At 42.5% G+C, this 139,142-nt stretch overlaps 2 protein-coding genes across 7 annotated transcripts; both read right to left on the bottom strand.

The window, feature by feature from the left end:
• Window positions 1-7,177: 7,177 nt before the first annotated feature.
• Window positions 7,178-10,634, bottom strand: TCEANC (transcription elongation factor A N-terminal and central domain containing). Of its 6 annotated transcripts, XM_061627134.1 has the most exons (3): window positions 10,405-10,633; window positions 9,723-10,002; window positions 7,178-8,337 (listed from the first exon to the last, which is right to left on the bottom strand). In XM_061627134.1, the coding sequence occupies exon 3, from the start codon at window positions 8,327-8,329 to the stop codon at window positions 7,304-7,306; it is 1,026 nt and encodes a 341-aa protein (XP_061483118.1). In that variant the 5' UTR covers window positions 8,330-8,337; window positions 9,723-10,002; window positions 10,405-10,633; the 3' UTR covers window positions 7,178-7,303. The 6 variants fall into 6 exon arrangements, 5 of the variants coding, with proteins under 5 accessions (XP_061483118.1, XP_061483121.1, XP_061483119.1 ...); XM_061627137.1 differs by lacking the exon at window positions 9,723-10,002 and having other exon boundaries at window positions 10,405-10,634; XM_061627135.1 differs by lacking the exons at window positions 9,723-10,002; window positions 10,405-10,633 and adding an exon at window positions 9,367-9,713.
• Window positions 10,635-18,564: 7,930 nt separating this feature from the next.
• EGFL6 (EGF like domain multiple 6) lies at window positions 18,565-86,059 on the bottom strand. The gene is made up of 12 exons (XM_061627133.1): window positions 85,938-86,059; window positions 66,718-66,830; window positions 61,982-62,074; window positions 54,894-55,013; window positions 51,810-51,929; window positions 47,020-47,154; window positions 45,860-45,982; window positions 40,090-40,431; window positions 26,015-26,086; window positions 22,960-23,046; window positions 21,462-21,727; window positions 18,565-19,419 (listed from the first exon to the last, which is right to left on the bottom strand). The coding sequence occupies exons 1-12, from the start codon at window positions 86,012-86,014 to the stop codon at window positions 19,309-19,311; spliced, it is 1,659 nt and encodes a 552-aa protein (XP_061483117.1). The 5' UTR covers window positions 86,015-86,059; the 3' UTR covers window positions 18,565-19,308.
• Window positions 86,060-139,142: the final 53,083 nt, after the last annotated feature.

Here is a 139,142-nt window from a genome sequence, read left to right as displayed (position 1 = left end):
TACCCAGGGTTCAGTTTTGTTGGAATGAAGATCAGTGGAGGCTGTGGTGTCTTTAAAATATATGGTTTTATTTACACACACATACATACCCTGAACATAACATGGAAGGGCTCACAGCTCTTCAACAGATCTTGCTGTTCAACAGATCCAGGGAGGCCTCCCAAAGCCATAGCTCTGGATTTAGACAGAGAGCGATGCAGGCCTCTCTGTCTCTTTACAGCTCCCAGCTTCACATCAGACTAAACTAAACACACAGCCTACTTCTTGTCCCAGGAACAACTGGGTGATGATACTCTTCCAAGAGGGGTAGGCTTCCTCCCTGCACGCATCCTGTGGTCAACACATCTACTCTTGAACAAGTCTTTAGACATGTTAATTCAGGTACTTAACAGGTCCATCATCTTAAAGAACTGGACCAACCAGTTCAGCATGTTGAGGCTTGGAGGGTAACCACAGACATCATCCAAACCAACTCCCCAATCCTATAACACTATAATACCACTGCATTAACAGCAAGTGTTTGAGGAACAGTGCTAGGTTTCTCAGTTCTTTGGATTTAATTCATGGAGTAACATTAAGAGTGCCCAGAATAAATAAAGTTAACTCTAAGCATGTCTGGAGTACATGTCTCACTACTGAGAGGCTGGAGGCTGTACTAAGAATCCCCTAAGAATGAACTCTGCTTAGCATGTCAGCATTTTATGATGTTTTAGAGTGTTTTAGTGTGCCACCCTAGGCTCCTACTGGGAGGAAGGGCAGGATATAAATTTAAATAATAAATAATAAATTTAATAATAAATAAATAATGTCTCCCTCCTTCCCACCAATATCTCCTGATAAGATAGCCAACCATTCACCTAACCTCCCCATGTACCCCTTGATCCCATTCTTTCCCAACCCCAGGTAATTATCTCTCTCACTATTACTCACACCACTGCATCACATATATACTGACAGCAAACCCATTCTCGGAGAGTCTATTGATATGTAGCCAAAATGGCTCCATTCAACTACAAGAGGGAAATATCAGCAGGCTTGGGAAGACTGTGGTTCGTAGAATTACAAAACAACTTGTGGGGGGAGCCTAAGGGTAGAGGGAAACTTCTAATTGGACCCAATGAGGCGCATGCTCAGTGAGAACAGAATGCTAACTATTGGTGAGGAGAGAGAACCGGCAGGTGGTGGCGGAAATAGAATGGAGTGGCCGGAAACCTGAACAGGAGTACCTCACACTGCAATATTTTGCTATGCATTGCACTTATCATCAACCTATCCCTCTTCTCTAATTCTTTCCCTATTGTGAACAATGATACCACTGTCTTTCTCATATTCCAAAAAACAAAAATGTTTAGACAGAAGTCAGTCCCACTATGTGTTCAATGAGTCTTATTCTCATATAACTGGTTTATCTCAGATTGTCGCTAAACTCCTGGAGGATGATGCTCAGCTCAGTCCCACTGCCTTGATCTTCACTTCCACCACCATTCTGGAGTCTGTCTAATCTGGCTTCAGCCCTCTTCATTCCATAGAAATTGCCCTTGCAAAAATAAGTTTACCTCAGATTGTCACAAAGGCCTCTACTCTGTCCTCATCCTCCTTGAGTGTTATGTAATGTTTGGTATTGTTAACCATTCTTTCATCTTTGATTCCTTCCGTGGTTTAGATTTCAGCAACTGTGTTCTTACCTGGTTCATCTCCCATCGGATCACACGTTCAGAGTTTTCACTGAGGTAGCTCTCCTAAGTCTTTACTCTCTCTGGGTGCTTCCAAATGGTTGTTTATTGTTGGATGGGTACTCCTCACAAATGCAAAATGTTCACAGCATCCACACAAGACGGTTGGCATCAAAATGCCAGCCCAGTTTTTACCTATTTAATTCAGATTTTGTTTTCCAGGGGAAAATTGATAAACTGAACAAACCTGTTATCAATGGCTTGTTTACAATATCTGAATGACCTGCTTACAGTATTAAGCCCCCATCAGGAAGCACCCTGTTGAGGTTCCTCGAGGTAGATTTTACTGTATGAATTTTCAGTGAAAGTACATTCCTTGTTCTGTCCAGAGAAAGGCAGTCTGATTAAAAATAAATAAATCCCAGATTATTAATAAATGTATGCGGAATGTGGGAGCACTTCTTTCAACCCTGTACCATTTTCAAATACTCACTTTCAAAGCCTGGGATGGGTGAAAATCAAGGCTACAACCCTTTGTCTGCCTAGTCATATTATCCAACTGGATTCCAATCAAGTGAATTCAACTAATTTAATTAATTCTAGTTAGCCCAGTTGAATTCAAAGACCATTAATTGGGAGTAGAATGCAGTCTAAATGAACTCACACAGATTAAGCATTTTCTTTCATCAGATCATGACTAAAAGAGCCTAAGTGTGTGCAGCTGGTCAAGACACTCTTTTTCAATTTCAGACTCCTTATCTATAAAACAGGGATAATGTCTAGATTGTTGAAACAACAAAAGTATATATGGTGATAATTGTGCTATTAACAGTGGCCCTTTGCACAAAAAAGTTATTAACAGAGACATCCTGGCATTGGTAAACCATCTGACACATTGTGCAATACAAATCTTTTATCTTGATTCATTCCACAACTCATAGCATTCAACCTCTTGATGAATTGTAATTCAGCTGTTTCATGTGATTACTATTCATCATGTTCAATACCAGGCAGCAAAGGAGGATGTAAGTGAGCTCTGGGAAGGATCAGGGACAGGACATTCAGTTCCTGTTTTTGAAGAACATAAGGTGCCCTTTGCAGCATCATTTGTTGAACATCTGAAACATTCATTCATACTTCACGACACAGCATGATAGAGAATATTAAATAATGCATATTTATTTTACTAAGATTAAGCATTGAACTAATGTTAGAATATGGCGTGAAAGACCATAGCTCAGAACTAGAACACATGCTTCTCATGTATAAGGTTCAGGTTCAATTCCTGGTTGCAAAATCTCAGGTGAGCTGCTGTCTGTTTGCCAACAGTACTGAGCTAGATGAACCAATGGTGTGATGAAATATAAGGCAGCCTTAAGAAACTGAAAACTGTGTAAAGGGGTTTAGTTTTAATTAAATATTGGCTTCATTTCATTGAGGGGTTTTTTTTTTGCAATCTCAAAACAGAGACCTTTTCAAATGTATTTATTTATTTAAAATAATTTTATACCACTGTTCATACCAGGATAGTGTACAACATAAAACAAATTTGAAAATCAAACTGTCAATAAAACCTTAAAATAGACTAAAATGTGCTAAATTAAATCAGTACAATCTATTAAAATATCCAGGTAGATAAAAAGGTTTTTTTGCCTGTAACTAAATGATAACAGTATTGGAACCAGGTGAACCTCTTTGGAGAAGTGATGCAGTAAGTGGGATAAAATTGCATGGAAAGACTTATAGATAACCTCCCCTTGTAGATTATCTTTATTTCTCAAATGGAAGAGGTACATGAAGAAAGGCCTCAGCAGACAAAGCACAAACAAGTTGATATTAGAGTAGGAGCTTCTTCAAGTATTTAGGTCCCAAGTCATTTATGGCTTTAAAGGTAAAAACCAGCACCTTGACTTGGGTCTGGAAGCAAATATGCAGCCAATGATGGACTGCCTTCAAGCTGATCCCAACTTATGGTGACCCGTGTACAGGGTTTTCATGGTAAGCGGTATTCAGAGGTGGTTTACCATTGTCTTCCTCTGAGGCTGACAGGGAGTGACTGGCCCAAGGTCACCCAGTGAGCTTCATGGTTGTGTGGGGATTCAAATAGTGGTCTCCCAGGTCATAGTCCAACACTAACCACTAAGCTCCTTTAAAATTGTGCCTACACAACTGCCTCCTTCAAAGAAATTGGAACCATTGCAGCTCCCAAGGAGGCATTAATAACTTCCCAGACCAACCTTTCCAGTTGATTCTCCATGGCTAGATATAATTAGCTAAGATAGACAAGAGTCAAGTACACAGGTACAAATGCCTTGTCTACATCCTCAGGCCACAACTGAAACTGACCTTAACTGGACCATACAGTGCTCTAGATGCCTTCATAGAAATTACTAAGCAGTAGCATCAAGATAAGAGCAATTTTATTCTCAGAACGTCTCACAAACTGTCACAGTGGGTCTCTGAAGGTTCTAACATCTGTCACACTGAGCCCAGTTGGAACAGGCCCCTAGCCACTCATAAGGGCACTGCTGGGCAACTAAGGACACAAAGTCTGAGGATGCAATAGTGGCAGAGAAATATTGCCTTTGTCACCATCAGCATCCCAAAGTTGACCAAATAATGAGCAGTTAGTTGTTCAATTATATTCGCTGCAAGACTTGCATTACTTTAATTCTAATAATCTCAGACAGCTTCACTGCCTCAACACTCCAGTAAACAATGGACCCAAAACCAGGCTGTACCTTGCAGAAGAGGGCACTTGAGAGAAGTCATGTCAACAGTCTGTTCCATTTTATAGTTCTATAGTGAGGCCAGGGTTTTGTCAGGAACATCAGCCTTGCCAACTGGATGGAATTCAAGAATCCATCTGGTTCAATAAGCTTCCAGGGCAGACCAGGTACAGCCCTACCTCCACTTACCTGGGAGTAAACCCCATTGAATCCAATAGGACTTATTTCTGAATATACATTGTTAGAATTGTGCTGTAACTTAGTAGGTTCTACCACACCTGCAGAGGAAAATGGTTATTGTTTGCCAAAACCTTGCAAGGAACTGGTCTGAATGGGGTCAGAGAAACCCTCTTCGATGTCCAAACCAACAAAAACCTATCTGTCCAAGTCCAGAGTGTGTCCTGCTGAGTGTGTATAGCAGACTGAACTTACACAATGGTTTTCATTAAGTCCCAAGCCAGCCCTCTTAAGGCAGCCGTAGTGAGAACGTTGAGATCCCCTAAAACAATAATTTTGGCAGCTTTCAACACATGCCCCAAACTACCTCTACCAATTCCAGTAGGGAAACTGATGGGCAGCAGTTTGGTTGATACACCAGCAGAATCACAGAATCATAGAATAGTAGAGTTGGAAGGGGCCTATAAGGCCATCAAGTCCAACCCCCTGCTCAATCCTTAATCTGTCTCTCAAATCCCTTAATCTGTCTCTCAGATCCATCACAAAGTACAAGACACTCAAGACCAGAGCTTGACAATATGTAAAAAAATAAGTGCTGCACTAAATGTTCACAAGAAAAAGTTTCAGGGCAAAGCATGAGCTTTTGAGAGTGTGGCTTTTTCCCCTACACCTGGTTTTATGTTTCCACGCTATTTTAAAGGCTTCCTTTTCTTTACTGTGATCCTAGCCAATCATATAGTGAACATGATTATATTAATTTGTTGCTTACTTCAAAAAAATTGTCTCAAAGCAACTTACAATTTTTAAAAGCATCTAATACAACATTTAAAATACATCAGAAACAAAACCCAAAAATATTATTACCTAAACGTGCTCATCCAACAATAACATAAAAAGGGCACATCCTACCCCACCCATCTAAAAGGTGAGCACCAGTTAGGAGCAAAATGCCTGGATGAATAAAAATGCCTTCATCTGGTGCCTAAAGATCAGGTCTGTGGAGTCGGTACGCCAAACCTTCGTCTCCGACTCCTCTATTTTTCTACTGTCCGACTCCGACTCCACCCAAATTGCTTCCAACTCCACAGCCCTGGAAAGGGCTGTAAATGTCTTTTTAAATTGGAAGCTCTCACAGGAGCATTTTTATCGCTGCCTGAATATGCGCTGATCTTGGCATCACAGCATGTCTTCATCTGGGTCCTGACACACAAAATGTTTTCCATCTTGAGTTATAGTGAAATGCTCAACTACAGCTGACTTCATGGGAAGCTTCTTTGACATTTTGAATTTAATTTTATTTATTTTTATTATTTTTTATTTATTATTCAATTTATATACCACCCTTAGCGAAATAGCTCTCAGGGCGGTGAACAAACAAAATATTTAAAAAAATTTGTCAATCAAAATTTATTTTGAAGTCGGAGTCGGTACATTTCTACCGACTCTGACTCCACCCAAAATTGCTTCTGACTCCATGACTCCGACGCCCTGCTAAAGATTGTTATAGATGGTGCCAGGTGGACCTCTCTGGGGAGAGCATTACACAGTGGGGGAGCCACCACTCGTGTTGCCACCCTCCGGTTCATGAAGAAGGGCCTCAGATGATGAATACAGGGTCTGGGTAGATTCATATGGGGAGAGGAGGTCCCTGAAGTTTTGGAGTCATGAGCCTCAGAAAGCTTTATAGGTCAAAACCAGCACTTTGAATTGAGCCTGGAAACTAATTGGCGGCCAATGCAGTAGGGCCAGAATCAGTGTTATTTGATCAGACCTCCTTCCTCCAGTAAACAATCTGGCTTCTGAGTTCTGCACTAGCTGCAGTTTCCAAACTGTCTTCAAAGGCAGCCCCACATATTATGCATTGCAATAATCTATCCCAGAGGTTACCAGTGTAGACAACAGAAGCTAGGCAATCCCTATGCAGATAGGGTCACAGCTCAGCCACCAGCAAAAGTTGATGGAAGGCACTTCGCGCCACTGAGGCCACTTGGATCCAGAAATGTCCCCAAACTGCACACCTGCTCCTTTAGATGGAGTGCAACCCCATCCGGAACAGGTTGAACCACACCTACACGGTCAGAGGAACCACTCACTAACAGTACTTCAGTCTTATCTGAATTGAGCTTCAGTTTATTGGCTCTCATCCACTGTCACCAAGGCCAGACACCAGTCCAGCACATCCACTGCCACACCTGCCAATGTAAAGGGGAAGTGCTTTGATAGTACATGACTAATCAAATTTGGCTACATGACATAGTTACTGAGGACAAAGCCACTCCTTTGCCCTGTTTGAACTAATAAGAAGGGGAGGGAATATCCCCATTGTTAAGGCAACTACATGGCTTTTACAAAAGGCAAATTCCTTGTCTTGCCACATTGGAAGGACAGAATTCCTGCTCCCAAACAATTAAGGGTGCTGTGTTGTTGTTCCATTCCCCACCCCCAAAAAAGTGCCAAGGGCAAGGGATTTTTAGGAGCATTCATAAAACTCCATCCTGCAGTTTGGCTCAGCATTATATAAAAGGAGTGCAGATTTACTAGGGGATTGAGTCATGTTCTGAATAATCTCTCAAACAGTTTTATAATCATTTTACTTCATTCATATTTTTATTGCATTACCAAACATGAAAGCACTTACAGTTTTTCTATATTCAGATATTTGTACTTTGGTAATTTCATATTTTATTTTTATGTCCTCTGACATATTCATGAAAGAATGCAGAATCACAAACAAATCCATCTGCTGTGGTACCACTGCTCTCCACATTCATTACAAATTATGTAAGTCATCATTTGTTCATCTGGATTTGTATTTCGCACCCAACCAGGAAGGAAAAGAGCTCCCCTGGCAATTGCAGTAACAGTGCAATTAAATTTTTCACAACATCTACATTTTATTTTGTTTGTATGTGTACCATTGACACTCTGGGGGAGCTGATGCTCCAAAACAGACGATTCTGTATATGAAGCTCTGAGCTGCTTTAGTTCATCATGTGCCATTTCCATTGCAGACATTTCTGCAAATGTCTTAGGACTCAGAGCTCCTACAAACAGGTTATGTCTTAGCTGAGTATTTTTTGGATTCTTCAAGTTAGAAACTTTGCTTCGGATGCAATTTTTGTATTTTCTATCATTTTTAGCATAAAGCGCAAAAATATGTTGTTCAATTTCTTCACCAATCTTGTAGTGCTTTTCACTTTCTTCATTACTTGTTGAGGAATCAATCAAAGCTTCACAGAGGAGCTCTGTACATTTGCATCTCACAGCTGAACTTGAAGGCTTTTGAAGTGCCAGTTGAACTGCATTATCTTTTTGCATGTTACTTTCAGTATCTTTTGGATGGTTTTCTGGTAGCAGGCAATTCTTGGAACTGTGAGGGCCTAATATTTCATCCTGATTCTGTTTTTCAGAAGAGTTTGCATCTTCTAGTATGACCTGAAGGTCATCAGAATCCTCTTTTGCATTATCAGATATTACTGGCTTAACCTCTATTGATTGATTATAATTATTCTTACAAAGTGCTTTCCACTTTGACAGTAAATACTTTGCCTTATTTTTCATCACCATAGAGGGGCAATTCTTGAGGATTCTGAACACAGCTTTGGCAACATCAGTCTCCTGAAGACAGTCTACAGTCATATCAACAGTTTCAAGATACAGAAGATGACTTCTAATATCTTGATAATTTTTTTCAGAGAGTAGATTCTCTATACAATCAGTTCTAGTTATGATAACTTTTTTGAGAGACATTTCAAATCCTGTAATGAAAGAAGCAGAATTTTTTTTTCTACAGCCACTATAGATTATACTGAAGGCAGAGGTATACAGAACAGATCAGATTCAGATAATTAATCAGATGACACGAGGCTTTTCCAAAAAGTATTATATTAAATGTTCCTTATAGGTATTATAGAAACATAGATATGGAAGTGATTACGTTTGCATCTTTGTCAGTGCTTTTAACACACTGGCTTGTTAAATCTTTTAAATAAATAATTTTTCAACCGGCTGCAATCTAATGCACAGTTACTAGGGAGTATACCCAATGAATTCACTGGGGCTTACCTCTAAGTAAACATAGAGGGACTGAACATTGTATAGTTTTAGAATTAATAATTGTGGCTTGTGATGTCTTTGCACAGGATGCTGTGGTAGATATTTCAGCTTTGGTAAAACCATAGTACAAATTGCATGTCAAACAGAAAATGCAACCAAAAGCACAATTTATCTCACAGGAGTCACTTGGCCTATAGGAATAAGAAAGAACAGTGGGCTTGTGTTGGTATCAAAAACATAAAATGTGATTCAGGGGTGTGTTGAATCCTATTTATGCAAATAAGGAATCCCAGGGTTCCTAAATTTTATCCGATACACAGGAGAGATTGTTGTTTGCAGAATTTTGAACTCCATCGGTGCAAGAAACTGAACGGCCAAAGTGTTATTTATCAAAGTAATAAAACCATGAAAATCCTTAAAAGGAAGACCCCTCAGTACTTCCAGGGGCCAGAGCTTCTTGAATATGGCCACATTTAAAGCCTTATAGAAACTATAAGATTATAGTTCTTTGCTTGCCCCATGTACAGAAAGCAAGACTACTGGTGTCAACTGGAGGATACAGGTTGGGTACGTGCAAGCATATCCCAAAAGCACAGTTTAATATGAACCAGCCCCACAGCTCCACACCCTGCTGCCAATACTTGCAGAATACAAACTAAAGAAGACAGTGCCTTTGGGAATGTGCAGAGCACCTTCCTTCACAGGTTTTTAGTACTGTATCTATAACTCACTCTTCTCATTCACATCCAGCCACTCTGGGAAATGACTTCTACCATGTCAGAGTATGACTTCCATTCAGATTTGAGGCTGTTAAAACTGTTAAAAGAATAACAATAAGTTTCCCACCACTGTGCTGGGAAAGAGGATAGAAATAGGGATCTAGAGCTTTAGATGGATCAGAGCTCAACTTCCTGTTTGGCGGGCCTTATTCCTCCAAGGCAAGGAAGAAGGCCTGCAGGCGGTTCCGTGGCTAAGGAGAGGGGGGAGCTGAGGGCAGAACACCGTCCCACACAGGAGACCCACACAAACTTCCCACAGCTTCCGCTCACAGTAGCGTTAACAACAGCGCGCCTCCGTTTTTCCTTACCTTGTGTAATCAGGCCCACTGAAGGCAACCTTTTAGTTCGTCAGCCCAGGCCCGCCCCTCTGTGAAGTGGACGCAACATGACGCAACATACGTGCGCGCTTTTTTCTTTTTTTTTTGGCAGCTAAAGCGAATAGTCTCTTGTTGGTGTGTTTATTTTCTCTCTCTCTCTTTTTGCCCAAATAGTTAGATACGTCCTCCCGTCCCGCTAATAGCTTTCTTCTACAAGCGTCTCCCCCCTGCCGCACCAGACGTCTTCCAGTATAAAGACAAAAATACCAAACTAATGAGATACAAAGAAATATATCAATTAGCAGTGTAATCATATCCATCCACATTTATTCAGAAGTAATGCCCTATTAAAAACAATGGGGCTTCCTCCCATGCAGTGCTTTTTGGGGGGATGTTGGTACCCATCAGTAAGGAGTAGTGGCACCTCTTTTTTTTGCTGCCCATGGCAACCTTTGTGTGCTGGCAACCACGGCACTTTTATCAAGGTATGAGAACTGGCATCTCATTACCCCCCCCAAAAAAGCACTGCTTCCAGGCGAGTGTTTATAGCATAGGTGGGGAATCTTTTTCAGCTTCAGGACCGCATTCTCTTCTGGACAGTCTTCTGAGGGTCACATGCCAGTGGTGGGCAGACCAGAGGCAAAACTGGGCAGAGCAACGATGTGAAGTTTACCTTTGTACTCAATAAGCTAGCTTCTCCACAGACGTAGGCACTCCTGTTGGTCCTCCGTGCAGGCAAGCAAGAGGCAGCGTTACCAGAGATCAAGGGCACGTTCTAGATAGGCACAAAGGACCCCAAAAATCCAGTCTCCGGGAAACATCAGATACCTGGCAACTCTAGTTATGCAGGCCCCAATAGTGTTGTGATATAAGCTTAGGAGGGGTGGCAGTGGGAGGGGTGGCATGACTCACAAAAGGACCCTGCACTTGTCAGTTTGCCACTACACTAGTGGTTACATGCCTTGTTATGCAAGTTCTATAACTGAATGTCTACTGCCCTCTGCTGACATTGTATATTTCAAGACAACAGCATGATTGGAAGCTCCATTGGAATTAGTAGAACATTAGGATGTTTTGCATATTTGTTTAACATGCTGAAGCCACTTGTTTGTTGTGGGGTGTTGGGGGAGGCATGATTTGTACATCAACATGCATCATTGCATTGTATCAGCTTAAGATACTAGCACATCAAACATAATGTTCACCTGTATACCAAACAATATGGCTACAGATGTACCAGGATGGAATGGGAATGTTGCAGTGCTATACCCTTTTACCTGGGGGTAAACCCCATTTAATTCAGTTGGGCTTACTTCTGAGTAGACAGGTGTAGGATTGTATTGTAAGGCATGTGTGACAAAACTCTGTTTTGCCCACTGGCATGCCTCAAGTCCAGTTCAGATATTAATAACAGGAGTGTGGGTGTGCTAACCATCCTGATGCACTCCTAAATCTCCAAAATGATGCAACACTGTAAGTATTGATCTTGGTTTACCCATTTACTGTGTATGTCATAGAGTTCATTTCAGGGACATAGATCTGATTGTGAGTGCTTACAGATGGGTGCTTTTTCTGGGATGGGTACTCCTCAGGCATTTATTTATTTATAAATATATTTGCAACCTGCTGGGTACTCCTCGTGCATTAATTAATTATTTACTTATAAATATATTTGTATACCGCTATTTCATCAAAACCATCAAAGCAGTTTACAACAAGTTTTTGCAGGATCCACAGGATGTTTGCATAAGAATGGCAGCCCACATTTCCGTCCATATAATCCAGATGTGACGTTTCCACATAAAATCTAGTAAGATTTTAAAAAAAAAAACCTGTTCCTAACAACCCCTTTTTTGATATCTGAATGACCTGTTTGCAATATGGGAGCCCCCATCTGGAAGTACTGTATGAGAAAGATCCACAGCAGTTATTCAGGCATTACAGTACTGGTAAAGTTTAAGTCGAAATAGTCCTCAGGTACACATTCTTTCTCCATTGCCCCAGAATGTATCTTCTACAGCCATCTCTCGTCTCCTTCCCTACATATATTGCCAAAACAGGAGGAGTGAAATATAAAGTCAGTTCTTTATCTGTCTCATCTGTTTACTCTGAAGAAAGGAGCTTATTGCTGGCTGCATGGCAAAAGTTGTGAGAATGCCTGCATTTTCAAGGTATATTGTCTCCTTCCAGTTTTTAAATCTTTATTTGTTGTTGTACATTTCAAATCTTTAAAGTGTTGCCCCTACAGTGTCTCAGCCCCTACAATAACCTGGTATAAAGTGGATCAGTTTCATTATTCCTTTACTGCATACTCTCAATCACTTTATTGCATCAGCTCTTTAAGTAATAATAATTTGTTTTTAAAAGTCTTTTCAAAGAAAAAGTAACTGCAATGAAACTATTGATATAAGTTGTAGCCATATATCTATTGCCTTATACAGAACAAGATGATGGGAGAGTTCCTTTAGAAGAGCAGAAATTGAATCAGTTTCAAGACAAGGATACTGTTTGGCCTAAAACATATTTGCCTTTCCTTCCATTGGGATAAAAACGTAGTACATCAGATGTAGCATTAGTACAGTTTTTGTGGCTTATGGAACAACCACAAGGGGGCAGCAACTAAGAAAAAAACACACATGAGCACACTCACTGTCTCTCTCTCTCTATATATATATGTGTGTGTGTGTGTGTGTATATGTGTCTATGTATATATGTATGTATATGTATATATGTATGTATATATGTGTGTGTGTGTGTATATATATATATATATATATATATATATATATATATATATATATATATGAAGGCAAGTGTGGGGGCAAGTAGACGGACGGGGTCCCAGGGAGGCAGGTTAGGTGTGTGAATGCGTGTGTGAGAGAAGGTGTGTACCTGCCCACTTTGGCTTTATCATCACCACCACTGGTATCTGCCCCCCTGAACACTTTTCCCAAAGGGAATGTGACTCTCAACCCTGAAAAGGTTGTCCTTCCTTCCATATACTAATAAAAAACTCATTACTCAACTGTGGATCCTTACATAGCCAAATGGCACCATCCACACTCAAGAGGGACATATCAGCAAGTTCAAACTTTAAAAGAAGGAAAATCCTAAGGGTCGAGAGCCTCTCTCCCCTCAAAAATCAGGCTAATGAGGACTAAGCATTCTCAGTGGTCACAGAATGCTTGCTGACTGACTGTTGAGAAAATGGAAAATTGGTGAGGATGGGGCTGGAAATGAAATGGAGTCTCTGGAAAAGGACATGGCTGGCTGGCACCCTCTACAATGAAAGATTTAGTTGCCAGTCCCACTAGTACTAGTAAAAAGGTAAAACTGTGGAGGATGGACTTTAAAATAAAAATGAATGTATTTTTTACAACTGGTTGTGGTTACCTCAGTGTGAATGAGTTTTTTTTTTCTTTTTTAACTAGAATGAAGAACTCATCCTGGTTTGTTGTGTTTAACTACTGAAGCACTGTGAAGTTGCTATAGGATTTGATTAGATACCAAATGCACTGAATTCGTGTGCAGCCTTGACAAACCAATTCTGATATATTTATTATATTCCACTATTATTATATTCTACTATTATATTCCAGAGCCAAAACAAAAATCAAACCTGCTACATATGTGCAGTTAAGTCATACATATATAATACCCAAGGGAATTCAACTGACAGCTCTGTGTATGGCTTCCTGAATTCTATGTATTGTATTCCCATTTACAGCTGTATAGGTTTATTTATTTGCTTATTTATTACATTGATATCCCATCCTCCCTCCAAAAGGAGCCCAGGGTGGCAAACACCAAGCAATAAAACAATAAAAACGTATTAAAAACAATTCCAGTACAGATACAGAGTGGGAAAAATCTCTACTTGTTGGAAGAGGAAGGTCTTCAGTAGGTACCAGAAAGACAACAGAGATGGCGCCTTCTAATATTTAAGGGGAGGGAATTCCAAAGGGTAGATGCCCCAAAACTAAAGGCCCAGTTTCGATATTGTGTGGAACAGACCTCCTGATGAGATGGTATCTGCAGGAGGCCTTCACCTGAGAATGCAATGATCAACTGGGTGTATTCTGGTCCCAAGATGTATAGGGCTTTACACACAGCTAATTGACAGCCAGTAGAAGGTAGCATTTCATCAAGAGTGGGAAACCTGTGGCCCTCCAGATATTGTTAGGCTACAAGTTCCCAGCGAGCATGGTCAATGGTCAGGGATGATGTGAGTTGTAGTCCAGCAATATCTGGAGGGCCAAATGTTACATTACTCCTGTATTACAGACTAAACTGAGGCTTGCCTCCTTCCTGGATGAATTTGAATGATCTGTCTACCCACATTCTGTACTCCCAATCATGAAATATTTGAAACCTGCTTGAAAATGAAATTACATTCGCTTGCAGTGATAGTTTCCTTCAGTAAAAAAAAAGGATTTTATTTGACTTGCATAAATTCTCTGCCCAAATTGTGAAATATACTTCCAAGTAATTGTATCTTCCTGAAACAATCCCAAGAGCAGAAAATTGTTCATCTTCAACTACTAGATTAATCAAAAACAGTAGGCTGGACAGCTAGTCATTAAGATAAATGACTGAGAATCAATTGAATGAGAGTAGTTATGTAAAAGCCAGGAACAGCAAGAAAATAAAGGGCAGCCAGGGCAAGGTGTTGCACAGATTCCCCCACCCCCAATTGATTTTGAAAATCTCCATATAAAAAGTCATTGAAGCATGTTGGCTCAATTGGTCAAATAACTGATCACTATTTATGTCATTTAATCCTTCCCTGGAAGAAGACACAGGGAGAGGATACAGTTTCTTGGCAGAATTATCTGTTTCCCAAATCCAGCAGACACTAGCCAGATGAAACATCTGTTTGTCTCGTAGTCAAGAGAAAAATAAACCACTGAGAGTACACTAATTTGTTGCCATCATCTCAGACTTTCTTAGGAACATAGGAAGTTGCTTTGCACTGAGTCAGACCACTGGTCCATCTAGCTCAGTACTATCTACACTGATCGGCAGCAGCTCTCCAGGGTTTCAGGAAGGGAATCTTTCCCAACCCTACCTGGAGATGTTAGGGATTGAACCTGGGACCTTCTGCATGCATAGCAGCTGCTCTACCACCAAGGTATGGCCATGCCCAAACCTAAGCCCTGTTTGCACTCCCCCTGAAGACACAGGTTTGCAATTTGGGTGTGCTGCTGGACTCAGCTTTAAACCTGGAATCCCAGGTTTCGGCAGTGGCTAGGAGTGCTTTTGCACAGTTTAGTGTGCCAACTGTGCCCGTTCCTTGAGCCATCTGATTTGGCCATGGTGACATATGCCTTAGTTACATCCCGCTTAGATTACTGTAACGGCCTCTACGTGGGGCTGCCTCTGAAGACTGTTCGGAAACTTCAGTTGGTTCAACGTGCTGCAGCCAGAATGTTAACTGGGGCTGGTTACAGGGACCATACAACTCCCCTGTTAAAAAAGCTCCACTGGTTGCCAGTCTGTGTCCGGACACAATTCAAAGTGCTGGTGATGACCTATAAAGCCCCATACGGCTTAAGTCCAGGCTATTTATCAGACCGTATCTCCCTGTATGAGCCTGCCCGGGCCCTGAGATCCTCAGGAGAGGCCCTTCTCTCAATACCCACATCTTCTCAAGTACGACTAGTGGGGACGCGTGAGAGGGCCTTCTTGGTGGCGCCCCCAGGCTTTGGAATTCCCTTCCTAGGGATGTAAGAATGCCCCCCTCCTTGCAGTCCTTCTGGCATCAAGCAAAGACCTTTCTATTCCAACAAGCCTTTGGTATTGACGGCTGCTAAAGATAGGGCTTGACGGGAACTGAATTGCTAGTGCTTAATTCCTCCATTTTTAAACTGGTTTTTTAATTCTCTTTTAGCTATAAGTATGAATGGTTTTAATATTGGAATTAGTTTAATTTAATTTTAATCTAGACTCTGTATGTTTTAATTATATGTGTTTTTTATCTGGAAGCCACCGCGAGTTCCAGTTTTGGAAGGATGGCGGGGTATAATAAAGACAACAACACCAACAACAACAACAACAACAACAACAATAATAATAATAATAATAATAATAATAATAATAATAATTGCTTGCAATATTATGAACATGTTGTTTTTAACCATAGTGTAGCAGAGTCCATGGAATTCAATCCAAAGATAGAAAGAAACATTCAGGCAGGCATCTGCTTGCTTATCTAGTGAGGATGCAACACTGTGGAGCTTCATGGAAGTTCTCACTGAGGATTAGGTCTTAATTACCTGTTGTGCTGGTGGGTACCGGCTGACATAAGCCAATAAAAATAAAGGATTCCATCTGGGAAAGAGGAGGAACTAAGAAACTGAAAAGAAAGGACTTCTGATCCACGACAAAAGAAATGTCTCAGTGGTTTGACTTTGCTGACCATATGGTCGTAATAAACTCTCTCTCTCTCTCTCTCTCTCTCTCTCTCTCTCTATCAGTGGTTTGAGGCTCTGTTCTTCCTTCATTCTGAAATCCTCTGTACTGTCCTCCTGGGAAAGCCACTGGTTCACTCTGGGATGAGCGGAGTTTCAAATAGCTGTTCCCTTCCAGTCTGGCTTTCTCCTGCTAGTTCCATATTGTGCTCTTTCTACCATCCTGTCTTTGCACCTCCTGCAACATGCCAACCTTCTCCTCCCCCCCCCCAGAAAGTCAAAGGAGGTTAAAATTCCTTCTATTCCTCCTTCAAGCCATCTTTTTCCTTCTGCTTTTTCTGGCCTTTGGACAAGCCAGCTGTAGTTGACTGAGCTGAAGCAGCAGGATGTCAGGTAACCATTGCCTAGAGAAAGTGGTGAGAGAGGTGGGCAGTGGATCGGTGGCCACGCGCCTCAGAGAGGTCATTGGGATAGCAGGAAAGGCCACTGGTTTCTGGAGCAGTGGCAGCTTACTACAACCGATAAAAGCTCTGTATAAATTGTATGATAATATGCAATAGATAAATTCAGATTTCCTTCCACCTTTCCCACCAACTTGGATGACTTTAAAGGGAGCTTAGACAAATTCATTAAGGATAAGGCTATCAATACCTGAACTAGTCATGATGGCTATGTATTATCTCCAGTATCAGAGACAGTATGCCTCTGAATACCAGTTGCTAGGAATCATGAGCATTACTAGTCCAGATTACTTTAAAGGCAGCTTTGAAAATCATGTTATAGTAGCCCAACCTGGAGGTTACCAAACCAATGGCCTGGAAGAAGCCTACCAGGTGAACCAACTGAATTGGTAAAAAGCACTTGTGGCCTCAGGCTCTTGGCTGCTACCTGGAAATCTAGGAGCAATAATAGGTCTTTCCAGATCAGTCAGGTCCTCTGTCATGAGCAGTTCCATCCTATCTGCCTTGCTTAGTAGTCAAACAATAACTGGGACTTCTGATTTTGTCCTTTGAATACCAGTTGCTGGGGATCACAAGTGAAAGAGGACTATTGCACTCATATCCTGCTTGTGGACTTCCCACAGGCCTCTGGGAGAAAGGAATGCTGGAATAGATGAACGTTCAGTCTGGTTCAGTGGGATTCTTCTTAGGTTATCGTATTAACAAAAGGAAAACAGCTGCCAGTGTTATTCCATAAATGCTCGTGCATTTGGCCTCATTTGCAAAATATGAACCAAATTAAAGGTAGGCAGACAGACATAGGTTACAAAGAAACACAGAAAGTAAAGGTTTTCTCATGAACTGACTGTTTTTTTCCAAGTTTATAATGAATACTTTGTACAGTTCAGACATTAGAAAATGTTTTCCATTAGTACAAGCCTGTCATCAGATTTAACATCACATATTTAAGATGAATTTATTTATTTAACACAATTGAATAAGTTCCAGGAGGAATATCTCTAACTCAGACACATAATTCAACACTAGTGACCTTTTCACCCATCAATAGTCCTGAAAAATAATAAGGAAAACTGTACTTCTTTAAAAAACCGTTTGTGTTTTCATTTTAGAGGAAAGTATAATGGGAGAAATCACCATAATTTGTAGATTTTACATGAGTTATATACTTTCCCCCCACCAGTTGTGGAGAAATATTAATGATGAATACACACGAGGAGAGAACCAACACATTGTTTCCCAGATACCAGCAAAAGGGAATGCACTTTTAAGCCTATCGATTTCAATAGCTTTAACCACACTTAATTCCCTGTTGGATTGTGCCCTTCACATTTTTCTGCCATAAAGCAAAACCACAATGATCCTAATCCAAAGTTCTGGCAAGCATGTTGCTACCCCTTCCAGGGCTGTGGAGCTGGTACGTCAGACCTTCGACTCCGACTCAGACTCCTTCATAAATGGCAAATGTATATTGATTTATGTTAAAATATTAATATTAAAATATTAATTTTATTTTGAAGCCGGAGTTGGTACATTTCTACCAACTCTGACTCAAAATTGCTTCTGACTCCACCCAAAATCGTTTCCGACTCCGACTCCACAGCCCTGACCCCTTCACTACCATGATTGAGGGAATCACAATAGAAATATGTGCACAGTGCTGTCCTTAACACTCAAAAGAAATAGGGAAGGTCTTGCACATCAGACCTCTTTTCTCATATGTGCATGTAAATGCTGGGATGGGGATTTATGTATGTTTTTGTGACCATGTGTCCAACACCGTGCATTACAACCATTGCTTAAATTACTTTAGGACCAGTTTTTGACCCTGTATCTCTGTGTATTACTTATACCCAGGAAAGACACGTTTCACCACAATCAGTATGGCAGTTTACTTATTTATTAAAAACTTGCCCCACCACATCCATTGGCATTTGAAGTAGCATTTGTAATAGCTGCAGCTGGATTTACAAGGAAAGTAGAGAAGCTCATTGCTTAACATATTTTAGGGAGGGGGAATCACATTTTGAACAGTTGCAAGATCAACGTTTTAGGCAGAAAAGTGGTTCCAGAATCCAGACCAAGATCATTGGCTTCTGAGAGCAATTTTACCATTTATGTGACACCACAGGTATACTGGGGTTTGTATCAATGAGCACATACAGTGTGAAGGAGAGATACTCATCAGGTGACTGTCTGTAACTCCCTGGCATGCCTCTACCATGAGTGTCTCTTCTTAACATGTTACATACGTACTGCAGCAATCGCCAGGCACACAAACGTGTATCTACAGTGCTATGCCAACTGTAGGAGCCCAACGCATTACCAGAGATTATACGTCCTTTTAAAGATACTGCTTCATGCTCCTGTAGGGGAACTTGGGGAATATTCAACAACAGTAGGAATTTTCTTTGAAAGAAATGGTATGTAAATTAAAACACATTTTTTGCAGAAGAGTTAGACAGATATTTTCACATTATATAAGACCCTGACCACAAATGATATAATACAGTAGAGCTACACGTAAAAAGTTTAGTATATTATATATACAAATGTAGTATCTAACTGGAGATATTTTAGACCTGCCAGTTTTTCTGTCTGCTCTGCACTGAAGTTCAATATGTGATTTCCAAAGCTGCATTTATCTAGGTCACAATGATGCAAAATTCTGGATTAGTACAACAAATAATAGCAATTTAAAAAATAAGCTCAGATATCCAATGTCAAGTGGTCTTCAGGGCACAGACCAGAAAATAGTATTACATTGTCCACTCCAATTTCTCCAGTTTTACCTTTCCCACGTTCTGCCTCAAAAGCGATCTGATAAAAGGAGTGGAAAAAACATTATTAATGAAGAAGTGCAAATTTTCAGAAAGATATTAGATGCTCATAAGACAGAAAACTCAGTCATGCTACTTTCACATTATCACAAATTCAAAAATTCATTGAACTATCCTGCCACCTCATGTTATCCCCTTGAATTGGAATATAGATGCTCATCTAAGGACTAAGGTTTAATAATAAGACCTTCTGCTATAGTACATAAAATTCAGTTTTATAAAACCAATACAAAGAAATTAATATTAGAATTCTTCTCATGTATTTATGTACTACAATATATTGCAATGCAAATTTCTCTTCTGTTCTTATGCATGATAACTGATTCAATTTTTAACTCTTGGAGGTAGTTCAAGGTAATCATCAAGTTATTTGTTGCTTAGTGTGTTATTGGTTTATATTTCTTTATGCTGAAACCCCTTTCATGGAGCTTAAAATTAGTGGAATATGTTTGGCTGTGTACACACACTCCTGTTTACTCTGCATCCAGTGCACTCCCGCTGCTGGTTTGGGGGAAAACAAACAAACAAAAACCCGTAACTGTTATGGAAATATGCAGAAATACTCAGTGTCTGAGCAGCTTGTGTGCCAGTGTGTGTATTTACCTTAGCAGCAGGCTTTTACCCTGCATTTAGATCACTGAGACCTAAGACGTAGTAACATAAGAAAAGCTACTTCATCTATAGAAATACATAGTAGATAGGAAAGGCATACCTAGTTCCAACTAACTAAGGAAGTTGGAGGTGCAATGCCCAGGTGTATTGCCTTCAGGGCTCAGGAGAGAGAGCAAAGACAAAGATGTCTCCTCTCTCCTCAGACAGTTGAAGAAGAAGGCAAAGGAAGGGAGGGTCAGATCAGCTTCCCTGCGCATATCAGTTTACAACGGAAGGAAGTTAGGTAGAGAACGGCACAGATAAAGGTAGGCAAGCCTAGCCAACTGGAGGACCCTAACTCTATCTTCCTTCTGAAATACAAACAAAAGAACCCAAACAGGAGTTGCTCTTGCCCCACTTCCAACAACAACTACCCCTTTAACATCCCCTCACCATTTCACACAATTCACTTCCACCTTTTTTTACCCCATCTTTACACAACTTGCTGTATTCCTCCTCTGGCCAGTTGTATTTAAATGGCCCAGTCCTTGGCAAAGATATGAAGAGAAATAACGATCCCTAGAGTGATAGATCTCAGGTATCTTTCCTGCCTCCTTACCCTCTTTCAGGGTCTTATTCTAATCTAGTCCCAAATGCTTATATTCTGACTCATTAGATTATGCAGAATTTGCAGGGAGATATTACTTCCGAAGTCTTGAGACCATTATGCTGCAACTAGGACCATAGAATACAAACATAAGAAGAACCCTGCTGGATCAGGCCAAAATGTCCATTTAGTTCATCATCGTGCTTCCCACAATGGGAAACTAGATGTTTCCAAGAAGCCCTCAAGGAGGTATGAAGGGCAACAGCACACTCCCAGCAACTAGTACTCATTGGCATACTGTCTCTGAATCCTTCTGTCTCTCATAAATATTACAGTCCAGAGTCATGTAATGGATCTGAATGTTGGAAGATTCAGCGCAGACAAAAGGAAGTAATGCTTCATACAGTGCATAGTTAAATTATGGAATTTGCTGCCACAAGATGTAGTGATGATGGCCATCAACTTGGATAGTTTTAAAAGGGGCTTAGACAAATTTATAAAGGATAATGCTATTAATGGCTACTAAGCCATGATATTTGTGTACTACCTCCAGTACTGGAGACAGTATGTCTCTGAATACCAGCTGCTGGAGATCGCAAGTGCTGTTGGGCTCATGTCCTGCTTGTGAGCTTCTCAAAGACATCTGGTTCATCACTGGAAGAATAGGATGCTGAACTAGATGGACCTTTGGTCTGATCCAGCAGGACTCTTCTTATGCTCTTAATCCAGAGGTAGCAAAAAAAGTAGTGATGACTAGTAACAGCAGTCAGAAACAAATGCAACTAGTTATACTGGTCATTGCAGGTCTTTAACCTTTGACTTACATTCATAGTTGTTTCACCCTCTGTGTGAACTTCAATTTGTCCAGTCCTCCACCGTTCATCATCTCCCATGCTGTGAGACCAAGAAGGACTACTACTGCTGTTGCCTAGAATTACGTGTAATTTCCCTATGCTTTCTCCTGCAAGTCGGTAACTAAAAATCAAGCAATACGTGCTTTTTGGCTCAAGATCTGCAAGAAGAAGTTTCAGACGACCAATATCCTTCTTGTGCCCCATGAAGCCTGGAACTGTCATGTAATATCCATCACCTAGAGATATATATACAGGTTTAGAAAGTGAGAAACAGCATGTTATTTTTGTTTCAACCCGAATATTATGGTTATTTACCATATGGGTTGGACCATAGCTCAGCGATATTGCTCATGACTCACATCCAAAAGGTCTCAGGTTCAAACTCTGACATCTCCAGATAAAAAGGATCAGGTAGCAAGTGAAGGGAAAGATCTCTGCCTGAGACCCTGGAAAGTCACTGTCAGTCAGAGTAGACAATACTGGATTAGATGGGCAAATAGTCTGACCTGGTATAAGGCAGCTTCCCATTTCTACAGCAGATTTGAGAAGCATTTATTCAGTCCCACAAAAATCCTGTGGGGAAATCTATTAATACAACCATTTTATTACTGGGAAAACAAGACAGAAATGCTAAAGGCCAGTCACTGCAGAAGGGGAGTACTTTTACGTTAATTAATCCTTACTAAAGAAATTACCTTGAATATTCCCCTTCACAACAGTTATAGCTGTTCTACGTTGGAGGGAAAGGGGTCATTATTTTTAATACTCTTCCATGTAAAGAAAAATATCCTTTGTGCAGTAAATCAGCACATAAGTAAGAAAGGTAGCTCTCTTCTTGATGTGCCAGTTTACAAAACATAAGGAGCCTTTCATGTGATGAAACATTAATTCTGCTTCAGTATCACTTCTTTTTGCATGACTCATATAGATTGTCTCTTAATCTGTTTGCCAGAGGTCTGATGACACATAACAATGTAAATGGCCTTAAAAGTCATTGTTTATTGTACTAATTATTATGTTCATGCACTCCCTCCTCCCCCTCCCCTCATCTAATACAAAACTTCTGGGGCTTGTTGAACCGGTTTCCCATTGCTAAACTGTTATTTAATCTCTGACTATAGAATATGCAACCAGGATCAAACCATGGCTTGATCTCCTGCTCTGTAGTCCAAGATTAAACTATAGCTTCCTGGTTTGTACATAGTGGGAAACAAATCCCTGGGGGGATCGGGTTGCATTACAGCATGCAAGATGAGGGAGATGGGAGTATATTAGTAAAACTCCCGTTCTTAGTCCAATCAACCATGGTCTATGTCTGAACTGGCTCACTATCTTACATATAAATCAATTATTTGGGTTCTGTCTATTGATCATGCTGCACCTCTTAACTAGGAGGGCATACATACAAGCAGAGGAAGCCAAGAAAGCGCAAGGTAGAAGAGAGGCATGACATATCTAGGAGTATTACCATTATCATGATCTGCAGGATTCCAATCAAAGTCATCATTTATATCTTGCTGCCAGGCACAAGATCCTCGTCCGAAGCTGCAGTCCACTAAGGTGAGGTTCAGAAACAGAGGTTAGAGGTTGAGAAAAAGGAAAGACAAGTTGCTGTATTGCAGTGGGTGGTTGTTTTTTTACTAAAGCTGTGACTGTAAAACTCCACAGAGCTTACTCTAAGCTTCCACCACCCCATTGCACATGCAGCCAGCCTCTTGCCCACCCTTAAAATTTAGTAACCGAAAGAGAACAGGAAGAGAAAAGCAGGAAAAGAGACAGGAAGGTTAGGAAAATAAGAAAGAAAATGGGAAGAGGGGGAACAAGAAAAACAGAGATGCCTTGGGAAAAAAGGTGATATATGGAGATCCCGCCCCCAATTATTTGGGAATAAAATTATGTTTTCTCTACCATATTGTTGGATATTGAGACCCCCTCCCCTCCAATAAAAGCATAAGTGAAGACCTCAAGCCCCCCATTATTATTGAGTTGACTAGGATGTGCCCTCTGACAAAATGGTTATTGTCCCTGTAAATGGTCTGTGTATATTTATAGTATACTAGGTGGTTAATGGATGCTGTTCACAAAATGGCTGTTCAAAAACTACTGTGCTGTTGCTTGCAATAATATAGTAAGGAACACATGTATTATTCACAACATTGTCTAGAATAAGATCCAAGGCAGAAACTTACTAATATCAGTATATCTAATTGTCCTTCCGTTTGTCTGGAGGCTTGTGCCTCTTGAACTACCTAGTTCGGTCTGTAAAGTTTTGCAGTCTATTGGGGCCTAGCTGTGGTCTTGTCTCAGTTTGGAAGTCTCTCTGAGATGATACCTCCAGTCCTGATGAGCTTGTGTTGAACTGAACCATCCAGAAGCCTACTCAGGTGAAATGAGTCTTCTTCAAGGAAGTTCTCCAAGATGATGATGGATAAAACTAATATTGGCAAACAGGAATGAAGTCCCAAGAATCCTGCAAATTGTAGCATGACACAACACACACTGCCCTATACTGCAGCGATGGTTATATTGAGAGAAGACAGAAGGGTCAGAGAAGGAAGGACAAGGAGCCCACACAAAGAGCTGGCAAGAGAGTTGAGGTTTTGTCCTGCAATTTGCCAAGCTGGCTGCTCAGAGAGATAGAGAGGGAGGGAGAGAGATGAAACTGTGCTACCAGGACCATATTCTGCTTAAGGGTTGAGCAAGAAGACGTCATTTCAAGGACTGAGGAGATGTGAAGCTGCTGGGTCTGAAGCAATATTCATCTTCCTTTTCAGTTTCCTTTTGTCTTTTCCTCATCCATTTCTTTTTAAAGAACAACCTACTTCCTTATTAAATCCCATATTCCCAAATGCACAAAAAAAATTCACACTAAACAAATTTTGACACTGTACAAGATGTGTCTACCTGCATATTAGAATAAACCATGAAATTCCAAATAGGATATCATCCAAGAACTTTATCTAAAATGTAAATAATGTTCTAAAAACAGGCAGAAATTATTAAATATGGAGATCAATGAGTGCAGAGGACACTTTCAATAGCAAATAGGAGGTCAAGTCATACTAAGATATGTTGGACTACTTCACATACACACCCCAAGTGATCACAGAATTTGGAGTCTATGATCCTGTGTCTTTTTAAAGCTTTAAAGTAGTCCAGATATTTTATAGCAAAGACGTTTTACTAAAAACAAGTAAAGCAAAAATAATTAAATAGAATGCAATCTTGTTGACCTGTCTGACACCTTCAGTGTTTGGGCCACAGTATGGCAGATCCACCGCTGGGAAATAACTATTGGTTTTCCCACTGGCACAAGGTTAAATGGTATTATTTTTGTGTTCTTACTGCCTATCCTATTGTTGAGCCTAAATCTTTAGCCGTAACAAGCTTGGCAGCCACAAACCCTCTGTTCATTTCAACTATGCTTATGCTGGTGCTGCATAACACCAACAGTGGTGTGCTTTGCAACTGGTTATTAAAGGTCTGAACAAGGCAAAACTCTCTTCCCTCGAGATAGGCTGTAGACATTCACCCAGCTGCATTGGAGCTGTTCATGGATAAACAGTTCCCACACAGCCAGCAGAATATCTATAGTGCGCTTGAGTATTGCAGTGAACTTACTTCTTGGGGTGCTTTCAGACTTAGAACTGTCTGACTTGCTCGAGACAGAGAAATTGCCACACAGAAATTGTTCATGTTTCAGGCATGTTGCCAATGTATCAAGTATCTGCAAGCAATGCAAGCACAGTGCTGTTCTCCATGCTCATCCCTACTACTTTGAACAGGAAACTAGGAAGAAGCAGGACACAGTCCAACATCGCTGGCTGTTGTACAACATGCTAGTTTGTGCCTCTTTCTTGTGGTATCTTTTTGCCCTTTTCCCATGTTGCCCTTTCTCACGTTGAGCAGATCATCACAAAACAGGATGCTGCTGCCTGGATAAGCTCATAGAAGAGGGGATTTGAAAATCTTTTAAACATCTTGGTGTTTCGATGTACCTCATCTTATATTTCAGTCATATTTATTGATAAATGCAGTCATGCTGAAAACGGCACAATTGAATTCAGCTAAGTTAAATATGATATGGCACACATGATAAATTAGAACCACATGCACAAGTGGAAGAATGACCAGATAGAAGCACAAGAAGATTTACAGGAGATAATGGATCTCCTGAGTTTGAGGGATGGTGATAAAAGCTAAAGAGGGATAGGCATGAATACAGACCTGTAAAAAAATGGGTTTTATAAACAGAGAAAATCTTGCAAGTACTTAGCTAGGTTACGCTGCAATTCTAACCCTACTTCCCTGAGAGTGAGCCAACTGAATTCAGTAGTACTTAGTTTTGAGTAGACATGGTTAGGATTTCACTAGTAGTTAAATTCCATCTGTCCAATGTTAGTCAAAAGGCTGTTCATTTTATTTATTTTTAAAAACTGCCCTAAAGTTTAAGTAATTCAGATTACCATACAAAGACACAACTACTAAATGAACATTAAAGTAATATTTTAAAATTTGCCCACCTTCCAGCTCTGCTTTTTGGACTGGAATTTTCCTTTGTGCTGGAAGAGGCCCAAACGCAGCAGCTTCTTTAGCTAATTTATTGAAACAAGCATTGTTAGTTCCAAAAACAACCAGCGACCATACAAAGCTGAATTCACTGAAATGAAATATTTGCACACAACACATCATCATCAAGGTTTCACAATGTAACAAATTATATGACACATATATTTACCAGTTGTGTTTATATGACAACTTTGAAAAACTTCTGTGTCCAAAACTAACACATGGCTAAGTTATCTCCAGACAGCATCCATCATTAACTGAAATGCTGCAGACTTGAAGGAGCCCTATATTCAAATACAGCACCAAAACATGTTACATTCTTTCACGCAACTATCAGGCTTTTGTATAGTAATGACTGGAGTATGTATTTTATGGGACAGGGCAAAATGAATAATATGGCAAAGCAATATTTGTAAGGTGTTATAACTCAAGAAGTATTTCCAATACAGGCCCCAAAACAACCTTATACATCATATAAGCCCCACAAAGGGTTAACTTGAGGCTAGTTTTAAGTCAAGCACAAGCTCCCAAGATGTTTCACAAATGCCCTAAGCTATTACTGAGGCCACATTCACATCATACATTTATTCCACTATTATTCCACTTTAAACAGTCATTGCAGATATAGTGGCTGCTGCAGAATTCGGCTGTGTTTCTTGACCATTGACACTAGCTTCCAATTAGTCTCAAGTTGCTGGTTATTATCCATAAAGCTCTATGCATCCAGGCCTGCAGTCAGCACAAGGCATGGCCGGGCAAGTACCAGGGTCTTGGAGACACTAGGAACGCAAGTCCATATAGCTCAGTAGTGTGTACAGTGATTGGCAGCAGCTCTCCAGGGTTTGAGGTAGGGAAGAATCCTAGCCCTATGTAGAGATCCTGGGGGTTGAATCTGGGGCCTTCTGAATGCAAAGCAGATGTTCTACCACTGAGCTAATGTTCAGCACCCCTTCATTACTTTCTAAGAGGAAAAATTAGGGGCCTATTCCTGAGAGGAAGAAAGACGGGGCAAGCGGGTGTAGTCACTGCCATTTTCTTTCTTCCCCAGTGCTTCTAGGCTTGGCCCTGCCCTGATGTAGCTACATAGGAAACCAGAGACATTGTGGGGGAAGGGAGATGGTGGACACTTCAGTGGCCCCATCTAGTGCTTTTTCTCTTAATACCAGGTCTGTACATTTAAAAAAAAAAGAAAAGGGTTGTGGGTGTTAATGCCACCATCCACTGCCACAACCTTTCCTGCTGCTGACTGACTCTGCAGCACAATAAGCTCCTCAGTGGGGTTGCACTTCCAGTGTATTATTGGAAGGAGGGCACCCAGACAACTTGTCCAGACCTTCCTCAAACTTGGTGCTTGCCCTGCGAGACCCTGTGTACCTTATGAAATACCTTGCCCATATGTTTTCTCCATTCCCTGAAACATGTTGCTTTAGGAACCATCTAATAGATAGGCTAAATCTGCAGGTGGTAGAGGCAGGACCTTCTCAGCAGAAGGTAGGGTCTTCTTGGTGGTAGCACCCCTGCATAATTTTCAATGTACAGATAAAGGTTTGTCATCATAGCCCTTCCATATATGGGAGCAATCCTATACCCATTTACATTGGAGTAAGCCCCACTTTGGTGGAAGGAATAGTGTTTCCTCCTCAGTAGACAGGGTACAGAGTAGGCAGGGAATAGCCATAGCTCAGTGGCAGAGTATCTTCTTTGCATGGAGAAGGTCCATGGTAGGTTCCCAGCATCTCCAGGGAAGGCTAGGAATGTCTCCTATGTGAAATCCTGGAGAGCTGCTGCCAGTCTGTGTAGACAATACTGAGCTGGATTGACCAATGGTCTGACTCAGTATAAGGCAGCTTCCTGTGTTTCTATGTTTTTGTTCCTATGATGTACATAGGGTTGCTCTAATTACTGCTCTGTGTTTCTATGTATTTACTTTGCTGTTTCTCCTGTATTGTTTTATTTGCTTCCAAATGTCGTTCGTAGTGTTGAACAGTTTTAAATGGAAAAGTGGCATATAAATAAATAAGTTGTGAGGAACATAAGCCTTTGTGATATATTCCATTCAGTATTACTTCAGGCACAACATTCGGAAAATGATGCTCGAAAACCAAATGTGGTACAATTATTATGGTTTACAAAATTCTAGTGAGTCTGATTCTTCTCCAATTCCATACTAGAAACATTTTTCAAACTTAGGGCCAATTTAAACAGTTGAGTGTGGCTTCCACATGATCACTTTAATCTTGTTTGTGTGTGTTAGGAGGCCATGTGTTTTATGAAACTGAGTACACTCAATTGCCATAGGAAAGGTAACTGGTTCCCATATGTCCTTGTGCACACAAATCTTCTAGTTCACAAAACAATCTTCCACATGACCCCAGATGTGAGCACAAGGGTAGGCACGCACAAGGATGATGGACCTGCGTATGGATGCTGCAGTGGACTATATAAACTGGCCTCTAAGCTTCAGAAGCCTAAGTTTTTGTTGTTATGTATTTATTCACTACATTTGTACCCTGCACTTCCAGCTCAGAGTAGCTTGTGGTTCCCTAGGCGGTCTCATCCAGGATTTTTTCAGGGCTGTACCCAGTTAGCTTCAACAGTAAAATTGTATCATGTGCCTGCAGACCACTCTCTGAATTATTACCTTCACATACATTGATGTGACAAATGGATGGACGTTTGGTTTGGGCATGTAAAATAATACAGGGCATGGTTCAACAGTAAACCATGCCCGTATGGACCTGTGTTCATGGACATAATTTGGTATATAAGGGTGTTCTTTAGCACTTTGCAAAACTGAAAACAGTCAGGTCTCTTTGGAGGCCATATGTGAAACCTTTGACAGATGTTACTTAAAAAAACAAGTTCCATAATCCCTGCACCCTTCTGAAAAAGACATACACATGTACAAAGACATAAGAGGACCCCGAGGCAGTTAAATATGTACAACAGAATGTAGGAAAGATGATCCAGGAAATACTATATCTGCTATAATGTTTTGCCAAAAGCTTGTCTTCTCTAGTACTATTCTAACAGTCAAGGTATTAACACCATGGTTCAAATCACTTAGACTTCTGTTACTTGAACCAGGAGCAAGTATACCAAGAAATGTGTTAGTCCCTAAAAAAGTTTTTATTTCATATATCTGTATGAGGTTAGTGTGGAAAATGATTTTAATTTTGTTATAAGTTGTTTGTTAGGATGTTAAAAAGAAATAGATGCCCACATCACCCTGAGAGAAATTCCTTGAAGTAGCTTTTGTAGAAAAGCCTGTAGCATCAGGGAAGATGTGTGTCAAGGTTGCTTAATTTGCTTAGGCATCGCATTCTTATGTTAGAGTAATGGCGCTTATACCCCCACCAACGCCCTAACCTGAAGAAGAGAAAAACAACACCATATAAGGAAAATGGAAACTTAACAGGGGTCTTCCATGAGGGGAGAACGAAACTACACGTATGGAATTTCTTGTAAATGGGCTGATTTCGGGGAAATGGGCATGGGCATATGTTGTACTTTCTATACGTAACCTTCCTGTGAGTAAAAAGGCTGGCTGCGCCCAGCCCAAGCAGAATCGGCCTGGCTGTTTCTCCTCTTGCAAGAGTACTAATAAACTTGGCATATTTTATCTTACTTGTTTCGTTGTTCCTGGGTTTATTGGAACCTTGTGATCTGGGAGCGAGCCTTAGCCTCTCAATATTCAAATATTGAGGCGTTATTGTTTATTGTTAACATTAGGAAAAGAGTTGAGTAAAATGGAAAGCTATTTAAGTATGAGATACTGTAGTTCTCTCTCTCTCTCTCTCTCTCTCTCTCTCTCTGTGTGTGTGTGTGTGAGAGAGAGAGAGAGAGAGAGAGAGAGAGTAAACCACCAGCAGTCAGATAATAGTTTCTGAACAACTGTAGAACAATCTTGATTGTGGCTATAGATAAAATTGCAACCTTATATGTAGACTTGGTTCAGATATAACACCAAACCCTGATCTGACATTTTGTGCATGAGAAGGTTTGAGCACATCAATTTTCTTATTTATGGGTTCACATCAAATAATGGTTTGCTCGTTCATCTGAATCTGGCAAAAAATGGTTTGCTCAAAACTTAGATTGGATCACCAACTTAGACTGGATCACCAATCACTTTGTGATTGTGGAGGCCCCTCGAGCTAGAGGGAGCACCACATGACAAAGCATCCCACCTGGCAAAGCATCAAAGTGAATTAAGCAGCAGAGCAATAAGAAGATAAGTAACACCCATTTATTTAATTATTTAATGAAAACAGCTCAGGCTAATAAGGGTTAGGAGAAAAATCCTGTAATAACTCTGGAGCTAAATCCTAGGGGTAGGAAGCCTGGAGAAACCTAGTTTTCACCACTATTCTAGCAGGGAAGCTTGAGGGGCCACAGTAAACTAGACTAAACCCCAATGTAGGAGAAGGCGTAAAAAAAAGCGTTCCACACAATACAGATGCAGCTAGTGGTAGAATCAGCTTAGATTTAAAAAGGGAAGGCTTAGCCAAAACAAAAGCAAAAACACAAGTTCTGTTTTCCTAGGTTAAAAGAGTTAGGCTATTGTCTGAATCTGTGTTGGAACTGCTTTTTAATATGTTTTTAAAGCTTTGTGTGTGTTTTTAAAAAGAAGTTTTTAAAAATGTTTTGTTTTAATATGTTTTAAAGATGTTTTGTTTTAATATCTTTTAAAGTTGGTTTTTATTATGTTTTAGAATGCTTTTAGTGCTTTTGTTTGCTGCCCTGGGCTTCTGCTAGGAGGAAGGACGGGATAAAAATATATAATAATAATAATAATAATAATAATAAATATTGTAGGTGAAAAAAGAGTCAGCTGAAACTTCCAGCTTTCAGTTCAGACTAAAAGCTGTTAAAAACTAGTCTAGATTATCAAAGCTAGCATGCAAAGTACAGGGTAACATGCACTTTTTAAAGTGTGTTGTGTTCAGTAATAATTTTTTTAAAAAAAATCAAGTAGAGGCTAGTTATCTTTTTTTTTTACTATTATAATTAAAAGTTTTTATACAGGACTCTCTCAGGAAGGGAAGCAGGCCTCTTCCCCAAGCAGTTAATCACCAGTTAATTCATTAGCCACTGGCCATTGTCCACTCCCCACTTAATCAACACCCATTGTTTACTTCTCAGACCTCACTAGCTGCTACAGCAACTGGAGGGAACTAGCCAGGCCAGAGCTTGGAAGTAACTAGTTACAAGTAACAAATTACTTGTAATTTTACTTTTTTGAGTAACGAGTGGGTAATTCCTTTACAGTTTGATTGTAATAGAACTAGGAGTAATTTTACTACTTTTGTGGAGTAATTGTAACGTTTCCAGAATTACTTTTGGGCATTAATTGGGGAGGGGAGCAGGGGAAGTCTTCTGCTCCTCTGATCTGTGGATGAAAATCATGTGCCTCAAACTGGGCTTCTGTGCAGCATCACTCTTTCCTCATGCTCTGTGGATGGATCGGAGGCGACGAGGGAGGAGGCGGAGAGTGAGACAGGGTGGAGTGGAGAAAACAATTATTTTAAAAAATGGATAGTGGTGGTGAAGAATGGAGTGGAGGGAAAAAGGATCCAGAGATCAAGAACATGGATAAAGGAGGAGAAGGAGGCAGCTGCAGAATGGAGATATAGAACTGTGGAGGTGAAAGATGACGTGTTTGTTTGTTTGTGTGTGTGCGTGTGTGTGTGTGAATACTGTGTTTGCACTTGGCACACAAAGTGGCCTCTACCACCCTCTCTGGCTACTGTGCTGCATTTGCAGTATTTTAACTTTTTTGCATCTCAGGGGATCCCTCCCCACCACCATTGCTATCTTATGAATAAAAATAATTATTCTACTACCTCTGTATGTGTTTGTTTATTTTTAATGTTGTTTTAGGCTACTTAGATTTGCAGCAGCCAAGGCCAGCACCTTGTAGGCATCTTTTTAAAGTAACTGAAATGTAATTGTAGTGATTACTTTGGAGGAAAAGTAAAGTAATCAGTTACTTTCAGAGCAATTGTAATTGTAATGGTAATTACTACTTTTTTGGGGCCATGTAACTGTAACTGTAATTTATTACTTTTTAAAAGTAATCTTCCAAGCTCTGAGCCAGGCATATTAATTTAAAGCACCCCAGGGAGGGGAAACAGTTCCTTGATCTAGAGGTAGCTCTACTTGACAAAGCATTAAGGTGAGTGCAGCAGCTGAGTGAGTTCAGCAGCAGGGCAAGAAGACCAGGGTAGACCACTCTGCCTGTCTGTTCCTTGCCCTAAAGAAAACCTAATTCTATAGGTACTCTATATAGTAACCCAATAAACTACAAAAACTACTATGGAGATAGACAGCCAACAGGGATGTAGGGGTTTTCCAGTGTTTTGCCCTGTCTGTAACATGTATGTTTATCTGCCTTTTGGACAGAAGTCATGGGTGTGCCCTCAGTGCCATAAGCTCCTGGCTCTCCCGGAATAAGTTTGTTTCCTTGAGGCCAAGGTGACTGACCTGGAAAAGCTTTTATTATCTTGTGTCCAGATTTTTAATGTTTATTGTATCTGTATGCTTATTTTGTACATTGCCCAGAGTGGCTGGATAGCCAGCCAGATGGGTGACTAAGAAATTCAATAAATAAATAAATAAAGCTGAGTGAGGCAGAGAGGCTAGTGGATGAGGTCTTCGGGAGCATTATAGCTGTGTCCCACTTGCAAGATAATAACTCTCCTGCTATCATGGAAAATGAGGGTCTTGGAGAAATAGAATGTCACTCTGAGGAAAAGGGAAGCAATCCCTTAGAAGGGACCCATTCGTTGGGGTCGAACAGCTATCCTCTCACGCCAAGGATGTGTGTGTGTGTGGGAATAGGGATCCTGGTAGTGGGTGAGTTGATCCTTAGGAACATGGATATTTAGGTGTGTGAAGGGTATACAGATTGCAAGGTTGCCTGGCATGAAGGTTGCAGAAGTCACCCATTGCCTAGATAGCCTGGTATATAGTGCTGGGGAGGAGTCAGTGGTTGTGATGCACATTGGCACCAATGACATGGGGAAATGTATTTGTGAGGTCCTGAAAGCAAAATTTAGGTTGCTAGGTAGGATGCTGAAAGCCAGGACCTCCAAGGTAGGTTTCTCTGAAATACTAGTCCAGCTAAACAGGCGGAGCTTTGTAATCTTAATACATGGATGAGACAATGGTGTCAGGAGGAGGGGTTTGGATTTGTTAGACATTGGGGAATATTTTGGGACAAGCCAGGCCAACACAAAAGGGATGGACTCCACTTGAACCAGGATGGAATGAGACTGCTGATGTTTAAAATCAAAAAGGTGGCAGAGCAGCTTTTAAATTGATTGCTGGGGGAGAGCTGACAGGAGCTGAGGAGGGTCCTATTCAGAACAAATTCTTTCTCTGGGATGAATAAAATTTAAAAGGGAGATGAGAAGAACTAGGCATTGTGAGTGCAGGGGCACAGGATTCAGAGAGGCCAAAGCACCACATGCCAAAACACGTGCCAAAGCCACTTGAAGAGAGATATTGTTTACAAGTGTTTATCTGCTAATACTAGAAACCTCCAAGTGAAGATGAGAGAACTGGAGTGCTTGGTCTTAGAGAACAGCATTGATATAGTAGGCATCATGGAAACCTGGTAGAATGGAGAGAACCAGTGGTACACAGTCATCTCTGGATATAAACTCTATAGGAAAGATAGGGAAGGACATACTAGAGGTGGTGCAGCTAGGAAGCTAGAAATCCCCAAAGGGGCAGACTCCTCCACACAATCATTGTAGGTGGTGATACTGGAACCCAAAGAGTAATTTAGTACTGGGGGTGTGTATCGCGCCCCTAATAAAAATGCTCAGGGGGATCTTGAGATGAATTAGATCAAGGAAGCATCCAAAAGAGGAAATGTTGTAATAATGGGTGACTTCAGCTACCCTCACATAGACTGACTACATATGTGTTCCAGTCACAAAAAAGAAGTAAAATGTCTGGATACCCTAAATGACTGCCCTAGAACAGTTGGTCATGGAACCTACTAGAGGGACAGTGGCCGTCGACTTAATGTTAAGTGATGCTCAGGTCCTGGTGTGAGATGGAAGCTGTGATGATAATGCTATTAAATTAAACATACATGTAGATTGCCAATTGCCAAGAAAATCCAACATGATCACATTTGACTTCAAAGAGGATTCTTCCCCAAAATGAGGGGATTTGTAAAAAGAAAGCTGAAAGGCAAAGTCAAGGGGGTCAAATAACTCCACAAAACTTGGGAGATGTTTAAAAACACAATATTAGAAGCTTAACTGGAGTGTATATCACAAACCAGGAAACATACCACCAGGGCCAAGAGGACACCAGCATGGTTAATGAACAGAGTCAAAGATGCTATTAGTTGCAAGAAAGCTTCCTTCAAAAAATGAAAGTCTTGTCCAAGTGAGGAGAACAGAAAAGGAACACAAACTTTGGCAAAAGAAATGCAAGCAGACAATAAAGGATGCTAAAAATGAATTTGAGGAACACATTGCTAAAAACGTACATTTGTTGGGTTCAGAGGTAATACAATCTATGCTGAGAACCCAAAAAACAAGTTAAGAAATTGCAGCATAAAAGGTGAATAGGGAGAATGTGTTATCCCAAGACTTGTACACATAATGCTAAACCATAGTTTGGTGTTACATCTGAACCATGACAGGTTACTTAAATCCTATTGGTTGGTGGCATTATAATACTCTTTGTGCAGGATTGGAGCCAAAATACTTCTTAGAATCTATGGACATAATCCAGTGAACTACACAACTAGCCATGTTTGGATTCATTATTCTCAAACAGCAGACTCTCCCTCCTCATAATATCGTAACCTCGCATCACAAACTGTTTTTGAAGCTCAGCTTGAAACTAAAAGCAGCTTGTGATATGGCATGGGGGCCCAGTGTTCAAAGCAAAAGAAAAGAAATAGCAGCGGGCATGTTCGAGTCCTTGATTGCGCCTAAAGTCATCCCCTTAAGACTGGGGATGTAAGTTTCATAGCCTAGTGGCTGTATTAATGAAGTATTCGTACATAGGACATATCTGAGGATAAAGCCAGAAATTACTCTTGAAACAGTAAAGTTCTAATCAACTGTGTCAGTGACCCTAGTAGTTGTTATTAATCACCATTGGTGGTAATTTGTGTTCCATTCAAGTTCTTCATGTTGCCTGATTTCTGTGCGTTCTTGGCATCAACTAATGAGGCCATTTTGGCGAGACATCTGAGAACTCATGAGATTGGGATGACAAACACAACACAGAATAAATCTTTAGGGCACCATCTGGAAGAGCTTTGGTCAAATTACTTTGTAACACTCTCTGGCATTTCAGCAGGTAAATAAATATAAATTAGACACTTCAACAGAATATGATATAGGAACGATAAAGCAGTATTTTAGCATACAATATCCAGACCAGTGAGTCATCACAGAAAAAAAAACACTCATCCACATGATTAAAAACGCATTTGATTATACCTCCTGCATAAAATACAACTGTACAAAGACATTTTGGGCACGTTTACTTATGGAAATACCATAATTTAGTGATAATGGGAGTCAATGTTCGGTGTTAAGAGAGACACAGGGCCCAGCACTACCTGATTAGGATTTACTACTACTGCTACGTTAAATTTAAATCCTGCCCTTCCTCTAAGAAGGAGCCCAAGCGGCAAAGAAGGATAAAAAAGCTGTCCCAGTGGCCAGGTTAGAGCAGCTCTGTATGTATGAATTCTGCAAACAGCGTTCCCTGGTTCAAAGGGTTAACTTGAGTTATATACAGAAGAAACCCTAGAATGTGTGTCCACTTCTTACAGCACACCTACCATTTCTTTATTGGGCCCTAAATTTAAAATACACTGTTGGGTGGAGTCCGTTCTCTTCGTTTCTGCTTCTGTGGGAGTGATTTTAAGCAGTATTCTTGTGGCAACTATAATATGTGTTTCAGTTCTCAGATTTGAGTGTGATGCCCTTCAGGTACTTGCCACATGTTTCCAACACATGCTACGAGGATTATGAAGACACAGTGCTGTATCCAGGCATAACTCTGGCTTATCATTATGAGAATGAGTCTTGGCTACCCCTTTCCTTTCCTTCTCCAGTGTGTTTTCCAAACCATAAACAAGCCAGCTTCTTAAACCAGGTTTGAAGTTGGCCTCTTTCAACAAACCATAGTTAAAGTGAACCACAACCTGAGGTTAATATAAAACAAAAGTGAAAACTTCCAAATACCTCCTACAGTTACACCAGGGAGGGAAGTACAGCTCCTTCGCATAACACTAAACCATGAGAGAAATGGCCTGGTTCAGATGTAACTCTAAACTATGGTTTAGTGTTAGGTGCCCAAGCTTTGGATTCGCATACACCCCTCCCCTTCGTCCTTTGGTGCACTCATAAGCCATGGGTTAATTCTGGCTTGTCTGAGCAAATCATAGTGTAAACCAGCCCTCTCCAACCTGATGTTCTCCTGATATTTTGGACTAAACTCCCATCAGCCCCAGCTAGCCTGGCCTGGCCAATGGTTAGGGATAATGGGAGTTGTACTCCAAAACATCTGGAGGGCACCAGGTTGTGGAAGGCTGTTTTAAATTAAGCATGTTTCCCCAACTTAAATACAATCAGGGATTCTTGGTTAGTTTAAAAGCAGAAGAGAAAGTTGGTTTTCTCCTCATAGCCACACCGGAGGTCAGCATTATCCAAAAGAGCCGTTGTGATAGGAAGGGGGGAGAAGTTTGATTCAGTTTGAATTTAAAGCCAACTATATCAAATTCAGTTTCCAAAACAATATAAGAACTGAAACATAGTCATCCTTTGAAATTCACACTTAATTTGAATTTTGCAATGCAGTTCCCCAAGCAAATAGTGTTTACAAAAATGCATGTATTCAGGGAAAATGTGCATAAAAACGAATCTGTTAGTGAAAATAACATATGAAATACTTCAGGAGAAATTGCTTGCAAAAATGTGTACATTAGCCAAAACTACATACAAAAATGTGTTTATTAGGATAAATTTCCACTGAAATGCTGAATAGTTTTAAAGAGGATTGTTTTTTAATAATTGTAAATTGCTGCAGAAATGTGGAGAATTGAATTTAAGATTGGAAAAATGAGAATCTGAGAGAACCAAAACTGACCAATATTGTTGGAGGAGAATTCAGACAATAGTAAATTTTCCTTGACCTCCTCTGCTTGGTAGATGTTAACAAAGAAACATATTGCAATCACTTACGATCATACTGTCTGCCTAGTTTTGACAAATTAGGATCATAACTTCCCCTGCGTTTATCCTGGTCCAATCAACATGCAAAGTTAATCAACAAATATTTGAAAACAGTGAAGGCATGTGCTTTCTTACATGTTTACATGTTTCCTTATTTGTTTAAGCTAACCATGCTCTAAAGCACTAAAAAGATTTTAAAGGCCATGATTCAAACAATCTCATTTATCCAGATTGTGTTTTGTTTTGTTATAGTGATGTGGGCATTTGGATGTTTTCAAGCAAACAAAATCTAATTAACACAGACGGAAAGAAAAACAGTCTGAACATCACAAAAACAAAAGAGCTGATTCTATGCCAAACAGGGTTCAGATAAAAAAATACATGAATAAAATGACAACTTGAAATCCCAAGGATTTGAGTGAACTAAGGGTGAGCTTGCATGGCAGCTTCTCATGGCCACTGATTTAGTGCTTTCTAACAAAACCAGAAGTGCAGGAGGTGACTTTGATAAAGATATATACACCTTTTTTTTAAGGACAGTCCCAAGTTGACACCCGGAAGCCAATCATGCAGCGTGCATAGCCTGTCTGGGTCCTACAGTCCTGGCCTCCCCCTCATGATCTATGTATGGATGATATCCATATGTTTGTACTGGGGGTTCAGATGCACAGGGAATGCATGCCTTGTCCCATTCGGTGATGCTATATAGCAGGGGTGGGCAACCTGCGGCCCTATGGCCATACATGGCCTTTAAATTTATGCACCTCTTAGCCTAATTTCATGTGGGTGATGAGTGTGGAAAGGGTGGCAGAAAGCAAAAAGAAGATCAGCAAAGAGAGAAAGGGGGTGGCCCCACACACATTTTACTTCAGCCCTGCCCACCACCAGTATGTGGCCCTTCAAAGATTATCCCCAAGGGAATGCAGCCCTTGACAGAAGAAAGGTTGCCCACCTCTGCTCTTTTATTAAGTCCCCATCTTGTTAGAAAACCCCTATTTCCCCCCAACAGAGTTACAATTCCAAGAGTTCACTGGCAAGAGGGATTGATTGTTAAACCGCTCTGGAAATTGTAGCTCTCTGGAGGGAATAACAACTCTCATCACCCTAAACAAGCTACAGCAACCAGGATTCTTTGCCGGAAGCCATAACTATTTCAAGTGGTATGATACTGCTTTAAAGTATAGTGCAGATGGTGTCTAAGTCAAAGAACTCCAGCTGGATACAGTATATGCTGATGGACCGCTTGGTTACTTTTGCTTTTTCAGAAGATTTCTATTTTATGTTTAATAAATTCTCTAAGTTGCCTCATGCAAACCACTTTTTCTTAATTTCAGCTGCCTGCCTTCAATATAAGGAGCAGTGCTGCAGTTAGGTAATTTTAGTCCCTGGACTTAATGGTCTTTCAGGGAGCTCCCTTTGCATAGCTATGGCTTATCCACATGGCAATTTAGTGTGTGTCTGGTGCTACTTGCATTCCCTTGTAATTTGCATGGGTCACATGATGTTGCAGGCAAGCAGAAGCTATTATGCAGTTTTCCCCTTTAAATCCGCATTAACCCAATTTGCTGATAATGTGAAAAGGAAAGGAAAAACCGTCTCAGCCGTGCTGTGCTCCTCCTTGTAGGCAATTCGCTTCAATGTTTTTTTAGTGGGCAGGTTCTCTTATGCCCCATCGCCCGCTCCCTCTCTGCCCTCAGCAAAAGCTGCTGCAACCACTGCCTACTTTGCCATTCACTCCCTCTTCCCCCCCCCCCGCCTTTTACTCAGGCTTGGACAATGGAGAAGGGGAGGAGAGATCTAGTCAGTTTCATTTTTTTCTTGTCAATTGCGCACCAAGATACTCTCCTGGCTTCAGCCTTGCACCAGAGGGAGTAAATGTGTACAATTAGAGGGGAGAGCCACACAGTAACAGCAACACTAATCCTTCCCAGAGGAACACCTACTTGTGTGAATTGAAAACAGCAGATTGGAAGCTACCATTGAGCAAGAAGTGTGTGCCTTGAAAATCTATTACGATTGTAAAAGAAGCATCTTTAGTATGAGGTTAGGCTCCCATGTGGATAAGCCCTCTGTGTATTACTCCAGTTGTGAAGCATACAATTAACATTTCTCAACTCATCTTCCTTGCTATTCTATGCTTTTACAACTGCTTCCTGATATGTTAGAGCAAAACAAAAGCAAGTTTGCCAAACCTGATTTTTAAAAAAAGAAATACTCTTGAGCACGTGCAGGTTTGCATTTTAACTTCACTTAAATCATCATGACTACAGAAATGAAATGGAATTTGCTTCTGTTGCCTTGATGGTGAACACATTTACTTGGGAATAAGCACAATTTTTACATGCCAACCAGCGATCCCTGACTCTAATTTTTTTAAAAAAACATAACAAGGATGATGCAGTAACCAGCATCAGCCCCAGTGGGCCTTGGTATGTCCATGCTAGCCCAGGTGCTGACAGCAGATCTGTTTGCTGCTGTTGCTTCTCTGGGTGATCATTTGGGGGCTGTGGGATTTGACCCCAAGGTCCAGCCCTAGCTGCGCAACTGAGAAGGCGAATGATATTGACCCTCTCTACAGCTGAGATACTGTATGTGAAGCACTCAAAAAGTGCTATATAAATGCTAGGTATTACTTGTATTTATTTGTTATATTATTCATTATATTGATTTCTTACTGTCATTTGCAGGCACATTGACATAGCAGAACCCACAAAACCCTTGCCAGCAACTTATTAGAAAGTAATAAATGCTTTCCAAATTCTGCATTCTCTTAAATGGGGGGGGGTCAAATTAAAGGTGAAACTTACAAAATACATCTCCTCGTAGTTTCTTCTCATGGCTGGTCTGGTTTTCAAGGTCTTCCCTTTCTGTTTCTTCTTCAGGTTCCCCTTTCTCTTCTATTTTCCCTTCAGTTCTGACATCTTCAGTGCTTTTCACCTGTTCACCATAGGCACCTTCTCTATATACACCATCTTCATAGTCTAATGGCCTTATATGTTTAGAAGCTGGGGTCACAGGAGGTTCTGGAATTGCATTTTTTATATCTTCATGTTTTTTCATGCTGTTTTTGTGCACAAGCAATTTCTTGAGTTTCTCTTTGGCCACTCCAGAGATTCTGGGAATCTCTTTCACATAATTTTCATGAATAACTGAGGGAAAAATCAAGGAAACACAAAATATGCTGCTTTAGCTTACACATTAAGCGCTTTAGATTTCTACAGAAAATATAACTGCTTTTCAGTATGATGAAATGCCAATTGAAATTCACAGTAATGTCTGTTGCTGTTGTTGGGTATTCAGGTTCCCCCCGAAGAAGCCAAGGATGACAGAAACACCAACAATAAAACATTTTTAAAAACTCAAAACATTCTAAAAACATTCTAAAAATAATTAAAATATTATAAAAATCAGTTTAAAACATTATCTCAACCAGTGATCTCAGGGGTGCCAGGAATAGTGTATTTCAGCCATCAAATGCCTGGGTAAACAGGAATGTTCTTACATTTCTCCTGAAAGTCATAAATGAAGGAGACATACATACCTCGCCAGAGAGGGCATTCCACAAATGAGGAGCCACAGCTGAAAAGGCTCTGTCATGGGTCAACACCAACCAGGCAGCCCCCATACATAGTGTATTTGAAAGGATGTCGCTATGTAGAGCCAAGGCTCTACAGAGTAGAAGACATAGGTGGTAGTGAATATTTTCTTTGCTAATTCTACTGAAAAAGTAAGTGAACATTTCTTAGCCTTGTCTTTGACCTTCAGGTCTGCTTAGCTTATCAGCAACAAGCCAAACACAATCCATCCACATGTATTGCGGTCTGCCAGGTGTCAGGCACCACAGAGCTCACGTCAGACACTTAGGCTGCGTACACACTTACCCATTTGCAGCACAAAAACGTAGTTTCTCAAAATATGGAATCATTCATGCTCATCTTCAATATGCTGCTTTCAGCTGAGATTGATTATAGATCTTGCTGTCCAGATGGGTGGATATGGTTATTTGAGGTGTGTTTTGAAAACCTCCCCTTGATTAGATTACACATTTGAAAACTCTCCCTTTGCAATCTTGGTATATGCCCACCCACAACATCATTGGGCAGGTATGGATACACCCCCCCATTGCTGAGACCACCCACTTCTGTTTTCAAATGAACACACTGTGGGGTAATGCAGAATCTATGATGAGTTTTTATTTTCAGAACGAAACCAAGAAGCGCCTTTCAGTGGCAAAAATATGCAATTGGTTTAGACTGTGTAAAGTAGACTAGGTATAAAAAAAGAACTCAGTCTCCACTGAGTTTATTATTTATTTCATTTATACCCCACCTTTATTTTCATGATAGAAACCCAAGGCAGCTTACATATGGTTCCCAAGCGGTCTCCCATCCAGCCACTGACTAGATCTGGCCCTGCTGGCCTCATGTGCCTTCAGACCGTAGCATGAGTTTAGAATAAAATGATGTGAGTACACAGCCCAAGACAAATAACAAATGATGGGCAGCACTCCCAGTTGCCTTCTCTCATCGGGCCCAGTGATTGCCATCCCATGTCAAGAGGAAGCAAGGACCCCTGTCAGCATCAGTAAATGAGGATAATTATGGATGATTATTTGCATTTGTGCCCCCTAGAGGGCAAAGTAAGTTCTAGAAACAATCCTCAGCTACTACTAGGGACGGATGAATCAGTCTTATTTCCAATACATGTCATTTCACAGAATCATAGAATAGTAGAGTTGGAAGGGGCCTATAAGGCCATCAAGTCCAACCCCCTGCTCAATGCAGGAATCCAAATCAAAACGTGAAGGGTTTTTTTTAAATGGAAATAATGTCAGTGGGAGCTGAGGGCTGAATAATTACTGTGATCACAGCAAATGTGGCAGAGGAATTTAAACCAGTTTCCTTCCCTGCTACAGTCCTGAGGAAGTCCCCTCTTCTGAAGCTGCCATTTGTGTTCACTCATAAATCTGTTCTGTCCTATTTTCATTGTAATTTATACATTTTTAAAATCTGCAGAAAAATATATTATTAAACATATTTTCTCCAAAATATGCATTTCTAAACACATTGTATCTCAAAGAATGGGTTTTTAGACATATTTCTATGTTTTGTTTTAGCTGAGAACTGCCACAACATTTCAAGAAGAATGAAATCTGATGGAAAACTAAGTTCTAATCTGCACATTAGCTCAAGAGGTGCAAATCAGGTCAGTTCATAACAGAATTCACAAAACCTTGAATTCCTCAAACATCTCTATTAGCTACCATCATCTGTATTAGACTCCAGAAGACATTCCACCCATACAGATTTGATGTGTCCCCTCATTAAGAGGTTAAGATGAGAATCAATTCAGAGGTTATGGCTGTGTACACACTCATTTGTAGCACAAAAGTGTAGTTTTTCTCAATCTGGAATTGTTCATGCTTGTTCTCAACATGCTGCTTTCAATCTAGATTTATTCTAGATCCTGGGTGTGGATACACGTTTGAAAAACATACGTTGGATAATGGAACGGACCAAGGAATTTCAGAAGGAAATCAATCTATGCTTTATAGATTACAGCAAAGCCTTTGATTGTGTAGATCATGAAAAACTATGGAATGCTTTAAAAGAAATGGGGGTGCCACAGCATCTGATTGTCCTGATGCGCAACCTATACTCTGGACAAGAGGCTACTGTAAGGACACAATATGGAGAAACCGACAGGTTCCCAATCAGAAAAGGTGTGAGACGGGGTGTATTTTATCACCCTTTTTGTTTAATCTCTATCCAGAGCATATCATACGGAAAGCGGGACTGGACCAAGATGAAGGAGGTGTGAAAACTGAAGGGAGAAATATCAATAATTTAAGGTATGCAGACGATACCATACTAGCAGAAACCAGTAATGATTTGAAACGAATGCTGATGAAAGTCAAAGAGAAAAGCGCAATAGCAGGACTACAGCTGAACGTCAAGAAGACTACAATGATGACAACAGAAGAGTTACGTAACGTTAAAGTTGACAATGAGGACATTGAACTTGTGAAGGATTATCAATACCTCGGCACAGTCATTAACCAAAATGGAGACAATAGTCAAGAAATTAGAAGAAGGCTAGGACTGGGAAGGGCATCTATTAGAGAACTAGAAAAGCTCCTCAAATGCAAAGATGTATCACTCAACACTAAAGTCAGGATCATTCAAACCATGGTATTCCTGATCTCTATGTATGGATGTGAAAGTTGGACAGTGAAAAAAGCTGGTAAGAGAAAAATCAAGTCATTTGAAATGTGGTGTTGGAGGAGCGCTTTGCGGATACCATGGACTGTGAAAAAGACAAATCATTGGGTGTTAGAACAAATTAAATCAGAACTACCACTAGAAGCTAAAATGATAAAACTGAGGTTTTCATACTTTGGACACATAATGAGAAGACATGATTCACTAGAAAAGTCAATAATGCTGGAAAAAACAGAAGGGAGTAGAAAAAGAGGAAGGCCAAACAAGAGATGGATTGATTCCATAAAGGAAGCCACAGACCTGAACTTACAAGATCTGAACAGGGTGGTTCATGACAGATGCTGTCGGACGTCACTGATTCATAGGGTCGGCATAAGTCGTAATCGACTTGAAGGCACATAACAAGTGTTTCAGGGTAAGTCACTAAATACATTTGATGTGTATCAGGCAGCTGTTGCATGATTAGCAAGAGATATATCATTTCATACATTAGCAATAGTACTGTCAGGGAATGGGACACTACCTGAGATTTGTACCTCCCGGATGGAGCTGCTAAAACTAGTGTTGAGCTGAAAGTTCTCCTAGAACATTTGGCTTGAAACCCTCCACCCCACCCCCAGTTCACCATTTTTCTCTGCTGCCTCCAGTTTCATGATGATGCTCTTCTGGCAGATAGATGTTCTAGTAAATGATGTTCTGTTGTGTAAAGAGAGTCCCCTGTATAGTGTAGAATACTATACCTGAAGGTAATTTATTACAGAAACCGGAGCCACTTTAACATTATACAGATGCCATGGATTAATGCAGAATTCTCACATGTGAAGTGGCCATGTGGTGGTTTCATCAGCCATCCAGCTTACATATCAGGCAGAATGACACTTTAATTGAGACATGAGGCTGCCACCCAAAAACAGGATCCCTGTGCTGCCATCGTCTCCCTTAATCCTGCATAACATGTAACAACACTTACAGTTATGTCATCACATATGTTTTCTTGCCTCCGATACTTGTAACCCAACATTAGAAGGACAAAGTAAAACACAACATGATGACAACATGGGTACATGTTATAGAGGAGTGAGGAAAACTCAGCCCAGAGATGGCATTTTTAATGACAGCCTCTTTTCAAGGACAAAACATAGTTCTGCCATCAGGCTACATTTAACGCAGCATCTCTCAACCCACTCTTGGTAGGTTTGTGACAGTGTAGTAAATATGGGCTGGTGTGCAGCAATGACACAACCACATCCTCATGTCCCAAATTTTGCATGTCCTCAGCACACCTGTCTGCCCAAGTGAACTGACCCATAGCCTTCTAACAGAGGAATCCAAATCCCTGATCTGCCATGTCGGAGGTCCAGGTCCACCCAGCCTACGTCCAGGTCCACCCAGCAGTGTGTGTGTGTGTTTTCCACTATCACAGAGATCCCTACTGTGGCTGGAAACTCCCGTTGGTGGTATCTCCCACACTGATAGCCTGTGGAACCCCATGAAACAGGTCATTTCTGAAGGGGGGAACAGGTGGAACTAAACTGGTCAGGAATCCATTGGATCCTAAACAAGTCCAGCTGTTGGCAATGGGTCTAATCTGGGTTTCTCTGCGGCTCCAGACTAGAGGTGGTGAAGCAAAAAATGGGATGAAACCACCCCATCAACTTCCATTCTGGCCAATGTGAATGGCAGGGCCTCGGATGCAGCGGTGACTCTGCTTCTCTGCTTAGCCTCACCACTCTCAGACAGGAACTAGGATTCCCCCCTAAGTGTTCAATAGGAAACTAAACAAGAAATCAAGAAGCACTTCCATGATCAAACTACAAGATTTGCTCTTTATTTCATAATAAATATAAAACAAGTTGAACCTCTGGAACTACATGAAAATGTTGGTCATGTTCATGTGTTTGATTTCCCATTTCCTGAATACTCATGCTTATCCCACCACCACCCAACTGCTCTTCTGTACCAGGATTTCTAGTACATTTAATACATTTCTAGACCAGCTGTCAGCTACATTGGCCCTCAAGACTACTTGCCAAAAAAGAAAAGAATGGGAAAAATAATGATGCCTCTTGTCCAGATTCCTGATAGTGGTCTGTGGTTCACAGAATCTCATAGGAGAGGAAAAGACACTGTATATTCTGGAAACGCATCAGATTTCTACTGGTGGAGACCATGGCTCCAATGTCAGTGGGACAGTGAATCCATTGGGGGTTTTAATCTGAACTTTCAAGGAGCTATCCAAGGTGCTGAAAGCAGTTTCACTGCCCACTGACAGAGCCACCAGCCTCCATTGCTTCCTGCCACTTGAGGAAATGGTAGGGTAAATCTGAGAGTTCTCTTGCAATGTAGTGCTACTTACCAGAGCATTCAAATCCATTGCCTCTGTATCCTGGTTTACATTTGCACTTGAAGGATCCCTGAGTATTGAGACACTCTGCATGGAAGTTGCACTTGGGTGTATTTGCTGTACATTCATTTATATCTAGAGAATTTTTTTTTTGGTGGGGGACAAATAATTGAAGTCAGAAAAAAGCCAGAGATTTTAAATTAAACACTACTTTCATGCTGGGAAAAGCTGTGCCTGTTTAATTCTTGCTGTCATGCAGACACAGGAACTTTATCAGAAAAAAAACACCAGTGGCATTGTAAATGCATTTGCCAATGAATATAAAATGCAAGGGGATCTTAACGATACAACATAGGCCTTTAATGTCATGTCAGTTGTTTGTCTTCCTCCAATTTACCTTCATTTGTGCACTAGAACTAAAAAAATTAACTGCTTGAAAACAGGGATAACCATTTTGTTGAAAGTCGGGGGGGTGGGGAGTGAATCCCAGAACAAGTTTTGAGATTCCCTATAGCTGATTGATCATTTGATGTTGCTCCCTGCTTTGATATTCCAAGCTACACTACAAATGAATGCGCCATCATTCCTTCTAATAGTGAACTCGGCTGTTGATTACCACCAGGATTGAAACCAAAATGGGGCCATGAGAAACAAGGAAGACATATGAGCTTGGGGAAATCCCAAGGCTTGCAGAAGTGTAAAAGGTTTCAAAAATCAAAGCTAGGGAAACAATCCCTCCCCCCGCCCAAAATGCAATTGAGGATTAAGCATGCTGAACAGCCACAAAATGTAGAGTGTAAATGTTGGGAAAGAAAAATGGAGCATGGCAGCGGGGCTGGGAGGAGTGGAATGCCCTGCTTGGTGCAAAAGAGTGGCTAGAACCCAGAATGGGGGTGTTCCCTTTAGGAGGGAGAATACACTGCAACATTTTGGTTGTAAGTTCCAATTATCAGCCTAGTTTTTATTGTAGATCATTTGCCTGTAGGCAGTAGATACTCAGCAGAGTCCCAAATGTAGTTCTGAAAATATCCAGTGCTGAAGTGACTTCCAGGGCATCACTTTAAACAAACACAGCAAAATTTCCACTGGACTTCAAAAACACACCTAAATAAGACAAGTTTATGAGAATATATACAGACATACATATAGCAATGCCAGAATCTAATTCTTACCTATACAGTCATATCGGCCACTCACATATTTCAGTTCATATCCCATCTGGCACTTGCAATAGTAGCTTCCAAATGTGTTGACACATCTGCGGTTGAAAGAGCAAATAGCTTTGCCACTGGAGCACTCATTAATATCTAAGATATTAAAATGAAATCTGGTAAGGTTAAGAAAAAGATATCAGAAGAAAGGCAATTAAGCAAAACCTTAATGGTCACCACTATGAATAAAATGTGCTCATGACTAATGCTGAAACTATATATCTCATTGTATCCCACCGGTGGTACATGCCCTGGTCACCTCTCACCTAGACTACTGTAATGCGCTCTACGTGGGGTTACCCTTGAAAACAGTCTGGAAGCTGCAACTGGTACAGAATGCGGCGGCTCGTCTGATTAAAGGCAGCCGCCGGCAAGATCACATCACTCCAGTGCTGAAGGAGTTGCACTGGCTACCGGTTGTTTACCGGGCCCAATTCAAGGTGTTGGTTTTGACCTTTAAAACCCTACACGGTTTTAGCCCAGTCTATCTGAAGGAGCGCCTCCAGCATCGTCAGGGATGCCACTCAACAAGATCAGCCTCAGAAGACCTTCTCTCGATCCCACCGGTTAAAACAGCTAGACTGGTGAGGACTAGAGAGAGGGCTTTTTCAACAGTGGCCCCCACCCTGTGGAACTCTCTCCCAAATGATCTCCGCCATGCCCCTTCTATGATGAGCTTCCGCCGGGCCTTGAAGACTCTTCAGGCAGGCTTTTGGGGTGGGTTAGGTTTTTACTGTTATGGTTTTAAATTTTAATGTTTTAATGTATTGTTTTTTATCTTGTACGTCGCCCAGAGCGGCTGGACAACCAGCCAGATGGGCGACTAATAAATTTAATAAATAAATAAATAATAGAGAGGTGCAAAATCCATCACTCTAATTCAACTTGACTTCTGCATATCTTGATTATAGGTCATCAATTTCTTTAGAAATCTATCTGGTCCAGTGGATTGTGGCTGGTACCTACCTTCTTCATATATATTGTCCATAATACATCCTCTGATGCTTGTCACTTATACGTATGCCACTCTAAGCCACACATAGCTAGAATCCACAGTAAGCATGAGAATTTCAATAAATTCTCACCCTTCCCCAAACCCAAATTTTGTTTCAAATTCTGTCTTGGATGGAAATCAACAGCAACCCTAAATTACAGACTAATATCTCTGGATGTCCTTTTTAGACAGTAAATAAGTGTATCTATTATCAGGCCAGTTTATTAGGAATGGTTTCTGGAAAGTCAAGTACCAGCTGAAGTACAAAACACCACATACCAAGAGAAATACATGTCCACATGTCTCAAACAACATCAAATAGCAAAAAAGCACATGTCCACTAGGACATGTAACATTCTGGTACCCAGGATAAGGTCTGAAGCTTCAACTTTGTTGAATCTAAGCAGGTCTGATCAGTACCTAGATGGGAGACTGCCAGGGAACTCCTTGAGTTTCATCATGGAAGAAAGGTGGGATATACGAATAACAACAAAATACCCAAAATGTGGATGCCTATTTTATTCAAATTACAGTAATTGGACCTTCTACAAAATTCACTGCACTCATTGATCATGTAGTGAATGTTCTAAGCTTTCTGGTCCTTAGTAAATTTATATATATATTACATTCTATCCTATGCTTTATTCAAGGAGCTCAAAATAGTAGTGTGTTTAGTTTAACCATCAACATGTGTGGTAGATTAGGGTAAGAGAGAGTGACTTGCCCAAGGCTGCTCAGTAAGCTTCACAGCTCAGCAAATATTTAATCCTGAACTTCCTTCACCGAAACCCAGTTGAAATGCTTGATAAGCCAGGGTGCTGCAATATTTACAGTCACAATGCAACACACTGCAGAATATAGTTTTCTTATGCAATCTGTTCCTAATATGCCACCAAGTGACATCAGTCAAGGAAGGAGGACCCGACCTTGCCAGGTCCCTCCACTTCTCTATTCTATCTTACTCTTATCCCTCTTCCTTTCCAGGCTACCCCCACTCCCAGTCTTGACATAAACAGCTCATGTCAATGCTTGAATAGGCACACAAAAATAAGAAGCAATTTACACTCTGTTCACATGGATGCCTAGCTAGAATTCCTGGCCTCTATAAACACACGCATTCTGGATAAATGATTGCACTACACATCAGAAGGCTGCAAAACTAAGATGTTGATAATTATTTTTAGTATGTAGTCCTTAACTTGGAATCATTAACTCCCACCCAGATAGATTATTTTTATTACTCTGAATATAGTGAAGTATTTTATAAATAAAGAAAATGCAAATATAAACAACTAACATGAGTGCATGCGGAATTTGGCTGTTAGATTTCCTGCTTTTATGCTATGGACAAAAGCTTCAAGTAAACATTAATCAAACTATGGAGGTTGGTGGGGGCAGCGATTATCCCATTCACACAGACAAAGGGAGATGTTCCAATCAGAGATCCAGCAAATATGGGAAGAGTAGTGTTTCCTTCTGTGGCATGTATATCATTTAACAGCTGAGCCAAGAATTCATAAAGGTTCGTTCTATAGTTCCTAAAAATACCCTCAGGTCATGAAATCCATGAACAGCTTGCTGTTGCAGCTGTATGACAAAAGCAGCAGGCTCTCTGTGGAGCCATGCTTCTAGTTTGATATGATAAATGAATATGTTGCTTGAAAGGTTATGAGTGCCTGCAATCACAAATAGAGTTCATTTCCTGTGCTTGTCAAGATTCTCCTAGGTTCTAAAACATCCCCAGAGCCCACAGGGATGAGGAAGTATCCCCCTGACTCAAAAAACCTAAACAGAAACCATTTCTGTTGAGGCTCCTTACATAGCCACAGCTGGAGAAGAGACATATCAAATGTCTAAAAACGCTAAGAAAACCTTGTTTTAGGGACTTTCAAAAACCCAGCAAACACTGAGAGCACATCCAGACAATCAGTTTATTCATTCCAATTTGTTTGTGGGGAGGTTAGATGACATTGCGTCAAAGTGTCTTATCCCATACTTTTCAGTGCATTTTCCTGACCCTTTCCTTATCACAAAAAGTCCAATCTTGGGGGGGGGGGAGATTTGTGGCATAAGAGCGCCAAATTAATTGTGCAAGATGAATTTGCCAGTTTGTGATGGAATGCCACCCAAAAATAGTGACCTGGAAGCGCCGTTATAGAATAGTGCTATTTATATTTGAGCTAGCACTGATTAAGCAGGAGCTTGCAATAGTCTGTTCCTGTATAACAGATGGAGGATAGTCTTGCAAGAGGCAGGACAAAGCATCTTGGTTGGTTGCTTTTTAAATGTAACCAGAAGGAGATGTGCAATCTAGCACAGGAGATGATGAGCATAAAGACTGGGGGGTGGGGGTGGATTTAAAACCACCCACACCTTCCTGATTTTCGTCCAGTTTCCTAGACAAAGACTTTCTCATGGTATGTTACTGTCTCTTTTCTAGGTAAAGGGGGAGGTCAAGGTACATTGGACCATCCTTTGCTATTTCATGCTCATAAGAGCAATACGAAAGAAAACACAACCAACTTTGGTGAAACAAACAAATGTTCTTGCACTGCAGTAACAATGAAAAAGGAATAAGATGGTGTTCTAGAGAAAGCTGGTGGAGTGGAGTGGTCAAGAGTGTCACCTATGACTTCAAGTCTCCAAGTCTCACCTCAAGTGAACAAATCTAGGTAGTCTTAGATAAGCAGCTGTCTCTTGCAGCCTCACATCTGCAATATATTTATATAATGTGTTCGTGATAGTGAAGCCTGACTCCAAGCTTCCCAATGAAGCTGGTGTGAAGGCACAGAGCTTTTCAGGTGCTCGGGGAGGGGGGAAGGTGTCAGAATCTGTTTTGCTGGCTGAGACTGAAGCCTCACACAAATCCTGTTGCTGTTGCTTTGTTGATGATGACAATAATATAGCCATGCTACCTCATATAATTTACACACAATAGGCCACTAGGGTTGTGTTAGTGATATTCCCTAACCTTTACTCTAGAACAGGGGTTGGGAACCCCCAGCCTGCAGAGCTTTCAGTTTGGCTCACCAGGTCATTTCCCACAAGCCATGCCCACCTGCTCCACACACCTGATATCCTATGTGACATCAGGTGTGGGGCAGGTACAGACACGGCTGGGTTGGCTACGTGACCAAGTTCCTTGTGGAGAACTCAACTGTACAGCTGATCCCTGCAGAAAACAGGTCTGAAACCACTGCTTATCAGCCCATGTGGAACTCGATTGTATAGCTAATCCGTGAAGAAAGCTTTGCCATCCCTGTGCTCAGCACTTGGGAAGCATTGAGCACAGAGCTTACAAAGCACTGTGTGGAGCAATTCCCAAACACCCAACAAGTCAGCTGATTGTCAAGCATTTGGGAAGCATTGGGCAAAGTGCTTTGCAAGCCATGTGCACAGCGCCTCTCCAGCAACAAATATAGGGCTGGCAAAGTCCCTTGTGCTGTGATTCCCAAGCACTCGACAACCAACTGGCTGCTGGGTGCTTGGGAAGCACTGGGCAAGGGATTTTTACAAATTCACAGAACAACCTATCAGTCAATCATTTGATGTCATGATGCTGGCAGGTGAGTTGTCCCGCCAACCTATCAAAGTTGTTCCACCGTGGTGGGAACAGATAAGGTGGGCCAAAATGATTACCCCCCCCAATTCAAAAACTAGTCACTGTTTGATTCTATTATGTTCATAAAGCACAGGACAAATTCTTAGAACTTTTGTGTTAATGACATCAAGAGCATAAAGACATCCAGATGTATACCTATGCATGTTTTTCCATTTGGTGCTAACTGTAGTCCGCTTGATGGACACAAGCATCGCACATCATCTTTCACTTCTTCACAGCCATATTGACAATTCGCCATAGCACATGTCCTGGAATCTTGAAAGACACATAATTTGTCACAGGCTAGACTAGCAATAGATAAAACTGCGTAAGAGGATTATTTTATTAAAAGAAGAAAATTATCTTAAAATCTGTTCCCCAAGAAAATGAATTTATTTATTGATATAAAAAGCACTGGAATGCAAAGAAGAGGCATGAGCACATATGCAGCTGGAGTTTTGTTTGCTATTGCTGGGAGGAAGGGTAGGATATAAATCAAATAATAATAAATAAATAAAGTTTGGCTACTGCTATTCCCACTGCCAAAGAGAGACAAGTTTCTGATTTAAAAAGTGGCTTAGAATTATAGAATAGTAGAATTGGAAGGGGCCTTTAAGGCCATCAAGTCCAGCCCCCGCTCAATGCAGGAATCCAGCTTAAAGCATACCCGATAGGTGCCTGTCCAGCTATCTCATGAATGCCTCCAGTGCTGGAGGGCCCACCGCCTCCCTAGTTCACTGGTTCCATGGTCATACCACTCTGACAGTTAGGAGGTTTTTCCTGATGTTCAGTTGAAATCTGGTTCCTGTAACATGAGCCCATTATTCTGTGTCCTGCACTCTGGGATGACTGAGAAGAGATCCTGGTTCTCCTCTGTGTGACAACCTTTCAAGAACTTGAGGAGTACTTTTCTTTGGTAGTTGGAACACCATATTACCAATTTCAAAAATAGTAATATGGGTTATTGGCACAGCAGTGGTTATCTGTGAAGTTCTAAACCTGCATGCCTGAAGGATTGCCTCTACCACATGAGACTGCCTGAGCCTTACTTCTTCATCAGGTGCCTGATGCTAGGCATCTGAGGCTTGGCAGGTAGGAAAGAGCCTTTTCTTTTTGTAACACAGAAGGTCTTTCCTTGGGAAGCTTTCCTAGTGCTAATTTTGGTGCCAGACAAATCCTTTATTTTATTTTATTTTGCCCAAGCATTCCAGCATATTGTCTAAATTATTTTTAACTATGGTTTTATCTGCTCTGCTAAATTTTACCGATCAGTATGGCTGTAGGTTCTACTATTTCTTCATTTTTAACAATGCATTTGCTATATGTATGTTTTAAATATTTTAATACGTATGCTACACTGGGAGTCTTGAACTGAAGGGCAATATAGAAATGTACTAAATAAAACAAATAACTAGCACATAACAGTGCAATCCTAGCAGGTCTGGTGGTCAGCGCCGCAAAGCTGAGCAGCAGATCCACCACTGCCTCTGAAGCCTTGCCAGCTCACACCACCTAGGGCAGGAGGTGGGTTAGCAGGTGAGTTGTTTGGAGTTTTTTAGTCTTTGTTATGCTAGCTCCAGGCTGTAAGTGAGGGACCCAAGGATCGGGGCCCACGGGAGATCCACAGGGCTTGGATCCAACTGACCGAAAGCCCCAAGCATTCTTCCTGGAAACGCTGTTTTGTCATTTACCAGGAGGAGAATCTTCAGCAGCAGCATTCCACCACTAGGTTCAAGCTGGGGTCTGTGCCATGATGAAGCCGCAGCAGCAACAACAGTATTTCTCTCCACTGGCAAAGAGAAACCCACACATCCTCTTACCACCACTCCCCCATCCATCAACATGTGAGGACGGAGTAGGATTGTGCTAAAAGGCTCCATTCACATGTGTGGTTTTCTCCCACATGTGCTTCTTCCCTTTTTTATATTACTGTCATTAAATATGTTTACCTAGATATCAGCTACAAGGCTATATACCCTGGCTTCCATAGCAGCTTCTCTGGCTGCATGTTTTTCCCTCCACTCTAAGCTGTTCTGTAGCTTAGAAACCATACCTGACAGCAGAGCTTGGAAAAGTTACTTTTTTGAACTGCAACTCCCATCAGCCCCACGGCCACTGGATTGGGCTGATGGGAGTTGTAGTTCCAAAAAAGTAACTTTTCCAAGCTCTGCCTGACAGCTCATCCAGAAGAACTGTGTTTGAGTATTTGTATTTTTTGCTTTTCAATCTCTGCAGCTCTCTTAGCTGAGTGAGAGAAAAAGTTGCCCTTATAAAAAGGCAATAAAACTACGGATGGAAAAATCTGTCAGTTTCGGTTCTCTCCATTGCTCATTTTTCCAGTTCTCCACATTTCTGCAGCAATTTGCAATTTTTTTAAAAAAGAAATCCTCATGAAAATTGGAGACCTGCATTGCAAAATCTGAATAAGTGCAAATTTTGAAGGATGGATGTGTTTCAGTTCTCATATGGTTTTGGAAAGTGCAAATTTGATACATTCTGCTTTAAACACAAACTGAATTTAATTTCTCCTACATACCTAAATAAAACCACTAAAAAGTCTCATTACTCTTTACTGCTTACACTTCAAGCTAGTAAAGTAAGCCTTTTCTTTGATTTATCTCTTTGGGCATTTTCAACATTGCATTTATAGCCAACAATCTGGTTAGAACCTTGTCCTTTACCCCTTCCAAAATTAACACCATTCCATTGGGAAGCTTCATGTCTCAACTGGATGTGTAAGTGTGAAATGAAAATTTCTGCAACATGAAACCTTTAAATCTGTGTTCATAAATGCAAGGCCCTTTTAAAAACTCATTGCCCCCGTTCCTTCTCAAGCTGTCAGATAATGCTTTTTGTAGATGGCTAAAATTTCAGATATAGTGTCTTCTGATGGAAAAGGGTCAGAGCTAAAAAGCATCCCCCATTCCTGGCTCCTAAGGGGTGCAACAACAGCAGCAGCAGCAGCAACAACAACAAAGCACTAATTTGTCAAGGTAGAAAATACTCCCAAATCCAAATGAGATCTACCTCAATATATGTTTTAATATATATTATATTTAAAATATAAATAGTACTAAAAATATCCTTTAATGCTGAAAGCACTGAGTAGTACTGAGAGATTCATATGGCTTAAATCAACTAGCTGCTTTACATTGTGAGGCAGAGATTATTTTATGACTAGTTACAATATGGAATGAATCCTGCCACATTTACTGAATCTCATATAAAACTGTCACTTACTTGCACAGGTGCCATCAGGCATGAGCATGTACCCATTGAGACAATAGCACTTGTAGCTGCCATGTGTGTTCATACATCTGTGTTCGCAAGGATGTGGTTTCAATCCACATTCATTGATATCTGCAGAAATCATTGGGGGAGAAAATGAGTTTGTAGATCTTTGGAGGAAACGAAATAACTTACTGTAATGTTATTTTACAGTCTCAAATTCTCATAGGAAAAAGTATCTCCAGGATTTGAGTGAGCCAGATTCTTGAAAGACAGAATTCAGCAGACCATCTGGTGGTGTGCACGCTACAAATACTAGCATGAATTTCCCATACCTGATAGAATCTAGGGAAGTGTCTTGTATCAGTAGATAGATTGCCCAGGGAAGGGAGGAAAGAAAACAGCTGTTACAATATTGGTTATGCACTGAGTGGCTGTGTAGACTTGTCTCCACAGGCCAGACGTTCTCAGCCTTGGACATGGTAAGAATCCATAACTGAAAACTAGAACTGTAAACCACCTATGTAGGAAGGAAGGAAGGAAGGAAGGAAGGAAGGAAGGAAGGAAGGAAGGAAGGAAGGAAGGGAAAAAGAAAGAACGAAAGAAAGAAAGAACGAACGAAAGAAAGAAAGAAAGAAAGAAAGAAAGAAAGAAAGAAAGAAAGAAAGAAAGAAAGAAAGAAAGAAAGAAAGAAAGAAAGAAAGAAAGAAAGAAAGAAAGAAAGTTTTCCTGGCTGTGGTCAAGCTTTTCTGAAACCTGAGGCCAAACTACTCAAAGACAAACCAAGTGTATAGATCTGCATGTGACCCACAACATGGTTTCAATTTTAATTAGGCAACTTGCCAATATAGGTTATTCCTCTTCACCCTAGGGCTGTCTGTTGGGATAAGGGGCAAGACACATGACCACATTCACACATCACAGCTTACAGAGGCTTATCGATTGCTTGGAGCGAAACAATCCATCACTGGTTCAGATGTAACATTAAGCCAGGGATTTTGATATGTTTCTCACCAGTACAAACAGGGAGGGTAAAGTGGGTGTGATCAGCTCATGCACAGCAAACCATGTTTTGGTTTTTGTAGGTTGCCATAACAAGCAGACATGGCCACCGGGAAGAGTATGGGAGAAGCATGTGCCACTACAGGTAACTTCTGACCTACAGAGATCTGTCTCGCATTTTGGGAACCACATGTTGAATGTAATGCCTTAATTCTATCACTGCTATCATGGACTGATGGGGAAAAGTGTGACAAACCATGGTTCTCAAAATGTGAAACAGGCATATTGAGGAGATAAACACTTTGCGAAACTCCTCAACTCACTTTTCATGTGTGAATTGTTTGTGCCAATTTGTTGACTGGGCTGACACTATTAAAGCCAAATGGGTCATCCCTATTAAACATACATCTCAGGATGTTTTTATACCACCAAGGCTTTTATTTGATACACTCAATTTTTTTCCATTGGGTTGGATCCAGAGTTCCACTCACGCTAGAGGAAGGGGACAGGGATATGCTATTTGCCAATTCCTTCTTCCCCCTGAAGCTCATGCACAGTAAATCCCATGTGTCTCCTGAAAAGCAGGCCCATAGGTGTGGAGGATCCTCTGCAGAAGCATGAGAGGCTGCACAGGGGCTGTAGGGGGAAGGAGGAATAGGTAAAGATTTCCCCACCACCACTAGGAAGTCTCTGCTGGACTTCAGTCCCTTCTGTAGACAGAAGAAGCCCTTCAGTTTGTGGAACAGCAAATCTTGAGCCAACTCAGTGGCAACAGTGTAATATCAGTTCACATGGCACGGATGAAAGGGAGGGAGAATAACAAGGTTGCTATTCATCTTTATTTTATTTTATTAAAAATGCTATCTATGGATAACACTGCGTTTTCCAAGATGCAAAATCCTTGCAACTGAAGGACAAACTTGAAGGAAGACTTAAGGACTCTACGAAACACATCTAAAACCAATGAGTATTCATTGCTCAAAACAGGTTGTGTGGACAGTGTTTATGACAGCTTTTCACTGTAGTCTATAGTGCTTACGCTATAAAAGACTCTTGGCTTTCATTACACCAGATAGTTCCCTCCTACCTCTGGCTTTTCCTTCTTTAGAAAGGTGCTTGAAGAAATGAGCCAGGAATTGGGGAGGGGGGGTTGAATCTTCCCCATAAATTAAGAACTGGTTTCTTGGGACAGCTGTGCTTATGGTCTGAAATATGGCAATGATGACTCAGAATGATAAAAAACGTGTACACATAAAACTCTGCTTTAAGGATTAGGTGACATAACTTATTCAGTTCAGCTATTGAGCTTATAAATTCCATTCTCCAAATCAAAATTTTAACAGTGTGTGTCAGGAAGCAGACTCTCGCCACAGGCCTCTCTTTCTCTGATAGGAAAAACAGAGGATTGTTGATCTGCTGGCCTCTACTGGCAGAGTGAGTGCTGGTAGTGTGTGTGTGGGTGGTGGGGTAGGTTCTACAATGGCAGAGGTCCCAAGCTATACCTGAATGGGAAGCTGCCACTGGCAGTTCTCCTGCCTGGAGCTCAATATGGAAAGCCCTGAAACAAGGAGTGGCAGGGTGAAGAAGCTTTGGATCCAAAGTCCCATGGATCCATGAACAACCACAATCCTCAGATTAGTAGATAGCAAAAAAAACAAAAAACAAAACCAGGTTCCACCTTGGCTGGCAAGGCAGGGTTTTGAATGCACAGTGGGTCCATCACCCCAATCTACCCTAGCTCCTCATTAGGAATGCTTTGCCTGGATGCTTTATGGCAGTGCATTTTCAGATAATGAAAGTTTGTCTAGTAGGGAACCTAGACTTTCAAATTTGCCAGATAGTTAAATCAAAGTATTTAAAGCTGGCAAGAGGGCAATTCTTCACGCCAGTTTGTCAAAACAGATTTCAAAACACTTTTCTAAACATTTGGTGTCTCTCTTTTTTCTTTCTTTAAAAAACAGCTTTAACATGAAAGAAAGACATATCCACTTTTGTAATTTCTGAAAACTGAATCCTGACAATGTATCCATCAGATTGAATTAAAGACTGCTTTTCCTATATAAAAGGAAACCAAGAGGAAAAATAACTGACTGGTTAAGATCAATAGCACAAGGTCCTTGGAAAGTAGACAAATGTTTTCACTGCTCTAGCAACCAGGCGGTATGCCTGCTTGTTCAAGAAACATATGAACTTCAAAACAGAAAAGTTGGTTTAAATCAACTATACAAAATTGGTGGTTCAAATCTTGGCTGATTTACACTGCCGTAATAAATCAATCCACCCTGCTTTGCGTCTAAGAGCTGATTTAAATGTCACAGCTCACGAGAGCCAAGCAATACCATGTGCTTCTTTGTAGTGGTACTTCAAGTATGGGGTTAGGGTTATCCTAGGTAGTTGAAAAACCTTATGTATCAGCACAAACATATGGAACCTCAGCAACAACGCCACACAGCTCAGGCAATGGATGGTTCTTATGTGTAGACACTGCACTGGAGTGGAGAGACAGACCAGATAAGAGGCCTTTGGACATTATCCCTACTGTGTGGAAATCTGGCATGGGCAAACACAAATGGATCCTAATTTTAGGGATACTGGAGGAAAAAAATGAATAAGAACAATTTGTCTGTTTACACGCCCGGGTATTACTGTGGCACAGATTCAGTTTTTCCATGTGCACTTTTGTCCATGCATGAGCACTTTCAATTTAAATCTATCTAGATATTTCCTGTGGGTGGTACTAGATGAGATGAATTCATACTATGAGTCGTTGTTCCCTCCCCCAGTTGCTAATTCTCTGATGTCTAGATGCTCCAGAAACCTGAGGTCCATCATGGGTATGCATGAAGGTATTTGTTTACTTATATGTGGATACTTATTTCCCCCCCTGCGGAAAGACAATAACAAACTCTCACCAAAGGCAGTATTTCAATAATGTTTTACAGCAGGCAAAACAGCCATTAAAAAAAACAAACATGTTTTTCAATTTACCTGTGTTGCTCAGAACAGCAGTTTCAAAAATAAAAATATATTTGTGTGTCCCACCCGGTCCCACCAGGTACAGAACCAGCAGGCCACTGAGGAACTCCTTGCCAGGGCAAAGAACAGCTGGGAAGAGGGAGGCAGAGGCACCTCCATTCTCCAGACCCTCCCTACAAACACAGGAAGCCAGGGTATGGCTTGGAGAATAACATAAACAGTATATTTCACCAGGGGCGTCACTACCGGGGTGCGGAGGGTGCGGACCGCACCCGGGTGACACCCTGAGGGGGGTGACACCCAGAGCCGCCCCGCCCCGCCCCGCGCTGTTGGCCGGCAAAGGAGCCGAGAAGCGCTCCAAGTTGGCACAGCCAACTCCTCCTCGGAGGTGGGTGGGCGAGACCGACAGCAGGCGCCTGCTCGCTGGCGGTGAAACCGGGACGGGCCTTCCACCACCAGCCTGGAGCACGTGGTGAGTGCATGCGCACATGCAAGACCAGCCACCCCCGTCCATGCCCTGGGAGGGCACACGCCGGAGGTCCGCACCCCCCCGCACTCCCGCTAGTGATGCCGCTGTATTTCACACACAAGCACACACGGACAAGGCAGGCCAGGGAGAGCGATTTGGGAGAAAGGGATTTGTAAGCAGTGTTTTTTTTCTTCCCTATCTGCTGTACTTGCAAGGGCACAAGAGCTGTTCAGCACAAAACAGCTGTTTATACCCCAAATGTAGCTTCAGCAACAGCCAGCAGTTGTAGGCAGACAGCATCCTTTCCTTTGGGTTGATGGAAACAAAATGGCTCAGACGACAAGCAAATGGAAGTAGGGTATGTGGCAAGAGACAGCACCCAGCAAAATACCACCACTCATGTAAAAGAAAAAACTACTCACACAGTTCACTTAAGTGTGTCCACACTTGGGTAACAAATTCTGAATTAACCAGAGAGCAAGCATGGGGTGCCACTTAAATGAGGACATGAAAAACATGCACACATGAGATGCATTGAATCCAATTTATACTGCCATGTGTACGCATGCATATATACAGATACATTGTAACAGTCTACCCACCCCTTCACTTCTAATAGCAGCTTCAGGAAAGGTGATGATTTTAATTGGGGAAACAGTGCAGAGGGCAAGCGCGGAAGACCACTCCTCCCTCAGAGCTGCTGTCCCGATCCAAAACTCCACATTTCTCCCAGCAGCTGCTTTTAAGCAAAGAAGACAACATGGGGAGATTTGGATCTTCTGAATGTTCTGTCATTTCTTTATCTACGGTCTAATAAACTGCCTGCTAACAAAATGTGTAAACTTCATCAAGAAAACACTATAGTACATCCTTCATGGGACATCATAGTCACGTAATTCATATAAAGCCTGTGTTCTCCTGAACAGGCCTTGGTTACCAGTCCAGTTTTAATGACATCAGCCTCCGCTCACATGTTCATGTGGCTATGCAAGCCAGAGTACCATTTCTTCTAGCCCACAGAGAATGCATAGCTTAATAGTGAAACGCCAGAAATAGTATTAGATTGAGTTGATTCCAAGATTCCTTAATATGTTGTCCTTTTTTACATTTGAGAAGTGACACCAGAATGTTTTTATAGGAACACAATCTGCCTACTATAGTTAGAGCAGCTCAAATCACTACAAATTCAAGCTGAAACTAAATGTGTGTGCGTGTGTGTGCACGCGGGAGGTCTCTGATCGAAATATAACAAATATAATTATTTCACCTTGCGAAGGGTCTCCCTGCAATGCAGATAAGGGCATCCCACAAACAATGCTCATGGCGCCAGTGCCACAGGATGTCTGTATTTACGATGAGCAAGAGCAAAAGTTGCTAGAATACCGAGAGTAAAAGATGCATATGGCAACAGGGGGCAGGCATTGAACTGTTAGTGGTGATCGCCAGCAGAACATATAAACAAGTTGCACAAGACAAGTAATCATCTTGGAGTGAGAGGAGGAGCATGCCTTTCCCCTGCTTTTCAGGTCCATAGGGCTTTAGCTTCTTAACCCCCTTCATTATATATGTACACATTTCTACTGAAAACATTATTAGTGTGCACCACTGTGACAGATTTTGGAGATGAAAGTAGAAAGACATGCTCTATAGCGCTAAGCTGTTATTCAGGTGGCATAGCATCAAGCCTTTTGGGCCTGAAATCCCGCAAATAAAAAACACTACTATTTTTCCTGCCTATACTTCCACACTTGTTTAAAATGTTAGTTCTTCTGAGCAGCAGCTACAATGTGGCCTTAGAATTGGAAAACTTGATAGGAATCAACCTGTAGAACACGTTACATTGAGAAACAAACTACGTTTCATGCAAACATATGCAACAGATCCCCTCTCCTCCCTAAGAGGTTCCAGTCCTATGTTTGTGAGGGTAAACACACAAATGGAAAACTATGTTGAGCAAACAACATGCTGAAAAATAGCAGGTGAAAAGCAATGGGTAGGCAAAGGGTTAAGCACCACCTCCTCCCTGCCAATTCCTTTCACAAAGAACACTCTCTTCCGAAGTTGCTACCACTTACAAAAAGAAGCCATCCTGGCTTCGTTACCCTCATTTCAGTGCAATGTATGGTTTGCTCCTAGAAATCTGAGTTCAGGCCATGAAAAACTACGGCACTATCCATACAATATATAAAATCACTACATAACAACAACGTATTGACATTTTTAGCAATCAGATGATGCCACACCATGTCATCAGTTATTTCATTATAAATATAGAGGCTGAGGTGAAAACATGGGGCAATTTATTAAACCTACTTTCTCAGCAAAATCTTATTTTACCATGAATCACATCTCGTAGTTAGGAACATAGGAAGCTGCTATTGATCCATCTAGCTCAGCACTGTCTGCACTGACTGGCAAGAGCTCTCCAGGGTTTCACACAGGAGTATTTCCCAGCCTTATCTGAAGATGCCAGGGATTGAACCTGGAACCTTCTATATGCAAGGCAGGTGCTCTGCCACAGATTTACATGCCCTCTCCTTCTAGTCAAGTGAGTTCTTAACTAGCAGATCCAATCAAATAGATGGTACCAGAGAATAAAGAATGCAATAGCTGAAGTGTACAGTTTACAAGAAAACTGATAAATTATACATACCTTGACTGCAGGTTTTCTCTGTAAATCCAGGAAAACATTTACATTTATTTGGCACCACACATTCCCCATACTTGCACCCATGTTCACAGGCAGCTGCAGAAGGAGAAGAGAAATAGGAGGTGAAAACATGGAAGAAAGACTGACTAAGACAGCCCAACTGGTAAATTCTTCAGTAATTTGGGTAAAATAGTGCTAATAAGCAAAAAAAGATTGAAGGAGTTCAAAGCAGGGTGGAAAACATTTGTCCATTTTACATGGTCTGAAAAATGTCCACATTGGCTTGAGTAAATATACATAAATGCTGGCAAAGGTTTAGGAGGAGGGATACTGGTTTTGAGAAAGATGTTAACAGTAGCTGAAGAAGTGGAATAAAAGGCTTTGGTTTTCTAAGGGTGTGTAGGGTGTATGTGTATGTGGATTAGGCAGCCTGAAAATAATTTTGTTCTTTTCATGAAAATAAATGTACTGCCTTCAAGTCGATTCCAATTTATGGTGACCCTATGAATAGGGCTTTCATGAGGCTGAGAGGCAGTGACTGGCCCAAGGTCACCCAGTGAGCTTCATGGCTATGTGGGGATTCAAACCCTGGTCTCCCAGGTTGTAGTCCAGCACCTTAACCACTACACCACATAGTGACTATCAAATTGATTATACAAGGCCTGTATCTACTTGTGGACTTAGACTATCATCAGACAAATGTCTCTATCACCACTTGCATTCTGGCAAGCAATGAAAATTTGGGCTGCAAACACACTAGCTGCTTCAGAAGCAGCTGGACTATTTTCTCTGGATTTGGTTTACACATTAAACATGTTTGCCCACAGCTGGACACATCTCCCTTCCCTGCTTCTCCTTTTAGGACCGGCCACACCAAAGCATTAGACCAATCACTATCTCTGCACAACCTACAGCAAAGCATTTTCATTGGAGACACCTCAAAGCAGCAATAAGTTGATCTACCAAACAGTTCTGATTTCTCTGGGAAGCTGATTTCACAGAGAAATGCACTGGAGCTGCATTTCCACAGGTCTTGGAGTAAAAAGGGATGGAGCTTGATCATCAGAAAACAGATGGAGATGCATTGAAGCCAGCACAACCACAAATGTGTCTCTACCTTGGTTATTTCAGAGAGTGATTAAGTATAAGCTACTTCTCCAATGCTTGCTTCCTGCTGTTGCTTCTGTTATTGTTCTTTTTAAAGTTTTTAAACGGTTTTATATTGATAGTCTCCTTAGGCATCTTTGGACTGAATGGCAGCATACAGGCTTGTCCTCTTTGTTACGTAATTAACAGTCTGGTATCCATGAGAGCTGATATGTGACAAAAGATTCAGATGACTCTGATAGCTAGTATACAATTATTTTAGAAATGGTCATATGAATTGACCCTGTATTTCCCAAGTGCCATTGTTTTCCAGCACTTTCATTCTCTTTCCCCCCACACACAGCCCCACCCTGCAACTTTGGCTTGATAAAACAAGCCTTTAGAAAAAGCCTGATAATGCTAATGTGCACCTGCCTTCATCTGCAAAGGGGCTAAAAAAAATCAAAGCAACAAACTTTGTGTCTCTTTTAAAACAGATTAGCTACTGTGAGCAGATCTCAGTACAAAAATGGATAATTTTGCAGTCCTAAATAAACTGCATGAAATGCATTTTGAGCCAGAATAATAGAAATTTTAAACACATGTGCTCAATACTTCGTGCCCAATACTTTTAGCAAAAGAAACTCATTCATTCATTGGCAATCACTAGTGGCCAAGTAAGATTGTCTTCCAACATAAAGCTCAACCCAAGAACATTCACAACTGTGTGAAATATGATTTGTTCTTTGTAACATAAAATTATCTTTCCCCTCATCCTCCTTCCATGTCTACTTCTTTTTTTCCCCCTACTTCCTATGGAATTTAATAAATGTTCCCCAGAAAAATGTTTATTCCCGCACAATGTTCCTGATTTGATTTTCTTTCTAATCATTGCCAGATCTGCTTCAGGTTACTATAGATCCTACTGCAGATGCAAATTCTTTCCGGATTGATTTTAACTTTATGCAGACTCCCTGGAAATGATAGTGAAAGTTCAAAAATAATAAAGAGGCTCACATTTGGGCCTGAACATATTTCCATATCAGAATCTAATATACCACCCAAGCATCATAGTGGCTGGTTCCCATATCCTATTTTCTAACAGTTCACAGCTATCTCTCTGAATAACTAGTCTGTTCACATTTATTAGATTTTCTTCCTACAGGATATGACCACCAGGAAAATTAGTGATAGCTTCAATTATTTTTTTCCAAACAAACAATACAAAAAAATTAATAAAGGACTTATCCAGACAACAGATAGAGACACTTTCACTATCTGCAATGTACATTAATATAGGTTCACAGAGAAAAGGCTCTTCTGGCAACTTTTGCAATTGGACAACAGTCTAGTGAGCATATCAATTATGATATGAACTTTTCAAAGCTAAGCTCATCAGGACAGCAGATGCAACGTCTAAGAAACACTCCTACAGTCAACATTTTATTAGTTCATTCAGCCTTGCCAGAATCCAGCTGGAGAAAGATTCAAACCTCTCCCTTGTGTTTATGCTATTTTTATTAAAAGCTTAGAGAACATCAAATAGCTATAGGTACTTCATCAAAATAATTCCCCAGGGGCCTGAAAACTGAGTAACAATACAGGTAATCCACAGATGCGTTTACATTAGAATGCTAGGCAGTTAGGAATTACCAATACTCTATTAATGTGAATATCTGAGGACAACGTATGCCACTTAATCAAAAGCTATAAATATCTCTGCATGGCTTCCTTAAAGGTTGCATTTGCCTTGCAGTTTCTTAATCTTTAACACCACAAGCTTGGATAGATATTAAACATGGAAAAATTTTCCTCAGAAAAGTGATCCTCAGAAATAATGGTCAGCTCTTGAAATAAAATTAAAAACAACACTGGGACCTGGATAGAACCCAGGTGCAGAGCCCGTAAAAGATGCTATTTTAATCTGTTATAAGGTATACAACTACTGCATATATTTTCAAGAATCCACATATCATACCAGGGCCCTGCATATCACAACAGACTATAGCAGCAGCAGCAGAATCAGAAAATAACATACACACAGAATAGGTGACTCAAGAAAGTGAGCCAGCCCACAGACTACACGTCAAAGCTCAAGGCATTAAGCATGATGTAGAAATGTATGTAGTTTCTCAAGGAGATAAGCATGTATGAAAGACAAACACTTTCTTTTTCTCATCATGTGCACAAGAGATACTGGGTCTGACCCAAGGTGGGTGTTGTTGACTGCTCCTCTTTGAGTGGGTGAGTAGTGCTCCCTGCCACAAATCTTCTCTTCCCTAAATGGAATCAGACTAGCAGGAGGCACTATGTAAGGGCAGGCTTGTCTTGGATTGGTGGTGGCAGTGTACTTCCTCCTGTGCTACCTGTCCACTATCTCCAGAGCACATGGCAGCATTTTAAACTATATTTACATCATCTGTGCACAAAACAAGCTCCACTAGGACTCAGTTTCCTGACACTTATATGTAAATGATTTTAAAAAAAAATTGGGGAGGAAAACAAACCTGGCTTCCCCCAATCCTTCTAGCAACTACGTCCTGAAAGTGTGTATGTGTGCATGAGAGAGGGAGGAATCATTGAAGCCATTTTTTATACAGTAGGGCCCCGCTTCTCGGTGTTCCACTAATACGGAGGTTTTCAATTTCAGTAGGGCCCCACTCATACAGCGCTTGTTCAGTTTTTTGGCATGTTTCGGGCATCCAGCACCATTTTATTGTCGGTGTTCCACTTTTCGGTGATTTTTGCTTTTCGGCGGGGGTCTGGAACCTAACCCACTGTATGAGTGGGGTGCTACTGTAATAGCTTCCATGAGCTATGTTTGTAAAATTGTACGGAATGAGCCAAGGAAATCAGGTATTCCTAGGCTGGCCTGGAAATACAGGCTGTGCTCAGGACCATGTGGTTAGTTGTTATTTTAAGCGGAAAAGAACATTTTTCATAGTCATAGTAATGTTATTTATTTATTAAAATACTTATAAGCTGCACTTTTCATAAAAGTATATCAATGTGGCATTACAACATACAAAAACATGATAAGAGTTAAAAGCCGATAAAAACATTGTTAAAAACAATAATAAAAGCATCCATAAGTACTGCATTGGTTGGAAAAGAAAGCTCATATTAAAAGGCCTGTTAAAAAAGTTCTGTTTTCAAGAGACGCCTGAAAGAAAGAAGGGATGGTTTCTGCTGAACCTCTATTGGTGGGGAGCATCAAAGGACAGGGCCTGCCACAAAAGACTTGGTCCCTGGGGGAGGTCAACCAAATCTCCTGGGCATGAGGAACCAACTGTGCGATGTTTATTAATACAATGTTTATTAATATGATTTTCTTCCTATTCGTGTACATAAAGGGGTAGATTATGGGATGTGTTCTGTTAAAATTATTAATAGTTGGTCTGTGCTGTACAGGAAATCAGTTAAAATGATCAGAATATTTTTTTCAGGCTTCAGAACATTTTCAGTTAATCCTGGTTAGCTCCATTCTGGACATTTTAATGGGTCTGCCTAAATTCTCTCTCATATCACCTAGCACTATGTGGATTTCATTTCTTTATTAGAGAAATCATTGGCAGGCCCATCAGAGAGCCAATTTCATTAAAATTTAGGCATATATTTCTAGAGACAAGGGAATGAAAGGTTGCTACTATTACCTTCACAGTGCCCTTTGTTATTCCTTTTCCAGCCATAGCAGCAGTCAAGCTTAAAGCCATAGCGACAGACCCCAGGTTGATTCATGGTTAGTGGCTGCCTGCGACCTCTTGAGCTGTGCATAAAATAGAACAGAAGAATTAACAGAGCCCTCTACAGATCCAGCAGCATGGACAGATGCAGTAGAAGCTGGTGGCTCCGATGTCAGTGGGCAGTGAATCCGCTTTGGGTTTTAATCCGAATGGACTAAAACCCGGAGTGGATTCACTGCCCCACTGACATTGGAGCCACCAATCTCCACTGGACAGATGTTCTAGCTGTCCTTTGAGTAGGCTGACCACACAGACATCACTTCATACAGCAATTCTGTTGAAGGAAATGAAGTTAAACATTCTTGAAGCACCTTAATCATAAGAGATATCTGCATTTGTGCCCTCCAGCAAAATAGTTTATTAACTTCTATTTGTTAAATTTCTAAAAATAACCCATTTCCAGGCTTTTCAAGGGAGGCATGCAGGGGGTGTCAAAGTAGCCTTCCATCTGCATCCTGGATAGATTGAAACTTCCTCAACTTCAAAGATTTACATCAGGTGCATCAAAACCATTCTCTGTCCTCATAAGCCAATAGTGCTTCCATACATCAAAAAAGAAAATAAGAGTTGAAACAAATAAAAGCACAAAATATAACACATTTCCTGCATTCTAATCTGCTGAATTTGAAAGTAGACAAGGACCTTCAAAAGAAGAACCTGCAGGATCAGGCCAGTGGCCCATCTAGTCCAGCATCCTGTTCGCATAGTGGCCAGCCAGATGCCTATGGGAAGCGACCAAGCAGGTCCTGAGCGCCAGAGTATTCTCCCCTCCTGTGGTTTCCAGCAACTGGTATTCAGAAGATTACTGCTTCTGACAGAGGAAGTAGATCATATCCATTAGGATCAGTAGCCATTGATAGCCTTACTCTCCATGAATATGTCTAATCCTCTTTCAATGCCATTTGAGTTAGTGGCCATCATTGCCTCCTGTGGGAGCAAATTCCATAGTTTGACTATGCGCTGTGTGAAGAAATACTTTTTTGGTCTGTCCTTAATTTTCCAACATTCAGCTTCAGTGGATTTCCACGAATTCTAGTGTTATGAGAGAGGGAGAAAAACATTTATCTATCAAATTTCTCCATCCCATGCATAATTTTATACACTTCTGTCATGACACCTCTACTCATCTTGTGCTCTAAACTAAAAAGACCCATATGCTGTGCCCTCTCCTCACAGGAGAATTGTTCCACCCCCTTGATTATTTTGATTACCTTTTCTGAACCTTTTCCTACTCTACAATATCCTTTTTGAGGTGAGGTTAAGTTTTCAGCACACACTAAGGTTTGGGTAGGTTTCTATCCAAGAAACCTATGTTTTAGGTCAAAATTAAACTTCTATGATTACAAAACCACATGTAGTCATTTTTGCAGTCATTTCTGCTGCCTTTGCAGTTAACACCTAAACATTCTAATATGAATCTCTACATAACTAAAATAGTGGTCACAGAAAATATTTTTAACTATCAAGAAATCTACTGTTAAAAAAGAAGAAAGATGCTATTAAAAGATGATTGATAAATAAAAATAATATAAAAGCCATATTATAAGGAGCTCGGTGATTCGTTTTTTAAACCAAACCAAACCAAAATAAAAAGCACCCTAGGCAGTAGTAAATCCAAGTAGAGGAAAGGCTTAACCCCTTTCCTCTTTGATTGCTTTCCAGGTCAAAATCAACTTCAGCATGCTGCTTTCTCACATATGGAGGATCCTGTATCTGTTCCCCAATGGGTTTAAAAAACAGCTTATGGTGGAGATCAATTGTGAGCTGGAAAAAAAAACTGAACGGAAAGGGTCAATCAATCCCTTTCCATCCACTCTTCATCTGCCTGGAGTTGCAGCCTACCCAGACTGATTTTGGTTAAGAAAAAGATACAGAGGAGAGAATCACAGAACTCCTTGTGATGTGTCATTTGGGCTTCCATCCATAGAACAGTTATGGACTTCTAACTATGAACTTTACATGAACTTCCATAAAGGTAAAATGAAACCGTGGATTGTCTCTGGAGATAAACTTGATTAATTCAACCACAAACCTAATGCGTAAATCTTCCCTGGGACTTTATGATAGAAATATGACAGAAAAAATTGTTATTCTAAAACAAAAAAAGTTTTACATGGCTTGGATCTAATAATATCCCATTAAAGAAAAGTTGCATGACATGGTAAGATGGCAACAGGGCCAATCCACTCAATACTGCTGTCATTCATCCCTGCAAGGAGGCTGTGCAGCGATATTTCTTGGTGGATTGTAGTCAAGGTACTTACTGTAGGTTTACCGTTAGCAATGGAAAATGTAGAGTGAAAAAATATGGTTCAACCACAAAATAACTGCTTCTCTCCCCCATAATGTGAGTTTGGAAAAATGGAAATGGACCGCCTTCAAGTCGATTCCGACTTATGGTGACTCTACAAATAGGGTTTTCATGGTAAGCGGTATTCAGAGGTGGTTTTACCATTGCCTTCCTCTGAGGCTGAGAGGCAGTGACTGGCCCAAGGTCACCAAGGAGCTTCATGGCTATGTGGGGGTTCGAACCCTGGTCTCCCAGGTTGTAGTCCAACACCTTAACCACTACACCACACTGTTGGGACAATGTGAGTTTACTATATTTAAATCATAAAGGTTAAGTAGAAGATCAGAATCACTAGAAAAGACAATAATGCTTGGAAAAACAGAAGGGAGTAGAAAAAGAGGAAGGCCAAAAACAAGAGATGGATTGATTCCATAAAGGAAGCCACAGGCCTGAACTTACAAGATCTGAACAGGGTGGTTCACGACAGATGCTATTGGAGGTTGCTGATTCATAGGGTCACCATAAGTCGTGATCGACTTGAAGGCATATAACAGCAAGAAGACCAGAATAGAACTGATATCCTACCATTATACTTTGTGCTTAATGGTACTATAAAAGATGCTTAGGCCATCAAAACATTAATAGCTTCTATCTATATTCATCACAAGTGATACTCAGCATGAGATGAAGGCACATTGGCTTGAATCCAAATTGCTACTTCAAGCATGCCCAAGGATCTGTAGCCCCCTCCCCTTTGAATAGCAGGCCCTCATGGTATGTCACAATCTTTTTAAAAATGTCACCTCAATTTCAAACGTGGTTTGTTATGTCATGTGGGTGGTTCCATTGTCAGTGCAGCACTAGTATGGTTCTTTCTGCCCAATACTATGGCTGCCATAGAGGGGGTTAGTGTGGGGGGGGGCCACAATATTGAAAGGCTAGGCGGCAGATTCTGTAGGGGCGTGGGTAGCAGGCCAAGCCAGCATCGGGGAACTAGGGATAGATGCTTAATATCCATCCCTTGTTCCGGGCCTGTTTACCACCAAAAGATAACTGGGGGAAGCAGAACTCCATCCAATCTTCGATTGCTGTTGTGTAACGCCAGGTCTGTGGTACAGAAAACATCACTCATCCAGGATATGATCCTGGATGAGGACGCAGACCTGGTGTGTATTACGGAGACATGGCTGGATGAGGCCTCAGCTCCTATACTTGAGGCCATGTGTCCAGCCGGTTTCCGATATGCACAGCAGCCGAGGATTGGGAGGTGGGGAGGGGGAGTGGCAGTTATCTACCGGGAATCTTTGTGTTTCGCCAGACCCCCTCTCCACGAGACCAAGTTTGTTGATTGCATGTACTGGAGGTTGGGCCCAAAGGCAGTTTAGGGATTCTCCTTGTGTACCGCCCACACCGCTGCGCAGCAGAATCCCTGACTGAGGTGCTCAAGGTAGTCTCGGCTGTGCGATTGCTCTCCCCCAATCTTGTGGTGATGGGGGATTTCAACGTACATGCCGAGGCTGTCCTCACAGGAGCCCCTCGGGATTTCATGGAAACCATGACTTCCTGGGATCTGCACCTTAGTAATATAGGGCCTACCCATGTAGCCGGTCATGCTCTCGACCTTGTGTTTGTCTCGGGAGGGGAGGATAGTGCTCTGAAAATGGGGGTGAATTCTTCTAACCCCGTGTCATGGTCAGATCACTATCTGGTGAATATAGATCTCTCGATGCCGCACGCCCTCCGCAGGGGACAAGAACCTATTAGAATGGTCCGCCCCAGACGCCTGATGGAGCCCAAAGGATTCCTGAATGCGCTGGGGGATATGGAGCTGACTGAAGGTCGCCCGGTCGAATCCCTGGTGATGGAGTGGAATAAGGAGATCGCCAGGGCGGTGGACCGGGTGGCTCCGAAACGTCCTCTCCCCCTGAACAGAACTCAGACAGCACCTTGGTATACACCACGGCTGCGGGGTCTGAGACAGGAGGTGAGACGACTTGAGCACCGGTGGCGGAAATCTTGCACTGAAGACGATCGGACACGGGTTAGAGCAGCAATAGCTGCCTACCAGGTGGCTACAAAGGCAGCAAAGAAAAATTTCTTTGCTGCCTCTATTGCGTCGGCAGAGTGTTGTCCCAGGAGATTGTTCCAAGTGGTCCGAAGCCTGGTCGGTCCAGTTGCTCAGGAACCCATGGAACATTCTAAAATCTCCTGTGATACTTTTGCTAAACACTTTGCCGATAAAATCGAACGTCTGAAGAGCACGCTTCCGCTCACCGTGGAGACAGGAAGTGGGCCAGAGTCGGCCAGTTGCATTCCGGTCTGTTGGGATCGGTTTCAGCCTCTTCTCTCTGAGGAAGTGGACAAGGTGCTCTGTACTGTGAAGCCGACCACCTGTCTGGTTGATCCTTGCCCATCATGGCTCATCATGAGCTGTAAAGAGAGACTGGGCGAAGGGATCAAGGCAGTGGTGAATGCATCCTTGCAAGAGGGTGCAATGCCATCAGCCCTCAAGGAAGCGGTAATAAAGCCCATCTTAAAAAAAACGTCCTTGGATCCCCAAGAGTTAAACAACTTTCGCCCAGTCTCTAATTTACCATTCTTGGGCAAGGTGATTGAGAGGGTGGTGGCTGCGCAATTACAGACACACTGGGAGGAAACGGATTATTTAGATCCATACCAATCAGGTTTTAGGACTGGTCATGGTACGGAAACAGCCTTGGTCACTCTGGTAGATGATATGCGGAGGGCATTGGATAGGGGTGAATACACCTTCCTTGTCCTCCTGGACCTTTCAGCGGCTTTCGATACCGTTGACCATGGTATCCTTTTAAACCGCCTAGAGGGATTAGGAATAGGAGGCACTGTCTTGCAGTGGTTCCGTTCCTATCTCTCGGATAGGCAGCAATGGGTGGCATTGGGAGATGAGGTTTCAGACCCTTGGCCTCTTCATTGTGGAGTGCCACAGGGTTCTATCCTCTCTCCCATGCTATTCAACATCTATGTGAAACCGCTGGGAGCAATCATCAGGAGTTTTGGGTTGCAGTGCCATCAGTACGCAGATGACACTCAGCTCTATCTCTCCTTTAAGTCCTCACCGGAGTTGGCTGTGAATACCATGTCCAAGTGCCTAGAATCCGTAAGTGGATGGATGGGAGAGAATAGGCTGAAGCTGAACCCCAACAAGACTGAGGTATTACTTGTGGGAGATAAAAGGAAGTTAGGAATTACTGACCTGATGCTTGATGGGGTAAGTTTACCCCTGAAGGACCAGGTCCGCAGTCTTGGGGTCATACCTGACTCCCAGCTGTCCATGGAGGCTCAGATTACAGCAGTGAGCCGGGCAGCTTGGTATCAATTACATCAGATACGGAGACTGCGTCCCTATCTTCCTGTTCACCTGCTCCCTCAGGTGATACATGCCCTGGTCTCCTCTCGCTTAGACTACTGCAATGCACTCTACGTGGGGTTACCCTTGAAAACGGTCCGGAAATTACAGCTGGTACAGAACGCGGCGGCACGCTTGATTACGCATAGCCGTCGCTGGGATCATATCACCCCAGTGTTATTAGATCTTCACTGGCTACCAGTTGTCTACCGGGCCCAATTCAAGGTGTTGGTGTTGACCTTTAAAACCCTATATGGTTTCGGCCCAGTATATCTGAAGGAACGCCTCCAGAATCACCGATTTTGCCGCCTGACAAGATCAGCCTCACAGGACCTTCTCTCGGTCCCACCGGTGAGAACAGCTAGGCTGGTACAGACCAGAGAGAGGGCATTCTCTGTTGTGGCCCCCACCCTCTGGAACTCTCTCCCTTTCGATCTCAGACATGCTTCCTCCCTGTCCAGCTATCGCCGAGCCTTGAAGACCTGGCTGTTCAGGCAGGCCTACAAGATTGGGACAGATTAACTTATGTTACAATTGAATTAATGAATGGTTTTTTAGCTTAAAATTTGATTATGTTGATCTATATGTATTGTTTTTATTCTTGTTGTTCGTCGCCTAGAGTGTCCCTAACCCGGACACATAGGTGGCTGAAAAATAAAATTTATTATTATTATTTATTATTATTAATTCCAGGACGTGAGCATCTATTTTACTTCTAACTAAACATGTTTGTGATTGGGCTGTCTTTTTAAACTGGAAATGATCCAGGGATATAGATGACAATGAAAATTAGAAAAAGCTGCAATATTGTGCTTCGAAACCTTGCTGGTAAACATATTTAGTGCATTAAATCCCCAAAAGTTTCCAAGAAAAAAAACCCACATGGCAAGCTCCAAAACTCTCACCAAAAAATCAACTGCTACTTTAAAAGAAACTTGTGATTGATTTTCCCTCTTAAAATTAAAAACAAAAATCACATACCAGCATCAAATAGCTCCAAATTTTTTGAACACATTTTCAAGCATAAGGAGAGATATTGAAGACTATCAAAAAGAAACTAGAAACCCAACAGAGATACTTCTAAGTTTTTTGGGGGGTGGTAGTGGTCAATCAAATGGAAATGACATCCATATTGCATATACACACAATATGCTAACGATATTAGCTGAAAGAAAAGAGCTCTGTCATTTCTCTGTCTGGGCTAGGCATACACCAGAGTTATAGCTGAACTTCTCTGAAGGTAAAGTTGAGCAATAGATTTACGATTTTCAAATAGCAGAACTTACTTCAATCAGAATCCATGATTACCAGAATCTGGCAGGTTTCAGTTGCCTTTGTAGCTGCCAACTGATAAGAAACAAACCACCTTGCCTGCCCCTGAGCCTTTAAAAACAGTTTGACATGCAGCAAATAGTGAATGATGACGATGCTTATCTCCATGCATGAAAATCTCATACATGTTAAATGGATTCAGTCTACAGAGGAAAAGCTGGCAACCTTGATGTGCTTTGCAGACTTTGGAGTCATTCCTGACACAGCAGACCACATGTGTGCAATAGTTCTGGTGACAGCTTATCACACTAATATCGTCACACCAGGCATGCAAAGAAAGCTTGGACTTGTACATATACAAAGCACAACCTGCACAGCTGGAGATGGCTTAGAATATTTTAATTGAGGTTTCCTTTTGACTATGATTTAGTTTATGCCTTTTCATATAGGTTTGTGTACTTGCTAAGGTTTGGGGTTAATTTATTTAGAGTTGCATTGTCAAGAGTTGTTTAATTTCTGTAGAACAGAAACAGCAAGAGGCTTTTTCTTACAAGCCTCAAACCACTTGCTTTGTAGGAATTCCATTCATTTTAGCAGTGGTACTCTAGCGTTAAGTATTTTGAAGACATTCCTTAAGCTTTTTGATACACGTCTTAGGCTACAAAATTATCAAGGGAAAGGAAATGTTTACTAATTTTGAAATATGCTGCTAAATGCAAATTCCAAAAGATTATTGGTGTTTTTTCTTGAGTTTTCAGAAAAAGCTTTTTGTTTATTGTCATTTATCTTCTATGAATTTCTTTCCACATTTCCTGTGTTTTTAACTGTGGGTGCTTTCACACTGCACTTTATTCCGGTATTCTGATGATTTCTTACCTGGTAATTTGCGCATTATATTTGAGTTTTCACACGACATACCGGGTAGCTCCGGAATTCTGGTGGAATGTAGTGCAAGTATTGCGCTAATTTCCGCAATTAATGATACCAGAAATAATCCGTTAGCAAGGCTGGGAACCCGGAAGATCATCGGAGTTTTTCGCTAGCTGCTGCCGCTCACATTACAGGCACCCCAGCATGCAGTGCGTTCCTGCCCTTTAGTCACGCAGGGTTGTTTTTTTTTGCCTGACAAACGTTGTACAGGTATTCTGGCATAGGCGCAGATAGTAGCAGCATTTCCCACACACCTCCGTCTTGATACAACTAAAACAATTTAAAAAGTTAGATCCTAAAAGAGAGAGAACTAGTGCTATTAGCCCCATGTGTGAAAGCAGCCTTTCTCTGTTAGATTATTGGCTTCATTTTCTCCAAGGTGATTCTAGTTTTGTGACTTTCTGCCAATAACAACCATCCTTAGATCTCTTTGTATCATTTCTTCATCCTCTGTCAATTTCTTTTTACTCATTTATTTAGAGTGCAATCCTAGTCAATGGGGCTTACTTTTAGGTAAGATGTATACAGTGGCAGTTTGCAGGGGTGAGGTGTTAGTCTGGATGTCATCTCTTGGAGGTTTGTTAGAGCCCTGTGTTTCTTGGTTGCAAGATTGAGATTTGGTCAGGAGAGGGTAAATGGAACTAGCAGGACTGCTGAAGATTATCTCGATGGCTCTAAAAGATCGTCAGCAATCCTATTTTTGTTAAGTAAATGTCTCTAAATGGATGGGCTCTTTGGGAAGGAGACATTTGGGAATCAGAGCACCCCATAACGTTGGAGGTGACATCATCAAAGTGTATGTGCATCCATGAAACAGATTGATAGTACAGGAACTAAGGTGGAAAGGGACACAAAGACCCAACTTGTCTTCTGTAAGTAGTTTAGTGGCAAATTCAGAAGTGGAGGGTATCTTTATATCAGTCAGTCATGCCCCCTCCCCCCCTTTTTTGCCGTTGCATTGAGAATGAGGTCTTTGTTAATGCCTTCTCCCATATCAACAGACTCCCCTAGGAGCTGCCCTGGTCTCCTACTGGGAGGAAGGGTGGGAAATAAATAAATAAATAAATAAATAAATAAATAAATAAGCAAGCAAGCAAGCATGAAAGGGGAGACTGTTAGCTACGAAGAAGAGCTACTAAGAAGAATATTCTCAGTGGCTAACTCATCTCCTTTTACTTGATTGACTCATAGAATGCTGGAGACATAGGGACCCTGCTGGGACCCTGCTCCCAAAAAAGTAAGGGGTCTAAACCCCCTGAGACCCTGGATGACTACACCCCTGGTAAGAATCCAGTGCTATGATGACGTTGGTAACCACTAACCAAAAGAAAACCTAATGTGGCAACAGAATCTATTGGGAGTATTAATGCTATGAACCTTCATCTTACGTTCAACATTTATCTATATATAAATAAATCTTGATGTCACAGTAATGCCATAGGTTTCCAGTGACTTCTTCAAAGGAAACCTGTTGCCCCCCAAGACTGGGATGCATGCAACATCGCCTTATGTCTTTGTGAGCCCCCAGGAACTAAATGATTGAAAGCATTTTTATATAACACATGATGTGCTTTATTGAATCTTTAGATATGATTTAGAGGAAAAGCACACATCTTTTGTTCAATTCTCCTTTCCCCTGACATAGCCAGTGCTTGAATTATTGGGGGGAGAGGAAACCCTTAATTAAATACCCCTCCAACTTTCCTAAATTTTAGCCACTCTTGTCCCTGTAGCCTTATAAAAACAATAGCTAAGGGAGTCAGGCACCCTTAGCCCCTAGTAATTGTAGCAATGCATACACCTATACTAGATTTACTGGACTGATGTAAGCGAGAACAGGGCTTCTAGGATCGGGTGAGGGACAAAGCAAGAAAGGAGGCAAGGAAAAGAGGTTGGGTTGGAAGTGCTTGCCACTTGCTCCCTCAACATCCAAACCCTTCTTCAGATTATTTGCTTCTGAGGAATTGCTAGATGCTGAAAGAGATAAGCTCTTTCCACGTTGCTGATCCTAAGTTACGAGGCTTCCCTTGCAGATCTTTCTTCTTCCAACCGCGCTGATGCTCAGCTCAGGAACCGAAACCTCTCCTAAAAGTTTTCTCAAATAACTTTTACCACTTCTCCAGGAAGAAGTGCGATTCTTCTACTCCAAAATATCACTCTCCGTTCTCCATGTAAAATTATTGCTGGACATAGAAAGCTGGTACAACTCTGCTTTCCTTACCACCAACCCCTTGTGGTGCAGGAAACAATAAAGCCTGGATTCAAATTTTATTCATTTTATTTATTTATTTATTTATTACATTTATATACTGCCCCATAGCCAAAGCTCTCTGGGTGGTTTACAGCAATTAAAAACATTAAAAACAAATGTACAAAATTGTGGTGAAATTGATGAGAATAATAATACCAGAGCCCCCAAATATGAATGGGATTGCACTCCCTCTGAATAAGCAGGTTCATAGTGTGGGAGTGCTCCTGGATCCATCTTTGTCACTAGAGGCCCTGGTAATCTCAGTGACTAGGAGTGTTACCAGCTTCAGTTGATAAACTGGCTGTGGACCAGGGTAGCCTGACCACTGTTGTCCATGCACTGGTAACCTCCAGGCTGGATTACTGTAATGTGCTCTATGTGGGGCTGCCCTTCAGGTTGGTCTGGAAGCTGCAGCTGGTGCAAAATGCAGCAGCGCAACTGCTCACTGAAAGAATTGCTACCCATTAGCTACTGGGCTATGTTCAAGCACTGATTTTGGTGTATCAAGCCCTATACAGCTTGGGCCAGGATACCTGAAAGATCATCTCAACCTTTATATAACCAGTCAATCACTGCACTCAGCAGGTGAGGGCCTCCTTCAGATACCATCTCATCAAGAGGTCTGTTCTGCACAACATAGGAAGGGGATCTTTAGTGTTGTGGCACCAACACTTTGGAATTCCCTTTCCTTAAATATTAGACAGGCATTGTCTCTGTTGTCTACTGAAGGCTTTCCTCTTTCAATAAGAGGAAGGGTGGGATAGAAATATAATAAATAAATAAACAGGTTATTACTATTACTACTACTACTACTACTACTACTACTACCCGCCCTTCACCCAAAGGTCCCAAGGCAGGATACAACTATTTTAAAAGACAGCATTAAAAACAATTAAAAACAACCTAAAATCACAAAATAGTTGTGTCCTAAATATACATGCCTCCAGCTGCCAATGTGTCCTCAAAGGAGGCAGGAGAAATAGCCAACTTAACACAAGCTGGGGGGGAAGAGAGTGAAGATTCAATTAACAGTGAGTGGGAAAGAGGGGAGGAAGGAAGAAGAACTCAGGTGGGTATATAATTTAAAGTAAACCCCTAAGCAACAAAATGAGAGAGTATGGTGTCCAATATCAGAGTTGGACACAGGAGGAGAGTTTAGAGCAGCCTTCCCCAGCCTGATGCTCCTCAGATGTTTTGGAGCTGTTCTGCCTGGGGCTGATAGGAGTTGCAGTCCAAAACATCTGGATGGCACCAAGTTAGGGATGATTGGTTTAGAGTCTCTCAGACCTGTCTCTGGCAACACAGTAGTGGGATGGAGCTGTGGGCCTCTGTGACACACCCTGGTGTTGGAGGTGCAGCTGCTCATGAGTAAATGCTTCTGTGTGAAGGCAGCAAGTGGCTTCTACTCTCTCCTCCTCAGTTTTCTCTGGATACTCCTCTCCCCCTTATCTCCTCAGTCTCTTTCCTCTCTCTAGCCTTCATCTCTCCCATGAATCTTCCCCATCCCTCTCCAACTCTTCTCCGAGAGAACCCCTGAGATCCATTCAGCAGCTCCAAACGGAGCCTAAAAAGGGCTGTGCTCCAGATATCCCACAGAGGTTACATTACTACAGTGATCACCAATGCAGTGCCCGCAGCCACCAGTGTATCCACCAGTACTTCCTCCAGGGCCCATGAAATTCTCAGTAAATATTCCCTCAGAAATCCACAATGCACAAGAGATCATTTGTTGTTCCTGCTCTGCACTGGTTTGGCCTCTCCTACATGCCCTCACAGCAGGGCCGGTTCCAAAGGGTGGCCAGATTGGGCACTGGCCCGAGGGTCCCGCAGCTCTAGGAGCCCCTGGGGGCCCCTGAGGGTCCCTCTGCTCCCTTTCCGTGATCCCATGGATAGCAAGTTGAGCTTCCGAGCCGCCCGCCATCCCTCGCGCTTCACCTACCTTTCTCTGCTGTTTGCGCAGGGTTGCCATCAATAAAGATGGCGGCCGAGGTTTCCGTAAGGGACTGAAGCCTCTGCCGCCATCTTGGTTGATGGCAGTAATGCGCGCGCTGCATGCCATCAACCAAGATGGCGGCAAAGGCTTCAGTCCCTTACGGAAAACTCAGCCGCCATCTTTATTGATGGCAACCCTGCACGAACAGCAGAGAAAGGTAGGTGAAGCACTGGGGATGGCGAGGGATGGCGGGCAGTTCGGAAGCTCGTCTTGCGATCCATGGGATCACGGAAGGGAAGCAGAGGGGCCCGGGGCAGGCTAATGCCCAAGGGCCCCCGCATTCCTGGAGCCGGCCCTGCCTCACAGCAGCCATTTTGTGTTATGCCACACTTCCATGGCAGGCATTTTGTGACTAGTGCCCACAGCACTTTCTCAAAATTCCAAATGTGCCCACTGGCTCAAAAAGGTTGGTGACCCCTACATTAGCTTGTCAGGAAGAAAGCTAGGCCTTCCTTGTAATGCAATGTTTCTATGTACAAGCCATTTTATTAATATATGGGAAGGGAGAATTCAAACACATAATGTTCCACCAGGGCTGGTGCCAGGTCGGGGTGGGCCTTCAGGCACCAACACACACCCCACAGCCACCCCACCTCCCACGCTGACGTGACGACATGGCCACGGGTGTGGGTGTCTGTCTGTGTGTGTGCGTGTCTGGGAGGGTGGTGGAGCACTTAGCACTTGCTCCTTGATCAGCATCGCAGACGTAAACCATGCTTTGCAACCCGATGCCATCACGGATCACAGAGCTCCACCCTCGCAGCCCCAGCCTGTAGATATAGACAGGGGCCTTTCAGGAGCGATACGCGATCAGTGTCAGGTTGCAGGGCACAATCAGCGTCACAGTCGCAAATCATGCTTGGTGATCTCACGCTGTTATAAATTGCAGAGCTTCACCATTCCAGACCCAACCTGTAGATCTAGGAAAGGGCCCCTTGGGAGCAGCCAGGGCCCTTGGCCTGTGCCACACCTGCTGCCCACTGGCACCAGGCCTATCTTCCACCTAAAGTCCAAAGTGATACAACAGCAAGAGAAGTTTCATGTGGCTCAGCTCTTAAGACCAGGAACATTGACCACGCCTGCTACTTAATTCTATACCATGTTGTTCCAGATTGGGTTGCAGATATTTTTATTACATCAACAATCCAGTCCAGGCTTAAGCAATGTAAAGGCCCTCCCTTGAGGGCTTAGATAAAGCCCATGGGCCTTTTAATTCCTATCCCAGACATACACCTGCCCTTCCAACTGTGATTCATTGCAGAGCTTGGAAGTAACTAGTTACAAGTAACGAATGACTTGCAATTCATTACTTTTTTGAGTAACGAGTGGGTAATTCCTTTTTACTACTTTTGTGGAGTAATTGTAACATTTCCAGAATTACTTTTGGGCATTACTTGGGGGGGAACAGGGGAAGTCTTCTGCTCCTCTGATTTGTGGATGAAAATCATGTGCCTCAAACTGGGTTTCTGTGCAGTGTCGCTCTTTCCTTATGCTCTGTGGATGGGTAGGAGGCAACGAGGGAGGAGGCGGAGAGTGAGATGGGATGGAGAGGAGAAGGAGGCAGCAGCAGAATGGAGATAAAGAACTGTGGAGGTGAAAGATGACAACGTGCGTGTGTGTGTGTGTGTTTGTGTGTGTGTGTGTGTGTGTGTGTGTGTGTGTGTGTGTGTGTGTGAGAGAGAGAGAGAGAGAGAGAGAGAGAGAGAGAGAGAGAGAGAGAATACTGTGTTTGCACTTGGCACACAAACTGGCCTCCACCACCCTCTCTGGCTACTGTGCTGCATTTGCAGTATTTTAACTTTTTTGCATCTCAGGGGAAAATATTTGCTTGAGTGGTGTCCCTTAGTTGGTGGCAGGGCAGGGTCTGGGAGGTGGTTAAGTGAGAGAGATTATGCTAGCTGGCTGAGTGGGGGGGCTGGCACTTGGTTTGACGTGCAAAGATCTGAGTAGTGTCCTCAGCCCCTCTCCACCACCCTTACCAGCGGAGAGACCACCATTGCTATCTTATGAATAAGAATAATTATTCTACTACCTCTGTATGTGTTTGTTTATTTTTTTTTTTTTTCAATAATTTTTATTCAGATTTTCATAAAACATACAAAACAAAATCATAAAACATTCAATGACAAAAAACAAAATCAAAAATAGTTAAACAAAAAGAAAAAAAGAAAAAAAAAACAAAAATAAAAAATAAAGAGTAAAATATTGACTTCCCATTTGTCAAAGATCAAATCAGTTATAGGTCTATAATATATAACAATCCTGTCTCTTAAGTCATATTATAAAATCACTTTCCTCCAGTAGTTATCTTACTTAATCATCAAATCTCATAAACATTACTTTATTCTTTCCACAAAAAGTCAAAGAGAGGTTTCAATTCTTTAAGAAATATATCTATCAATTTTTTTTTTCCAGATAAGCATATCGATTAATCCATCTCATTACTAATTATGATAATCTTATTGTCATAACCATAGTCAAAATAAACATTTCAATTAATCCATCACATCAGAATCTGTTAGGTTCAGTAATTTCAGTAGCCATTGTTCTATTATCTCTATTAGTTCCATTTTCCATCTTCCATCTTCAGTAGTCTTGTTAAGTCCAGTAATTTCAATATCCAATCTTCCATTATCAGTATTCCATAATAATCTTGCTGTCAAAGCCATAGTCATATAGTAAGAGTCTGATGGGAATTACCTCTATCCCAAATATTTTCTTGCCATCCATTCTGAATAGGTTGCTGAAATACTGCTGTAAAATCATATCTCTGTTCTTTTTTTCAAAATACACTGGGTCATCTCTTAAAAGTTTTTCCATTGTCACATGGCTGCAGTTAATTCCATAGATTTTCTCTATATTGGGCTCCATCACATCATTCCAGTCCAAAAGATAATCCATGCCATTGATAACTTTATCTCTAGAATCTTCATTAATTTCTTCAGAGATAACATTGAGTTCCAAACAATAGATTTTATTTCTAAAGTCCATAGACTCCAAATCTTGTTCCTGTTCCACGTTTGTTCCAATCTCCGGGATCTCCTCTCTCACAGGGACCCCTATTCCAGTCTCCAGGGTCTCCTCTCTCACAGGGACCCCTGTTCCAATCTCCGGGGTCTCCTCTCTCACAGGGACCCCTTCCAGGGTCACCTCTCTCACAGGGACCCTTATATCTTTAATCTCCTGCTTCATTTTACTCAATTCAATTTTCATTATCTCAATCTCATCCATTATTTTCTGAAACATAGTTATTTCCAGATTCTCAGCCACTTTCTTAATTGCCATTTTAAAAGAAAAATATAGGAAAACCACTTCTTATTTCAGCAACAATTGGGTTAATACTCCAAACTTGGTGACATCACAGTATAAACAGAGCAGACAGCCTTATCTCTCCAATAGTTAAGTAAACAAAATGCAGTTCCCAGGATCGAAACAATTAATGGCAATCGTCAAGAAACAGATTCGTCAAAATAAAATAGACCAAAAAGAGAGTAGTCTCAAAACAGTATAATATTTTTCAAAATAAAAATCTGGAATAGAAATCCCTCTTCTGTGTATATCTTTAGAATGCAAATCCAGGACAGCTTTTTGCAACAAAAACAGAGATAAGCTATTAATTAGTGCGTAGCAGAGAGAAGTTACGGCTCCCCAGTGAGATGTCAAAAACCGATCAATCTGGCAAATCTCTTTTAAACAGCAACAATTTAAGTCAAGTAAAAGAAAAATATAGAAAGAAGGGTGCTTGCCTGTTAGTGCGTTCTCTCTTAGAAGATAAGGTGAACGTTCGCTTTATCAGATAGAGCTTGCTGTTGAAAATCCGTCCCACCTTCGTCGGCTGGACCTCGTCCCATAAATTAATGAGATCTGGTCGTCCCAACAAAAATAGGCTTTGAGGTTAATCTCTTCGTTTCTCCCTACCCGGGAGAAGTTTAATCAGTCAAAAAAAAAAGAAAAAACTGACTGATATATCTGAATAAGCTTCTTTTGAGGCAGGAGCCCGTCTCAAAAGCAGGCACAGGCTAAGTCACCCTTCCCGGAAGTCCGTGTTTGTTTATTTTTAATGTTGTTTTAGGCTACTTAGATGTGCAGCAGCCAAGGCGAGCACCTTGTAGGCTTTTTTTTTAAAGTAACTGAAATGTAATTGTAGCGATTACTTTGGAGGAAAAGTAAAGTAATCAGTTACTTTCAGAGCAATTGTAATTGTAACGGTAATTACTACTTTTGGGGCCATGTAACTGTAGCTGTAATTTATTACTTTTTAAAAGTAATCTTCCAAGCTCTGATTCATTGAGGGCCAAATGAGGTTAACTGTGTCACAGAATCATAGAATAGTAGAGTTGGAAGGGGCCTATAAGGCCATCAAGTCCAACCCCCTGCTCAATGCAGGAATCCAAATCAAAAAGTGAAGGTTTTTTTTAAAATGGAAATAATGTCAGTGGGAGCTGAGGGCTGAATAATTACTGTGATCACAGCAAATGTGGCAGAGGAATTTAAACCAGTTTCCTTCCCTGCTACAGTCCTGAGGAAGTCCCCTCTTCTGAAGCTGCTATTTGTGTTGGGAGAAATCCTACACTTCACCAATGGGGGGTGATAGAACTTCCTCCAAATTCAGATAGCAGCTTCAGAGGACAGATTTTGCTCAGGCCACAGCACAGGAAGACAGGGTTAAATCCCTCAGCATGCCTGCTGCAATCCTGATCATGTTCAGCCCCTTCTCCTTAAATGATATTCAAATTTTTGAAAAACTGCACACTGAATGCAAAGGCTAATTTAACCTAATGTCTTGTTTGGCCCTGAGACTGCTTTTTAGGCCTAGGGTAGTATTCAACGCTAGTCCCATTCTGAGTGGACCCATTAAAGTTAATAGACATGACTAACTGGTGCCAGGCTATGGTTTGAAGGCACATGAAGTCACCATGGTGGCATGTGGTTGTGGCAGAAGAAAGGGAGATCGGAGCTCTGCAACCCCTGTGGAGAGTGGGGGGAAAGCTACAGTGAACCGTGAGCGGAGAGAGCAACAGAGAAACGTGGTAGAATGGGGGCTTTGGTGTCCCAAGGGGAAAAGGGATTTTGGCAGTGGTAGGCGGGGTTGGTGAGCAAAGTGAGGAGGGGCAGAGTCCCTAGTAATAAACAAACAAACTTAGGTTCATTAATTTCAATGACTCTGAATAGGAATTAATTGCATACAACCCTCTACAACAACCCTGAAAGGCATGTCAGTACTGTAATTATCCATCATACTCTACCCCAAGAAGTTTGCTCTGCTTCCTCCCTGTTGGTTTTCCGGAGACTTCTGAAAACGACCTTGTTCCGGAGAGCCTTTGGGAGGGACTGAAGGTAGAACCTGACACTGATTTTATGCCTTCTGCGTTAAATTTTACCTTTGTAGTCCCTTTAGTACCAATCCCTATATATATGTATATATGTATGTATTGTATTTTATGTATTTTAATTTATTTTAATGTTTTTGTGATTTTACTGTTTACAATTTTATTATGTACATGTTTGATTCTATTTTTGTAAGCCGCCTTGAGTGCCCTATTATAGGGTAGAAGGGCGGGATAGAAATATTTTAAATAAATTAAATAACAAATAAAAATACTGTAGATGGGGTTACAGTACTAAAGCTGAGAGAGAAACCCTCTTGCCTAAGGCCACCTAGCAAGTTCACAACAGAGGCAAGATTCCTGAGTTGCAGCTCAGTCTTTTAGCCAGTGCGCTATACAAGTTCTCAAGTGTGCTGAGAAACATCTTCTCTTCTCAGAGCCGGCCCAATCATGAAGCAGAATGAGACAATTCTCTCAGGTGGCAGTCTCAGGGGAGCAGCAAATTTGTGCACCCCCGAACCACTCACCTCATTATTTGGCTGCTGGTCCTGCTGATGCCAGACATGGAAGGGCCAAGGTGGTCCTTCCTCAGAGCAAGGCATTCTGGACCAAGAGGTACCCTCTGCCACCATTGCTACTAAACACAATGCCCAAGATTCTCTTGTCCCTTCCTCAAAGCAAGGCACTGAGGCAGGGCAGAAGAGGTGGACAGGGTGGCAGAGAAACTCCTAGCACTGCCACCCCAATGCATGGGGGGCCAGTAAGAGAGGGAGAAGAAATGGGGTGTGTCAGGGCAGAGGAGGGCACCACTGCCATGAAGAGGAGGAGGGGGCGGCCTCAGGAAGATGATGTATGATGGTGCTACAATCCCTTGCACTAGCCGTGGCCACTCTTCCAAGGAATATAGCGTGCAGACGCTATGTCTGATGGTTTCTTTTCCATTACTGTTCCCAAGATTCTGAGAAAGTCAGGTGCACAACTTACAAGTTATGCTGACCTCAGCACTCGCAGCACAGTAAAGTGATAACGTAGCCATGCCTTTAAACTACTGGTTTGTTTTTCAATAGAGAATTACTTGGCATCAAAGGTTCTTTCAAACGAAATTCTGGGTGGTATTTAATGCTAGTCTTACTCAGAGTAGACCCACTAAAGTTAATAGGTATGGGTAACTTTCATTAATTTCAATGGGTCTACTCTGAGTAGGGCTTAGCTGACCGCAACCCCCTGTGAAGTGGAAGCCCTGTAGCCTAGACATGCTGTGGGTTAGTTGGTAAATATGGAAATGCACTCTGCATGTGCTCAGAAGCATTCTTATCTTTATTACTTCATGTGTTCCTGAATCCTGACATTTTAAAACTGGTTTGGTAATTTGAAGATAAGCCCTAGCTGGTTCAGATTAAGTCCCGACTTAAACTAGGTAAATTCACACTTGTGCCGCTAGAGAACGTTGGCATCAAGAGAAAGGAATGGCAAGTGTGAAAAAGCCGTCACAGAGCAAGCACCACAGAACGCTTACAGTTTGAATTAGCCCTCGGTGGTAACTAGCGGCAAAGGCTAGCAGACAAGCAAGTCCCTGAGAGCAGTCCAGTCTACTCTCTTACACGGCCGCCAAAGGAACCAAAACGGGTAGGGACTAAGGCAGATATATAAAGCCACTACCCACTGCCCCTTTGGAAACTAACCTGACATTTTCGGGAAATCCACCTGCAAAGGGCAGCCAGGAAAGAGCCAGGAAAGCGCTCCAAGCGACCAGCACCATGCCTGAGCGAACGGCAGCAGCAGGCAGATAGGTAGAGCGGAGAGACAGTCCTTTCGTTTGAAACTGGAAGGCAAACTTGGGGAGGACGATAAAGGGACTCTTCTGCCCACTCCCTCTCTCCAGTACCCGGTCTCGGTACCCGCGTATTTTGTCCCGCCCTAGCTGCTGGTTTTGGAGTCTTCACAGCTATTCCGGGACCCTTCTCTGCCTTCCCGTAGGGCAGATAAGCAGACCTGCAAAGTGCAAAACTCAAGGATCAAGGAAGCAGCCCGATTGCCAGAAGGAAAATCCACCCTGGGATCGACGCTTCTGCCACTTCGGGGTCTACATGCTTTGGCTGGGGGCGGGTCGGAGATTTGCATGGGAGATCCGCCCCAGCAACCCACCGCCACCTCCCCCCCCATTGATCAGTTCTCTTCACTTCCCGCCCCCCCCCCCTTGTCTCTACAGACAACGGTTTTCCTGCATGGAACAAAAACTGAAAAACCAGCACTTGATTGCAACAATAAAAAGCATTGAGCTTTGTGCACCCACCCGCTTTGGTGGCTCTGGGCTAGAAATCAAGGAATTAACGATTCAAAACAAAGAAAGCGAATTAGGGACAAGCACTGAACAGAAGACTCAAGCTGTATAAGGGGCTTTCTGGAGTAAAGCGCTGCAAGCAACTGGATGGGCTCCTATCGCTTAGAACAAGAACAGATTTTCATGCGGGGGCAGGAATGTAACCTGTCTTTATTGGGTTTTCCAAAATGGGACCATAATGCTGTGATAGAGCACCTGCTTTGCCTGATGCAGAAGGTCCCAAGTTCAGTTCCTGCCTGGCATCCGAAGGTTAAAGGACCAGGCAGACAGTTGGTCATGGGAAGAAACCTGGAGAGTTGCTGACAGTCAGAGTATAAAGTACACAGCTAGATCGACAAACAGACCTGTGTTACCAAAACTTTATCTCTAAGATTTCTTCCCAGTGACTTGTTCCTTAAGCATTCATCCTGACTTGTTCGCTGGAAGGTTAGATGATGTCAGCGATTTACTGAGCATTCATTGTGATTTGTTTGCAGGGAAGTTAGATAAGCTCATGTCAAGCACGTATTATTCCACTTTGCAGAGCATTTTATTATCATTTTCCTTATTGCAAAAAGTCTGATGGGGGAGGGGGGGCTTTGTTGCACAAGGGCACTAACCAACTTTAATTGTGCAAGCTGAATTTGTCAGTATGTGATTGAGTTCCTCCCAAAAGCAACAGTTTGGAAGCTCCCTAAATATCTTAGAGGTCGAGTTATACCTGTGCCAGCACCCTTGTTTACATTTCACTTCACTTAAGTCTCCCTCATTGCATAGGCACCAATACTGATGTATTCCCTATGGTACTTGTTTCACTCAGGATGTCTAGACTCAGATGTTTAATTGTCAAAACAACATAGAATTTATGCTTTTGCAGCAGATGAACAATACAGAGATCAACCTTACTCACTTCGACAGGATCTATGGAATTGAAGGGGACCTTCTTTGGAAGTGAGAAGTCATGACATGCTGGCCTAGCATTAGTGTACAACCATGTGAGCCAGCCAGACTGAACCAGACAACAAGCTTGTCCTTTCCTGCTGATTGGAGCCTCTAAGAAGCCTCTTCCAGTAGCTAACACTCTCCTCTTTTATGCTTATTGGCTCCTAGGGATATCTGGTGCTGTGGGAGAAGTCATTAACAAGGATTCTCAACCCCGCAACATGAAACGGCAGTGGTAGGGAAGGGGAGGGGAGGGGTGTGTGGCTATGGCTGTGACTAACATGAAGGAACCCTGTAGACAGCCCGTTAACCTAGTCACTGTCTCTGAGACTGAGCTCTCTCAGTCTTTCACCTGCAATGTGTGGAGAGACAACAACAACCTGGTTGGCCACTGTGAGGATGGGATGCTGGATTAGATGGGCCACTGGTCTGATCCCGCAAGTTTTGCTTATGTTCTTAACCTATCTATGAGTTTAGGCCCAATTTTGGCATAGAAACCACCTTGGTTGCCCTGTATGATGGCCGTTGTGTGAGAGAGAGACAGGCAGAATGTGACTGTTTTGATCCTCCATGATCTCTCAGCGGTTTTCAGTCCTTCTGGAGAAGCAGTCCGAGTTTGGGAGGGGCAGTCCTGCTTTGTAATGGTTTGATTCCTGTTTAGATGGCTGGTTCCAGAAGGTAATGTTGGGAGGGTATTATTTGGGCTAATGGAACCAATATGGGTTCTGCATGGTTCACTTTTATCTCCTATGCTGTTTAACATCTACATGAAAGTACTGAGTGGAGCCATCTGGAGTTTTGGAGTATATTGTTATTAATATGTGTCCGATAGGTACCAACAGGTAGCACTGGGGGAGGAGGTTTCAGACCCTTGGCCTCTCAATTGTGGTGTGCCACAGGGCTCTATCCTCTCTCCCATGCTATTTAATATTTACATGAAGCCGCTGGGGACAATCATTAGGAGGGAGTGTAACTCTGTTGATTCTCCTTGATCTCTCAGCGGCTTTTGATACCATCGACCATGGTATCCTTCTGGAGAGGCTTGCGGAGTTGGGAGTTGGAGGCACTGCGTGGCAGTGGTTCCGCTCCTACTTGGCAGGCCGTCTCCAGAAGATAGTGCTTGGGGAACATTGCTCGACACCGTGGGCTCTTCAATGTGGGGTCCCGCAGGGTTCGGTTTTGTCTCCCATGCTTTTTAACATCTATATGAAGCCGTTGGGTGCGGTCATCAGGAGTTTTGGAGTGCGTTGTCACCAGTACGCTGATGACACGCAGCTCTACTTCTCCTTTTCATCTTCCTCAGGTGAGGCGGTCAATGTGCTGAAGTGTTGCCTGGACGCAACAATGGACTGGATGAGAACTAACAAACTGAGACTCAATCCTGATAAGACTGAGATGCTGTTGGTGGATGGTTTCTCTGATCAGATGGTGGATATATACCCGGTCCTGGATGGGGTTACACTCCCCCTAAAGGAACAGGTTCGTAGTCTGGGAGTCGTTCTAGACTCTTCCCTGTCACTTGAGGCTCATGTAGCCTCTGTGGCACGGAATGCGTTCTACCAGCTTCGGTTGGTAGCCCAGCTACGTCCCTATTTGAGTAAGGAGGACCTTACATCAGTGGTACATGCTCTGGTAACCTCACGTTTGGATTACTGTAATGCGCTCTACGTAGGGCTACCTCTGAAGATGGTTTGGAAGCTACAGCTAGTGCAAAATGCGGCGGCCAGACTGCTAACCAGAACGAAGCGGTCTGACCATATAACACCTGTTTTGGCCCGCTTGCACTGGCTTCCAATACGCTTCCGGGCCAAATTCAAAGTGTTGGTATTAACCTATAAAGCCTTATACGGCGCGGGACCTCAATATCTGTCGGAACGCCTCTCCCGCTATGAACCGGCTCGTACACTACGGTCTGCTACGAAGGCCCTCCTCCGGGTCCCGACTCATAGGGAGGCCCGGAGGGCAGTGACAAGATCAAGGGCCTTCTCAGTGGTGGCCCCCGAACTATGGAATAGTCTCCCCGAGGAGGTTCGCCTGGCGCCGACACTATCATCCTTTCGGCGCCAGGTTAAAACCTTTCTCTACTCCGAGGCATTTTAATTTTTTGTTAATGATTGTAATGTTTGTAATTTGATTTTAGCCTTTGCTGTTTTTAGATTGTGAAATTTGATTTTAGACTGATGTTTTGTATTATATTGTATTTTATTGTATCTATGTTCACCGCCCAGAGAGCTATTGCTAGTCGGGCGGTATATAAGTTTTAAAAATAAATAAATAATAAATAATTTGGGCTGCAGTATCACCAATATGCGGACGACACTCAGCTCTATCTCTTGTTTAAATCTTCACCAGAGTTGGCTGTGGAGACCTTGTCCAAGTGCCTGGAATCCGTGAGTGGATGGATGGGAAGGAACAAGCTGAAGTTGAACCCCGATAAGACCGAGGTGCTACTCCTGGGGGAAAAGAGAAGGTTGGGAGATGTTGACCTGAAATTCAGTGGGGTGAGTTTACCCCTGAAGGATCAGGTCCGCAGCCTTGGGGTTGTACTTGATTCCAGGCTGTCCATGGAGGCTCAAATTTCGGCAGTGAGCCGGGCAGCCTGGTATCAACTACACCTCATATGAAGACTGCAACCCTACCTTCCTGTTCATCAGGTCCCACTAGTAGTACACGCCCTGGTCACCTCTCGATTGGATTACTGTAATGCGCTCTACGTAGGGTTACCCTTGAAAACGGTCCGGAAATTACAACTTATACAAAACGCGGCGGCTCGACTACTTATGAATAGTCGCCGCCGGGATCACATCACACCAGTGTTGTTCGATCTACACTGGCTTCCAGTTGCTTTCCGGGCCTAATTCAAGGTGTTGGTATTAACCTTTAAATCCCTATACGGTCTTGACCCAGTTTATCTAAAGGAGCGCCTTCAACGCCACCAATTATGCCACCCGACACGATCAGCCACACAGGGCCTTCTCTCAATCCCGCCGACAAAAACAGCTAGATTGGCGGGAACCAGAGAGAGGGCATTCTCAGTGGCGGCCCCCATTTTATGGAACTCCCTCCCACAAGATCTACAGCACGCCTCTTCCCTAAATGTATTCCGTAAAGCCATAAAGACTTGGCTCTTTCAACAGGCCTTTGGGATTTCCGGGGAGGGTTAACCGTTGTGACTGAAATGCCTCTAACCCTGTATTGATATTGTTCTGCTGCTGTATTGTTTTTGCATTGCATTATTGTATTTATTGTATTCTGTTTTAATTGTTACATGTACGTCACCTAGAGTGGCCAACGGCCAGATAGGCGACACATAAATTAAATTTTATTATTATTATTATTATTATTTATCCTTGTTCATCTTTTGCAGGTGTAGATGTGCTGAAACAGGGCATGCCTGCAGTAATGGAATGGATGAGGGCCAATAAGCTTATCCTGAAGCTCAGTCCTGAAAAGATAGAGATGCTGTTAACAGGTGGTTCCTCAATCTGGACTAGTGGGGTTTCACCAGTTCTGGAGGGGGGGGCACACTCTCCTTAAAAAAAATCAGGCCTGTCAGTATTGTCACTAGAGGCACAGATGGCCTTGGTGCAAAGTACTGTCTACCAGCTTCAGTTGGTGGCCCAGTTATGTCTGTTTATGGATGGGGATAACTTGACTTCGGTGGTCTATGCTCTGCTAACCTCATGGGTAGATTTTTGCAAAGTATTATATGTGGCTCTGCTTTGAAGACGGCTTGGAAAATGTAGCTACTGCAGAATTCAGTGGCCTGGCTGCTTATCAGAACTAGATCATCAGAGCATATATGGAAGCCTTGGTGCCAGTTTAAGACTTACTTATTTACCCAGGCCTTTGGGTGTTGCACCAGGATATGGGACACTAGGGTTCAAATCCCCACTCATCCATGAAGCTCACTGGGTGACCTTGGATTGGTCACTGTCTCTCAGCCTAATCTACCTCACAGGGTTGCTGTGAGAATAAAATAGAGAAGGTGAAAAGCATGTACACCACTTTGAGCTCCTTGGGGAAAGGTAGGATATAAAATGTGATAATAAGTAAATAAATATCTCTGCTTCCGTGATGTTTATTGTATCTTGCTATTATTTTACATTTTTAGACACTGATTTATTTATTTATTTATTTGTTTCATGTATAGACTGCCCATAGCGAGTGGCTCTCTGGGCGGTGTACAAAAAGGTTAAAATACAAAATATCAACAATAAAATCAGACAACAAACAATAAACACAAGCAGCAACAAAAGAAAAAAGAAAAAAAAATATAAAATTATAACATAAACGCTTAAAATGCCTGGGAGCATAGCCAGGTCTTAACCTGGCGCCGAAAAGATAGAAGCGTAGGCGCCAGGCGTACTTCTTCGGGGAGGCTGTTCCACAGTTCGGGGGCCACTACAGAAAAGGCCCTAGATCGAGTAACTGTCCTCCGGGCTTCTCGATGGGTTGGTACCCGGAGGAGGGCCTTAGATGCTGAGCGAAGTGACCGGGTAGGTTCATAGCGGGAGAGGCGTTCCACAAGATATTGCGGTCCCACGCCGTGTAAGGCTTTATAGGTCAAAACCAGCACCTTGAATCTGGCTCGGAAACAAATAGGTAGCCAGTGCAAACGGGCCAGAACAGGTGTTATATGTGCTGACCGGCTGGTCCTCGTCAGCAGTCTGGCTGCTGCGTTTTGCACTAGCTGAAGCTTCCGAACTGTCTTCAAGGGCAGCCCTACGTAGAGCGCATTACAGTAATCCAGCCTAGAAGTTACCAGAGCATGAGCAACTGAGGCGAGGTCATCCCTGTCCAGATAGGGGCGTAGCTGGGCTACCAACCGAAGGTGGTAGAATGCATTCCTTGCCACCGTGGCCACTTGCGCCTCAAGAGACAAGGAAGGATCAAAAAGAACTCCCAGACTACGAACCTGTTCCTTCAAGGGGAGTGTAACCCCATCTAGAACAGGGTGAACATCCACCATGTGGGCAGGGAAGGCACTCACCAACAGTGTCTCAGTCTTGTCTGGATTGAGTCTCAGTTTATTAGCTCTCATCCAGTCCATTATCGCGGTCAGGCAATGATTCAGCACATCCACAGACTCACCTGTAGAAGATGAAAAGGAGAAATAGAGCTGCGTGTCATCAGCGTACTGGTGGCAACGCACTCCAAAACTCCTGATGACGGCACCCAGAGGCTGCATATAGATGTTAAAAAGCATGGGGGACAAAACCGACCCCAGAGGGACTCCACAATGGAGAGTCCAAGGTGTCGAGCAATGTTCCCCAAGTACTACCTTCTGGCGACGATCCGCCAAGTAGGAGCGGAACCACTGCCAAGCAGTGCCTCCAACTCCCAACTCCACAAGTCTCCCCAGAAGGATACCATGGTTGATGGTATCAAACGCCGCTGAGAGGTCAAGGAGAATCAACAGAGTCACACTCCCTCTGTCCCTCTCCTGACAGAGGTCATCGTACAGGGCGACCAAGGCTGTTTCAGTGCCAAAACCAGGCCTAAAACCGGATTGAAACGGATCCAGATAATCGGTCTCATCCAAGAGCACCTGGAGCTGATTGGCAACCACCCACTCCAGAACCTTGCCCAAAAAGGGGATATTTGCCACCGGTCTATAATTGTTCAAGTTATCTGGGTCTAAGGAAGGTTTCTTCAAAAGAGGTCTCACTACTGCCTTCTTGAGGCTACTAGGGACTACTCCCTCACTCAAGGAGGCATTTATCACTTCCTTGGCCCAGCCGGTGGTACTAGTCCTGCTAGCCTTGACCAGCCAAGATGGACAAGGATCTAGAGCAGACGTGGTCGCCCGCACCATTCCAAGCACCTTGTCCACTTCCTCAAGCTGCACCAACTGAAACTCATCCAATAATGAAAGACAAGACCGTGTTCTGGACACTTCAATGGATTCATCTGTCATAACATCAGAGTCTAGGTCCCTACGGATGCATGCGATTTTATTTTGCAAGTGCCCTGCAATGTCGTTACAGCGAGCTTCAGATGTTTCAATGGTATCTTGAGGACCAGAATGTAAGAGTCCTCGTACAACCCTAAAAAGCTCTGCTGGGCGGCAGAGAGATGTCTTGATAGAGGCAGCAAAGTAGGACTTCTTCGCTGCCCTTACCGCTTTTATGTACGACTTAGTAGAGGCACTTACCAAAGCATAATTGCATCCTTCTGGAGTTCGTCTCCATCTGCACTCCAGCCTCCTTCTCTCTTGCTTCATCACTCTCAGCTCCAGGGTATACCACGGAGCTGTATGAGCTCTGCATCGAAGAGGGCGTGCGGGAGCTATTTGGCTGTGTATTTTGCTGGCAACCGGTTGTAACCAGCTCTGGAATCATATTATATGATGAAGAGTGGGACAGAAATATTGTAGATAAATAAAATATTACTTTCATTTTGGCCTGACTGAGCTGGCTGCCATTATGTTTATGGACTCATTTCAAAGTGCTGGTTTTATTCTATAAAGCCTTACATGGCTTGGGACCCCAATGCCTTCAGGAACACCTCTTCCCATACAAGTCTATCCAGACCCTTACATCATCGTCAGAGGGCCTCCTCTCTCCAAAAGACATTTGGAGAGTGGCCATGAGGGAGAAGGCTTCCTCAGAGGCTCTCCCCAGTGAGGTTTTTCTGGGACAATTTTAAATGTACTCCAGTACTAGGTAAAAACGTTTCTGTATCACCAGGCATTTGAGTGCTGGTTTGCTGCTTGTTGGGATGGGATCAGTTTTGAATTTTATATGGTAATGATGTCAATGGAGAAATTTTCATAAACTGTAAAATGTAATACATTGTACTGATGTCTTCACCAGAGCCACATGTTTATTATGCTTTTAAATTGTTGCATTTTACATCTTGTATTTTAAGATGTATTTTTGTATTGTAAATCATCTAAAGATAATCATCATCATCATAAATGTGAAGAACTTTCTACAACTGTAGAGTGCAAATAAATGCTAAATATTATTTTTATGCAAAGTCAGACCCCTAAGCCAGGCATCAACAGTTAGCATCTTTGAACACCTGGCCATGCCCTGACAGGGGGTCTACTACCAAACAGAACCCTTTGACTCAAGGGCCACACGGCGATCCCCCTCCCAAAAAAAGGGGGGGAAGGCCACAGGCAACATCGCCTGCCACTGCTGCACACATGGGCAGAACAAAGGAACTTGAAAGGTCTCTACTTGGCAACTTTGCCTGCAGCCTCCATGTAGAGCTCTTATTGTTGGTCAGTGAAGCAGGCTGTGAGACTCACAGACAGGGTTTTTAGCAGAGAGAGTGAAACCTGAAGCAAAAGGGTTAAGCTGTAAGAACAGAGTGCCAGACTGCCAAGGTCAGCAGCTGGCTGGGAAGCGTGATAAGGTGGGAGACTTGCAAAATCTCAGTGTGGGGGAAGAGCTGTCTGTGAAGAGAACTGTGTCTAATGTCTTTGCCTAGTAAAGACTCTTACAAGAAACTTGCCTGGCCTGTCTTATTCCTGTTCTAAACGCTCCTGGATTCCATCCTTGTATGATCTACACACGCACACACGCACACACGCAACAGGGGTTATGGGCCCAGCTTATCATACATGGTAGCGGGTTCGAGAGCTGTCGACGTGACGTTGGTGCAGAGAGAAACAAAGTGCAAGTAAGAGGCAAGTAAGGGTGGGCAACATGGCTGTAAACCTATTATCCGGGATGCCGATGGAGAGGCTGAGTGCTGTAAACTACTCCAGCTGGAAATGGAGAATGAGAGCAGTTCTGATTAAAGAAGAGTTGAATGATGTCGTAGAAAAACCCCCTCCGGCAGCTCCTTCAGCAGCGTGGTTGAAGAAAGATGAGAAAGCGAAGGCTTTTATTACTTTGGGGCTATCTGATTCTCAACTGTTGCTGGTGAGTAATGAGCCGACAGCTAATCAAATGTGGGAAAAGCTGAGAGCCGCTCATGTACAGCAAACTGCGGGGAGCAGGCTGTGTTTAGCACGGAAACTTTATCAGATGCGTTTTACAGAAGAAGTGACTATGACAGAGCATCTGGCTGAATTTCGTAGATTAAATGCTGAGCTGCAAGATAGAGGAGTGCATCATAGTGACATTCAGATGGTCTATATCCTGTTATCTTCATTTGATCAAAAATGGGGTGTCCTGGTCTCGAGTCTGGAAACTTTACCTGACGGACATCTGAATTTGGACTTTGTGGAACAGAAACTTCAACAAGAGTGGAATAGAAGACAAGAGAATAAGAAAACAGGGATAAAAGAGACTGTGGCTGTACAACAACAACAAATTCAAAGAAGCAGGCAAGAGACTAAAATATGTTATTTTTGTGGGTCACGTGGACATATACAGAGACATTGTTTAAAGAAGAGGAATAACAGGGACTTTGAAAGTCAGAGAACAAGCGTGAACTTTGTTTCTAAGGAAGACAATAAACTAATTAACTCTAAGTGGCTTCTTGACAGTGGAGCGTCTAATTGCCTAATCACAGACTCTAGTTTATTTTACACTTCAAAGCCGACGCAGGAGAAGCTTTATCTGGCTGACGGATCGACTCAGGATGCGATTGCTACTGGCACTCTCAGGTTATGTAATTTGGGAATATTGACAGATGTATTACTGGTGTCTGGTTTAAAATATAACATTCTATCAGTAAGAAAATTGGCTCAAATAGGTTGCAAAGTTACATTTGAAGGGGATAGATGTTTTGTGAGAAAAGATGGTGACATATGCATGCAAGGGAAATTACAGAACCAAATGTTTATGGTTGAGAGCAAGCTTGATAAACCCATGTGTGCCTGGATAGGAGTTAATAAAAATAAACATGATAATTGTTTCCATGAATGGCACAGAAAACTGGCACACGCACATTTCGAAAAGATACAAAACACCCCAAAACATAGTCAAGATTTGAAGTTAACACATTGTGAGCATGTGGATGAGTGTGAGGTATGCTATAAAACAAAAATGACTGTGACTCCGGTAAATAAGAGCTGTGAAAGCACGACCACTGAACCTTATCAGCTCATACATGTGGATTTGGCTGGACCTTTTCAGTGCTCAAAAGGTGGAGCAAGGTTTTATTTAGTGATTGTGGATGATTTCTCCAGATTTACACATGTATTCTTATTGAAAAAGAAAAGTGAAGCAGAAGAGAAATTAAAGACATTTATACAGAGAACTGAGACACAATATGGGGTTGTTATAAAGAATATCAGATCAGATAGAGGTGGAGAATTTACCAGTAATTCATTTAAAACATATTTGGAAAAGAAGGGAATAATACAGAGTCTCACTGCTCCCTTCAGCCCATCCTCCAACGGAACTGCAGAGAGGAGGAACCGGTCATTGCAGGATTCAATGAGAGCCATGCTTGCAGATGCTGATATGAATAACACTTATTGGGGTGAATGTATTCTGTACACTGTTTATATTCAGAACCGTCTCATGCACAGAACAATAGGCATGTCTCCCTATGAGAAGTTGACTGGAAGAAAACCCAGGGTGAAACACATAGAACGTTTTGGGGCAAAATGCTGGGTACATGTTGCAAAACAGAAAAGACATGGTAAATTAGGCTCAAGAGCTCAGGCAGGACACATTTTGGGATTTCAGAATTCATATTATAGAGTTTGGTTGCCTGAGAAACAACAAGTAGTGTTAAGCAGAAGCATAAAGGTGATAGACAAACCTTGGAGAGACAGTCAAACAGTTATCCTAGATAGTGCAAGCAAGCAGGAAGCAGCAGATGTTCCTTTTGGGCAGCAAATTCCATTAAGAACTGCATTGACTGATCTAATACACGGTGGCAAACGTACTGTGAAAAGACTGAGAAGTGAAGACATGGCAATGCAAGATACAGAAATGCCAAGTACAAGTGCAGGAACAGGTGCAGGTCCAAGTAAAATAGAGAGTGAGGAAGAAATGGAAATAGATAATGTCAGGAGATCAGAAAGAACAACGAAAGGTCAACCACCTCAGAGATTCACATTTAATGTTACACAACAGAATGATGAGACAGATGAATATCCAGTAGAATGGGGAAAAGAAGGACCAATAGATAAAGAAACAATGGATCTAATGTGGCAATTTTGTGTTGAAGAATGAAATATAAATGTATTATCAAATAAAAGTGAACAGAACATTGTGAAACTTGTGTGAATAAAGAAATAAAGAAACAAGAACTGAACTGAAAATGTAAATAGAAACTGTAAGGAAACAAACTGATATGTATTGAAAAAGTTAATATTGTAGAAATGTAATGATGAACAATGAACAATTTGTGATCTGTGAATCTGTAAGTCTCAGGTGGGGGCTGTTGGTCAGTGAAGCAGGCTGTGAGACTCACAGACAGGGTTTTTAGCAGAGAGAGTGAAACCTGAAGCAAAAGGGTTAAGCTGTAAGAACAGAGTGCCAGACTGCCAAGGTCAGCAGCTGGCTGGGAAGCGTGATAAGGTGGGAGACTTGCAAAATCTCAGTGTGGGGGAAGAGCTGTCTGTGAAGAGAACTGTGTCTAATGTCTTTGCCTAGTAAAGACTCTTACAAGAAACTTGCCTGGCCTGTCTTATTCCTGTTCTAAACGCTCTTGGATTCCATCCTTGTATGATCTACACACGCACACACGCAACACTTATCATGCCTAACATCATGTTCACTTGTTCACTTATTGTGCATGCACACAGACATCCAGAGCCAGATAGGTGGCAGCCCCGCAATGAAAAATGGAACCCAAAAGGAAAAAGTGGCCACAGCAGTTTCTTTTTTGTCAGAATTTCTACTTCTGTCTAAGCCAGGTGTGGGGAACCTCCAGTTCACAGGCCAAATGTGGCCCTCAAGGCTGTTCCTCGCAAACCACACCTGCCTCGCACCTGATGTCATATGGCTTCAGAGGAACAATCAGGATCTTAAAGTGAGCTCCCGATTGTTCCTTTGCTGCAGCATACCTTGCTCCAATACCACAACGTGTTTTGCATGGAAACTGCTGGCAAAATGGAGCCTTTTCTCTCCATTTTAGCAGTGGTTTCAGTGCAAACCACTTCTAAACTCCTGATGTGCAGACTCTAAGCCTATTACCCGTAAGCATTACTTTTCCTTCCTCCCCTTGTATTTTTGGATCCTAATTAGTTTTAGCTCCAGCATAGTGTAATTAGCTTTAAGCATTGATTTAATCTTCATCCAGAGTGTAACTTTTTCCTCAATAAATAAAGCACAGTGCCTCAGTTCCAAGATGTACAAATTTTAACTACTTATTGTGTGGCTTCCTTTTTTCACTAATGAATGAAAAAGAATCAACCCCTTTGAAGGGTTATATTTAAAAAAAATGTGATGGCTTTACATGCAAGTAATTTACAAATAAAAGTATACATATCCTGGAAGAAGTAAAGGCTGCAACAATACGTATTGTATGCCCATTTGCTATTGGCATTTTGAATGGATTTTATGAGTTTGCCTCAACAACTTGGAGGAAAGGAGTGGGGAGAAATAAATGTAATACATGAAATACTTCTATGTTTGGTGAAATAAGTGCACAAAGGTATTCATTCCAACATCCACATGTCAAATGACCTTGCATCTCTCACTTCGTGAAAAAATGTCCATCCTATGAATGAACTGAAATGCAAGCATATCCAGGATTTTCACATGTCAAATTTTCACTGCCAAATGTCCATGTTCAACGATTCTCAGAGTTCTGTGGGCTGCCAAAGTGACCTGCTGGACAGAAGCTGTTAGGAACAAAGCCAATGAACCAAGACATTGAAACAGCCCTGCATGGAGCTTCCACTGTTGCCTGCAGAGCAGTTTTCAAGCATTGCTGCTGAGCCCTATGCACGTACTTCCATGGCTTCATCCCATTTTGTATGTGCCAGTGACTCTTGAACCCCAAATATCTCTGGATTTGGCTGATAAAGAAAATATGCTGCATGTGTCTGCCTTCCAAACTAGCAGGGGAAAGAAACATGCAATTTTATGTCCTTTGCTGCTGCTGCTGACCACAATTCTAAGGGAAATTGCCTTTTCCTCTCCCAGCCTAGTAACTAAATACAGCATAAATTTCCAATAACAGGAGCGTCTCTAGTGAAGGCTGTGAATGCAGTCAATATGGTTGCTTTTCAAGCACCATGTGCCACTGAACTAAAATGTTTTTTGGGAATTGTGACCCACCCAGCCACAAAGCCCTAACTAAGCACCAAGGACTGTCTTTTCTTCTGGTATTTTCTTTCTGTATCAGTAAAGCTTGAACTCTGATGAAAGCCCCTTTGGGATTACATGGAGTTTACATTATTTTCTTCAGTGCTTTTCCAGCTTATTCCTGTGTATTGTGTCTGCGAGCCACACGGGGGGCGGGGGAGGATGTTTAGGTTTCAAGGATTTGTAAATGAAATCCTCCAGGGCCAAACTGAACTATAGATTAAATGCATGATTGTGTTTAAAGTATCTAGCCCCAGCCACCTTTTAAATAATAGCCATGGGCAGACCTGATCAGGATCAGCACCATGGCATGCAGCCGAAATCATAATGCCATTATAAAAATCTATGGTGCAACAGCATTTGGAATACTGTGTACAGTTCAGTCACTTCACCTCAAAAAATATATTGTAAAGTTGGAAAAGGTTCAGAAAAGGGTAACCAAAATGACCAAGGGGATGGAGCAGCTCCCTTATGAGGAAAGGTTACAACATCTTGGGCTTTTCAGTTTTTAGAGAAAAAGGGAGTAAGGCGACATGATAAAAATGTATACAATTATGCATGGTGCGGGAGAAAGTGGATAACTCTAGAACTCATGGATATGCAATTAAGCTGAATGTGGGAAAATTCAGGGCAGACGAAGGAAAGTACTTCTTCACACAGCCCATAGCTAACTATGGAATTCGCTCCCATGAGAGGCAGTGATGGCCGCCAGCTTGGATGTCTTCAAAGAGGATTAGAGAAATTTATAGTGGATAAGGCTACCAATGGCTACTAGCCACCTTGGCTATGCTCTGCCTCCACAGTCCGAGGCAGTATGCTTCCAAATACTTGTTGCTGGAAACCACAGGAGGGGAGAGTGCTCTTGCACTCAGGACCTGCTTAGGGGCTTCCCATAGGCATCTGGTTGGCCATTGTGAGAGCAGGAAGCTGGACTAGATGGGCCACACATCTCCTTCCCTCACAGCCCTGAAAAAATCCCACCCTGCCCCACCTACTCTATGCCTCAGGACAGAAGCTGGTTTGTGGAACCCAACATATAATATCCACCTTCCCCATTTGAAATCTGGTCCACTACCACTGTAATTTTGTACTGATTCCTCTGTGAGCCACCCTCCTACCTGGGCTCTTCATTTCCAACACATTTTTGAATGAATGAAAGACAAGACTTGCATGTGGCTTTCACTAGAAATGCCTGAAAGCATAAATTCTTTGCTCTGGACATGGTGTCCAGATTGCCTAGATTTCCATCAACCTTGCCAAAAATACAGTGGAATCCTCCCACCACTTTATAAAGGAAAATATATGTATTTTCACTGCTATTCTGAGCCACTCTGTAATACGGAAAATCCATGTATGAATAGATATTTTTTGCAAATCTATCTTCCCATTTGTATTACTGCAATGAAATGCAGCCTTCTTGACTTGCTTTGAACATTATTCAGTTATATTGAAACATGAAAGAGGCCTGTAATGTATAGCTACACTCTGGCAAGGTTAATGTGTTTCATGTTAACTGATTGTCCCATAACTCAAACCCTTTGAAACTCGAACCTTGCTAATGGCGAGCTTGAACCTCTCTCTCTTACACAGGATGGGATCTGGGACTCCATCCCATGCAGGGTCATTCGGGGCCTCCCTGGATGAACGATCTGCATCTCTTCAGGGCTGGCCTTTTTTCAACAAGCTGATGGAGCCAAAGTATCTGACCAAGGAACAAAGAAACATCATAGGTCAAAGAGGCAAGCTGAAGACAGTTTCCAATATGACAGAAGCTTTGTCCATCCAGATGTTGTTGGACTCTCATTGATCATGCTGGCTGGAGCTGATGGGAGCTGAAGTCTAAGAACATCTAGAGGGCCACAGGTTCCCTATCCCTGCAATAAGCACTCTGGTCAGGAATGGCAAGTGTGAAGAGATAAGCAGGAAGGGACATAGGGAAAGGAACAGGTTGTAAGCTGGATGCAATATACACTTTGGTATACAGTCAGTTATAGAACAACAGAGTCGTAGGTGACTCAAAGGTCATCCAGTCCAACTCTCTGCTAATGCAGGAAATCCACTGCTACAGCATCCCTGATAGGTGGCTATCCGCTTGAAAACCTGTAACACAAAAGAGTCCACCACCTGCTGAGGCCATCAGTTTCATTGTCAGACAGTTCATACCATTAGGAAGTTCTTCCTAATGTTTCCATTTCTTGTAATTTGAGCCTATTAATTCGGGTCTTACCCTCTGGAGCAATGGAAAAGAAATTAACTCTGTCATTCAAATGTTTGAAGATGGCTAATAGATTACCCTTTAATTTTGTTTTTGCAAAGCTAAGCACACTCAATTCCTTCAGCATTTCCTCATAGGTTTTCATCTCCAAGCCCAGTTCACAGGGACATTGTCAGGGGGTGGCCCTGGGGCTCAAACTCTGAGTTTTGTACAGTAGGCCCTGGATCACCTACCCCTTCCCTGCTTTTTAAATAAACCTTTATTTGAATTCTTTTATTTATTTATTTATTTATTTATTTTAAAGCTTATAGGGTAACTGGGTGCAGTTTTGGTGAGACCCTAGGCACCTATCCTCTTAATTTCCCAGAGGCATATATAAATTTGCATAAATGGCAAAGTTTATGCAAATTTGTGTCACAGGACTATGCTCCAAGTCCTTTAACTGCCTGGCAAACCACTGTCAGACAGTTCAGACACTGAAGTTTAGCCAGCAGGGTCATATCTCAGGCTCAATCCCTTCCCAACCCTCATGCTCTAATTCCCTCATGCATTTCCTGGTTTGTGGCAGCCATTGCTTGTCATTACATGCAAACTTGGCAATCTACAGAAACCAGAACTGGAAACCATGGTTTGAACATAATTTCCAGCTTTGGTTGGGAGGCAATTTGCAGCAATACGAGCTTGTACAGTTTGGAGTATGGAAACAGGGAATGAGAGAGGGAATGAGAGCATATGAGAGGAGGAAGGGAAAAGGGAGCAGTCACAAGCTAAAATATGGTTTGGTTACAGTGTCTAAACCATGGTAACAAGAGAGGTAGGTTCACGTACAGCATGGACTTCTCAAATCTGTGAGTGCTGGAACAAGAGAAGAGCCAGCCAACCTATTTGGGCCCAAGGATGGTTGTAATTTTCCACAGAAATGCAGTGGCTCAAGGGACAGGGTTCTAGCACAATGGCTGGTGGCCCACAGTTTGAGTTCACCAGTGGTAGATGCCTCTGACCATCTCTGGCTCTGACACAGGCATGCGCCCCAGGAGCTAAAGTGGCACTTCATTCCTTGCAAGTGAGCCAGAGCCCTGTCTGAGTCCCTTGTGCTGTACACCAGTACAGTCTTGCCAGTTGCTGAGGTTCACACACAGGGAATGGGGACAGCCCACAATGCTGAAACAGTAGAATTAACATGTAATGTTCTCATCATACATATTCAGCTGGCACCTTCTCTTCTGACCTTTAAACACCTGCTGAAAACTCTTCTATGTTACCCCAGGCCTATGCAGGCAACTGGAAAGATATCTTTTTGCAGTAAACTAATGATTTCTGATTATTTACAGAGCTTGGAAGATTACTTTTAAAAAGTAATAAATTACAGTTACAGTTACATGGCCCAAAAAAGTAGTAATTACCGTTACAATTACAATTGCTCTGAAAGTAACTGATTACTTTACTTTTCCTCCAAAGTAATCACTACAATTACATTTCAGTTACTTACAAAAAACACCTACAAGGTGCTGGCCTTTGCTGCTGCACATCTAAGTAGCCTAAAACAACATTAAAAATAAACAAACATATACAGAGGTAGTAGAATAATTATTTTTATTCATAAGATAGCAATGGTGGTCTCTCCGCTGGTAAGGGAGGTGGGGAGGGAGGCAGAGGCCACAGCTCAGGTCTTTGCACGTCAAACCAAGTGCAACCCCCCCACTCAGCCAGCCAGCATAATCTCTCTCACTTAACCACCTCCCAGACCCTGACCTCCCACCAATTCAGGGACACTCACTCAAGCAAACATTTTTCCCTGAGATGCAAAAAAGTTAAAATACTGCAAATACAGCACAGTAGCCAGAAAGGGTGGTGGAGGCCGCTTTGTGTGCCAAGTGCAAACACAGTATTCTCTCTCTCTCTCTCTCTCTCTCTCTCTCTCACACACACACACACACACACACACACACACACACAGAGCTTTGTCATCTTTCACCTCCACAGTTCTTTATCTCCATTCTGCTGCTGCCTCCTTCTCCTCCTTTATCCATGTTTTTGACCTCCGGCTCCTTTTTCCCTCCACTCCATTCTTCACCACCACTATCCGTTTTTTTAAATAATTGTTTTCTCCACTCCACCCCGTCTCACTCTCCGCCTCCTCCCTCGTCGCCTCCTACCCATCCACAGAGCATGTGGGAAGAGCAATGCTGCACAGAAGCCCAGTTTGAGGCACATGATTTTCATCCACAAATCCCCCTCCCAAAGTAATGCCCAAAAGTAATGCTGGAAACGTTACAATTACTCCACAAAAGTAGTAAAATTACTCCTAGTTCTATTACAATCAAAATGTAAAGGAATTATTTATTTATTTATTTATTTATTTATTTAAAACATTTCTATGCCTCTCTATCTTCCTGGAAAGCTCAGAGCGGCGGACAACTCTATAATAAAAGAACATAGACCGAGAATACCTTATAAAAGCAAGACATACACCATAGATACAAACTTATAAGATAAGATTAAAATAGTAAAAACTGTATACAATACAATAAACACATAATTACTCCATAATCTCTCATGGTCAAGAGATTTCCTATTCCTCAGTCCAGGTTAAATTACCCACTCGTTACTCAAAAAAGTAATGAATTACAAGTAATTCATTACTTGTAACTAGTTACTTCCAAGCTCTGATTATTTATATGTCATAAACTGCTTTGATTTTTTTTAAAAAAATGAATAGCACTATATAAATATTTTTATAAATGAGTACATAAATACTGTTTCCTCTTTCAATAAGCCTTTTAAGTAGAGACCTTATCCCAGTCTGTGTATGTGTTGGAATTGCTTTTTAAAATGCTTTTAAAGTTTTTTTTAAAAAAAGATTTTTTAAAGATGTTTTGAACATATCTTAAAGTCTGTTTTAAAGATGTTTTAGAGTGTTTTTAGTGATTTATTTGCCACCCTGGGCTCCTTCTGGGAGGAAGGGTGGGATATAAATTTAATACATAATAAATAAATAAATATTCCTGTGAGCCACCTTTCAAAAATGGTATTTAAAAACATAGAGAATATGGGGAAAGGATGTGATAAAGCCTTCCCTCCCAGAAACAGGCATAATACAAGGGAAATGGGGAGGGTGCTCTGGGTACTTTTCACTGCAATGTACATTAGGTTAGGTATCCTTTCAGAATAACAAAACAATTCCCCTTCCTTCAAAAAACCTTTCACCCAACAAAGGGTATTTTCCCAAACAAAGCTTAACTACATTCTTGTTTCAGTTTCTTTGTAATAGAGTATCCAGAAGGGTAGCTGTGTTAGTCTATTCCTGGAGAAACAACAGAGGGCCCCCTCCGTTAATTCTTTTTATTGTATATTCGTGATTGTTTGTGCTCATGATGATATCAGGGAGTTTATAGGCAAGCCTGCTTTCAGTATTGTTTGTGCCTGCAAATGTGTTTGGCCAGTCATTTCCAATTCTCGCATGACCCACAGCTTCCTGCTGAAATCCTGTAACTTTTTACACCACAGATTTTTCTGGGTTGTTGTTTGTCCATGATAGTGCAAGAACACCCTTCCAGACGGCAATAATGCAGTAACTTTACAGAACATCATAGAACAATTAATAACGCATAATTATGTGCGTGGACAATCCAGTAAAAATCTACCACTAATGCACTATTAATGTGTCAATTACAGTTGGGAATACACCTTCCCACCCCCCCAAAGAAACAGTCTCGAAGGGCCCAGGTTCTTGTAGCATCTTAAAGACTAATGTATTTATTATGGCATACCAGTTCATGGACTATAATATAAAACATATATTTTTAGCTCAATAGTGGTATAGTGGAATAGGGACAGACAGAGGCATACACACAGAGGGAAGGGCCATAGCTTAGGAGGAAAGGCTGCAGCTCAGTGGTAGAGCATCTGCTTTCCATACAGAAGGTTCCAGCATTTCCAGATAGGCCTGGGACGAACTCCCTGCCTGAAACCATCCAAGGTCGCAGACCTCTTACTTTTTTGGGAGCAGGGTCCCTATGTACAAGCCAACCAGCACGAAAGGGCAGCATGTTAGCCCCCGAGAAGAGTCTTCTGACTTGGCTAACAACATGCTTCCTTGTCCTTTCGTGCTGATTGGAGCCAATCAGAGTGAAAGGAGGTGAGTCAGTCACTGAGAAGACTCTTCTCAGTAGCTAACACGTGCCTCCCCTTTCATGCTGATTGGCTCCTAGGGTAAGTGAGACGTGAGCTTTGTGTCAAAGTACCTTGGTCTTCCAAATCCTAGTCCCACACTTGCCTTCATTTCAGAATTCTTATAGTCAAAAGGTTTCTGGCAACATTTAGGCTCCAGAGAAAAAGAGAGATTTGGAGTGGGGAGCCTATGCACACAGCAGTTTTATTCTGGTTCTATAATTCTGTAATTGCAGAAGAGACAGTGACTCCTGTGGGCATGGCTGTGAGGGGATGTGGTGTGACTATCATGAAGAGACCCTGCACTTCTGAATTTGCCATTACTCTACTGTTGGTATTAGGAAAAAAAGAAGAAATAGGTTTTTGTGTCACCTGCATAGTGATGACAACAGGACACCTCAAACCCATGGGCAACCTGCCCCAGCAGTTTCACATAGATGTTGAATAATGTATGAGACATAATTGATTCCCTGTAGGATGCTCTGAGCCACCAGCCAATTGTACAGCCGGCTGTCTTGTCCTCCTCCAGGTTTATGCTGCATGATTTGAGCCAGTGGGAAGACCTCGCCCTAATGACTGCTAGCAAATGAGCACTTGGAGGATAAGTTATACCACCTGCTGTGCCATCATGTCACTACAAGTCACGTTACATCAGACTCAGTATAATGGCATCCAGCTGAACAAGGCAGCACAAATGGTTGAGATTGGGCTACATTCTTACATATAAAGGTTCACGTTGCAACTCCTATGCATGTTTAGTCGGCAACATTGCCACACACTGGACATACGTATTGTGACAGTGTAGGACACCCTTCTCCCCAAAACTCATAATAAATACCTATTGCTGTCTCCTTTTTTAAAGGGTTCCATTTTAAGGGCTTCCCCGCTCCACCAGTGTGTGGATTGCAAAAAGTTAACCCTTTCTGCTCGCAGGGTCTCTCCCCCACCCATTCCTTTCTTTGCTTGGCTCCTTCTTTCGGGTGGCTGTTCATAAACATCTGCTCCGTTTTGTCCCCCTCTGCCTAATGCAGAAAACAGTTACTGAATTCATTAAGCACTTTTCATGCTTAACCTCAGCCCAGCGCCCTTGGCAGAGGTAAGACCCCCCTGCTTTGTCATTGAAGAGCCTCATTATTTTTCTCCCTCTGCTCTCAATGTCCAGCTGCTTTACTTGCCATTTCCCATGGTGTTTGGTAGCTGGCCCACAAGTTCCTGAAGGGGAACTCTGCCTCTTGCACACATTCCAGTCCTAAAGGTGTCACTTATTGCAAAAGCCCCAATAACTTATTGATATTTACCCACCATTTCTTCATTTTGCCAAATGAACACAGAGCACAGTGTTCTACCTGGGGCAGAAAGGTGTATAGGGCAAGTTGAAAGACATCCTTTTGATTTCCAGGTTCTGGATCAAAGGCAAATGAAAGTTAATAAAATAAAATAAAACCCTGCCTATGCCTACAGGCTTGGACCACCCTCTAATAGACAATGTTGACAAATGCTTTGGACCACCCTCTAGCAGAGTATGTTTGGCTATCCCTGTTGGAGGCAACTATATTCAGGCTTGGATCAAAGGCAAACAAACTCCTGCTCATCATCATCAGACCAAAACACAGTACACACCAGGTTGCTTCACACATTAATTTTTGTGTTTATTTGTTGTTGCATGGTGCACCCACCTCACCAAGTTATCCTAGTAGACACACTTGCCCTTCATATCTGGAAGGGGCAAAAGCTCCAGATGCATGCAAATGTCTAACTATGCACCAGATATACTTGCCAACTGCCAACATGAGTACATGCCTCACTTTAGTCATTCACTAGCACTGGTGAGACAAAAGTCTCCTTTCCACCTGGCACTGCCCATTGATAACCTTATCAATAGTTGTTTTCATATCTTAAGGACAGCATCTGCCATACCTCCATTTTGCACAAAGAACTCTGGTAATATCCCACTGTTTTGTACTGCGCACATTCAGGTTTCAAGGATGGGATGACTGCAGGGTATCTTCTTGCCTGATTGCTCATGATCTTCCACTCTGCTCTCTAAGACAGTGGTGGGAAATATTGATAGTCATATTGTTGGTGCTTTTGTATGCCACCTTTTGGTTTGTTGTATCCTTTCCTTCCCCTAGTCTCAGTCTTGATCTGTTTCCTGTTAGGCCTAGGGAATCTCCCCCCTTTTGCAACAGAGTATTTAATTGTCCCCAAGATACCATGTTTTTCAGCCTTTGTGGGTCCTCTCCTCACTCAGGCTGCTCCATTCCTGTTCAATCTTTGTGGGACCTCCATGAGGGAAGATTGCTTCAGCCCCAGCTAGCTCTCCTTCTTCCCGTTCTTTCTGTGTTCCCTTGCTTCTACTCCATATTTGTTATTTTTCTCAGGTTAGTCAGAAACTTTAAGGTCTTATAGTATTACATAATAAATACTTCTACTTTTGGAACCAAATTGGGAGAGTTAAGAAACCCAAGTTGCTTGCTTGGAAATCTCATGGTGTGGGGCTCAAGGGTGACCTACAAAGTTTTCCCCGCTCCCCATTCACCAGTGCCCTGGATGATCCATAGTATGCCTCTCAGTAGTTGTAAACTGTAGCTTGCATTCAAATTTATGGGATAATCCTTCTGTTCAGTGGTGATTGCGACTCCTCACATGGTAGAACCCAGGAAATCACTCTCTTACCTTCTTCTCGCTTTGGAACAGGCAATTGTTAGTGTTTCACCCTGTCTGTTTCTCTGTCTCCTCCATTTTCTCCAACTTAGGGACAATCACACTATTTTTCAGCTGAGCCCACCTCACAGGCTTGTTGTGGAACTAACATGGAACCATTCCTATGCTTAATCCTTTTTAGTTATCTCCTCTTTGGTTATCTCCAAGTATTTCCTTTCTACTTGTGGTTGATTTGCTATATTTTAGGCTATTTATCTGTGGATTGAGGTGACAATGTAAAAGCTGGTCACCCTAATTCTTGTACCTTTGGGCTGCAATACTAAAAACACTTACTAGGGAGTAAGCCCACTGAACTCAGTGGAACTTCTGAGTAGACATACATAGTATTCAGGGCGGGCGCCAAAGGGTGGTCAGATTGGGCCCTGGATGAGGGCCCCTGTGGCCCAGAGGGGCTCCTGAAGGGCCCCTCCTTAGGGTGTGGGGGTAGCACTCCCCTTCTGCGATCCTCGGCAGAGTCGACTCTCAACACTGTTGCAGATTGTAGAGATGGAGCTCCCAGCCCCCCCAGACTGTGCGGGCCCACAGTGCCCACCCACTCCACCAACCTCTCCTCCCTTTCTGTGAATGCCCTGTGTGCTGTGAGTGCAGCTGCCATCAACCAAGATAGCAGCAGAAGCTTCTGTAAGGGGCCGATGCCCCTATTGCCATCTTGATTGATAGCAGGCATGTGAGTGCACACAGCATAGCATGCATACGTGCCATCAGCAAAGATGGTGGTGGGGGTATCAGCCCTTTAGAGAAGCCACCGCTGCCATCTTAGTTGATGGCAGTGACCTGCATGCCCAGCACGCAGGGCATTCACAAAAAGAGAGAAGAGGTAGGTGGAGTGATCCCACATGGTCTGGGGAGGGAAGGCTGGGAGCGGGGGGGCGAGGGCAGGCTGGCACTCAGGAGCCCATTCAATCCTGGTGCCAGCCCTGACAGTATTCTCTGTTGAAGATTCTCCAGCACTATGCTTGAATGAGAAGTAGATGGCTGTGTTCAGCCATTCATAATAAGAACATAAGAGCCTGCTAGATCAGGCCAAATGGCCCATCTAGTCCAGCATCCTGCTCTCACAGTGGTCAACCAATTGCCCATGGGAAGCCTGCAATCAGACCCTGAGTGCAACAGCACTCTTCCCTCCTGCGGTTTCCAGCAACCAGTATTTGGAAGCATACCGCCTCCAACTATAGAGGCAGAGCATAATGGACGTTGGGGCTCATGTGATTCCCTGTCCTCTTCTCATCCAGTGCATCCTAGAGCTGGAGTTTGGAAGTTTCCCTTCCATTTTAGACCAATCACAGCTTGTAATGTCCAATCCTGGATAAACTGTGGTTAAGCATAACTATGGCTTGTTGAAAAAAAGTCATTTTCAAGTTGTATTTTATGAAGCTGGATTGTTTCATCAAGCATAGTTAAGATTAACCACAGTTTAGGGTTTGGGAGTAGTGCTAATCTAAAATAGAACAAAAGCTTCCAGTGTCCTTCTCATAGCTATGCCAAGGAAAGAGAGGGGAGAGGGAACATGACAGCTTGAGGCTTACTACAGCTTGTCCTTGTTAATGCTAAACCATTGATTAGAACTACATGCAAATACAGCTTTTATGAAAATGGCCTTCGCCTCAAGTCACTTGCATACATGGAAGCAAGCATGACATTTTTTCAATCTATGCGGTACACTGCTTACTCTTTAAACAACTGCTTTCCTGTGGAGAAAATCTCTTCCCCAGAAACAGTGTTTTTTGGCTTAAAAATTGTAGATTGGGTCATGGTCTAGGAATGGCATGTTTTAAAAAAACCCAACAACTATCATAACAAAACAAATGAATTCCAATGGCAGTTTTCATGTAGGCTTGACTGTTTGATGGCGCTCCAGCTCCCAGGTGTACTGGTAATTGATAAAACAGCATCATGTGTAAAAGAATAACAGGAAACCAGGAAATGTAAATTGAACAAATCCAGGTCATTTCCCCTATAGGTTTACTTTTCTTTATTTGTGTCTGCATGCTATGCTGAAAATTACTTTTTTCTTTGGGGACTACTTGCATTTTATTTGCCTGGGACATGGATTTTTTTTTTCCTTCTGAAGGTGGCCAGGTCAGTCAGTTTGTGATCTGTGTCTAAGCTCTTTAAATAGTTAGTAAACCTGTTCCAGCACCTTTCAACCCGCTCCTCACACAGAGCCTTCCTGTTGCTCCCTTATTTAATGGTGATGAAATACTGAAAGAGCCACAGGGAAAAATGGTCCATACTGTTTGAAAAGTGCTGGAGAGTTTCATCTAACACAGAGAAGACATTTTATATGACAAATGTTTGCATTAGGATCCAACACTTCCAGGTGATGTAACCCTTGTATGTCCACTATTCTTTATTGTTACATGCCCCTAGTTCTTTAACCAGTGAGAATTTTCAGGAGTTCCTTCCAGTACATATCCAAGTTCAATTTCTTTTGGAAGGTGCTGACTTTTGCCTTCCCTTGCCTTGCCCTTCCTTGCTGTCATACCTGTCTGGGGAACCAGGATGCAGAGCAGCTCTCCCCTTGTTTGGCCCTCACTTCTCTGCAGTGATGGACATCCCTGTGAATCATGACACCCTGCAGCCCTTCTGTGTGCCCCCAAATCTACTCTGGAGAGTTAACTATCCATGTGGGAGGCTTCAAGAGGGAGAAGAGGAAAGAGAAACCATTTGTGCAAATGAATGTTGGATCTCAACAATGTTGTCTGGAACTGGATGCCACTCAGGAAAACTGTCACCAAAGCAAGTCTTATTATTTTAAGGGTTAGGGAAAGGAAGGGAAGACCAACTTTACCGATTTTCCTGATTTCAGTCTTCTTTCTTGTTCTGTATATGTTAATGGAGCACTTTTAATCCATTCTCTTGAATGGACAAGAGGAAGAGTATGCAATGGGAAACATAAGGTAGAGACACACTTACCGTTGTGCCCGTTCCAGTGTCTCTACCTCTGTTTTCTGAAAATAGGGCACACAACACTTTTTACTTTAAAACCTGATTGGATCGGCTCAAGTGCTAAATTTTTAAAAAAATCAGCTTCAGACAGATTTCACAACTGATTGGTAGATCAACCCTTTGCTCCTCCAGGTGTGGCCAATGGAAACGCTTTGCTATAGGCTCAGGCAGAGACAGTGATTGGCCCAATCCTTTGCTGTGGGTGGACCTGAAAGGTCTGAAGTCAGTAGTAGGGAAAGGAGGCAGAGGGCAGAGTTGCTTCAAAAGGCAGCCAGATAAAAGCATTATCGCTTTTGAAGTGACTAGTGTGCCCACCCTATTCATAGGGTGCCATAAGTCGGAATCGACATGAAGGCAGTCCATTTCCATTTAGTGTGCCCACAGGCATAGCTGTGTATGGATGGGGAACAGATTACTTGTCCTCTGTCCCTGCCCTTCTTGCCTTCTAGAAATAGCCAACTTACTGACAGTGTAGTGTTTATTTGGCCTCAGTCTGTTTTGCCCTCCAGCACATTCTCCCCCCACCTCCATACATGTGAAACAACCAGTAGGTTATTTTAAATGAGACTCTTGAACAATTTTGCTTTGTGTACATTAAGCAACTTTTGGATGTCTTGCCTTGCAAGGTCATGGGATATGTGAGAGAAAAACTAATCTAAAGCACAATTTTAAGTGCCATGCCGAAAAAATATAAGTAACCTATGTAAAAAAAATGTCTCTTGTGGTGTGAATTTGTGGTTATTCCAAGTTTGGAATTTGGTTCCTACATGTTTTATATGCCAAAACCAACATGTGAAACTACATGACTGACTGGCCTGTTAATGATGCAGAACAGTCAAAATGCTCCACATGTCAGAAATATTCAGTCAAGTATTGTCATCCAACAGCTCCCCAACTAGATAGTTATATCCTCCAAATGATACTTGCTTTAGGATAGCTCTGGATTCTTAATTTCTCTTGTCTGAGCCACAAGTTCAACCTCTTTCACAACAGTTTGCTTGTGGATACAGAAAAAGGACCTTAAAACTGTTGCAGAATAATGTGTACGTATAGCTTATTTCAACCGAAGAAAACCTTGTCAGGGGGAAGGGGAGATAGGGAGAGAAAGGAGAAGTAAATTAAAACAGGACCCAGGGAGAGAGAGGATTGAATGTCATCCTTCCATGCTTTCCAGAGAAGAATTTTTATTGGGAGTAACAGTAATCATTCTCATCTTGCAATTTAAATGAAGCCAAGTTCTCACGCTCCATCCATCAACATACCAGGAATATCCTGAATATTAGTAGAGGACTGTTCCAAAGTTCTAAGTGCCACATATAAATGTTGCCTTTGCAATTAGCAAGAAGATCCCATGACATGGACTGCCTTCAAGTCAATTCCGACTTATGGCGACCCTATGAATAGGGTTTTCATGGTAAGAGGAATTCAGAGGGGGTTTACCATTGTCTTCCTCTGAGGCTGAGAGGCAGTGACTAGCCCAAGGTCACCCAGTGAGCTTCATGGCTGTGTGGGGATTTGAACCCTGGTCTCCCAAGTCATAGTCCAACACCTTAACCAGTACGCCACACTGGCTCTCATAGCAAGAAGATCAGAGTGCCTTCATTTGGAGTTCATCTCAAGGCCATGGAGAAATCAAGGGCAATTTAGCTAAGCAAAAACTCTGTACAGCAGATCTAACAACAGCACAGCAGTTCATTCTGGGGATGCTTCCACATGCTTGAAATACGAGTGTTCATTGGTACTCATGCATGCAGATTTTCACACTACCCACACAACAGTTTCCTCATCAAAATGCCATCCATACCCCCCCATTTAATCCAAGAGGGACATGTAGAGACTAATTCCTATTGCCATTTTTGGTGGGATTATGCCCAAATGCAGCTTGCACAATTATTTTGCTCAATGTTTTGGAAAGTGTGGGATAATGTAGCTTGATGCATGTATAACCTCCCCACAAACAAATCAGATGGAATGCTCAGGAAATAGCTGAGATCATCTGGCTTCTTCACAAACTTTGCACAAACCAATTGGGATGACTGCTCATTACTAAACTGGTCCTCTGGAAGCAGCCTAGGAAGCCGCAGGCTCCAGCATTGGAGGGGGAGGGGGCTTGAGAATTGCAAAGAAAGGAAGGACAGAGGATTCCTCTGCATGGGAAGGGAGAGCAGCAGGGAGCCCCTTTTATTTTTAATTCTTGCAATAACTGTGCAACTACAAAAAAGGTAATTGTAACACATCACACACCTGTCATTTTCTTCACAACTTTCATGCTCAGCCTACACCACCCTTCCTGGTACCATCCAGATGTTTTGGACTACCACTGGGAATTATGATGATGACAACAATATAATCATCACCACCACCACCACATTCACTGATTTTAGTGCGATTGCACCTAGAAAATGCTTAGAAGAGTATAGCCTCCCCAAAAAGGTGGTGGTGGTGGTGGTGTGTGTGTATGGGAATTAAGTATAATAATTTCCATCACATGGTGTAGGTAGCCCTTTTAATTTGAGCAATATGAACCCGCTTCCCAATGATCCACACTCCACAGGCAAAACATATTTTCTTACAGGTCTCCTAAAGGCTTTATATTGTAATTAAACATTTTTAACATTTTATTTTATGTACTTAAACCTCTGCTCTGGTTCATAGTTTAAAAAACTGATCCATGTAGTTGAGTTTTTGTTTTTAAGCCTTTTTCTTCAAAGGCTATATAGTTGCTAGTGACAATGTGATTAGCTACAGAGGCAGCTAGCTGCCTTTGTGAAACTGTCTTTATTGCCTTGTAGATCCTGAAACCTAAAATAAATAATAGACCTAAATATTAAAGTAATCCTTTAAATGTTATACCAGTCTTGCTCTTGCTAAAGTTAATCCCCCTCCCTGCTTGAATCAGTTGCTGTTTCTAGATTAACCATTTGAAAGAGCAAGGCAAGGCTGAGTAACTAGCATACAAGGTGAAAACTGTAGAATACTTTAGCCCTCTTATCATGTTCACAGATGCTAACATTGTCAAATGTACTATATGCAGTTTCATCCTAATGTAAAGCTCCACGTACATTGATGGCGCTAAATAAAAAATAATCACACATGAATTTGGTCTTGAAGGTCAACACATGTTCTTTAATACAATGTATGGGTTGGTGTGTTTTCATTATAATCTGCTTTAAACTATTCCACATGGCAGCTGTCACCACATGGGCAGCTGATCATGCAGCAGCTCACCAAGTGGATCAGATTATTTCCCCATGCGACTGCAAATGGTCCCTATCTGTAATGGCCTATAGCATCATCTAGGTGGTGAGACATCATATATAATTCCTTCACCATGGCTAGTGATTTAATGGTTGCTATACTTGGGCCCTTAGAGTCATTTACTAAGAGAATATAAGACTTCAAAGCCCCAAAGTCAGTATTGTTACAAAGTCTTTTTTTCCAAATAGTCAGGGATGATGAGAGTTATAATTCCACAACATTTGGAGGGCCAAAGAATCCCCACTCCTGATTTAGGGAATGTAATCCATTGACTTGGAAGGCAATCTTATAACTTTTTGTAAAAACCTGCTGCAATTTCTGAATGGCCCATTTACAATAATAATTCTCCTTCTGGCAGCACCCTGGGGTCACCTTCGGTTTAGCGTGAGGTAGTTCTGTGTTGAAGGGTTCCTTCCAATTCCTTTCCCAGGCGAGTAGACCAGGATACCAGAGTAGTTCCAAAACATTTTTATTTTGTTAGTTTAGTTTAGTTTAGTTTAATTTCATTTATAAACCGCCCATAACCAACGGCTCCCTGGGCGGTGTACAACATAAGATAATACAATAAATCAACAAAAATCACAAAATATAAAAAATACAGATACATAATAACAATAATGTAATATTAAGATCACTAAACCATTAAAACATTAAAATACTTTAACATGAATTAAAATGCCTGGGAGAATAGAAAGGTTTTAGCCTGGCACCGAAAGGATAACAACGTAGGTGCCAGGCGTACCTCCTCGGGGAGACTATTCCACAATTCGGGGGCCACCACCGAAAAACCCCTGGATCTTGTCACTACCCTCCGAGCTTCTCGATGAGTCGGTACTCGGAGGAGGGCCTTAGATGTTGAACGAAGTGCACGGGTAGGTTCGTAGCGGGAGAGGCGTTCCATCAGGTATTGCAGACCCGCACCGTGTAAGGCTTTATAGGTCAATACCAGCACCTTGAATCTAGCCCGGAAACAAATCGGCAACCAGTGCAAACGGGCCAGAACAGGTGTAATATGTGAGGACCAATTGGTCCTCGTCAACAGTCTGGCTGCTGCGTTTTGCACTAGCTGCAGCTTCCGAACCGTCTTCAAGGGCAGCCCCACGTAGAGTGCATTACAGTTAGGGTGTCTATGAGGCTGTGAACACACACTCTGGGCTTATCCGCATTGGAACATTACTTTGTACTAAAGACGCTGTTTTTACCTCCGTTTTCTATTTGCACCGTCCACAGTAAGGGTTCAATGCTAGCTGCAAACATGGTGTTTTTTATTCACACTGAGGGGAAGGAGTAACCATACAGTTTCCTAATAACCACACCCTCTAATTTAACATTTACACTCCCTCTGATTGCTTGGCAACCAGGGCCAGCACCAGGCAAGACTGGGCCCTTGGACAACCACCCGCACCTACCTCTCCTGCTGTGGTAAATGCTGGCTGTGCTGCACACACATGCCTGCCATCAAACAAGATGGCAACCAAGACTTCCGCAGGGGGCTGATGCTCCTGCTGCCATCTTGGTTGATGGTAGGCATGCGCATGTGTGTAGAGCATATGCATGCCACTAACCAAGATGGTGGTGGAGGCATCAGCCCCTTGGGGAAGCCTCAGCTGCCATCTTGGTTGATGGCAGGCATGTGCACAGTGCGGCCAGCATTCACCACAATGGGAGAGGTAGGTGTGGCATGCAGGCGGGCATTGCAGGCCTGCACAGTTGTAGGGAGGTGCCTGGGAGCTCCCTCTCTGTGATCTGCGGCAGTGTCGGGAACCATCACTGCCATGGGAGCAGTACGCACCCATCCTAAGGAGGGGTCCTTAAGGGGCCCCTGGCCAGGGCCCAATCTGGCTGTCCTCTATGCCAGCCCTGTTGGCAATCAAGCATACTCAGTTTGTTCTACCACCTGCAGTAGGTTTTTAAAAAAACTAATCCGGAAATGTGATTATTTGTATTTTTACTGGTACGATACAGCGGAAATAAAAATCTGTGTTTAAGTAGTGTTATGGTTTTGCACACAAGTTAGGGGGAGAAGAAAAATAATGGCACTGTTTGCAGCAACATAAAAGAGGCCAGCAGAATGGGGGAAAGCAGCCAGAAGTTGCTTGTCAGCCCACAGGAAAAGAAATGAAAGAAGAGAGAAGGAGATAATGGACATGGAGAGGGGAACGACTGACATACTCACCTAAAAGCATCAGAGCAAAGCGTCTGCAAGGAGGAGTGCAGCACAGTGGAGACGATTTTTCCTCCACTTTTTGTATTATCAGTGGATTGGGTTAGCACGGACTTACAGGGGGAAAACTGTGTGATAGCTTCTGTTTGCCAGTAACGTCATGTGAACCATGCAAATTAAAGGGAGATGCGAGTAGCATCAAACAAGCAGTTAACCACTGTGTAGATGAGCTCTAAGTCGCTGTAGCAAAGTGTCTCCATTAGTCACACCTGAATGGGTTGATCTGCCAATCAGTTGTGGAATCTCTTTGAAGCTGAATTTAAAAAAATGCACTCAAGCTGATCCTATCAAGTTCTACAGTAAAAATGGGTGGGGTTTGACTAGCATTGTGTGCCCCCATTTTCAGAAGAGAGAGGTGGAGATGCACTGGAACCAGCAGAAGAGTGAGTGTGTTTCTACCCTGAGATTCCCTTCATCTTGCCATTAGCCCCCCAGCGTTATGCCTCTCATACCAAATCCCCCAAACTGCTTTTTAAAAACTGGGTGAGTTTTAAGCAGTTCTGGTAATTCATTGGAGGAGCTAGCAGCTATTGAAAAGGGAAGTTTGCAAAACTATGCTTGTATATGTTCTTCAGAATTATGGCTGCTATTTTGTGCTGGGTTTTTATAAAAGTGGTGTATTTTGCAGAATAATGGGCAGGTCATTTTGTATTTGGTGAGGTCTGAATGAATTACCTGCAACAGTGGTAACAGTAGCTTATGGTTTTGCATTGTAACTATCCCCATGAAAATCTATTTGTGGTCTTGTTTCCAGTATAATTGTGAAAGTATGATTTAATGCACTATACATGAGTAAACTGCCACAATTTATTCAATTCCCCAGTTATAAAGGTTGTATATCTGGCTTTTTGCCAGTGTCTTAAGGTTTACCACGTGTTACCTTGTTAGGATGAGATGATCCAGTAACTGAATTATTGCAGCGAAAATTATTAACTGTTCTATTTAAGTAGTTTATTCGGGACATTTCATAAATCTTCAGATTGACAGGAAAATATTCCAGGTTGTACTAATATTTTAGTGAGAGGAAGTAGACTCCCACAGTTTTAACTGTTTTAAAAACACAGACAATTTCTCAATTTCTCACATTTTAGCAAAACACATTTATTTAAAAATAAGTCCTGTCAGTTCAGTAGGACTTAATTCCATGTAAATGTGATTAGGACAGCTGCCTTCAAGTTTTAGAGCAATATAATGGAAAGACCCAGCACCACCCATCAACCTTAAGTAATCATTGTTAATGCAGATAGCTCCTGTTTTATTTATTTCTTCTGGCCAATGGGAATAGCAAACTGTGATCCCTGGCTTAGTGTTATCTCTAAGGGTTTGTTGGGAGTGAAACAAACCATGATATGTAGCTAGGATTTGTTATTGGCTTGCCTGTTATGGTTTGCTTGAGCAAAACAAATCACAATCCCTGGTTTAGATGTAATGCTAAGCCAAATATTGTTGTCGTTGCTTTCAGTGGCTAGAGGGGAAGAGTGCAGTGGGAGTAAGAAGAACATAAGAAGAGCCTCCTGGATCAGGCCAATGGCCCATTTAGTCCACCATCCTGTTCTCACAATAGCCAACCAGATGCCTGTTGCAAGCCCACAATCCAGACCTGAGAGCAATCAGCACTCACCCTTCCCATGGTTTCCAGCAACTGGTATTCAAAAGCATGATCTTCCAACAGTGGAGGTAGAACATTGTCATCATGGTTAGTAGCCACTGATCCTTATCCTCTATGAAATTGTCTAAAGCTCTTTTAAAGCCATCCAAATTGGCAGCCATCACTGCCCCTTGTGAGAGTGAATTCCACAGTTTATGTGCTATGTGAAGAAGTCCTTATTTTTGCCTGACCTGAATCTTCCAATGTACAGCTTCATTGAATGTCCCCAAGTTCTAGTGTTGTGAGATAAGGAGAAAAACTTTTTTCTATATCTGCATTCTAAAACATTAACTATGGTTTCCAGTGATATGCGAACTGGGCCAATGTCTGCCAAGTATATTTAGGGTTTACTAGGATTTTATCATTAAAGTATACTGGGCTTACCCCAAAGCATAACAACATTCCTGAAAAAAAAAATACCACGAGAACCTGGGGGATGTCTTTGGGCCAGACCTACTAGCAGTCTAAGACATAACTGGGTGATCTGTACTTAGCCTGTAAAGTGAGAAAGGCACGAGGTACTATTCAAACAGTATTTTAATTCAGCAATATATTTTACCATGGATACCTGTTGTATTAGAATTTTGAATTTCCTCAGTGGCGTTTTAATGTAAAAATAACCCCAACAACTTTCTTCAAATGAGGAAAAAAATGACAATTCAACTCATAAAACCCACAACTTTCCTTTAACACACAATGATTGTCTGCTTTGGGACTCCATTTCTTACATGACTTGCAAACCACAGAATGCTTCTAAAGAGGCTTAAGAATGTGCTGTTAAATATTTCAGATGAAACATGTAGAGCATAATTTCATCTTTAAAAAAAATAGCTTGTAGACACATTTAATGGCTGTCAGTTCTGAGGGCATTTCATAACTTTTATCATTATCCTAAGTTTTTTTTTAATTTAAAGCCTGAGGAAAATGTCATCTGCTGTCACAAACATCACTCTAGGTGCTCTAGATGTTTTGTCTGTAAATGTTCAAGGCTTGGCACTTTCAGTGCTATTACATTAACCATTAGTCGCCAAACAAACTAATTTATCATAAAATTAGTTCACACATTTGCCTCTCAGTGAGGTAGGGTGTCATACATCACAGAGGACTGTCCTCTATTTGAAGTCTTCTCTTTGAAGGACTATCTGAGCCAAGTCCAATTTGAAGATAAAGAACCATGAGGCCATGAACTTGGCCATGAGCTGTTAGCACATGGACAGGAAACTGAGCAGGTACACAGGCTACCTGGCCACAGTCTTTCCCCACTATGTGAGATGAGTTATATTTAAATTATAGTATTTTAAAAAAATATAAATGCATTTAATTATAAATTAAATCTGTGTCCTCTTTCTTTCTGGTGTTGCATTTCCACTATTTTGGCAATGTGTAAGTGTTCCCCTCTCCTTTCACACTCACACAACCTACAATGGGCAATGTATACATACTGCCTATTATTGACCTGCAGAAGAAAGGAGGATGCCACTGTCTCTCCATGGCCTATTTGCAATTCTCCACATTCCTTGCAAAGCAAGATTAACACTTGGAATACAAATCTATGGCACAGCCATGCTTGGAATATTGTGTACTGTTCTTCACCCTATCTCAAAAAGGGATGTTGTAAAGATGGATGAAGGTGTTTTTAAAAAAGCTGGGGCAAGCAAAATAATCAGGGAACCAGAGCAACTCCCTTATGAGCAAAGACCACAAAGTTTGAGGCTCTTCGGTCTTGAAAAAGGACAAGGAGGAGATATGAGAGCAGTTTATAAAATTGCACATGGTGTGAAGAAAGTGGATAAAGAGAAGATTTTTCTCCTCTCAAGATCTGTGTCCTGTTCAGAGCGGGATTCACGAGGCTGAGACGCAGGTGCAATTAAATCTTGTTTTATTAAAGTAATGGTTACATCAAAAGCAGTGCGCTTCATAGAAACCTCTAAGCTAGCTCACTAGAATTCCTTAACTGCACTCTAGACATGTTCTGCAACGTGTGAAGAAAGTTGACTCAGCAGCTCAACCCAGAGAGCGGCAGTCTTAAGTAGAGAAAGTTTTAGATTGTAATCTCTGGCTCCTTCGCAAGTCCTGCCTCTGACGTGTCCGCTTCTTGCGGCGTTGAGAGTGGGGTGACAGGGGTTGTGCTTCCAATGGCTCGTCCGCAGGAACTGTCTCCTTAGCAACCGGCTTGAGGTCAGGGGGCGGTGACGTGCTTGAGGCATCCCGAGAGCCGCTTGGTGAGGGGGGAGTCAACACCTCCTCCGAAACATCTTCCAATGGCTCCTCCGACCTGTCTGGAGGTGGCATGCTCTCCCCTCCAGAGATCGCACCATCCGTGGGAACTGGCCCGGTGTCAACCTCACTCCTCCTCCCAAGGTCTTGCGGAGACTCAACCACTCCTTGGTCTTCCGCACCTTCTGACAGCTGAGAAACCTGAAACTCATGTCTTCCCCCTCCATGGCCCTCATGGGGGAGCGGAGGCTCAACAATTTGTCGGTGTTGGTTCTCTTGGTTTCTCATTTTTCCGATCTTAAAATTCAGTTCTCCACATTTCTGCAGCAATTTACAAATTAAAAAAAAAACTTACGAAAACTCTCCAGCATTTTAGTGTGAATTTCCCTACTAAACATATTTTTCTAGGCAGTTTTGACTAATATACACATTTTTGCAAATCATTTCTTGCCATATAATGTATTTTTGCAAGTTATTTTCACTCTTATATTAATTTTTATGCACACTTTCCCATAACATAAGCATTTTTGGAAACATTGTTTTGTTGGCAAACTGCATTGCACAATTCAGGCAAGTGTGAATTTCAAAGGATGGTTGTGGTTTGGTTCTCATATTGCTTCGGAAAATGTGAGTTTGATAGATTCTGCTTGAAATGCGAACTGAATCAAATTTCTCAGCCATCCCTAGTTGATTGTGAAGATATCGCCCTAAATTATAGGATGGGTGGAAGGTAGCAGTAGAAGATCATAGTGGACAACCTCTGTCAACATCAGAAGAAGGAAAGCAGCTTAATGACTTTTGAGTGAGAAAAGAATCTATCTCTACATCATCAATGTAAGAAGGTGTATCCTCAGCCAATCAGTTTTCTGGTCATTACTGTTCATTACTTTGGCTACAACTAGTGCTTATCACATGAAGAGCAAATCTGCTGCAACAGTGTTTGAGTAATTACAGGCTGCAGCGGGTGATTTATGAGTATACTCTTTGTGTTCTTTCGTAAACACTATCCTAGGGTTCATCTGTGGTCCACTCTCAATATGCACTCAAGCATTCCAAAACCAAAGGCCCTACAGCTCTTAGGCCAGCCACTTTGCTTTATCGTCAGACATTATAGCTTTCCCTCTCCATTAATTTCTTTCAAAGCAATTTGACTTTTTGCCAAGTATCTGACAGAGGGTTCAGTGTGAGGCACTGCTGCCATTTCTAGAAATTGGTTAATTAGATTCCCCCAGGGCCCCAAATGAAAAGCCTTCTTTTTGTCAGTTTAATTTCTGCTGTATCCATGTGTGTTAGTTTACTGTGGAAGAATATTCCTTATTTTTAAAACAAAATTGTTAGTTTGGCTCTCCCACTACTTGGGTCTGTAACATTCTTCTGCACCACTGTTTTGACTCCCACAAAATCAGATCGCTCTCAGCAGTTGAGTGTAATTCTTTCTTTCTTTTTTTCTCTTTTAGTTGTCTCTCACACATAAGCCTTCTGGCAAGACACTGCCATTTTCTTTTAATTCATTGTGACATGGTGGCAAAGCCCTAGTGTCTATAATTCCACTGGCTGTGGCAAGGACTGGGAACCTGCGGCCCTACAGATGTTGTTGGACTCCCATCTCACATCATGCCAGCCAGCATGTTGAGGAGTTGTACTCCAACAATGCCTGGAGAGTCAGGGTTTCCTCATCTCTGGGCTACAAGAATAGATATTTACTCATTTGAAACATTTATATATCATTAATAAACAATAGAACTATACAATTATTGTCAAACCCAACATTACCTTAAAATGCCTGCTGGAACAAGAGAGTTTTAGTCATACACCTGAATTTCAACAAGGAGAGTGCCTGTCTAATCTCAGCTGTCAAGGAGTTCCAGGTTTGTGCACAGTACACTGAAAGCACAGCTCCTAGTCGTACACAAGCTGTGTATCTGAGCCATGGGTCACCACCAACAGAGACTCCCCCAAAGATCTCAGCGATCGGGCGGGGATATAAGGGATGAAGCAGTCCTAAAGTTATCTTGGACCCAAGTTGTTAAGGGCCTTGTAAATTAATACATGAATCTTGAACTTGGCCCGGTAACGTGGGCAGCCAGTGCAAGCTTTTAAGCACTGTGTTATGAGCTGGTGGTAGTCTGACCCCAGCAACTGTGGAGGTGCAGCATTTTGCATCAGCTGGAATTTCTGGACCAGACACAAGGGTAGCCTCATATAGAGCACAGATAGTCGAAACGTGCCTGTTCCTTTACTCAGCACCAAACAACACTGCACTTTCCCAGACTATAAAAAGAGTGTAATATTTTTAAGGCAAAACATTTAAGAATTTTGGACTTCCATTTTGCTTTTTGTCATTTTCTTTCCCTTATGCCTACTATGGCCCAGTCATGTAAAAAGAAGTAAGGGGATTGTGCTGTTTGCACAAGAGAAACTTTTATGTTACACCCATAATCCCATGTATACTTATCTCAGACAGGAGTAAGTCCCATTGAACACAGCAGGGAACGTCTAATACAGGGCAGTGTGCAAAAACGTTTGGCAAAAAATGATCAGTGAGGGTGCATAAGAATTTTTTGTGTGTCATTATGCCACTTGCTTTCATGATTAAAAATGCTATTCATTTTATTATTCAATTGTTTAAACTACATTAGTAGTTACTTAAATCTGTTTCTGTTAATTTCCCACCTCTTTCTTTCTTTTTGGTAACTGTCTGTAGCAGCTGCAACACAGCTGATTTTGGTGGTCACATCTTGGTAGCTACCATTTTATTTTATCAGAATGCCTAGGACGTTGTGCCATTCCACAGCATTCAGCGGGGGGGGGGAGCGGGGTAGAAAGAAATGGCTCTGAAAGATGAAAAAGTAATGGATCTCAATGAGAGTGACTATTTTTGAGGTACCCACTGTTCCCCTCCTCCCCAGAATACCCTGGAATAATGTCATGACTGGGGCATTCTCAGAAAATAAGACAGTGGGTGCCATGCCATGACAGAAGATAGAGTGGTGAGTAGGAAATGATATAATGAAAATGAACCACCTATTAATTACTCATTAATCTTGTAACAAATGAAAGTTGCCTCAAACGGGCCCCATTTGGTTCAATTTTTTCATTCATAACAAAACAAAACACAGACCTAGTTAGGCTCAACCAGCTTTTTAAGGATCCAGCTTGGAATGAACTGTGACCTGTGTGTGCCACTAAAGAGGCCTAATCTATTCTTACGGGTGTATTCTAAACTCACCTTTCCCACAGTGACTGATTGAGAGGTGCAAAGTCTACCTAGAAATCCTAGCCTCTAATGAAAACCTGTGGCAACTGCTATGGCCAGCAGTATGACCTCCCTACTGGGAGGAAGAGCGGGATATAAATAAAATAAATAAATAAGTAGGCATAGCCAGAGGTGGGCGTAGCCACCCCAAAGTGTGTCTGCATCTTTTCCCCCACAAGAAGATGGGGAGATTGATCAGAAAAATGGCATGAGGAGAAAGATTTAATCCTCTTCTTCCTGACTACTAGCATTGCCTTTCATTAAAAACTGCAGCCTCTTGAAGCTCCTTTCCATGGAAAAAAAAAAGGTGGTCAAACTAACATGCACCTGTGTGTCACTGTGTGACTTGCAATTTCAAGTCAAAAAGACAAAAATTGTTTAAGCACAAGTACTTTTAACTGAACTGGATTCTGCTGGGGGTCAGACATAGTTCCTTTTCTCAGGATATCGTGCTAACAAATGCACTACTGATAGAAATACAATGCAGTTGCTCACATGTAAAGTCACACCTCATACTTTGGAGGATTTCCTTCATCAAGTCTTTTTTAATAGAAACGTTTCCTGTTTCTTGCTTGCAAATCTCTGGAAAACCAGCTGACGGCATCAGGAATCTGCTAGCTTCCTTTTGCTAATGCAAACCATACAATGTATGGTACTGGACATCGTTCTAAACTACTGTGACCAGTCGTTTGTTGGGAGGCAAGTTTGTGAATATCAAGGGATAATTGGTTGATTGTTCCTTCAGTGGTGAGTAAATGATAAGACATGTTCTCCCGTGTAGCAGGCCCGGTTCAGAGTCATCCCTCTGATATCTTCCTTGCCCCCTTTTATCAGGCCTCAAATCTGCTTTTCCCAACTTGGAGCCCTCCAGCTGTTATTGGACTACAACTCCCATCATGCCATGCTGCCTAGGGCTGATTAGAGTTGTTATCCAAAATGCTTGGAAAGCACCAGCTTGAGGAAGACTTCCTCAGGTGAAGAGGAAAGAAGGTTAAAGCACCTATGAGGCTCCTCTTACTCTCTTCTTCTGTGTCCTGAGTGAGCTCTGGGAAATCTTCCCCACCCATCCATAGCCTCGCTGACCTTTAAATGCACGCCAGCAGGCTTGACATGCACTCCCTCCTCTCACAAGACATCAGAGGCAGCACCTCCATTGTCATAATGGAGCAGCGCTTCTCAGCTACATCAGCTCCTTTGCTTTGCTGAGGCTTCGGCCTTGTACCTGGGCCAACCAGGCCATTGCTGTGCTATTTGACCAGGCACTGCTTGTCTGTGGTGGTTGTCATTCCTCCCGAGACTAGGGTTGCCAGGTCTCCGGTTTTCTGCCGGAGTCTCCGGCAAAAGTGGGCCGTCTCCGGCCTCCGGCCATATTTGGTGTGAAGAGGCTGATCTCCAGCTTTTGGACCTCCCTCTCAGGCACGCATGCGTGATTGACATGCATGGCTGCTGGGTGGGAGGAGCGGCCGCGATGGGCGTTTCTGGCTGCAGTTTGCATCGCGGCCGATAGAGAAGTTTGGAATCTCGTTTGGAAGCAGAAGGCTGCTGGGTGGCAGGAGCAGGTTGGACTGCAGCTGATTGCAGAGAGAGGCCTGAGAGAGAGAGTGAGAGGCCAGAGAGAGAGAGGCCAGAGAGAGAGAGAGAGAGGCCTCAGAGAGAGAGAGAGAGGCCTGAGAGGCCAGAGAGAGAGAGAGAGGCCTGAGAGATGGGGCTCAGCAGTCTCTGGCCATCACCACACCTTGGGGGAGGAAATTCCATCACACACACACACACTCTCACACCCCGGGGCCCCCCTCTTCCTTTTCTGATTGTGGAAAGCTGGTGGTTCCATGTCTGCCACTGCTCCTTGGATTGTTGAAAACCAAATGTTTAAATAAGCAAAATGTATAGCAGGATGAGGTTGCCATGTGATTTTTCCAGCTGGGTTTGTGTGTGTATGGAACTTCAGCAGGTGAACAGGCCCGTCTCCTCATCTCTGTGACAATGAAAGTTCTACGTCTTGAACTTCTGGCTGCCACCCAAAGAAAGCTGGCAGCCCAGGGAACAGGTGGGTGCAGAGTGGGTCTTAAAATAAAGAAAGAATCTTGCAGACGGAAGGCAGGGAAAACCAGGCCAGGTTCCCCAGGAACAATGTCTGTTTCCTAATCCCTGTCCCTGATAAATCACAGTTTCCATTTTAAGCATCACTTGTGTTGGAATTGTGGAAATGCAACTCGATTTGGGTGTTTCCACGTCTGGAGGGAGACAGAGAGGAGACCTCCAGGTTGCTAGGCTGTGCCTTTCCTTTGGTCATATGCTCATCTTCCTTCCTGAAAACTGATACCTCTTAGGAATGCCGACCACACCTTCCAACTCTCTCCTTCCTGCTTCTTCGCTGTCTCTTGAAGAGAAGAGATGTCTTTGCTTTGTCTCTCTCACCTGCAGCATGAGGGCAAAGGCCTTGTCAGGTCCATGAACCTCCAATGCAGGTAGTTTACTAGAACTAGAATCCCTTTCCTATCTATTGTGTATTTCCTTCAATGAAGCAAGCTGTTCCTTATTTTACTAAGTCTGAATCCTCAGTTATTGCTGCAGCGTAAAAGTCTGCTACTTCACAGGGAAAGTCTCTCTCTCTCTCTCACACACACACACACACATACACACACACACATCAGCGCTGGGTCTGCTCTTGATCCCAAACCTAACTCTGCTAACAAGTTTCTAGTCTTTTTTCAGCATTGAGTTGCCTCCACTCAAGACTCTGGAAGTTAAACCTCTCAGTGTGCATGCAAAGCCCCCCGCAGCAGAGTAGGAAGCCTCTTTTTGTCTGTCAAGAGCCATTGACCACCAGCAGCCAAATCAACCTGAGGCCCCAGCTGGCTTTGTCTGTGGGTCAGTGGCCTGAGGAGAAGATGCCTTGGGTCAGCTGCCAGCCTGCCCAATGTGCACTTTCAAAATTCTCCTCAAGCAGAGACTGCCCAGTGCTGAACACCCTCCCGCCTGAGAAGAGCCTGTGGAACAGGTGATATTGGGGGACCTGCAGGCCAGAGCCCGTCCCCCCCTTTTAAATCAAGGGAAGATGGCCGTAACTCAGTGGTAGAGAACATGGACAGTCGCTGCCAGTCGCTGTAGACAGTGCTGATGCTGAACCAGATGGACCAATGGCCTAACTCAGTATAAAGCAGCTCCCTGTTTAAATCACCCTTCATTCAGAACCATAAGGACTAGAATCTTACTTTATTTTTAGGGAAACTGTTGCGCATGCTGAAGGGCCCAGGTTCAGTCCTCAGCGGCATCTCCAGGTAGGGCTGAGAGACACCCCTGCCTGAAGCCCTGAGAGCCGCTGCCAGTGCAGACAGCACTGGGCTAGAGAGCACCCATGGGTCTGCATCCAACATTCCTGGGTAAATGAAGCGGATCCTCGCATCTGGTCCAATCCTGCCTCAGGCCAGGGCTCGGAGTCTTAGTTTGCCTTGGCCACCCTGCTTCATCTGCCCGTGCTGGGAGCTGCACAGCAGGAGTTGGGTCCATCTGTTCTCCTGGTACCTTTCAGTAGTTTTCAGGTTCCCTTAAGGACATAAGAACATCTAGTTCCTCACCCCAACCGTAATAGGAAGCCTGCAAGCAGGACCCTTCTGGGAGGAAGGGCGGGACATCAGTTTAATAGATAAATAAAATAAATAAGTGCAACTGGCCTTCAGAGGCATATTGCCTCCAAATGTTAATGCAGCTTCAAATAGCATTTGCCTTTTTTGCAGCCACATCACACTGTTGGCTCATATTCAGTTTGTGATCAACAACAATCCCAAGATCCTTCTTGCATGTAGTATTGCTGAGCCAAGTATCCCCCATCTTAATAACTGCATTTGGTTTCTTTTTCCTAGGTGTAGAACTTTACACTTATCCCTGTTAAATTTCATTCTGCTGTTTTTAGCCCAATGCTCCAGCCTATTAAGATCCCTTTGAATTTTGTTTCTGTCTTCCAGGGAATTAGGTATTCCTCCCAATTTTGCATCATCTACAAGTTTGATAAGCATTCCCTGCCCCTCCTCATCCAAGTCATTAATAAAAATGTTGAAGAGCACTGGGTCCAAGACCAAGCCCTATAGTAGCCCGCTAGTTACCCCCCCCAGGTTGAGAAGAAACCATTGATTAGCACTCTGAATATGATTGTGTAGCCAACTGTGGATCCACCCAATAGCTGTTCCATCCAGTCCACATTCAGCTAGCTTGCTAATCAGAATATCATGTGGCATTTTGTCAAAAGCTTTGCTAAAGTTGAAATATATTGTGTCCACAGCATTCCCACAGTCTATCAAGGAGGTTTGTTGTTGTTGTTATGTGCCTTCAAGTCGATTATAACTTATAGCGACCCTATGAATCAGTGACCTCCAAGAGCATCTGTCATGAACCACCCTGTTCACATCTTGTAAGTTCAGGTCTGTGGCTTCCTTTATGGAATCAATCCATCTCTTGTTTGGCCTTCCTCTTTTTCTATTCCCTTCTGTTTATCGCAGCATTATTGTCTTTTCTAGTGAATCATGTCTTCTCATGATGTGTCCAAAGTATGATAACCTCAGTTTCATCATTTTAGCTTCTAGTGATAGTTCTGGTTTAATTTGTTCTGACACCCAATTATTTGTCTGTTTTGCCTAGAATGCCCTCCCTTGTCCTTAACATGGCTACAACCATATCTACTCAGAAGTAAGTCCTATTGAGTTCTATGGGGCTTAGTTCCTTAATAAGCATGTTTACAGTTGCTGCCTTCAGGGGCATCTATCTGTGCTCCCATCTAACGTCTCTGCAACACTAAGCTCCTTTCTTCCAATAATGGCCTGGCCTGAGGGCACGTAAACCCTTCTTGCCAGAAGCAAGTAAACTAGATTAAATGTTCCCTAAAGGCGTTGAACTGTGACCTGGCAGACCAGGGTTTGAATCCCCACACAGCCATGAAGCTCCCTGGGTGACCTTGGGCCAGTCACTGCCTCTCAGACTCAGAGGAAGGCAATAGTAAACCACCTCCGTCTGAGTACTGCTTACCATGAAGACCCTATCTGGGATCAACTTGAAGGCAGTCCATTTCCATTTTGCATCACCCTAAGCTTGTGAGAAAGAATGACCTTGTCACTTCAGATGGACCTAGGAACACCCTATTTTAGGTAAGATTTCTATTTTAATCTCCAGAGAATTTTTTTGAATGGTATGCTCCAAGCAACTGTGGTTGATACAATGTATCATGTTTAATGATATCACTAGGGCCCACCCTGTGATGTCACTAGGGCCGCCCTGTGATGTCACTAGGGCCCGCCCCCTGATGTCACTAGGGCCCGCCCCCTGACGTCACTAGGGCCCACCCCCATTTTCTCAGGTTTTTGGATGGTTCCGACCTGGCAACCCTACCCGAGACACAATGGGCTGTAGCAAGGAGGCAACAGTGAATCCCTCAAAAGCTAATAGCAGGGAATCTCCCTCCAGCTTTTGGGGTGTGTACCCATCAGAGCTTGGGCAAGGTGACATTCCTCCAGCTGAGAAGTGGTGAGAGAAGCAGTTGCAGTCTTGAATGTGGAGAAAATGAGACAAAAAGAGTGAGTGAGCTGTGAGTTGACTGTGCATCTGAAGTATCTTTGGGGTGCAGTTGCTCTCCTTGGGGACCTGGTGCAGGATTTGCAGCTGGGATGGCTATATATTCATAGTAGTAATCACTTATAACTTGCCTGATTGTAGGCTCTAAAAGACAGAATACAAAAGGAAAAAGGAGTAAGGAGAGAAAAGGAAAGCAAGAATTCAAGAAGCGGCTCCTTCGCTGGACCATGGATGGGCCCAGGTCGGTCTCTCCCTTGCAATTATGTTCTTCTTGGGAGGCAGTGGGTGCAGTGGGACTGGATCTCCTGGATCATGGCAGAGGCCAGAGAGTACCTCCCTTCAGCTCTGCAGACAGTCCCAGGTAACTGGCAGTTCCTGGTAAGTGGCATATCTATAAATAAACCAGATGTTATAAAGGCATCTTAAATTGCTGGTTTTCTGTCCTCCAAAATGAAACTGAATGGTAATGATGCCCTTGGAACTTTTCCATATTGAGAATATTGTTGTGCGCCTCCCCAATCTCTGAGTGGTGAGGGATCTCCAGGGGCCCCTGCACTTACCCAGGGTTTTGGTTTCCTTGGAAAGAAGGTTAGCAGACTGTGGTGTCTTTATGAAATATGGTTTGTTTATTTACACACATTCCAACCTGAGCTTAAGATGGAGGGGTTCAAAGCATCAGAAGTGCAATAGATCTTGCATTTTCCTGAGGCTTCCAGAAGGCACCCTAAAGCCATGGTGCAGGGAGGCAGCCTCTGTGCCTGCCTCCAATTCCCAGCCTTTCCTCAGACTCTACTCAAAACACAAGCCTCTCCTTGGCCTCATGAAGAGGGTGGGGGGCTCTCCTGAAGAGTTTCAATAACAATAGGATCTCCCTGGCTCATTACCAGTTAGTGGGCACTTGATAGGCACATTAACTCACCTGGCCACTTTGTTAGGCTAACAAAGGGAGATCTGGCCAGCACAGCAGATTTCTCACCCCCAGGTGCAGGGTTCCAAATCACAGGCTGGAAGCGGACTCAGAGAAATGATCCATCTCAACCCTAAACCCATAACACTACCCCCTTCCCTGACAAAGGTCTGTCCCAGACCTGCAAACACACAACAGAATAACTTTTCCTATAAAGAAAAGCAGATACAGGTTAATAAAACATTGAAATATACATCATTAAAAGCATAGTCATAGTACAGTCGCATTTCCACAGAAGTACAAAAACAGGCCATCCCTTTACAGGAAGTTTTCAATTAACTGCTCTCTCTTTAAGCTTCCTCTTCTTTCGTGGAGCTCCCGGTCACAGTTCTGCATCCAAACCGCTTACCCAGTCCTCATACTTGGCAGTGCCCAAGATAGGGAGTTCTCGACATGTTTAAACCAGATTATGGCATCAGTACTCGAGCTCCTTTGTCCTGCCTTGTGCCACTGCAGCACAGCAGCCTTCAAAACACACACACTTTTCCCCCTTGCTCCCCCAAACAGTTGTACACACACAAAATCTAACAGGCATAGTATAGTAAATCATAAACATTAAAACCTTACTGCAAAAACCTATCAGCAAAATTCCTAAAAAATCATTAAACAGCCCGTACCCCACAAGCATGCAAAAAGCACAAATCAAAAGCATTTCACAAGGCAATACTAAAACCATCAGAAGAATTCCTACAGCAAATCAGTACACAGTCCCATAAGCACAACCCCCACCCCCAAACCATGCAGTTGCCCACCTGGCCCTTTGGCTTGGGGCTTCATGGGAGTCCAAGCTGATCCCTGCTGCTGCCTGCAGGGATGCATCTCCAGGAACACATCTGTTTCCTCATCAGCACACAGCAGACCATCTTCCTCCCACTCTCTGCCCTGGGAAAAGTCTTTAAGCCAGTCCACCTCTTCTCCAGCCCCAAACTCAAATCAAGGTCCTGCCACAAATCTTTATCTGGGGGCATCTTCTTCAGGACTAGCTGGCCTAGCCCACCCAGGTTGGCAGAAAGGAATCTTCTCTGTTCTCCCTCACAATCTCTGGTGTAAATCATGGGCCCAAACAGAGGCAGGTAACCCTCCCAGTGCCTCTTGCCCTCCAAACTCACAGGGTGCTGGGTGCCTCTCACTGCTGGAATTTGCTCAGGAACTGCACCCATCATAGGAGCTGCATCCCACCCTATAAGGCCATTATGGGGCACCCAAGGGACAAAGTCCCTTGGGGATTTTATCTCACCCATCTCTCCAGGCGCTGGGAGCTCCTCTTGGACTTGCACTCCCACCTCAGGCTTCTCCTCCTGCACTTTGTCTTGCACAGCCATTTTTCCAGGTGCTGGTAGTTCTTCTCACACACACGCCTCCAACTTTTCCTCCTGCACTTTCTCTTCTACAGTTGGCACACGCTGGGCGAATAAATCCATCAACAGCTGCTCTTCTTCAGCCTGTAGTTCAGCTTTCTTTAAGGCCTTTTCTTCTTCCTGCATTGCTTCTTTAACAGCAGTCACACATTGAGCAGAGAAATCTATCAGCAGCATCTCTTCTCCAGCCTCTACCTCACTTTTTTCCAAGGCATCTTCCTCTTTATTTTCCAGCCTGTCCTCCCTCAATTCTTGGGGCTTTACTTTCAGCTTTCTGGTTTCTTCCCCCTTGGCAGACTCCTGGACAATCAAGCCCTCTTCTTCCTCCTCCACTACTGACTGCAACTACTCATAGTCCAAGCCCTCCAGCTGCTCATCCACTTTCTGGATCTCTTTAGCCACCCCAGTCTGGGTGCTCTGAAGCTGGACTCCCAGGTCACTCTCAACCCCTTGTAGGAGCTCATCAGGCAGGGCTCTCACCTCCTCACATGAGGTCTCCCTTTTCTCTCCAAGGGGCTTCCAAAAATCTCCCTCATTTGTTGCCAGTGCTCCTGGTCCTGTTGCCTCTGCTGCTGGTCCTCCTGGTGCTCTCATTGCCTTTGCTGCTGGTTCTCCTGGCTTTGCTGCTGGAACATCAATTTTATCTGTTCCAGAAGGGTGCTGTTTCTCCCCCCCATTTAACTCAGACCTTGCTCCTAATGCTTCTTCCAGGAAACTCAATCCCACTTCTTACACCAGTGTTGTGCGTCACCCCAATCTCTAAGCGGTGAGAGATCTCCAGGGGTCCCTGCGCTTACCCAGGGTTTGGTTTCCTTGGCAAGAAGGTCAGCGGAGACTATGGTGTCTTTATAAAGTATGGTTTGTTTATTTACACACATTCCAACCCAAGCTTAAAATGGAGGGGCTCAAAGCATCAGCAGTCCAATAAATCTTTATTTTCCATCAGGCTTACAGGAAGCACCCTAAAATCATGGTGCAGAGAGTTAGCCTGTCTGCCTGCTTCCAGTTCCCAACCTTTTCTCAACTCAAAACACAAGGCTCTCCTTGGCCTCAGGAAGGAGGGGGGCTCTCCTGAAGAGTCAATGACAAAAGGATCTCCCTGGCTCATTCAGCAGTTAATGGGCACTTGATAGGCCCATCAACTCACCTGGTCACTCTATTAGACTGACAAAGGGAACTCATCTGACCTGCAGAGCGGTTTCTCACCCCCAGGTGCAGGGTTCCAAATCAGAGGCTAGAAGCGGACTCATAGAAATCATCTATCTCAACCCCAAACCCATAACAATATAATATTTGAAGTGGGGGGAGTTAGAATCCCAATCTGTGCCTCAGTGAGAAGAGGAAGAGAGAAGCAAAGAAACACAAGTATAGCATGCTAATTGTATTGCTGAGAAAGGTTTTGATATCCCTGAGCAGCATAGGATGACCTCAGTACATATCCAAAGTCCCTGTCCTGCCAATCTGAAAGGGAGCGTTTCTAATTCTTTTAGAGATGACCTCACTGTGTTTCCCCCTTTCTCATAGGCTACTGTTAGGTGACAGAAGAGTGACACCTAATGGAGGATTAGGGTTGTGCTTATATTGTAATTATTGTATACAGTATGCCATTGCCTCTCCATAACCACGGCTGAGTTCAAGCTGATGGCTTTAGCACTGGGTGCATATTGATTTAGTACAGCAATGACTCAGACTTGACAAATTTACTTGGAGGTCACACTCCTGCTGAAAGGCTAAAGAGAGCAATGTCTGAGAATCACTTGGGGCACTCTGAGCATCACTGGTATGAAAATGAACAGTGAGGGCGTGCAGTTTGTCTCTCTGCCTTTCCAGATGAACCGATAGCCAGGAGTCCATGCAGACTTTGCAGGTACTCAGTCTCACAACACTGGAATGTGCAGAAAGGGTAATAGGAAGAGGACACACAACACTGTTGTTAAGCAGAAGCTCACGTGGCTGTACATGGGGAGCATGGAGGATGGAAGTGCGGCAGGAACCAATAGCTTTAAGGAGTGTAATTATTAATTAATTGGACTACCTTAACCTGTCCAAAGGTTATATACTTTTTTTGGGAGAGCATCAGAGCTAGGTGGCCAGATGCAAAAGAAGACACCTGCACCTTTATATAGAAGAGGGATGCATAGTTTGCATGACAAACTGAAATTCCCTCTTCTAAACAATGATAAAAGGTGCAGGAGTCCTGTCCTCTTTTGCACCTGACCATCCTCTTAAGGAGAGGTTTCTTTTAGAGCCTAATTTTTCCTGAGGTGGTAACCTTTGGCAAGTTGCAGGACTGACTATTCTGTACAAAATTATCCCTTCCACACAGAAAGTGTACATGCCAAGGAGAAGGCTAGCTTCTTTTCCTGACAACCTACTTTTCTTTGTGCAAGGGTTTTTTATCCTGTTTTTTGAGCCCCCACAGTTGCAGTTCAAAGTGATACAGCCCAGATACAGGTTATTATCATTTCAGTGAGAGTTATGCCTAGGACAGTTCCACAAAATATATTTGCTAGGTAGCTTTTTTTGGTTTAACTTCTTTATATTTTGTTTTTGACATACAAATTGGTTATATTTTGTTTTTGACATATCAACACAATATAAAACTTCCCATAATAAGTAACAAAATTGAGAGCATCAGTCATGTTATATTTTCAAAGTATATCACTTTTCATGTTAACTGTAATTATTTAGTTGGATTGTATTCAACTAAGTCCTACTCAGAGTAGAACCATTGAAATTAATGAACCTTAATAGGCATGACTGGGTAGGACTAGCATTGAATGCCATGCACAATATTTATCTGCTTTTCAAAGTTATCTTACAGTAGGGGCTCTCTTTGCTCACCAACCCTACCCACCGTTACCAATCCCCCTCCCCCATGGCTCGCTGTAGCTCTCCCCCCATTCCCAGGTGTCACCAAAGTTCCTTTCCCCCTTCTCCCCTCTACACCAGGGGTCACCAGAACACCCCTCCCCCTTCTCCCTATCACCAGCCCAGGGGTCACCAGAAATCCTCTACCCTTCTCCCCCCACCCAAGAGTTTGCCAGAACTTACCTCCCCTTTCTCACCTCCCATTCCAGGGGTCATCAAAGCTCCCCTCCCCTTTTCCTCCCACCACCAACTCCCCAGGGGGTGCCAGAACTCCCCTCTCCAGGCCAGTCTCCCACCCACCTGGTAAGACTGACCTCTAGGCCTCATCGTGCGGGCCCGCCATCACTCCCCCCTCTCCCAAGCAGCTCCCTAAGCCACCCACCACTACCACTTACCTTCTTGCTGCTGCCCCTCTCACTGCAGCTGTTTACCTCATCTTGCCTGCCTCACCTGTAAGCGTCACAATACCTATGAATGCTTCTGCCTGCACACAAGCGTTAACAGATAGTGTGATGCTTACAAAACGGTAATACAGGTAGAAAGTCTCTCCAAAGAATGGAGTGGATGGTGGCTGCTAATGATGTACTTTTTGTGCCACATATGTGTTAAAACTGAACCTTGTCTCATGGAACTTGCCTTTAGTTTGTTTTAAGTTATTTCTATTCCTCACTTCCTGTGTCAGCTTTTCTATTTAATGCAGTTAGGGTTGCCAGGTCAGAAGCATCCCGAACCCTGATATTTCAGGGGTGGGCCCAAGTGATGTCACAGGGTGGGCTGTAGTGATGTCACATGGGCAGGCCCTAGTGATGTCACTAAGCATAATATATTAAGCATCAACCACAGTTGCGGAGCATACAATTCAAACAAAAACATTTCTCTGATTAGAAATTAAGACAGAAATTTTTGCTAAAAGATGAAGCCTGGGTAGGGAACATTTAATCTAGCCTACTTGCTTCTGGCAAGAAGGGTTTAAGTGCCCTCAGGCCAGGAGGCCAGTCACCAGAAGGCCACTGTAGGAAGAAAAGAGCCTAGTGTTGTGGAGATGTTAGATGGGAGATGTTAGATGGGAGTAAAGATGGATGCCCCTGAAGGCTGCAATTCTAAATACACTAAGCACCATAGAATCCAATAGGACTTACTTTTGAGTAGATATGGTTTGGATTGTGCTGTTGGTAAAGCTTGACTAGGGACCCTCTGCAAAGATATCCATATCCAAGCAGGGTTGGCAACACCCTGCTTGGCCCTATCTTTTAACATGGCTGCTCCAAACTTCTTTACAAATTTGACCCTTCACTTCAGAAAGAGCTTTGAGAAATGAGTAGAAGAAGATTCTCTGCCCTTTTCTGTCTACCCTGTGGGCTGCTATAAACTCACTTTGACAGCCAACCCAATTCCAGTGAATAATAATTGACAGAAAGAAAAAAAACATGGTTTGGTCTATCTTCACAGACAGCAGTCACAGACAGCAGCTTGGGAACAACAGAAATTGCAGCCACACTTCCCTGCATGTGAATTCTCTTTTACCACTATTGCGTGAGAAACAAACCATCATGCAAGGTGCATCATCAGTGGGTTTAAGGGGGTTGAGCTGAGCACATGGAACCACAGTTGTTGCTTCTATGGATGTAAGGGAGGTAAATGAAATGCAGAAAAGAAAAACAAAAGACAGTGATGATTTCCTACATGCAATACCATACCAACCACAACAAGATTCCTATGAGTAAGGCAGAAAACTCAGCATCCCACAACCAGTCAGAATTCCTAATCAAAAACCAAAACTAAAAAAATCCTGGTAGCCAGTCAGCCAATATCACAGAAATCTCCATGCAGCACAACCTGACTCGGGGACTGCAGTTAGGGCAGAATGCTGTGGCATGATTGCTGACGTGAGTGAGACCATGTCAGCACATAATACCTCTACTCTGAACTCTGCACTGGTTGCCGATTTGCTACCAGGCCAAGTTCAAGGTGTGCTTCCCATGTTACAGTGCCACACGGTACTTGTTCTGCCCTTGTTAGAAACCAGTCCTTCAGTGCAGCAGCACCTACAATTTAGAACTCCCTACTTATTGACATTAGCAGGTACCTTCATTGTACTCTTTTTGGCACCTGCTAAAAACATTTTTGTTTAGGCAAGCCTACCCAGCCAGGTAGAAGCTATTGTGTTTTTTATCTGATTTTAACTCATTGTTGGTTTTATTATTTTGAATGTTTTTAACTACCTGCCTTTAACTGTTTTTGCTATTAATTTTATTGTTTTAATTCCTTCTGTAAACTGCTTTGAGATTTTTTTTTTTACAATAAAGCGGTATATAAATGTTGTAAATAAAATATATAAATAAAGTTTGGAGTCACTGTGGCCCTTGGGTCTCTTTCCAATTTTAGGAATAAAGGAATCTACCTTATACCAACTCAGGCCATTTGATACCCTCTAGCTCAGTACTGATCACATGGACTAGGATTGGTCCTCCAGGATTCCAGGCAATAGTATTTTCCTGGAAATTGGATTTTGAACCTTTGTATGCAAAGCATATGCCTGGCCACTGAGGTACAGCCTTCCCCTGTTTTAAAAAAAATCTTTTAAAATTGTTCCTTTCAATTTAGTAGTGAATGCACATAATACCTAGGGCAGATCCACACCATTCATTTAAAGCACATTAAAGACACATTTGAAGCACATGAATCCCACCACAGAATCATGGGAACTGTAGTTTGTTAAGGGTGGTATGAACAATAACGGTGAGGGGGAAACTACATTTCCCAGGATTCTTTAGGGGAAGTCATGTGCTTTAAATGCGAGTTGGGTGTGCTTTAAATGTATTGTGTGGATCTACTTAATAAACTTTGCCTGCATGTAAATCATTTTAATTATTTTTTTTTAATGGAAATGAGCTATAAAATTTACTGGGTGACCATGGGCTACTCACCATCTCTCAGCCTAATCTGCCCCTCAGGATGAAAACAACAGAGAGGAATCATGAACAACCCGACGGAAGAAGGGCACAAAATGTAGAGGAAGTAATACTGTACAACCATAGTGTGAAATCAGATATTTATCAGGACATTTGTTGTTGTTGTTATGTGCCTTCAAGTCGATTACGACTTATGGCGACCCTATGAATCAGTGACCTCCAATCGGATCTATCGTGAACCACCCTGTTCAGATCCTGTAAGTTCAGGTCTGTGGCTTTCTTTATGGAAACAATCCATCTCTTGTTTGGCCTTCCTCTTTTTCTACTCCTTTCTTTTTTTCTGAGCATTATTGTCTTTTCTAGTGAATTATGTCTTCTCATTATGTGTTCAAAGTATGATAACCTCAGTTTCATCATTTTAGCTTCTAGTGACAATTCTGGTTTAATTTGGTCTATCACCCAATTATTTGTCTTTTTTGCAGTCCATAGTATGTGCAAAGCTGTTCTATAACACCATATTTCAAATGAGTTGATTTTTCTCTTATTTGCTTTTTTCACTGTCTATATCCACAAATAGAGATCGGGAATACCATGGCCTGAATGATCCTGACCTTAGTGTTCAGTGATACATCTTTGCATTTGAGGACCTTTTCTAGTTCTCTTATAGCTGCCCTCCCCAGTCCTAGCTTTCTTCTGACTTTTTGACTATTGTCTCCAGTTTGGTTAATGACCGTGCCAAGGTATTGATAGTCCTTAACAAGTTCAATGCCCTCGTTGTCAACTGTAAAGTTACATAAATCTTATCTTGTCATTACTTTAGTCTTTTTGACATTATGCTGTACACCGCCCTGGGAGTTTATTGCTATAGGGCGGTCTAAAAATGTAATAAAATAAATAAAATAAAATAAATAATTCAGCTGTAGTCCTGCTTTTGTGCTTTCCTCTATAACTTTCATCAGCATTTGCTTCAAATCATTACTGGTTTCTGCTAGTAGTATGGTATCATCTGCATATCTTAAATTATTGATATTTCTCCCTCCAATTTTCACACCTCCTTCATCTTGGTGCTTTCTGTATGACATGTTCAGCGTATAGATTAAACGAGTAGGGTGATAAAATATACC

This window comes from Rhineura floridana, chromosome 5 (genome assembly GCF_030035675.1).
Source record: "Rhineura floridana isolate rRhiFlo1 chromosome 5, rRhiFlo1.hap2, whole genome shotgun sequence".
NCBI classification, from domain to species: domain Eukaryota; kingdom Metazoa; phylum Chordata; class Lepidosauria; order Squamata; family Rhineuridae; genus Rhineura; species Rhineura floridana.
The sequence above is the reverse complement of the archived record's forward strand: the minus strand, read 5'-3'. Positions and strand labels throughout refer to the sequence as shown.

What these genes read in the sequence shown, in the direction of transcription:
- TCEANC (XM_061627137.1), bottom strand. Translation starts at nt 8,329, where the DNA reads ATGTCTCTCAAAAAAGTTATCATAACTAGAACTGATTGTATAGAGAAT.
- EGFL6 (XM_061627133.1), bottom strand. Translation starts at nt 86,014, where the DNA reads ATGGTGCTGGTCGCTTGGAGCGCTTTCCTGGCTCTTTCCTGGCTGCCC. An exon ending in GCCTGATGGCACCTGTGCAA is followed by an intron (nt 51,930 to 54,893) that starts GTAAGTGACAGT and finishes GTGTCTTTCAAG; the next exon opens with ATTCCAGGACATGTGCTATG. An exon ending in CAATGGATTTGAATGCTCTG is followed by an intron (nt 40,432 to 45,859) that starts GTAAGTAGCACT and finishes TTTTTCCCTCAG; the next exon opens with TTATTCATGAAAATTATGTG.